Raw genomic sequence first — 131102 nt, forward strand, 5'->3', positions numbered from 1 at the left:
TGCATCAGTAGACCGGGTGCGCAGGTACATGCGCAGCTTTCCGAACGAAAACTGGCGGCACCAATCAGATTGCTCGTTGTATAATCGTTGAGGCAAATTTCAAGGAAGAACTATAAATGGGAAAACCCGGGCTAAAATAAAACGGGATTTCTGATTGGCTAAAAAACACATCATCTGAACTGCGCATGTATCTGCGCACACGGTCGATTATGGCAGGGTTTCGTGTCGTGGCAATCTCGATGCCATCAGGTTCGAATCCCTGCCGGGGGAGGATGGGTCGGCGAACTTTGAAATCTTGGAATTCTTGGCCACATTGGGCAATTTTGAAAATTCGAGATCGTATCGGGCAACACGAGCAATAGGGCCTCGGTCCTATGCACTTGCCGGACTATTTTCACAACCGGTAGAAGACGCCTCTTGATATATCAGATTGGAAATCGCGCCGATATAGCGCCTGCATCACCCGCAGCTATGGAAGCTTAATTTCCGTTAAATCTCATCCCGCAGACGAAGATATCAAAAATGAATCCGTCGTCAGATACACGTCACCGGCTCAGAAGGGCCTGCGGCGTTTTCATTTCAACGAATATTATTACTTTGTGACTGTGCGCGTTTTCGTTCGAATCGTCGTGTGTGGTTTGCGTTGTATGATGTTCGGCGCGACCGCCGCGACGCCGAATCAAAGCAGAAACCGTCGATTAATCACCGATAATCTCCTTCTCTTCTGCTCGTCGCGCAGACGCGATTGTGTAAAATTTTGAATCGTAACCGCCGCCGCGATTCATCGTTTCGTCAGCCAGTAACTTCCGCACTTGTCAGTTTTCATTTCGACTGAATTAACCGATTCGCATTAATTGGAAAATGATGAAAAGCGTTTGATTCAAACTGCGTAGAGCGGGGTCAAGGTCATGTGGTGACAAGCTTCAATGTCAAGGTTATTAAATGGATATTATTGGTTGTAAAACAAAAATGTCCGCCTACTGACTGGTCTGAGGTTGTTTGATTGGTTATAGAACCAAAATGAGCTTAGACTGATCTTAGATTTTCAGATTGGTTATAGAACCAAAAAAATGGTCTTATGATAAGCTTTGAAAACTTAAAATCTGGTCGCATCCCGCGCTACTGACTGTGTGTGTGTATAATTTGGCCCTCAGGAGATTTAAATCATCCGTGTAACTCGAGTCGGGCTTGTCGCATCCGCTATTCCATCTAATCAACATTACTGTCAGATAAACGTACGTGTGTCCGACTGTAAACAAACGACACAACACCTCCGCTAGTGACATCCGAAACATACTCAATTTACTCTGAAACAAATTCCCGAAAACCATCAAAGTGTTCTGCCGGTAACGAGCCATCGGAGAACCGGCGGCGAGCGGAGCCCGAGTCGGCAGCTGCATGGAAAGCGAACTATGTTAATAAAGCGATTAATATGCGTTACGGCGCTCCATATACGTCTCTGTAATCCCCCTTCAGAGGTTTTCTATGATGTGCTCACTTCGCTTTATTATTCGCTCAGATATGTTTTCCTCTCTACTCGAATGAAAATGTCGAATGCTGATAAGTAGGTTATGTAGGAGAAAATGGTAATGATTTTGAGAATTTCGACTCGGGCAAGTTGCCGAGTTGTTAAACACTGCCTTACGTAGTTGCCATTGACACTGGCCACCAATTAACAATATCATAGAAAACAACAATGCATAATAGATGTACAATATTGTAGTACGTAATGTGCAATAACATAGTACATGCATAACTAATGTGCAATAATATAGTACGTTACAATGCGTAATGAATGTGCAATAACATAATACATAACATTGCATAATGAATGTACAATAGGCCTATTGTGCGATATGAATGTACAATAGGCCTATCGTACATATTGTGCGATAACATAGTACATAATGTACAATTTCATTGTACATTACGATGCATTATGAATGTGCAATAACATAATTCATAACAATGCATAACAAATGCCCAATGACCTTTGTTCGTATATTATGGAGGGCGCACCAAACGAAGAACACATCCGGGTTACGGCGCAGAGCAAAACCTAATTGTGCTGACTGCACCCGTAAAACCAATCATTGCAGAACAGCAATTATATTACATGCCGTCCACGCCTTGAATATATACATAGATAGGGCCTATTAGCGGACAGAATCTCTCGCTATTAGGCGACTAGGTTTTTACGATCTCCAATTATTGAGCGCACACTGTTCTAGGGCGTGCATCCTATCCCCTCATATCGAATGCATGGTTGACTCGTTTAGGTTACTGTGTGAATATAAATGACGGCATTTATTCGCAGACGACGACGACGACGCGAGTTGAAGAGAACTCTGGAAACGAAGATCGACTCGGTCAGTGCTATATAGCTACAGGTGATCGAATAAGAAGGTCTCGACCAATTACCAGCGCCCCGAAGGCACACTTAACTCGCGTTCTTGTGTGTCTTCAGTAGCGCCCTTGATGGTAACTGCGCGCCGGATGGTCAAACAATCGGTCTTCGTAAAAGCACTGTCGCCATTAAGTCGACAAGATCGGGATATTTGTTATGGATACGATATACGTAGGCATACTCCCTATATGCTGAGCAGGTTCGACCGTTTTGTACTCAGTGAAGTCGTTGGCATTGGTAAAATCCTCGACCAAATTCGAGAAAAACGGTGGATCGGTTAAGTTGGAAACTGGTAAAATTCAACCCCGAGTTGATGCTGTCAAATACTGAGTAAGAGTTTGTGAAATACAGTAGACTCTGTCTCTTACTGCGGTAAAGTTGAGGCTGGTAAAATTCTACCCCGAGTTTGTGTCAAATACTCAGTAAGAGTTTGTGAAATACAGTAGACTCTGTCTCTTACTGCGGTAAAGTTGAGACTGGTAAAATTCTACCCCGAGTTGGTGTCAAATACTGAGTAAGAGTTTGTGAAATACAGTAGACTCTGTCTCTTACTGCGGTAAAGTTGAGACTGGTAAAATAATACCCAGAGTTTGTGTCAAATACTGAGTAGGAGTTTGTGAAATACAGTAGACTCTGTCTCTTACTGCGGTAAAGTTGAGACTGGTAAAATTCTACCCGATTTGGGGCCAAAAATACTGAAAGATTTGTAAAGCATTTAGTCACAGGGAATAGAAAATATCAGCCGAGACAAGTGAAGTCGTGCATACATACATTTGTGATTTCTAAAACCTCCCTGACCTATACAGACCCCCCCCCCCCTCGTTGTCGATGAACACTGTTGCAGAATCTATAATGGAAATTGATCTTTTAAGTAGAGCGTTGTTGAAATTTACAAGAAAAAAAATCTATATGCGAATGTAAACTAAGCTCCCTATAATCAGAGAACATCTACATCGAGGTTTCAGAGAAAAATTATTGAAGCCAAGGAATTAAATAAATACCTTGCCTTAAGCTCCCCGAGTCAAAGACAAAGGACTTCTATAGCCAAACGGAACTGACAATATCCATGAAAGAAAAGCTTTGTGAAGACACGAAGACGAAAGCAGCAACAACGGTAAAAAGATCGATGATCTTTCTACAGACGAATTTGCTGTCGGAGTCAAAAAGAAAATTCAGAGATGAATCTAGCCATAGAAATGTATAGAGACTGTGAAATGTATCGGATTCCAATGATCATGTGGTATGGGCACGCGATCAGCCTTAGTGAACCATGAGACTCTGTTACAGTACAAACCCCTGCCCTATAGTAGACACATCCTCCCTCGCAGGGTTTGAACCTGATGACATCATGAGACTCTGTTACAGCACAAACCCCTGTCCTAGTAGACACATCCTCCATCGCAGGGTTTGAACCTGATGACATCATGAGACTCTGTTACAGCACAAACCCCTGTCCTAGTAGACACATCCTCCCTCGCAGGGTTTGAACCTGATGACATCATGAGACTCTGTTACAGCACAAACCCCTGTCCTAGTAGACACATCCTCCCTCGCAGGGTTTGAACCTGATGACATCATGAGACTCTGTTACAGTACAAACCCCTGCCCTAGTAGACACATCCTCCCTCGCAGGGATTTGAACCTGACGACATCACGAGACTCTGTTACAGTACAAACCCCTGTCCTAGTAGACACATCCTCCCTCACAGGGATTTGAACCTGATGACATCAAGAGACTGTTACAGTACAAACCCCTGCCCTAGTAGACACATCCTTCCTCACAGGGATTTGAACCTGATGACATCATGAGACTCTGTTACAGTACAAACCCCTGTCCTAGTAGACACATCCTCCCTCGCAGAGATTTGAACCTGATGACATCAAGAGACTCTGTCACAGTACAAACCCCTGTCCTAGTAGACACATCCTCCCTCGCAGGGATTTGAACCTGATGACATCATGAGACTCTGTTACAGTACAAACCCCTGCCCTAGTAGACACATCCTCCCTCGCAGAGATTTGAACCTGATGACATCAAGAGACTGTTACAGTACAAACCCCTGCCCTAGTAGACACATCCTCCCTCGCAGGGATTTAAACCTGACGACATCACGAGACTCTGTTACAGTACAAACCCCTGCCATAGACACATCCTCCCTCGCAGGGATTTGAACCTGACGACATCACGAGACTCTGTTACAGTACAAACCCCTGCCCTAGTAGACACATCCTTCCTCACAGGGATTTGAACCTGATGACATCATGAGACTCTGTTACAGTACAAACCCCTGTCCTAGTAGACACATCCTCCCTCACAGGGATTTGAACCTGATGACATCATGAGACTTTGTTACAATACAAACCCCTGCCCTAGTAGACACATCCTTCCTCACAGGGATTTGAACCTGATGACATCATGAGACTCTGTTACAGTACAAACCCCTGTCCTAGTAGACACATCCTCCCTCGCAGAGATTTGAACCTGATGACATCAAGAGACTCTGTCACAGTACAAACCCCTGTCATAGTAGACACATCCTCCCTCACAGGGATTTGAACCTGATGACATCATGAGACTCTGTCACAGTACAAACCCCTGTCATAGTAGACACATCCTCCCTCACAGGGATTTGAACCTGATGACATCATGAGCCTCTGTTACAGTACAAACCCCTGCCCTAGTAGACACATCCTCCCTCGCAGAGATTTGAACCTGATGACATCAAGAGACTCTGTTACAGTACAAACCCCTGCCCTAGTAGACACATCCTCTCTCGCAGGGATTTGAACCTGATGACATCAAGAGACTCTGTTACAGTACAATCCCCTGTCATAGTAGACACATCCTCCCTCACAGGAATTTGAACCTGATGACATCATGAGACTATGTTACAGTACAAACCCCTGCCCTAGTAGACACATCCTCCCTCACAGGAATTTAAACCTGATGACATCATGAGACTCTGTCACAGTACAAACCCCTGTCATAGACACATCCTCCCTCACAGGGATTTGAACCTGATGACATCATGAGACTCTGTTACAGTACAAACCCCTGCCCTAGTAGACACATCCTCCCTCGCAGAGATTTGAACCTGATGTCATCAAGAGACTCTGTCACAGTACAAACCCCTGTCATAGTAGACACATCCTCCCTCACAGGGATTTGAACCTGATGGCATCATGAGACTCTGTCACAATACAAACACCTGCAGGGATTTGAACCTGATGGAATTGTGAGACTCTGTCACAGTACAAAACCCTACCCTCTCAGACTCTGCAGTTATATGCATATATAGCTGACTTAAAAACATGTGTGAACGCACAGCACTGATTTCGTTCGTACTAAATTGGTCCAGTCCAGGTGACCAAATTACAATGGACCACGGATGTGTCCACTGATGGACTAACTGCCGAAGCATGGAAGAAGTATGTACGTAAAGAAAAGAATCCCAAGTTCTGATTGGCTGATATACCGGTGCCGATCTATCAGCTCAGTTACCCATCTATTAAACTGTCGGACGCTGCAAAGTTTACGAATGATTCTGTTGTTGTTGATTGCGTTGAATACATACACGATGCACCGAGCGTGTGATGACGTTATTGATGACGGTGTGTGTGGCTTTTCTTCGCGACAATCTGTCAAATAAACAATTGACCAATCAGGCAAATAATTAAACCGAACACATCAAACGACGGTAGCGTCTATTTCACCGCGCACACAGCCCCGCGGCTATACCAACCATCTTCCACTTTACCCACTCTCTATCTGTGTGTGTGTGTTTAGTTAATTATTGAAGGATCTATATCGTTTTTGTATTGATTTTTGCTGCAGTCTTGCGTACTGCTTTAATTAAATACGACGACCCGGTTTCTAAGCGATTCTATGATTCACAGTCGGTCTGAAATCGGTTCAAACTTAACTCCATGTTTCCTATTGTTTATTAACACCGAAATGGGAGGCGGCCACAACCGTGAAAAACTGATGACTCCGAATTAGACCCGCAAAACCTGTGGAACTGGATTCAGAGTCAAATTAAACCCCGACAACTGTGGAACTGGGTCCAGAGTCAAATTAAACCCACACAACTGTGGAACTGGATCCAGAGTCAAATTAAAACCACAGAATTCGTAGAAATCGGATCCGGAGTCAAATTGAGTCCCCGTGTAGTAGCGAGTATCAGAAAATGAATGTTAATTGAGAATCGGGAAACAAACCATCAGTTGATGATAGAGCGACTGCTGCTGCTGCTGCTGCGCGACTTGTTGTCGTCGCTAGTGAAATCAATTTACTGTCGTATTCGGAGTAACATTAGTTGCCGACTATTCGCGCAGTAATTCACGAGGATCAATCATATCATTTCTGGCCAATTAACTAACATCAAATGTCGCCGTAATTACGACGATATACCCGGTCCTCTGGGCTGTACCGATAAGATAATAGGTCTAATGTCTAAATGGCTGATAGCTGATCGCGGTTCTGCATCAAAAGTTGAATAAAAACCACGCGAAGCAATTATTAATTTTTCTTGCGTAACGAGTTTCCCTACTTCCCCTCCCCCCCCCCCTACATCGCCGGGACTCCCTTTCTTCATCTTGTTCTCTCTCTCACCCTTCCACCCTCCCCCCTTCCTCTCCCTAACCCATATTTCTCCCAATTCCTTTGGCTCAATCTTTTACTCCACTCCCCTACCTCAACCCTCCTTTCCTCCCCCCCTCTCCTACCTCCCCATCTCCTCCCTCCCTCCCTTTCCCTCCCTCCCTCCCTTCCTCCCTTCCTCCTTTCCTCCCTCTTCATTTTATTGTCTCTTCCTCTTCACCACTTTCGCTTCCTGATCTTTATCCATCTCTCCCCGAACCTTCCTCCAATCCCTTCACCTCACCCCCTCCCCCCTCCCACCACTTTCTCTTTCTCGGGTCATTTCCTCTCTCTCCTCCACATTCCATCCCCCACCTTCTTATGGCCGTTAGGCGCCTCACCGACTGATTAGCGATTCGACGAATGACGGTATTCAATTAGGCAGGTTTTAGCCGTTTGGTTGTAATCAGACTTTTAGCAGAAGTTTCTGATTAGATACAAAAGGCAGCAGTAATTTGTCGTCACCGGTGCTGAATATCTTAACACTGCAGTTCGAGCTCGTGGTCAGTGTTACACAGACGATATTTAGATTCATGAAGACCAATCTGGGTTCTACCCGTTTCCTGTCTAAAACCAATCTGATATAACAACTTAAGACCGGTCTAAGCTCATTTTGGTTCTATTATCAATCTAACAACTTAAGATAAGTCTAAACTTATTCAGTTTAATTCTATAACCAATCTAACAACTAAGACCAGTCAAAACTAATTCATTTTGGTTCTACAACCAATCTAACAACTTAAGACCAGTCTAAGCTCATTTTGGTTCCACAACCAATCTAACAACTTGAAACCAGTCTAAGCTCATTTTGGTTCTATAACAAACCTGACAACTTAAGACCAGTCTAAGCTCATTTTGGTTCTATAACCAATCTGACAACTTAAGACCAGTCTAAGCTCATTTTGGTTCTATAACCAATCTAACAACTTAAGACCAGTCTACGGTCATTTTGGTTCTATAACCAATCTAACAACAAGACCAGTCTAAGCTCAATTTGGTTCTATAACCAATCTAACAACTTAAGAGGTTATATGAAATGGTCTTAAGAAATTCAACATTTCACTGTTGATGCTGAGACCTGAACTTGTCCTTCCATGATTCTAAGTCTATACTCGCCGCTAGGTGTCGCTTTAAGGGTATGACATGCAGCTACCTGAACGCCAGGAGAGTCCATGTTTAACGCTCACGCTTGCGTCATCTCACGTCACGTACGGATAAGCATCAGCTTAATGTCGTGTCATCTACGTTTTTACGGTGGTGACTAGCGCGCGCAACGACATCAACGTGAAAACGCTCTCGAGTCATTTATACGTGTTCGACGTGCGTTGATGCATGCATGTTGCTACGCACAGTACATGAGTTGTCGTAAGAGTTCCATCTGGAATATACTGAAAGAGATCGCGACAGTAAGTCATATTTATTTTCTTATTTCAATCTCAGGTTCATTGGCTAACAGGGTGGATCCTGAGTTGCACAGTAAGAACGGGTTTAATTTGACTCTGAACTGAGTTCCACAGTTGTGCGGGTTCGATTTGACTCTGAACCCAGTTCCACAGTTGTGTGGGTTTAATTTGGCGCTGGACCCAGTTCCACAGTTGTGTGGTTTAACTATAGACTCTAAATCCAGCCCCACAGTTGCGTGGGTTTAACTATAGACTCTGAATCCAGTTCCACAGTTGCGTGGGTTTAATTTGGCTCTAGACCCAATTCCACACAGTAACTGTGTGGAACTGGGTCCAGAGACAAATTGTTGGGGGTTTGATTTGACTCTGGATCTAGCCCCACAGTTGCGTGGGTTTAACTATAGACTCTGAACCCAGTTCCACAGTTGTTTGGGTTTGATATTTGGGTCAGAAGGATTCATTTTCACGGGTATAATTTACAACTCTGGATCCAGTCGGATATTATTGTCTGAGTCTTATTTTGTCTCTGGATTCAGACTCTCTAATTTCTCTCTGGTCCCCATGCGGGTCTAATTTGACTCTTAAAAGTTAAAAACTACGTGTATTCATTTGAAACATATATCGCATTCGATATTGCTATCATGGGCTTTTTTCTCAACTCACAAATTTTATGCACAGACAGCGTTGCAGAATTCGGCCCTAGGCCCATTTTGAATTTTCGACACCGCGAGCCAAAAATTTTTCCAATATATCGTGTCGGAAATTTCCTTTGCTTTCTTGTCTTTTTTCGATTGACACTCCCCTAGGGTCGAGAGGGGTGACGCGTCGATGAATTAAACGCGTAAATGAATACACGATTAGGACAAACTCTCGCATTTTCTCGCCTCGAGTACGAGATCGTAATCGGTAACGTGTGTTATTTGATTGAATACAAGTCGATCTGCATTTTGGGGATTGCTAGGAGTTTGGTGTAATCTTTTTGGGCCGTTATACATTTTTAATGAATCATTTTACTCTCAAGTCAAGTGATCCGACTTGAGCGGAGTCTACTGTACCATCCAATTTAGATATCACTCTCAAGTCAAAAGATCCGTTTTGAGCGGAGTCTACTGTACCATCCAACTCAGCACTCTCAGGTCAAAAGATCAGACTTGTGCGGAGTCTACTGTACCATCTAACTCAGATATCACTCTCAAGTCAAAAGATCTGACTTGAGCGGAGTCTACTGTATCATACAACTCAGATATCACTCTCATGTCAAAAGATCAGACTTGAGCGGAGTCTACTGTACCATCCAACTCGGATATCACTGTCAAGTCAAAAGATCAGACTTGAGCGGAGTCTACTGTATCATCAAACTCAGATATCACTCTCAAGTCAAAAGATCAGACTTGAGCGGAGTCTACTGTATCATCCAACTCAGCACTCTCAGGTCAAAAGATCTGACTTGAGCGGAGTCTACTGTACCATCCTACTCAGATATCACTCTCCAGTCAGAAGATCTGACTTGAGCGGAGTCTACTGTATCATCCAACTCAGATATCACTCTCAAGTCAAAAGATCTGACTTGAGCGGAGTCTACTGTACCATCCAACTCAGATATCACTCTCCAGTCAGAAGATCTGACTTGAGCGGAGTCTACTGTATCATCCAACTCAGATATCACTCTCAAGGCAAAAGATCTGACTTGAGCGGAGTCTACTGTACCATCCTACTCAGATATCACTCTCAGGTCAAAAGATCAGACTTGAGCGGAGTCTATTGTATCATCCAACTCAGATATCACTGTCAAGTCAAAAGATCAGACTTGAGCGGAGTCTACTGTATCATCCAACTCAAATATCACTCTCCAGTCAGAAGATCTGACTTGAGCGGAGTCTACTGTACCATCAAACTCAGATATCGCTCTCAGGTCAAAAGATCAGACCTGAGCGGAGTCTTCTGGGACCATCCAACTATATATATATCCAAACAAAAATCCAATGACACTAAGATTTACGTCATAACTCATTTACACGTATATACATTTAACTCGTTCGCCCGGCGCCTACTCAAATATAATTTTTATCTCAAATCAAATCAAGGAAACCTGCGCAGATAGATATATATATGTACGCATGAGACGCACGTTAACGAGATAACCGATGAGTTACCTATAAATAGACGTCCTCTGTAGAGAGGCAGAGAGACAGAGAGACAGAGACAGAGAGAGAGAGGCAGAGAGACAGAGAGACAGAGAGACAGAGGGAGACAGAGAGACAGAGAAAGAGAGGGAGAAATGTCGCGTTTTCATTCAGTATTTTGAATGACAAGAATGACGTCAGGTCTCCTTCCGTCGTTAGCCGTCTGCTCAGCGCCCACACAGTCAGTCAACACACGAGAATCGCGCTGAAGTAAAACTTAAATATTTAATGTGTAGAGAAAAGGAAGAATTCTATTGTTAGAACATAATATTCTAATATTAGAATAACATGAACAGCTAACATTTGAAACTGATGGCGACAGTCATCTTTTAGAGAAGAGACCGATTCCTGTTGATGTCTAGGTTGGAACATCTCCACGTTTTCGAGAAGGATCTAAACGATTCGCGATGGGAAGCCATTCAATGAGACAGCCATCTTTTCGAGAAAGCTTCAGGTCGATTAGATCTTGATGATATCGTATACGTAGGGGGCCATCTTTTCACGATCGAACTGTAGATCGATTTACTAGGTAGGTTGATGACGGAATAGGGGCATTGCGACAGCTCTGGATCGGTTTTTATAGATCAAGTCGTTGTAGTTCATTCTGATGACGTCATAGGTGTGATTCACGGGGCAGCAATCTTTTCTAAACCGGTCTAAGCATGTTTTAGCCCGCCGCACACGGCACCGAAAAAAAAACTCTTTTCTCGTGAAGAATGTTTTCGATGTGTTATGCCGTGTGCGTTGAACGTTTTTTTCAAAACATTCACTCAAATGTATCTCATTTACGTTAGGATATAAAATGTTTTATGAGAGCCGGCGTAGTTTATCTATCACGTGATCAAACACGTGTCCTATCACTTAGTCCACTGAGTAACCTCGTGGCGATTCAGTCCGTCTGAATATCCTAGACGCATATGTGTTATCAAAAATTTCTTTTTTATTAGAAAGTTCTATCGTCTGACGAGGATTAAGAATCAATTAGGAGGTTAGGTGGTCAACCTGTTTTCTGATTTGGTGAATACAAGTGTAATGCCGGTAGTGTGCGATGGGCTGTACGCGTAAAGATATATACGTGTAAAATAAAGCGTTTATTTTCATGCGTCTCATTTATTTTCTGAGAAATAGCAAAACGGTTTTCGTCAATAGTTCCCCTGCACACAGACCGAGTTCGCACTTTTACAAGTCTCGCAAATTGGCCGCTAATTGGAGCCTAATTGGAATTTAAATTCAATCAACACGTCGCCAATTAAGACATGCTATGCAGCCGAGCTCGAACCACGAGGGGACTAAAACTTAATTTGAAACGGGAGCACGTTCCCTGTTGGAAGCTTCCAATCTATATTTGTAATTTGAAAGAGGCGCCAGATGGACCGAGGCAGGCATTTGGGGCCAAAGTCAAGGCTGAGAGAGACTAATATGTGCGTTAGTATATATACTGAGTTTGTTTGAGGAAAACATATTACTAAGCTTTGTGTTTTGAAGTATTTTGGGATTCGAACATGGCACCGGGCTGATCATTTCGGAATTGTTACATTCACTTCATAACATACGCATTCTTTTTTGGATTTGAGAAATATCCGGATTCTGGATCGAATTTCGGCTAAAAATTCGGTATAAAGCGACACCCGTCTATTAGGTTTGAGAAAAAAACTGATTCCGGATTCAATTCCGGGAATGTGTGTGCGGAGCACGGCAATTGGGTTTGATAACACCGCGGATTCTGGATTGAATTCTGGTCTGTATAGTGTATAATGTAACCGTGTCCGGCGTTCGGGATTCAGGAGAGTAGTGTTTATCGTCGACTGAAAATGAAATTAGCTCCGGCTCTTCGCCGTGAAATTGGCGGGAAATTGACGCGCGGTTTACTAATGACCGAATAAAACGGTTTCCAGTCGCTGTTCGTGGCGGTCGTCGGCTTGTCACCGGATAGGTAATGGCTTTGTCTGCGAATCGCTGGTGAAACGCATCTCGACTGATGGGAAAATTAGAGAACGCAACATGTTTCCGCCTTTCCTCGGTCGTCTGCGGCGAGAGCCGTCAAGAGGAATCATCGGTTTGTTTTTACTGAGCGTAAAATCTAGATCGTGCGTCGAATTGACAGAAAATTGTTCGAAAGTCATTCGAGGATTTAGAATTCGAATTTTTTCAAGCGGATTTTTTCCGATGTTCCGAAATTAGGAACTTTACTCACAAATAGTTTGAAACACCTTCCTGGGCTGATAGAAGAATTATAATTAGCTGTTAGAGGATGGATCGCTTTTATGCGCTTAGAACCTCATGAAAGAGTACGCCTCGTCTAAGTTTAAAATCCAAACATTTGAAAGATTAAAAACTAATTTTCTATCTACAAAAAAAAATCAAAATACACGACGTTTCCAACGCTCACTAGAGATCATCGCTAGGTGTTAGGGTATTTCTAGAAACGAGGGGACTAGGGAGAACACGTTGATTTCATTTTTTGATAAATAATCTTTTAAATTCTGTATGGGTTTTGTGCCGCGCTCCGCGTCAGAGCGTACAGGCTTTTTTACCACAACTAAATTACGTTTTAGTTGCTTTTAATAGTAGCGGAATTTGTAAACAGGTTGAGGAGTGATCACAATTCTTTTCGAGAAAAAAGAACAAAACTTTCCCTGATACGGGATATTTTTCTATAAGCCGTTCTTCCCTGTAAAACGGAAGATCATTACAGGCAGTAAAAGGAGGGATGCACAGAACCTATAAGTATCCCAGCCTTCTATATTTTCGTTGAAGTTCTTGTGACAGATTTAAGGGAAATTTTTGTATCAACAATTAAGGCGTCTCCAACTGAGGATTCGCCGATGAGTCAGATGCGTTTACAGCATTTCCAAGTGGAAACAATTCACCAGGCAGAGAAGTTAATAAGATCCGTTCGGGGCAGTTAAAAGTTGTTATTGGTCCATCCAGTAGAGGGCAACTCGAAACATTTCTTAGATTCTTGCACAAGGCCCGAAACACTCCCTACTAGATCTGCACATGGAATTTCCGATTGTTTTTTGGCTCGCAAACAATTTTTTGACAAATATGACTCATCAATGAAAATATGATGGGAAACCCTTCTGACGTCATCATCCAAGTTGGCAAGAGGTGGCAGCACATGACGGGGATAGCATCGAAAGTGCGGTGGCAGCACATTACGGTGCAGTGACTATACACGCCACAAGGAGTACTCCGCCTTCTATTATATTTCTTATTTCTAACGAAAGATCATCTGGATAGTTCTCGAGCGTTTCGATTTCGAGCTGACGCAATATTCACCACGGGTCCACGCGACTTGCAGTCCGTCGTTTTACCGACAAAGCCTCAATCGCAAAAGTTATAGAGCATCGTAATTGGATAGACGATACCCTTGAACTTCACCGTAGTAGTTTAATAAGCCATTGACAGAGATTACGAACTAACTCACGTACGCCGAGCTTAATTGTCTGCGCGAATTCGGTCTCTAGTGAATGCGAAATAGACTCTGGGCTTTTGTCGGCCGTTAATTCAAATTTGTCTCGTTGCAGAAGACATCGCGTGCGCAACGTTCGAGTCGAGAACGCATCGCTTTTGGGATTTCTCGTTCATTTGGAGTATTGTCCGTCGGAGTAGATGAGCGCCATCGTTAGTCATATAGAATATCGATTTTCCACCATCGTATTACATCTTTCTTCCAGATTGTCACGTGACCGGGAAGGTCCCCGTATTAGTTCGCAATCGTTTCGACCGGAGAATCAGTCACCATTTTTCTTTTTCTTTTTTCCTTTATTCATCGTCGACCGGTTTATCTTGTCGAGTCATGTCTAACTTGTCTCAGTCGATGTCGCGAAATCCGTGTGTTATTGGAGCGATGTCACCCGGGGTGGTGACCAGACCTTAAGCGTTTATCATGAAAATAAGAACTCAACATTCAGCTTCTTACAGACTCAATCGCGGTCAAGCAGACCAAGAGGCAGAGGCAGATATGTTAGGAAACAGAGTATTTGACAAACTTTTACTCAGTATTTGACACCAACTCTGTGTAGAATCTTACCAGTCTCAACTTTACCGCAGTAAGAGACAGGGTCTACTGTATTTCACAAACTCTTACTCAGTATTTGACACCAACTCGGGGTAGAATTTTACCAGTCTCAACTTTACCGCAGTAAGAGACAGGGTCTGTAATTCACAAACTCTTACTCAGTATTTGACACCAACTCGGGGTAGAATTTTACCAGTCTCAACTTAACCGCAGTAAGTGACAGAATCTACTGTTGAGACGGAGACAACTGTATTACACAATTTCTAACTCAGTTTTTTCAATCAACTGAATCCATCTTGACTCCATCTTGATTCGATATTTTGCCTTCCCCGGTTCTAGTTACTCGTAAACTTTAAAGCACATTTTCTGACACGTATATGAATAGATCAATTAGAGATGTACTCATTAATTAGTTTCACGTTAATTAATTGGTATGTATATCTGGTTGCATACACGAGCGAGTGATCGTGTTTCAACACAGGTGAGGCGCACACACACACACACACACAGCCCGCAGGTGACACGGCTTTGATAGATTACCCGGGGTGGTGACCAGACCTTAAGCGTTTATCATGAAAATAAGAACTCAACATTCAGCTTCTTACAGACTCAATCGCGGTCAAGCAGACCAAGAGGCAGAGGCAGATATGTTAGGAAACAGAGTATTTGACAAACTTTTACTCAGTATTTGACACCAACTCTGTGTAGAATCTTACCAGTCTCAACTTTACCGCAGTAAGAGACAGGGTCTACTGTATTTCACAAACTCTTACTCAGTATTTGACACCAACTCGGGGTAGAATTTTACCAGTCTCAACTTTACCGCAGTAAGAGACAGGGTCTGTAATTCACAAACTCTTACTCAGTATTTGACACCAACTCGGGGTAGAATTTTACCAGTCTCAACTTAACCGCAGTAAGTGACAGAATCTACTGTTGAGACGGAGACAACTGTATTACACAATTTCTAACTCAGTTTTTTCAATCAACTGAATCCATCTTGACTCCATCTTGATTCGATATTTTGCCTTCCCCGGTTCTAGTTACTCGTAAACTTTAAAGCACATTTTCTGACACGTATATGAATAGATCAATTAGAGATGTACTCATTAATTAGTTTCACGTTAATTAATTGGTATGTATATCTGGTTGCATACACGAGCGAGTGATCGTGTTTCAACACAGGTGAGGCGCACACACACACACACACACAGCCCGCAGGTGACACGGCTTTGATAGATTACACTCATTATCAGGATCATTCATTTCCCCGGGAGAAACTTATCTTTCGCTTTATCTCACTCAAAATACAACCAGAGACACAGAGAAAGAGAGCACGGTTTTTTTCGAAGGCATCGCCTAGTGGTTGAAATTTGATAAAAGCGCCCTCTACTGGTTAAAACGTGTCCAAAATTACCCCCTGGTTGAAAGGTTTTCAAAAGCGCCTCCAGGTGGTTTAAATTTAAAAGTTTTTGAAAGCGCCTCCTAGTGGTTTTAATGCTTTAAAAAGCGCCTCCTGGTGGTTATGTAGTTTTCAAAGGCACCCCCTAGTGGTAAAAATGTTTTAAGCTCTTCTAAGGCTGTGCCTGCATACAATTCTCGAAAGAACGAAATATCAAATGCGATCCTTTCAATGCTGTGTGCGCATGCCGGAAATAAGCCATATATCGATGTATAGATTCGCTACCGCAATATCCGTTCTGGTAGGCGCCCCCTAGTGGGCGGGGCAATTACCAATTCCGCGAGAGTCATCGACAGTACACGCAAAAAACTTTTCATATCGGCGGAAATGAATGAGAGATGTCGACCGACCGATATAGATTCGGTTCCCTTACTACCAATATCCGTTCACATATCAATACACCATTACACGGGCTTTATCGCGAAGCGCTATTTTTTCTGATGATACAATATCCGGTTATCGAGTACTGAAGGTGAATCGACCTCCGCCGCGAGTTGTGGCAACTTTTTAAGCAAATTTCCGGCAGTTGTCGATCGGGTCGCGCACGCGCGAGTAAACGGCGTTAGAACACGTGACTGATTAGCGATTCCGGCGAGCGAGTAGTGTATAACATCTCGCGTAGTAATAACTCGACTCCTCGGTGGCCGATTTACCGCCCGCTCGTTCATTCTAGCTACGCGATTTGATACAATCGATAAATGATGATGGTGAAATTAACAGTTCATTCGATCAATGATCTCATTACATATTCAATTCAATCCACTTAACTACCACTAAACGATGTATATATATACCGCGTTAGGAATGAAAATCTATCATCCCTAGGCAGGGATTCGAACTTGATGTCATCGTAAGACTCAGCCAAATTATACCCGACTAAAACGTCAAAACGTCGGACCAGGCCAAGCCTAGCGCGTGTAAGTTAAAGCCCAGGCGCGGGCCATGACTCGAGCCTTGTCCGGGCCAGCTCCCCCGACAGGGATTCGAACCTGATGGCATCGCTACACTCAGCCACCCTGCCACACTAGACCGGGTGCGCAGGAACATACGCACGAAGATTTGCGGCACCAATCAGATCGGTCGTTGTATAATCGCTGAGGCAAATCTCTCTAAATGGCGGTCTATAAATGGAAAACCCAGAATGAAAACAAAACGGGATATTTGATTGGCTAATAATAACTAAACTGCACGCTCGTTCTAATGTGGCAGGGTCTCGTACCGCGGCGAGTCTAGCCATCAGGTTCGAATCCCGTTGAGGATGAATATTCTGCAGACGAATCTAAGGAAGACTCTGTGGTGATTCCCGGGAATTTGACGGAAGATTTTCACGGGATTCCCATGGTTTCTAGAGAAGACTCTCACTGGATTTAAATGCGGATTCGATTAGGAAGCTTCTCCGAGGGCGATTCGAAGGAATTTCATTATTACGGCAAGATATATAACTGTAGGAGACGGCCATTCAACTTTTGAGTTAAAAAGATAAATTACACTTTTGTTTTTTTTTCATATACACTCAAGTAGCTTATGCGACGAAATCTCGGCAATTCACGCGAGAATCACACTAGTCGAGTGTTATTGTCGGCATACCTCGCTTTTTGAATTCGAGTAGTATAGATCATGTCACGCCATTAGTGTCATAAATCATTCAACGCGAATTGTGTCCCTGCTCAATGTGGCGCTCCATAGCGTTATCACCGGCACACAGAAAGCGCCGAGCTCTTTTTGCATCGCGCTCAACGACACATCAAAACTCTTTTTTTCGCCGATCCGATCGCGAAAAGATCGGGGATTTTCCTTTTCAGATTCATCGTACATCGGTAGCTGTATAAATCCCTTTTTTATATAAAGACGTAATACGAAAATATTGACTCGCTATTTCGAGTAAAAGACGATTTGCGTAAAATGCGAAGTTTGACCTGGATCGGCGGCAAGGTTTTTGATCCGCCCAGTCACTGCTCTCTCAATAATTGTTGCATGAAAAAACCTGAGAATCACCGACAAATATCTGCATTTCATCCCCCTTAAAATGGTGCATAAATTTAGTTTATCAAGCAATGGACCGCAGAGCTAATGGAATTCAATGAAAACTTATGTTTCAAAAAAATCTCGAGGGACCGCCACAAAATGGCGCCTAGAAACTGGAAACTTCTTTATTGGGTCGGTTAGGGAATGCTAGCATCGGAAGATAACTCCGAGATGAAATCAGGTCGTTTTCAATGTTTTATAACTGTTCCGAGTTAAAATGTGGAACTGGATCCAGTGGGCCAGTTCCACAGTTAGAGTTAACTCTTGAGGAAAAATCAGTTCACTCAAACTGGAACCAGGGTCCAGTTCCACAGTTGTGAGTTAAGATTCGAAGAGTTAACTCGTTGAAAATGAACTAATTTAAGTCAGAGTCAACTCTAACTCACAACTGTGGAACTGGGCCTGCCCTTGGGAATTTGCAAACTTCCGATCGAGAGTCCATCGTGCAAATCACTTCATACTGCGCTTGACCGCCCAAAACGGCATAGCTCTACCGAAGGCGCGCGCGTGGCCCGATAAGAAGACTTTCGTAGCATAATAAATGCTAGCAGTGTAGGAAGACATCATTTACGGCATCTTTGAGCCTTCGCGCGGTGTATCGTACTGGTATACACTAATACATCTACATTTACGTTTCTGCGCGCTATGATAAGACAAATTACTTTTGACGGATTTATATGATGGATAAGGAAATCTTCATAATAAGCTACTTTTCCCGTTGAATGACGCGAGAGCGGAGTGTGTATTATGATCTCGAGGGGCACATACTGCAGGCTAAAGCGATGATGATTACGGACATATTGCTCCCTGGTGATTCGATCGCGGCCATTATGAATCGGCTAGCGTCGAGAACGAGCACCTGCCGCGCTAGCTGTTATGACGATGACGGTCACGAGATCGTATACAGCAAGTCGTCGCAGATGTCGTGAAATTAAGTACGACGGTGAACGGCTCAGCTGAAGAAGCTGAATTTACCTACCCTGTAGAACGATAACCACACTCAGACGTGGTGAACGGATAATAAGATAAAATCCCACTATTTACTGATTAAAAGAATTTAAAAACCAGAATTTATTTATTCAATCAAAAATATATAAAAGACTCGACGTTTCGATCTCACCCTAGAGATCATCGCGTCTTATTTGACACCTGACGATGATCTCTAGGGTGAGATCGAAACGTCGTGTCTTTTATATATTTTTGATTGAATAAATAAATTTTGGTTTTTAAATTCCTTTAATCTGTAAATAGTGGGATTTTATCTTATTACCTACCCTGTACTACCGGAGGGCCAGGGGTGACATGATAATGGTTTTCAACATCATGCGCCAAAACTACAATATTGATGGTAACACCATACTTGAGGTAGATAAGCGGAGACGTCAGTTGAGAGGTCACAGTCAGAAACTTTTAAAGCCAAGGTGTAAGAAGGAGCTTTACAGCAAAGCTTTTTCTCGAATCGAAGTGTCAAAAAATGGAACAATCTGACGGAAAATATAGTCACAGCTCCATCAATAAATTGCTTTAAAAGTACACTCGACAATTTCTGGGAAGACCAGAAATATCTTACCTCGTAAAATAGATTTTTTTTGTCAATTCAAATCAATGTCACAAATTATAATAATCGTTTGTTTATTATTAAAATTTACTTTTATTCTAATTTTTTACTAATCAACTAAACTGAACTAACATCGTATTAATCAATCCTGGGTAAATTTGCGGAATGGTGCTCCTGGTGTTACAATGTCGGTTGGTACCTCCATAGAGGTTGCCGATACGATCACCTTGGGCCACACGCACCTTATTTTCCTTTTTAGTATAACAATAACAACATTTGACCGAATAAATCCTTGGCGGTGGCGGTGGCGGTGGCGGTGGCGGTGGCGGTGGCGGCGGCGGCGGCGGCGGCGGCGGCGGCGGCGGCGGCGGCGGCGGCGGCGGCGGCGATGGCGATGGTGATGGTGATGGTGGTGATGATGATGATGACAATGCAACATTCAGCTTGAAAATTTCCCTCAGGGTCCATCCAGTTCCACAGTTGAGAATAAACTCTGAGTTAACTCATTGAAAAAAATGAACTAACTTTAACTCAGAGTTAACTCTAACTCACAACACTGTAGGACTGGGTCCAAGTTTCTAGAAACTGTATGAAAATGCAATGGAATTTCTTTAACTTTCCAGACTCTATCATTTCGCTCGGCATGCTGCGCGGAAATGTGTCCTTTATTAACCGCGAGCGCCCTTTTCATTTCGTCGTGCTAAACGATCAAAATCCCGTCCCTGTCGGAGAAGAGATTTCCACAGTACCGCCTTGGAGTAATCGTTTGACGAATAATTACTCCAAGGTATCGCGAAGAAATGTAGAGGCAGCAGTTTTTTTTTTATCTTAAAATAGGGATTGTCCCTGTTGTTTATTTGGTTTGTAAATGTCGTTAGACTTTTTGATTGAGTGTCCCTTACAGACCCACCACACCTGCCGGGAGGGAAACAGGGGGTTTGATTTTGAAATCGGAAATCGAAGTACAGATATAGTTGTTTGCTCGGTGGTCTAATTTTTAGCGTACAACACATATCTTCCCTCGTCGGTTAGCGCGTGAAATCGAGAACTCCCCAGGCGCGGATGAGACGCAATGACACTGCGCGTTATTTCGCTGTTACATCTTGTAATCCTGTCACCTTCGTTTCTCCGCCGTTGCTGCTGCTGTCGAATCAACGCGAACATTTTGTTTGTGTGTTTTTTTTTTTACTAAAGAGATATCTACGGATATGTCATTCGTGATACTGACGCGCTGAGTTGAGCCAGGTTATCATTCTTTCGAGTTATTTTTTCTACTGTGTTGCTGTTGGGGGATAGAGGGGGACTGGGAGAGGAGAGAGAAGGGGGAGGGAGTGTTGATGTACGGTATAATTCTGTCAGCCGCTCTGATTTTACGCTGTACTCAATGAGAAAGTAACATCAGGAACATGTGCAAAAAAATAGAATAAATGCGAGATTCCGATTTCACTGACGACGCAGTTGTTAGAAACCCGGGAATAAGATGTTACACGGTTGATGGTTGCATTTAACGACCACATTCTTATGTTCTATGGCCGACCTGGCTCTTTCATAATATCACGCCAGCTGTATGGTTTAGATTAATGACCAGTGTTAATCCATCTTTAGTTCTATAGTCAATCTAACAACTTCAGACCATCGGTCTTCGTGTTACCTTGGTTTTTTAACCAATCTAACAAGACCAATCTAAGACCATCGTTTAGTTCTGTATAGTCAATATTACAACTGAGGACCACTTTTGGAGTTTGTTTACGACTATGCAACTGATATTGGTTGGTTCTATGATCTCGGGGCTTAGACTTATAGGACCAGTGGTGTATGCTCATTTTGTTTGGTTCTATGACCTTTCTAACAACTTAAGACCAGTTTAAGCTCACTCTGGTGTTTATTAATCTAACAGCTTAAGATCAGTCTACGCTCATTTTGGTTCTATCACCAATCTAGCAACCTAAGACCAGTCTAAGCTCATTTTAGTACTTAAGATCATTCCTTAGATTGAAGATCACTTCTTCATTTTAAGTCTCGTCTGTGGAATCGACCCCTGGGAACACGCAGTCAAAGCTCAGATTAAGCTCATATCCGTTCAGCCTTACCACTGATATAAGATCTATAATAGTAAAGCCGTTTATGATCATGTCGGTTAGATTTTTTAAAATACAAACGCCCTTGACCCCTATACGCCGCCGTTGAGTCCACGAGACATATGCAATTACCAGTCACCGAAATATTATTTAGATATCAGTTTGAACGTATAATTAAATCGTGCGGATGACGAATCGAGCGGGATATGATTTCACATATTTCATATTTTTTCGCTGATTTCCTCCCGCGGGACTTCAACTTAGTTTCACATATGACACACGGAGCGAGGAGTGACGTCGCGTCGTCGTATTGACAGTGATTTATTTGTCTATTTGTCGCAGTATCGGCGGCCATTTTGTCATGTTCACGTCAACTCGGTAATGGCTCTTATAGATTAACGAGGCCATGTCGACAAACCTAATCGCGAATAGCAATTTAAGACGGTTTCCCCTCCGCTCAGCTGCGGAGCGACGGAGAGAGCACAATCAGAAATAGAGTGAGAGCTCCGTTAGACAGACGATCAGCCAGCGAGCCGCAGTGACCCGGATGATTAGAAAATGGCCGCTGTAAATAGCCACCGCTCTGACCTGTCACGTGGAAAATCCTTAAAGACAGAGTTGCATATGAATAACTGATCACGAAATGAAATGGAAACAAAGGAATTTCAATAAACTAAATATATTTAAAGAAGTAAATGACTGAAAATAATAGAATACATCATGAAATAAAGGGTCCTAAACATTTAGAATTGGGAGCCTGAAGGATAGTCCAAGAGAAAACTATGCCTTATCGAGGTTTGCTGAGGTAAGCGCCTGGTACGTGGAATGGTCGACGAAGCACCGCGTCGATCTAGATAATTGGTTCCCGATTATATAGAACTCTAAACAACCCTTCGATACGGCTTCGATAACGCGTCCATTAAGCTGGAAAGATTGAATTGATCGTTGATCTTTCGTGGACTTTGGTCCTTACCAAAAACCAAAAAATATAAGGCTATAGAAAAAATTGATACCTTGTTCGTCATTTCTGCCGAGCTTAAAAGTTGCCCTGTACATTACTTTAAAAAAATCATGATCAGGCTTTACAATAACAGACCCGGCAGTTATAGAAACGAACCGATTAAGAATTTTATTGCAGTTTACAAAATGACCCGGCCTATTAGGAGACAAAAGATATCATTTTTTAGCCTAATTATCCAAAACCGCTGAAACTATTCGGCTCAATCGGTGGACTTTTTACTCAAACCATTAATTTGGTAAAACATTCTAGTTCCCGATTTATTAGTTACAAATCGAATCTTCTTTCGGAACAGGAATTATTGTCCGACTTTGGGAACGCATTTAACATTGCAAACGTTTAGAAAATGTTCGAAAAACATTGAATATGACTTACACTAAAATTCGCCTTGAAAAATCTTAAACTTAACCGGGCTTATAGCAGGTCATTTTTCATTAAGAAGAAATGCGTCACGAGCAATTTTCTAGCTCAGAAAGTTCAGATCAGTGCGAATTATGATACAGCACATAATAGTTCGCCTCTTAGCGTTTATAATTCACTAAAGACTGCAATCAATTTTTAAGTGGTTTTGGTACCGGCGGAGACGAGCCAAGAAGATTTTTCTCTTTTAGCAGTTTCTTTTATCTGCGCTGGCTTTTGTCTGAGGATTCGACTCTGTATGACAAAATGAATAGAGTGGCTTCCCTCCCTCTCTCCCGCTCTTCCTCGGTTTCTTTATAGATAAAAGCTATCGCACGGGAAGACTTTATTCGTATGAAAATGATGGACGTTTTCGGCTGTGCTGTACAGTCTTCTGTTATGTAGATCCGTCGCACAAATCCTACGCTATCAGACGGTAATGGAGACGCTGAGAGAAAAACGTCCAATAAACATCTTGTTGTAATCAGAGAACGATGGGGTGTTCATTGTTAATGAATTGAATATTTGACAACCTGACTGGTCACCTTGGGTGCTTCCGCGATGATGAACAGAAACAAAATGATGGTCACCGAAAAAAACACACAGGGTCTGCACGCTGGAGGTTCGAATTTACCATTTTACCAATTTACCATTAGGAAAATTGATAATATTTTGTCAGTGAGCCAGCCAGCCAGCCAGCCAGCCAGCCAGCCAGCCAGCCAGCCAGCCAGCCAGCCAGCCAGCCAGCCAGCCAGCCAGCCAGCCAGCCAGCCAGCCAGCCAGCCAGCCAGCCAGCCAGCCAGCCAGCCAGCCAGCCAGCCAGCCAGCCAGCCACCCAGTCAGTCAGTCAGTCAGTCAGTCAGTCAGTCAGTCAGCCAGCCAGCCAGCCAGCCAGCCAGCCAGCCAGCCAGTCAGTCAGTCTTCTATTTGAGAAATGACAGTTGCATCTTTACTTCCATAAATGTTTATGCAATGTATATTTTCATGATATACACGTATAACGTTTTATAACGTAGTTGCTCAGCGCGGCGAGCTCTATATATTGCAGTTCTAACAATTCCCCGTCGCGTTTCACGAGCATTTTATGCAACATGTATCTCGCGGAAGCAATAATCTTTCGCCCGATATATTCGTCCTCTTCGCTTTCGGATTATTTTGTCAACGGTAGATTTGCGCGGAGACTTATTGCCGGGCTATCAACTACGGGATAAGTACGTTACGGTACATTGATTCGACATGTACTCGTTACGCTAAGCGAGTATATACCACTAGACCGCTCTCTCCCTCCTCTCTCCCTCTCTCTCTCTCGCTACCTCTTCATCGGCTGATTCGATTTTCTAATAAAAATCCCGATCTCTTTCGCCTCGGCGACGATATATTTGCTTATTTAACGGGCTGAAAAGCTGGCCAACGATTTCCGCGAAAGGCGGTTACAAAAAAGCGATGTCTACGCACCCGACTATACTAACTATATCGAAATGCATTTTACAACCAATGGCCGGAGTAAACAGGAATAAAAGCTAAGTAACCCGTGTAGCTCAGATATACAGACGGGCGCTTTCGTCGTTGGCAATGCTGCGAATAACGGCGGATTATTTTTTCATACATTTCCGATTGCTTTTATGCATCCGCACGAGTTACGATCCGCGCACTCTCGACTCCGGGGGGAAAAAATCACCAACATCATCAACATCATCATGACTAAAAGCGTGCGCGCGCTGCGCACGGCTAAATCATCTCTCGTAAAATGCTTTTTTCATACAATAACGAATTCTCTTTTCGCGTCGGTTCGGCTACTATCTCAGATCTGAGTTTGTTCGGACGACTATAGCTGAACCCGGGTTTCTTTGTAAGAGAGCGGGTTCGACGAAAACGCGGTATATAGTATGAATCGACAATCGTTTTCAAGAACTTTGAACTGGATTTTCAGTATCTCGAATCCATACGTTTATCACAGCGCCTACAGAATAGACGATACATGTATTTCCTCTATTCGGATATCGGTTTAGTCTTCATGAATAATCGATTCATTTATGAGAAACGTTCATTCAGATTTAATTGAAATGTTGAAGAAATTGAACGCGGAAGACCGAGAGACTACTAGCGACATCTGGTGCATCGTGCGCAAGCGCGCTAACCAGTAGACCACTAGTCTTCTTGGCCAGTGGTTATACATGCATCAGACTTGGCTTCGTGCAGCCTTTTGGGCCTCAATGGGCCTGCAAAATGTATAATCTGTATTGTACTGTACATCTATGAATGCAAATGCATAGCAATGCAATGCAACACAATGCAATGCAATGTATTCAGGCACGGATCCAGGGGGCAGCACCTGGGGCACGTGCTACTCTCTAGATTTTCAGTTGGCCCCGGAAAATCTTACCCGTAAAAAATTCGGTACCGTCTGAGGACGTCTTCAAGATTGTAAATGTGATTTTTCTTTGGTTGGAACAAGCTCAAGTCCTCGGAAATGGCGTCTGCAGGGGCTTATTTTTCAAAATATTCCCGGAGAAGGGCTTCCAGACCACTTTTCGCTACTCGTGGATGGTGATAATCTTCTTGATAATTATTGCCCTTTTCATCAGGTGCGACCAAGCAAAATAAGCTCTGGAACCACCTCTGGTATTGTATGTGATTCCTACAACACCCCCTCCTTACTCAGTTACTTTCGAAGATTATGAACAGAATTTAAATCTAAGAAATAATCGGCAATGTACGCTTGATGCAGCAACACCTCCCTGTATACACGTAATCGGATGAAATCGTACCAGGCCCCTGACCTATCGTTTAGAAGTAATCGGATAACACCGGATGAAATGATGCGTACGTGGCGCGCTGATGAAATATCTGTCAGGAAAGCGTAGCGTGCGAAGTCATCGATTGCGCCGAGGTGCGTTCTAGAATTTCGAGCCTATCGAAAAAAAACTACACGAAGTTTCGGACGAAGAGCGTTGAAACTAATTAAAGCATCGACCGCGGTTTTGAATACGAATACGAATACGAATATTTATTACACTCGACCAACCATTCCCATGGTATATGGAGGAGAAAACAATATTTACAATTATCTACAAAAACAGTAGATAAAAGCACTTTGGAACATAACAAACGTTATTTACAACATACTATTTGCACATACTACCGGAGGGATCTATATACATCTAGACCTAATTTGATAAATTTAGCTACGTTAAAAGTTGGATTTATTAAAACATCAAGGTTCCGAAAGGTATTTGAATTTAGGTAGCTTTCACGGAATTCGGTAAGCAATTTACAGTCAAAAATGAAATGTAGTTCGTCGCCTAAAACGTTACAGGTGGGGCATAATCTATCGGTTCTCGGTAGATGGAGGTTTGACAATTTATTTACAGGTAAAAGATAAAATCCAATCCTGAACTGGAATACACTGGTCACTGAGTCGTCATCAAGTCGATTTATATAGTTTTCAAATTTAATATCCTTTTTATATTGTCTAAAATTAATGTAAAACGGGTTATTATTTAGCCTAAATTCTGTCTCTTGCACATGATGATCACGGAGTATACGGTGTAATTGTTTTACTGATTCAACACTAGCGCCACCTGGCGGAACCTCCTGGCGATATTCCGTATATTCCGGAATACAGTTATTCGAAAACAAATGTCATTGTAACATTGGTACATCGATTGCCACAGTAGCCTTGACGGTTTTCGGCAAATGTCTTATACTCAACCGGCTTCGAATCGAGTGAGATTCGAATTACAAAAAGCGGGTGGAATTTCTTTCGTGAATAATTTAGTTTCAACTGTTCGCCGGGTGAATCGAACTGCGGCACGCGGGGAGTATGCAGCATTCCTACCCGCGTGTGCCTAATAAAGCGCGATACAGAACGCTAAGAATCCCAGCGATTCCCCGTGATTTATGTAGATTAGAAAGGCAATTTGTCGCGTTTTTAGCAAAAAGAACGGTTAAAATTCTTTAAGTAACTTCGCTCATTCTCTCTACCGGTAAACTACGTGCGACTTTAAAAATCAGCAGTTTAGAACTGACCGTTGAGGAATTTGAAATTTGATTTGATTATCAGATTTCGGCTCATCAACATAATTTATGCCGAGTCGCTTAAAATCGCAATTTGCGCGTGACAAAAACTGAATTCCTACAACTTTAATTGAACTAAAACGTTTATCAGAAGCGGAAATATTTCGGGTATAGTTACTACTGCTCTTCTATAAGTCTCAAATGGTATCAAAAGATATCATCGTCAATGCCGCTATTTTTCAGGGGCTGCAGTTCCCTGGTCAAAAATTGGTTAAGGCTTAAACCAGTGGATAGATGACACAGTGACGATTATAATAAGTTCATTGTTACTGTAGCATTTATCCGCCGGTTACCTTTAACCAACTTTTGAGTAACTGCGGCGCCTGGAGTATTTTCAGGGGTGAATCTAGGTCTGATTCAGGGACTGGGAAACAACCCTAGATAGGATAATTAAAAGGGCACCCCGAAAGGAAGCTATTCGGAAAACGTTATAACTCAATTATAGCCTATGAATTTAGATTTTTTTATCGGTTTAATATTTTGAATTTATCCATACAATTTCAGGGCAATCTGATTTTGTCTTTGGTTTGGGCATTCTGGGCATTCGGTCTTTCTGGGCAGTCCTAGTTTGTTTCATAATCTGGACTTGTCGTACACTAATTGGCGGTAGTTTTAGCGGAACAAATTTGGTGAACTCCTGTAGGTCCCGTAGGTCCTTGAGAGGTCTAGTCTGGTACGAATACAGTATATGAAAAGGAAATCGTGATTATGGTAACATGTCGCCTCGCCTACTCGACGCATGACCGGAAATACTTTTCGCTCGATTAGATAATCGGTAACCCGGACAACCGAGATGACGCGCGCAACAAACCATCCAGAGAAAAACGACTTTACAAAAAGATATAAGAAAAAATAGAGAGATTCCGACTGTCAAGTCGCGGGGGTCTCTGATTGACAGGAGAGTCTGACGGGGATGGCCAGATCAAATTATTAAGAAAGAAAAAAATACTGGCCAAGTTATGAAAAAAAAAACGAAATATATGTAGTCATAAACCAAATCAGCTTACCTAACAAACTTGTCGAGTCGAATCGTTAGACCTGTTCTTTTTAAAAGAACTTAGATACCCAAACATTCCTCAAGCGTGATTACACCGTGACTAAACAGTTAAAGCTAAGAGGGCTCGTAGGGAAAATGAATAATCTATAGACGGAAAATTGCAATCAAACGCACAATCACCGAGCACTTCGAGCTTTCTATATTGAATTACGAAAGCTCGGCTCAGTCTCTGTGAATCCGCGACTGAAGATACATCTTTACACGGTGAGTCGACCTTCAACATGGCTGCGAGCCGACGCGATCATCGTCCCTACATGTTTTACCATAGACCGTTAAGTGTCTGATGTGCCGCAGACACTACTAACGCACGGCCGATTGGTTCGAAGACCTTTGGCCTAAAACCTACGTCATTGATTTAAATGACAATGAAATAATTAAAACGAAGAGAGATTATTTTAATAGAGAGAAATGCCTTATAGTCGAAGACGTGAATAACACCTTAATTACATCGATGACTGCATTGATACAAAAGGAATAGAAAACATGCATACAACTACGCCCTCTAATGACAAGTAATGTCGTTTTACACAAAATTATGACTACGGGTATACAATCGGTTCGTAGAGTCACTCTACGAACTTATGACGGAGATCACTGTGGATACAACCACTTCCGCAGGACTGGGCGAAACCGAATTAGAATTGAGCTTTTAAGTCGTCAAGTCGTTCTTATGTCATACTTTTGAGTGTCTTGAGCGAGATTGTGAGTGTGTTAGTGGTGTGAGGGATCTTACACTAGAGTAAAAGTCTTTTTGGCTTTTCTTCAATTTTTCGCATGAATCATCGCTACACTAGACTATCATGTAATAACTATCATGTTCTGTTATGATTTCTGTACCAATTATCAAAATGAAATCCTTGTACTTGTTCCGTAACGTTTTTATCATCATTTGTATTTTTAGGACCATCCCGCAGCCGGAATAACCATGTGAAAGAAAGTGCAAAGTTGAAGAACAGAAAACTAGCAAAATACGATCGAGGATCACTCAATTAAGTGGTCAGACTTGAACGAACTTTACCGAACAACTCCACTGATAGCGGTATTCGTCGATTTCGTTCTAACCCATCGAAGGATTAGAACACAATGAGGCAGGATGCCTTACGGACCTCCAGATCAGAACGAAATCGCCGCCATGCAGCGACCGGAAGACGACATGTCCGACGCTTCCGGTATTGTGAGCCTCGTTCTCGAGGCGTTGATGGTGTTCGCGAATATTTTCCCGATAATGGTCGTGTGTCGATGGAAGAAACCACGTGACCGCCTGTCGACCGACGAGATCATAGTTGCGTTGAGTATCGCCGATATCCTGTCGGTGATCGTGCCCACGCCGCTAGGGTTGATCTCGTTTTTCAGCCGACGATGGTACGGCGGTTTCGAAACGTGCGCATTCTATCAGTTAACTCTAGCCTGGTTTCAACTGGCGTCGATGAGTCTGATCACCTACATGTGCATAGACCGTCTGCTGACCGTCAGACTGGCGCTCAGTCATCGCGTCGTACTACCCGGACCGTACAAAATCAAAATCATCATCTTGCTCATCTATCTGATCACGTTGTTTTTCGCGTGTATGCCCCTGATGGGTCTGGCGCCTAGACTACTGTCGAAGTCCGGGCGGGTCTGTCAATCTTGGATCGTAGCCACGCCCAGTATGTCGAAAGAACACACTTTTTATATCGTTTTTGTAACGTTAGGATTCGCTAATTTACTCGCTGTTATCTTTACCAACTTCAGAGTAATTTGGATTTTAAGACTGTTCATTAAAGGTAGGTACAACTCGAAGCCTTAAAAGGCCTTGGGGTCAGATGCATAGTGCTACGATCTGACCACCAGTCTAAGACTATCTAAGTTCTAGATTCCAAGCTAACAACTTAAGACCAGTCTTAGTAGTTGATGCTACTTTTGTGACTTCAGCCACGTCTGTACGACACTGGGCCTTATAGAACATGACTTCAGATCATCAAGATCCACAGCCAGTCGCATTTCGAGTCGTACACATTGTAATTAATTTACATGACAGATACAAGTGATCTCTAAAAATCGTCATTTTGTTAAATTTTTGTAAGTTTTGTTTCAGAATATTACACGGTATAACACAGTATTACAAAATTAACAGCAATAACAAAATAAAATTGAATTAGAGTAAAATTGGAGAGAAAAAAATCAACATTATCAAAGTTCTTAATATAAACGTATGCGGGTTCTAGAATGAAATAGAATAGTTCATTTCTCTCCAAACATTGTACCATAGAGGTTACTTTGTCGAGTGACCTGCGCCCTCTATCGGGAAGTATATCGAACAACGATGACGTCACGTACGCCTGTTCCCCGTAATCGATCTTACCAAAAAGTACCGGAAACGGAAGTAAATTCTGATTTATTTACCGAACGATTCCGTTATATCATCAATCCACGACGGCGATCCCCACGAGAGAATTGATACCGAATCGCTCAGAGTGCTCTGTAAAGGTTCGGCTCTCGTTTCATTCGTTCTCTCGTTCTCTCGCGCGAATCAACGTTATTTACACTTGCTTGCCGTGGCACGGGTTGAATATTTGCATTCATCTCGATTTGCACTCGGCGAAGCGAGAAATGAAGTCAGTCAGTCGCTCGGAGAATATTCCATCTCGGCATTCAATGTAAACCGTGTAGATATATATACACGATCATTTATACGCGAAATGGGGATATAAAAAGATGTACTTTACGAAACCGCGTGCACCGGCGACTGCGTTACGATCGATAGGTCGCAGGTTCGAGTCCCATAACTACGAAACTGGATGAAATACATCGGTACGCCAGACTGGCTCATTCATCCATGGTTGGGCAACGGTGCGGCGAGGATAAAATCTTGAAAAGGCGAGCTGGCGTGATCTAGCGTTCGGAAGATATTCACAACTGACAATGACTATAGTTTACGACTATAAGTTGATGACTAGTTAATCAAAGTAGCTGATCCTTCCTCGAGTTCTGAATCTCACAGAAACCGCATGAGAACATGTACCAGGATTCAGTTCCACAGTTGCGAGCTTTTGCAAGTTAAAATTCAAAGATTTTCACGAGTTAATCATAAGTCGAATCCTCGCTTAGGACCCGCTGTTCTACAGTTGTGAGTCAGAGCTAACTACTGAATTTAGTTTACTTTCATTGAGTTAACTCTGAGTTAAGATTAGGTCTTTTTCAATAAGTTACCTCATAGTTGAAATTATTTTATATTCATTGGGTTAACTGAATTGAAATTATTTCATTTTCAACGAGTTGAATCTGAATTGAAATAAGTTCATTGCGATGAGTTAAATCTGAGTCAAATCTCAACTGTGTGGAAGTGGATACAAAGTTGGAGTTGAAATAAGTCGATTTCGAGCGGGTAACCTCGGAGTCGAATCTCAGAACAACGCCGCGGAACTGATTTATCAAAGTTGAATAACCCTCGACAAACTTTGAAACCTCGCTACACTGTACCCTCGCCTGCCAGGGGTCCGGTAACGCTCTCGAACTCGCTTCAACCTTTTGGGGAACGGCTTTGGCTTAGTGAGTTCGAATCCCTTGACGGGTGAAGATGGCTATATTGAAGCCCCAGTAAAATCGCACTTAGCACGGGACACATTACATACAACTCTCATGGGTATAAAACTATAAAACATAAACGCGCATTTTAAGCACGTAAAACATCCGGCGCTATGTATAACTAAGACGGGTTGCCGGGTTACCGTCTGCGCCACCAACTGCGGCACGTTTTCACTTTGTTTTCGATGTAACAACCCATCAACGATTAATTGTTTCTGCGATCCAGCGAATGACGATCCGCTGATGTAGCCTTTGATGTCGTTGAATTCGTTAGTAACGAAATGAACTGCTCTTTTTCCTTTTTTTTCTAAATTTCATTCTCCTTCTTCGTTTCGTTTTTTTTTTTTTAGGAATTGAAATGCCTGGGGAGAAAAGTAGCATGAAAATCTCGAGCGTTTCGGTCGATAGGAAAACTGTTGTTGACTGCACGAAAATGGTCATAACGATAACAGTTGTAGCCTATCTAGCCTGGCTTCCAGCTTTAGTAAGTAATTCTATTCTGGGTTTGAATAACGTATAACAAATGATGCGTGGTATCGAATATTCCAATGAAACATTTGTAGCCGAATTAAACCCAACGGAATTTTTTTTCAAAAATGGTTAAGGCACTTAATGAACTAAACGCATTTGCCCCACAAAAAAGTAAGAATTGGTCCCTCAGAATAGACAAGAACAGACACGATATGATGGACCCTTGGTAAACACCCTCTCCTTATTGGTTCGGAACGGCATGAGAGGACAATAAAATTTCTGGACCCCCTTCACTTCGTCAGACAGAGTACTCATAGACCCCCTGCTGAAAATGAGTACTCATATCCCCCCTGCTTAACCCCCTCCCCTCACAGCTGAGATAGGAGAGCAGCGAGTAGAACAGACACATTGGTTCTAAGTGAACCACTCTCCTCACAGCTGTGGTTCTGAGAGCATGTAGTTAGTAAAACAGGTACAATAGGCTATTGGTGAACCTCCTCTAGCGCAGCATAGCCGGGTACACTTTTGAAATATGCCTGGAAACGTATAATTTGTGGAATATTCGGCTTTTTGCAGGTGATGATTCTACTGCTGAGGTTACCAGTACAAGGAGAGATCTCAATCCCAGCCGTCCTCTACGCTATGTCCAGTACGACCTTGACCGGTCTGTTCAACCCGATCATTTACGGCATTTTCTCCGCCTCGTATCGTAACGGTTATCGAGGGGTCGTCCGAAGTTTCTTCCATCTTCTCTGCGGATGTCGTCGCGAGGACTTCGACATGATCGACGGTGAGTGTATGCCGCGCCTGTTATCGGCATCCTCGCTAACCAGCGTTTGATTGCCGATTTCTTTCGCGGACAGGTTCCCACTCAGCGCCCACCAGTCTATATGTCTAGCCAATCAGATGCTGTGGAATTTATAGAATAGGATAGGATAGGATAGGATTGTAAATTTCTATTGCGCCTTGTAAATAGCAGGACTATTATCAAAGGCGCTCTCCAGACGAAGATGATGACTTGAACAGAAATGTCTTGAGCTGTGCTTTGAATGCTGGCAGAGAGTCAATATCACGGAGAGGTTGCGGAAGGGTTAGAAGTTTATAGAGCAAACTTGCCGGTAAAAACAATGGGCTGATTGACTATGAATATAGACTGGTGGGTGCTGAGCGTTAACCTGTCTGCCCAAGAAATTTTGATAGAATCCGATAGAATATAAAGTCCCCTCAATGTTTCTCTCAATCCTCCCAAGCCTTGAAATGAACCCGCTAAACCTGGCTTCACCAAGAACCTTAGTGTCTGGTGGGTACACTAGGATCGCAGAGCGACGGAGATCACTGTGGAGACAGCCACACTACAGGACTGAACTTCTGGCCTGAATATATCCGCTAACTGTAAAGCTGTTATGAAGTGTATTATGAGGCTTCGAAATATCATTTCAGATGTTACAACTCGCGCCAGGCGAATGAGATCCGCCGAAAATACGAGTGTAAGCAGTCGGTCGCTAGGTGGCGTTATGAGTCCATCCGGTACACTGACGTCTAGCAGCAGCGCACACGTGCGCGAAATCCTATTGGTCGACGATCAGCAGGACGAGTATCAACCGGTAGCCAATCAGATGATGAGCTTCAACAGTCAGTACAGCTCGCTGTACGCCGCTAACGGGCGAAATGCCGGATCGTTTCAAAATAAACCGAAAATATCAGGCGGCGGTGTACACGTTGAAAGCGCAATCGAGGAAGAAGCACAGGATTCGGTGGAGAATTCGCCCCTGACGCCGAGGCGATTCGCAAAATTCAGCAAATTTCAACACTACATATTCAGCCAGAAGCGTTCCAAGTACAACAATGCGAATAATAGACGGCGCCACCATCGAGAGATCGAGTCGAATTCGAGTCTGTTGACGTGTACGTCAGACGATGACGAGGCTAGCGATGATATGAGTTACGATAGCGACGGCGTAGACGGCTGTACCGACAAAAAACCGAATCGTAACGGAAAATTTTCTAGCGACAATATTCAAATAGAAGAGAGCGAAATATGACGCGGCCTCGTGGAATGGAGACCTCCAAACCAGAGTTGTGAATCCCGAGGTGGGTTCCCGGGGTTCGAACTCAAAGTTGTGTTGGTTAAATCTGATTCTGTTCCCAGTTCCGAAGTTATGTCTGGTTGCAATTTGAGCCCGGACCCAGTTCCACAGTTGTGTGGGTTTAATATTGCTCTGCCCCAGTTTTACAGTTGTGTGGGCTTAGTTTTACCCCGAACCCAGTTCTACAGTTGTGTGGGGTTAATTTGACTGTGAACCCAGTTCCTCAGTTGTGTAGTTTTGATTTGGCTCTGGAACCAGTTCCACAGTTGTGTGGGTCTAATTTGACTCTGGATCCAGTTCCACAGTTGTGTAGTTGTGATTTGGCTCTGGAACCAGTTCCACAGTTGTGTGGGTTTAATTTGTAACGTGTAACAATGTTTTCTCGTCCCCCGCCCCCATAGTGTTTAAGAAAAGTATTTTTTTGAAATAACGAGAATAACGCCAAGGAACTTGTCTTACATTCGCCTGCGTTTTTCGTCATTTTCGTGTGGTGACGTAGAACGTACATTTACATGACGTATCGTCGTTGTACACTAAATACGGATCTGTGTACTGTAAACTCGATGTACTGTAAATAACGTGTGTTTGGGTAGAATGAATTTATACGAATCTTTTAGAGATAAGGAATAACACTTAAAAATTAAATATAATCAAAATTGTGTTCTTTTTCTTTCATTCAATTCGCTTTTTTATTCGTTTTCGTTCAAAATGTGCACGTGCTTCCCAAACTTAAGGCAAAATCGAAATCACCGCCGGCAGACGACGCACTGTGAACCGTATCTTCACCCGCCAAGGGATTCGAACCCACTACGCTAAAGCTGTTCCCCGGACTGGTGGAAGCGAGTTCGGGAGTGATACCGGACCCCTGGCAAGCGAGGACGTGTGAACCGTTAAATTGGAAAAATTAAACGAATGCCTCGGTGCGGGTCATGACGTGTCGGAGATTATTCGACCGAATATCAGAAATCATTTAGAATTTGCCTCGTAATGCTCGACCTCTCTGCAGCGACCGATTCATCTATGACAAAGCCAAACGGATTTGTAACATGAACGCGACTCCTATTTTGCATGAAAGTGATATGCGCAAGGCCCGTCTTCACTCTGCAGAAGGTTAGCAATAACGATGGATTAAACTATAAACATCAAATTCCTTTTTCTGTTTGGGTGCTTAAATTGTCAATTCAAAGTATATCTCATTAAGTGGTGAGTATCATACGTAAAGCAGAGTTTTTTTTATTCTCACTCACTTGGTTGTGTTCGTTTTCGTCCGTAACGAACTGCTATGGGTATCGCCTGGCACGAGTATTCCAGAGAAGCGTACACATTCGATTCGCTGTGCAATTTTTAATTTCAGTATTATTGATTTCACGGAAAAGAGCGGAACAATTAAAATCAGAAACAAAATTTCAAAAACATTAACAACAAATTTACAAAAATTTTGTAGCGCGCTTGTCCGCGTGGGCTTTGCAAAGCCTTGTAGGCCGCTAGCACAGACACCTAATTAAAGAGAAAGGGTTAAGAAAGAGGTGACAGGAGAGAAAATGAAAAAATAGATGAGCTCGTTTCCACGCCCACACAACCCAGGGCGCAGTTCCTTCATTGGTTTATTACACCACCACCAAAGATTTCTTCGGCGAGCAGATTGCCACTCGGCGGCCACCAGGCATTTCCGGTGTAGCTATCAAAGTTAAAAGTAGTGACAACAATACATCTGGAAAAAGGAGGCCTACTGCAAAGGGTTAATATTTTTTAAAAAAACAGAAAGAGCCTAGATACTAATTAGGGATGAGTGATTTTCTTAATCTATGTCGTGTGGCTTTATTTCAATTCTGATTGCATAATAGAAAAAAAAACCCAGTACCTTCTGGGTTGACTTTAAAAAAAAAAGCTAAATGGTGACGTCACTGCACCGTTTCTATGAAACAGTAAGGCAGGCAAAGAGAGACACCTTTGACGGGTGTAGTCATCATATTTCTCGATAACGGACAAAAATGGCGCATATTTTGTATAACTCGTATTTCGTCTTATCGATGATCGTCTTGTTCGGCTACAACGGCCGGGGAATTTTCGGCAAACTGGTTTTAACGGAGAGCGACTTCACACGTGGGTATGTGACGAACAAATTCGTGTACGCCGGCACTTGCCAATCGACCATCACCGGGTTGCTGACGGTTATACCCGCAGTGAGAAGCCACGTAGAGTGCGCTAAATTCTGCGTTCAACTAGGCGAACGTTGCCGATACAAACTCTACAATCCGGTCGATAAGAGGTGTAGGATAATCTCGCCAGATGGCGTTAGTCAAAATTGTCAAGGCGTCATTTCCGTTTCCGGTAAACGCCTGTATGTGAAGATTGACAATCGAGGATTATCTAGTTAATGATCACAACGAACTATAGGTGGCACTAGAGTAACTGATCCGTTTTCGTTGAACGTTGGAATTGCAAATGGCCAAGGAATAAACTATTCGCAATTTAAGGAATATCAAGATATCAAAAATATCAAGACAAAACAACCATAACAAAGTGATAAAATGTGATAAATCTATACTGGATCCCCAAGAAATGAAGTTATAGCGGCACCACCTACACCTGCGGAATAAACTGGCACCACCTACCGACGAAATGAACTAGTTATAATAGAACTCTGGCACCACCTACCCACGAAATGAAACCTACAACTGTAACCTCTCGGTTATGATCGTCTCTCCATAGAAGATGAAGAAAATCCTGGTATTGCATTTTTCATTATTAATGAAATTATGATGTCTGTGTCTTCAGGGGCTCAATTCAAGCGGCAGGATTATCAAAACAAACTAATCAAGTATTCCCACGGTGGAAAATGCGTAAAGATATCAGTAAGACGCTCGCTTCAAAGCATAACGGAGTTTTTTATGATAAACAGAACACTCGAGATTTTGAAAAAGAAAATCTACCCTTTCAGATTGGAAGGGTTTTCGACACACGACGGACGGTGTGGTGAACCAGATACAAAAGGATGTTGCTCGGTGTCGCGCTAGTCGTGTGCGCCACGTTCGCACACAGTTCATCTACGAAATCACCGCCAGCAGACGGCGCATCGCGAACCGATAAATTCGAAAAATTAAGCGAATGCCTCGGTCCGGGTCATGACGTGTCGAAGATTATTCGACCGAATATCAGAAGTCGTTTAGAATGTGCCGCGCAATGCTCGAAACTGCCCTCTCTCTGCGACCGATTCATCTACGACAAAGCCAAACGGATTTGTAACATGTACCGACCGGATGTCGGTATGAACGTGATATGCGTTCCGCTCGTCTCTGTTCTGAAGAAAGTTGGCACGACTAGATGAATCGAACTATCGAAATTGTATTACTATCATAATCACTGATCAAATCTTTTCCCGCTGTTTGAGCGTGTTTTTCAATTCGAAGTTAGATACGTCGTTTATCTCATTAAAATGGTAAGTTTCATACGTAAAGCAGGTTTTTGTTTTCTCTGTTGATGTTTGTTCGATTTTTGCGATGGGAATCCCCTAGCATGAGTACAGGTATTCCAAAAGCCTTTTGCTTTAACCCAAAAATGCTGAATCGTAGAAATTACGTTGCGTCGAAACGCCGCCCCGCTGGTCACGTGATCAAGTAACCAAGACGACGACCAGCTAATTTACATAACAATTGCACCTCCGCCGTTTTCAATTTCACCATTATATTTAAATGTTGTATGACGTACTCGGGCTAGCGTGTAGGAACTAATCCTAATTAGCTATGTTCAAACTAGTAAGCCCGAAGGAATGCTGTAGACAAAAGGAGATCTTATTAGGATATGATTTTTAATGAATATGACACATGAGCTGTGTTCCAACTAGCCCGAGGGGTTGAGACACAAAAACGACCCATTACAAGGACATAATCTTTCATGAAGATTTAACATGATGTGCGTTCAACTAAAAAGGGATGTTTCAGAGAATTGGCGTAAAGGCAATTCTGCGGATAAATACCAAAGATGAGCTATCGATCCGCCAGGTGTCACACTAGTGGTTATTTGTTTTGCATTTGCACTCATCACTATCAACTAATCGACTAATTTGATCATTTTCGGATTTGGAAGCCTTAAAATCGAGTTCAAATTTCGTTAAAAATGAACTGATTTTCACTCCGAATGAACCGGGGTGTTGTTGCACCATCTTCTGGTGGTGCCGGTATCCCATTCAACGGAAACTCCCGAAAGAAAACTCATCGGAAAACTTTAAAGCTTTTGAATTTAAACTTTCTTTATGTATCAATTTTAATATTTTTCATTTTCCCGTGGAATTTCAGGGCAACTTGCCATTTTTGGGGTAAAACGCCCCCTGCACTCTCCCCTTGGTTCGCCCTGCCTACTATGGTTAAAGGGGATTCCACTTGTTGCGAGTGAGGATCCACCAGGTGTCGCTAGTGTACAGTAGGACATCGACTACTGCGGCAGTAAGGGATTTAAGTGAGGATCCACCAGGTGTCGCTTGTGTACAGTAGGACATCGACTACTGCGACAATAGATGATTCCATTTATGGCAAGTGAGGATCCACCAGGTGTCACTAATGTGCGGTAGGACATCGACTCAAACTGCGCTTACAGATGATTCATCTTGAAATTCATGAAGATAAGCGATACCGACATCACTGGCGCGTTATCGTACAGACTATACGGAACTGGCTAAAGATAAAACGACTGAAGATCATTTGTCACTGACGCGAACCAGCAGAATTTACATCTTTTATATGAACAGCACCGTTTCGAATTTCTATATTTGGTTTCAAACGGTATTGGTTAGAAATACAGGACTCGAGGGTTACGTGTAGGAATTAATCCCGATTAGTGCTTCGTTTAACTGGTCCCCGAGGTATTAAGAATCTGACGCGTAAACCAATTCGGAAAGTCTCTTTTTTATGCAGCGAAATAAAAGAACCGAAAAATACGCGAAGGAAGAAGATATAAAACGATTAGGGAAGAGTTAAATCGTCATTGTATCGTGTATCTGCAGTCGCCTAAGATCGTCAAAAAATGATGCGTTTTTGGAATGTGTATATCGTTCTGTCGGCTGTGAGTCAGATTGTGATAGGCCTGAAGTCTGGCGACGGTGGGTTCGCCGAGGCCAGGTACAGCTTTACGTACACGTGTAGACGTGCTACTGACGGCAAACTGTTGAAGGTTGTACACGATGTTAGAAGCCGCCTCGAATGCGCTCATTTGTGCACTCAGCAAGGTGTAAGATGCCAATATATGGATTATAGTTCCACCCGTGGAAGTGATTGTATGTTTTACTCGCCAGGTGGCGCGAGTCGATATTGCAAATCGGGAAGCCAGTACTATCGAGAATAATCGTAATCGTTAACGAGGTTCGTGATCGGCTGTAACCAACGAGGAATCCAGCCCAATAATTGACGCCACCTATCGGGATTTAGCGCATATTGGCGGCACCACCTACCGAAGAAAATAGCAGGACTCGAACCCGCTTGTTCTGATCTTGGTTGCCCGTGAACCCTATTGGATTATTCATTAACCTTACAACGGGACCGCGACCTTTGCAGTTTTGCCCGCGCACTGTAAGCAGCTGCCAGGTGGACTGGAACCCGGATGTCACTGAACACTTTATACTGAGCTGCCGTTAGTGAATGCAACAGCATCACATTTTTATGCCGCTGAACTAACCGAGGTCATCGGGCATTCATAGGCGTCCCCAAGGGGGTGCGGGGTAGCGGACGCACCCCCTTTTCGAGATAGCTAACTTCTCAAGTTACTATGTAATCAATGTTCAAGATTTTTCTTGCCAATTTGACTAGTCTTTTAACTCTAAATGATTCATTTAGAGCCTGGAAAACGTCTCTAAAGCCTCCAATTTTCAAAAAGTTTTTTGGGGGAGGCCCACCAAACACCAGACATTGTGCTTGGATGCCGAATGGATGCTATTCGAACCGCCTATGAAAATTCCTGGGGACGCCTATGGTATTAACGAACAGATCGCACCCGACTGGTTAAATCGAATAGAATTGATATCCCTGTCTAATTATCTTTTCTATCCAGATGAAATCCTGGTTTCGGGCATGTATTTTCAATGTGCAGAATAAAAGCATATCATCAGGGTGTAGAATGAATGATGATTAGTGGGATTATTAGCAACCTTTGAATACAATAGAGATACGTCATCGTAGCGCCAGGAACGTAATCTCTGGTGAGTTTGAATCCCACTTAATATCAAAAACTATCACAGAGATTTAAGAATTTGAAGAATTCTATTTAGAGGATAGTTTTTTGTAGTTTATGACTCGTCAAACTTTTCATTTTTCCCCGTCAAAACTGAACATCAAATTTACTCGTTATATTATTCTTCATCAAATTTACTTTGTCAGTTCTACGTCAAATGCTCGGCGCATTTGATGAGAAATCGGAACTCGGCTATGTTGTTAAAATCAAATCGCCAAAAAACCCAAAAATATCAAATCGCCAGCGTAGATATACTGTCAAACCTGAATATCCATTTGACGCGTCAAAATCGGCATCAAAATTAAGAATTCATTTATGACAGTCGCCAGTCAAAGTTTCCTATTTAAATCGATGTCAAATATCGTTTTTACTCGTGGAAAGACGTATTTAGGACTGGGCATTTACTCATCAAATAACGTATTCGGACTGAAATCCGGAATGTCGGTCCGATTACGTCATATAACTCGAAAATGATGAGTCCAAGTAGGCCTACGTGTTTTAACGGGAAAACATGGTGGTTGTTCTTGTTGACAGTATCCACGATACTAAGATATGGACGTAGATGTAAGAATTATATGTTCGTATTTATTCGTCGAACGTGTAAGTAATAAAGTTGAATTTTCACAGTATGTCTATGCAGTGATGAAATATTTTGCTAAACTCACACTGCGTAGCTAAGGCTAAACAAAAATGATACCTTGTTTCTCCGCAGCGGCCGGGTCATTTTTGTAAAATATGATAAAATTTGTAAACAGTTCATTTCTATAGCGGCCGGGTCTGTTATGGTAAAATTTATCACGATTTAAAAAAAAGTAATGTATAGGGTAGATAGGCGGCCGGCCGGGTCAACATTTAAGCTCGGCAGAGCGGAGAAACAAGGTATCAATTTTTTTAGCCTAAATCCAGCATACTTTTTGAAAAGGAAACTCGTCGCTAGTGGAGTTGATTTGTGTCGAGGTGAAGTCGAGATCTTTTGTTTTTCTCAAAGTTTAAGGATTTTTGTGTAATTTGCTCAAATCAGAGGAGTTTCAAGCAGCTTTAAAATAATGGGGTTCATTGCGACACAAGTCATCCTCGCTTGCCAGGGGTCCGGTATCACTCCCGAACTTGCTTCCACCAGCCCCCTGGCCTCACGAAGCGTGATTTCATTACTGGCGCTGTAGCTGTGACATCATATATCGATTTGCGAAATACTTCCTTGTTCGGTAAAACGTTCGCTGATTGGTCAATTTAACGGGAAACCAACAGAAGTCTTCTGACGGTTTGTTACAAGCGCTGTGATTGGTACGACCGGATTCCGGTCGGCTAGTAACGACTCCAACGACTCGTGAGGTCAAGGGGTTCGGGGAACAGCTTTAGCGTAGTGGGTTCGAATCCCTTGACGGGTGAAGATGGACACAAGTACACTATCCCTTGCAAACATGAGTGGCGCCACCTTCCGCCAATTTACACATTCCAGACCCGTCCAAGGAAGGGTGGGGGTCCACGTCAGTAAGACAAAGCGGCGAAGGCTCGAAGTTTTGATGCGAGTTTAGCTCGCGTTTGGTTTCAATATGATCAATAAGCGAGTTGTGATCTCCGTCACTCTCCACGCTGCTAAGTCGAGGAGTGTCGAGCGGCGTCTTTCCGCGTCAATTTCGATCGACAACCGCGAAGAAAAGATGAATCAACTCAAAAATCATTTAATTATGGAAAAATTTTAATCATTTTTTATTATTTCTACAATTTATCATCGATCCATTTACCACTTATTTTACAGAGATGAAGTATCTATTTAAATATGCACTTCGTTATTTCGTTATTTCTTTAATACAAAACACATTCCAAAACAGCAGCAGCAGCAAAAATTGCTATTGACCAAAAATTCTATTTCCTCAAATCATCGGCCAGCAAAACTGCGCCGACGGTATCGATCAAGCGGAAGTTACGTATTAAAATCAAGCTAGCTTTCATACAGTGCCACCTAACGTGTGGAATGTAAACTATGCTATCTCATCTGGGCAAACTTCGGACTTCGTTTGTTAGTCGTCCAAGCTAACATTCGAACGTACTTCGAACCGGGGCCGACACTACAAGTAGCCGACATAGAATTTCACCAAAACCAGATTCTGCAATCCTGCACTCGCAAACTCTATGAATCAGCCGACATGTCACAAGATTGATAAAGTGGAAACTCGTTATAATAACGAACTCGGATACAACGATTCATCGGATACAACAAATATAGAATTCCGTCTCCGAGATAATTTGATCAATTTCATACAGGATATAACGAACATATTATCTTGTCCGGTGAAGTTCGCTGTAACGAGGTTTCACTGTAGTTCTGGGCATGTCATTTTAAATACACGAAGTTCGGCGACTCGAGGACCGGTTTATTGGAAATAAACGCTTCATTCAACTAAAGTTCACAAGCAGCATCTAAACGTGTTTGTTGTTTCGTAACTAAAAGCTATGATGACAATTTAGAACAAAAGCCGTCACCATCTCCCAAAACCCACAGGGGGGATTGTCGCATTAGATGCGGCCGAAAATCAAGGGTTTACTTCAGTGTCCTACTAAATACCATCTAGATATTGCTTAATATCGTCATAACATGATACCAACAAAACATAATATCAAGGATCAATGAAGTTATTTTGAATTCGAACATATCGACAATAGAATTGACCGGCAACCAGTCTAGCCCCGATGTATTGATGACTGACGATGACGTAGTTCACATCGTCTCAAAAATAATTATCAAACAGCGCCGTCAAAATTTATTGATTACATAGAAAATATATGAGTCATCAATTCGTTTAATAATTACAAAAAAAAACGCCAATCATATTCACAATTGTGAGCGATATTTTGAAACGCTACAATATTGATGACGTAGTACACAGCGACGAACTCAGAACGAACCGTCAATAACGCATACCCGGTCTCGATGTATATTATAAACATTATTCATTTGAACCGTTTTTACGCCTTCAAAATTTCAAATATCTGGTGTTTCACAAGGCAACATTCTGTCTCCCACACATAGCACACTTTCAAAAAATCAAATAGTTATCAGATACATACTGCAAGTAATATCCTTGATTTTGGACCCCGACCTTTACGTGACAAGCCCTTGATGCCGAAACCGAAAGATATTTATGAAAAAAAATTTTTTAGTCGATTACGCAAGAGCAGCAAAACAAAAACTTAATCGAGCAAAACTTAAAACGTCCATAAATAAGCATTGGTTCATTCTATGTACAGTACACAATCATAAGGTCCAACTTGACAATTTTCTTCTTTTAAATAACATTCAATTACACTATATACAAATTTTACATTTCTCCAGTCGAAAATTTAGTACATTTATTGAATGAAAAAAAAAAACCTCCAACCATCGACATTTAATCTATATTAATAACAATAAACATTATTATTATCATCATCATAATTATCATCGTCAATTTTATGAAATATAAAGCGCATTATTCAAACTTATCCATTAAAACAGCACCAATACAGACGAATTTGAAACAAGGAAAATTTACGACGCGAAACATTTCTTACTTAGAAGTAAAACAATTTATTCTAAGCAAATCATTTTTCAAGAATCGAAATTCTTGAAATACAAATGATGAAGGTTAAATCCGCGTCATCCGGATTATCTGGGATGCTCAATCCGATTTCGCATTATCTATCGGTAAAATAGGCTAATCCAGTGATCCAGATTAAATTTGGGTTTTGAATGATCTTTTTTTTCTTAAATCTGAATTTGTATTTCGCGAAAGACAATGTTAGTTGAATAAACCTTCTACAGTCACTCGACAATACCACCGCCATCAATCTGCAGCTTGTTGACCCCATAGACCCCTTAGCCTGTTGACCCTATAGACCCCTCAGCCCGGACTCAATAGAGCCCTCAGATGAATGATATTTCAAAAGTACACTTCACATGTGTTCAGTACTCCACATGAGGCATTTCTAATTGAAAATGAACTACAAATACCACTGTACATTAGACATTTTGTCAGCACACTTTCAAAAACTTCAGGGTTGGTGTCGAAGCGGGTTGCAGACTGATGCCAGTTGAAGCGCGCTGTGGAGAAGGTCGAACGAAGAGACTTGGATTGGAATCACACAACAGAACAATAGCTACATGTTCGTTTACTGCTGTCCGTATGAGTACCACCGACCGTCACTCCGTTTCTGCCGTCCGTCTCCCACAAACCTGGCGTCTGAATTATCTGTCAATTGAAACGAGAGTATTTAGTTTATCAGTTTGCTGAGAATTGCAGTAGACTTTGTCCCTTACTGCGGTAAAGTTGAATCTAGTAAAATTCTCATAAGTTGAGTCACTGTCAAATAATAAGTAAGAGTTTGTGAAATACAGTAGATTCTGTCTCTTACTACTGCAGAGTTGGGACTGGTAAAATTCTACCCAGAGTTGGTATCAAATACTGAGTAAGAGTTTGTGAACTACAGTAGACTCTGTCTCTTACTGCCGCAGAGTTGAGACTGGTAAAATTCTACCCAGAGTTGGTATCAAATACTGAGTAAGAGTTTGTGAAATACAGTAGATTCTGTCTCTTACTGCCGCAGAGTTGAGACTGGTAAAATTCTACCTCGAGTAGGTGTCAAATACTGAGTAAGAGTTTGTGAACTACAGACCCTGTCTCTTACTGTGGTAAAGTTGTGGTAAAATTGTGATTGTGAGTTGTGGTAAAATTCTACCCTGAGTTGGTGTCAAATACTGAGTAAAAGTTTGTGAAATACAAAAGACTGTCTCTTACTGCAGTAAAGTTGAGACTACTCCGAGTAGGTTTCAAATTCTGGATAAAAATCGTACTCACTTTTTCGACAAGTTCCTCAAACGCGCACTGAACGCCTTCTTTAGTTTTCGCGCTCGCTTCGATAAATAAACATTGGTGTTTTCTGGCGAATTTCAACCCTTCGTCGCGGGATACCTCTCTTTTATCCTGCAACGAAAACATCATTCCTTCTAACTCGATTTAACATAACATAGAACTCTCTGTTTATAACGAACAGATATTCCAGTGCCCTGAAGATCGTTGTTCTGCCATATATAAGGCGCTTTTACGAAACTGAATCTTTGTAAATCGATTTAAGTTTCACGTTTACGGCACGCGGTTTAGTGAATCCGATTTGGTAAATCGACGTGTTTGTGGAAACGGTTTAGTAAATTAATTTACTAAATCGACTAACTTGCTCGCCGAGCAAGTTAGTGGCGATTTAGTCAGCTAAATCCAACATGGCGTCCTCTTCGACCGCGGGCTAAAGACATCTATTGCAGACCATCATCTATCAATAATTCGGTCACAATTGACGCCCATTTTCTTTTGAATCGCGACCTTTAAATCGATAAATTGATTCGATTCATTTACGAAAAATAATTCGATTTACTAATCCTTTTGGTTTCCGACATCGAATTGGATTTAGCTAAACCGAATCAGATTCAATTTCGTAAAAGCGCCTATAGAAATATTAATTATAACGAACAGATTTTCTGGTGCCCTGAAGAAACGTACAGGGTGTAGCCCTGGACCTACCGTCACTTTTTTCAGTAAAGCTAAATTTGACTCAAAAGCGGAAATGTATCTATTCTAATTTTTACTAGTCTCCAACTGGGACGTAGCCCGTATATTTTTCAATTCGAAGGTGGTCCACTTCATACTTACGCTATCTATTTTATTGCCGACTAACATTTTAATGATATCGTGTTTCGTGGAGAATGTTTCTAACTCGCTGAGCCACGCCTCTAATTTCTGGAACGTCTGTTTACTAGTTACATCATACACTGAAAAAACAAATAGATTACGCATTATTATTAATATTATATTAATTTAGGCCGAGAATATTATATACTCAGCCGGAGCAAAATCTAAAATCGAGCAATTCGCTGCTGCTTATGCAAATTACTACATAATTAATTCAGAGTAAATTACATAGCAATTGAATTTGCATAGGCAGCGGCGGTCGTGGGGGTCTTAAACAAGATTTCCGTTAGAGACCCTCAAAATTTTAAGCGCCACCTGCGGGATGTGAATTTGTATGAAATTTAGCTTACAAACAAATGTTTTTCATCCCGATTATAGCCAAAAAGGCTTTATCTGGTTCAGTTTAATCCAGATTTCAATTTCAATGTTTAATTATTATGCCCGAAATCCAATAGATGTCGCCAGGGTCTTCATTCAATACAACCATGGCAGCTCTTCGGGTAAGGCGGAATTTTTACAAGTGAAAAACCGGCAATTCAAATCTACACCTTCAAAAATCAGCCGCCTCTTATAGAATATCTGCTGCCCCTACCAGAGTGGATGTGAATATTCTATCAATAAGGATATTTGAAATGTATTGAGCTAATGTAAAAAATAGAGATTCAACCAAAATTAAGCATAGATTGTCTGTATTTTTTGGGGGATTGAAAGACATTTAAGTGAGTCGATGCCAAAAATCAGCCACCCTGTGTAAGATATTTTCTGCCCCTACCCGAGAATGGATGTCAATATTCTATCAATGCTGATAATTGCTTTGAAATATATCAAGCTAGTGTGAAAAATAGAAGATTACACAAAAATTAAGGTTAATTGTCTGTATTTTCTGGGGGAATTGAAAGCCTTGCTATTTCAGCAATGTGAAAAGTAGAAAATAACACCAAAATTAAGCTTAATTTTCTGTATTTTTGGAAGGGATTGAAAGCCTTGCTTCTTCAGCAGCCATGATGTCATATACACTTTACAATGAATGCAGCGCCTTTAAAATTCCAGCATATGGAGATGCTGGATGAATTTCAAGTTCAATTTCAAGTTCAAAAATTCTTAATTATGCCACCGGTTTACAGCGAGTATCACGCAAACCTGACCTCCGCGTAACTATCTACGATACTTACCCAATATAACGCCTTGAGCTCCACGGTAATAACTGGGAGTTAACGTTCGAAATCTCTCCTGTCCGGCCGTATCCTGAATATAACAAAAACAAACTACAGAATTTAAATCAATCTTAGCAAAAATCATATTCCGTTGATACGGTACAAATAAATTCATTACCAAAAATCTAAAGCCGGGCGTAGGTCGGCCTTGCGACGTGATCGTCGTGTTGCGTCACAAGTGGGGGCGTAAGTCGGTTGCGATGCGATTGTCAGCGACTGTGTGCGACTAGTTGCTCCCAGTCGCAAGAGCGCGTAGATCGGTTGCGACGGTCGCGTCGCATCGCAGAAAGTAGAACATGTGCGACTCATTGGGACTGGCGTCGCTGGCAGTCGCAAGGTAGCGTAGGTCGGTGAGTCGTTGCGACGCGATCGTCGCTGGCGGTCGCAGTGAGTCGCAAGCCGTCGCAAGGCCGACCTACGCCCGGCTTAAGGGGTCAGTTGCACAGTAGACTAAGATTAATATGACCAGTCACAGTGTTTTCAATAAGAAATTAACAAGCCAGGTCCCTTTGAAAAACAGAACGGTCCCATAATATGTCACAGTCCCTGTGACGAAAGCTGGTATGAAAAACAGGCGTGTCCTTTACGAACGACAGAGGGGTCTGGGACCTTGCTCATTGCAAACACTGCAGTCAATATTCTTAGTTTTATTACCGATCTAACAACCTAATGCAACTAGGCCAGATTTGAGTCTAAGTTCTATTTCAACTTAACTTGAGAGGACAACTGGCAGCCTGGCTCAGTTTTAGTGGTACATACCCGATACAGGTCTAAATAGGACCAGATTAAACTGGCAGAGTGGATCAACTCGAACATTGATTCATAATCCAGCCATGTTCAAAATCGATGTTTCAGTTCAACTGCCGGTTTTATTCTGGTCCTTATTAAGACCTATAGCGGGTAACATATGTACCACACCGTAACTGTCTGAGCTAGACCACCACATATCCTCTCGAGCAAAATTGAAACAGACATTCGATAAATTACTTCGTCGTTGTCTATATTTCTTACCCAAATTGCTAGTTTCGCGCGGTTTCCATCAACTGTGAGTGTTTTCACTTTAAAATCAACACCTGAAAATTATGAAATCCATGATTAGCTAAATCCCCGCATTTTGAGTTTGTCCCTTGAAAATTTTAACGAATATAGAAGTCAATAATTAATACTCGTGGAGGGTTCTTACTGTTCATCTATTTAGACTAGATTTAATATCTTACACCTACTGACCAGGGCCCAGTTTCACGAAAAAGTTTAATCCTTAAACGGTTAAGTTTCAATTGTTGTCCTCATTGAAAACATGAAGTAACCGATAGCAATTACACCAAAAATTTGAGTTAAACTTTTTTTGTGAAACTGGGCCCAGCAGATGTCTAGATTTCAACTTCGCTTGAGAAGGCATCGGGTAATCTAGCTCAGTCAAACACAGTATATATACCGGTACCTGATGACTACAAAATACAAAACTGAGCTTCACCGACCAACGTCCTCTCAAGCGGAACTGAAAAAGACATTCGGCTCTAGCTGCCTGTAATAGACCAGCTATCTGTAGCTTCACTTACCGATTGTGGCAGCTTGTTCAGGGTCGAACGTATCATCAGTGAATCTCAATAATAAACTACAACAACAAAATAGAGAACATAACTGAATCAATTGAGAAAATTGAGAAAAAATACTTCCACATCAGTTCCACAATTCATCACACAGTTCCACATTTCAGCACCTAGACACCAAACAGTTCTCGATCCTGTTCCACTGGTCTGAACCAAGTTCCACTGATTTGAACCCAGTTCAACAGTAAAGATTAGACTCATCGAAAAATAGCGTAAAGGTCTGGCGCTGCAGTTGCTCAAAATTTGGTTAGAGTTAACACCACTGGATAGTTGACATCGTGACAATTGAAAGTCCATTGATGCTATGGTATTTATCCACTTGTAATCTTTAACAAGGAGCGGTGTGGCCGAGCGGTTAGAGCGTTTGACTCTGGGAAGCCAGGTCGTGGGTTCGAACCGCGTACATTGCCGTAGTGTCCAGGGGCAAGACACTTATCCTCATTGCCTCTCTCCACCCAGGAGTAAATGGGTACCTGGTCTAGTAGATGACTCCTGAGCGTTTGTTAGCAGCTCGGTGTTACTTCTCCCTAGGGAGAGATAACTGATACATGTTAGAGTATAAAATTGGCCGGGGTAATAATACCGAAAAATGTAGAGCGCTCTGAGCAGCCTGGCTGGATTTAGCGCTATATAAGACATATTATTATTATTATTATTAACCAACGGTTGAGGAACTGCAGCCCCTGACTTTTAAAAGAGATCCATCACGACTGAGTTTGCACACATAATTTCGAGGATTCATATGAATAATAAGTGAATGCTGAACTCCCCGCCCGGGAGTGTACGAATGTCTGTATGAACTGAACATTGCGTCATCGCACGTGAAACAGGGTAACTCACATGTTTGACCTTGTTTCATATTTCTGGTATTAACAGAATGCAGTCACCAGTCTAATGTCAATTTCAGCCTGACTTGAGAGCATTCCGGGTGACCTAGCTCAATCAGTTTTGGTAGTACATACCTGATAAAGGTCTTAGTAGGACCAGAAAGGACAGGCAGTCGACCTTAAACATTGTTTTTTAATCCACTTTAAACTGTATTGAAGGATATCCAAAAAATCTTTATTGAAAGGGGTTCATGAGAGAAAAGAGACTCCATGATTTGAAAGTTGAACAATATGTTTCCATGCCTACCAACTGTAGTTTGGTATGTAGGCATGGAAACATATTGTTAAACTTTCAAATCATGGAGTCACTTCTTTTCATTTAACCCCTTTCAGTGAAGACTTTTTGGATATCCTTCTATACAGTTTCAAATGGATTAAAAAATGATGATTTAAGTCAACTGCCAGTCCTTTTTGGTCCTACTAAGACCTTTATCAGGTATGTACTACTAAAACTGACTGAGCTAGGCCACCAGGAATGCTCTCAAGTCAGGTTGAAATAGACATTAGCTGCAGTGTGGCGCTAGGGCAGGCGGTAAGGTTAGGTACATAACCATTAGGGACAGTCGCTCTAGGTCACCTTTCCACTGACGGGGAATCTCACTTTATCTGCATATATGCACGCGTGAAAGAATAGGGTTAGGGTTAGGTGAGGCTATATTTTAATTAACTAATCTAGCTTCCAGTCGTGTGCAGTGGTACAGCGGGTAAAGCACTCGACTATTTTTTCATTTGGTTTCGAATCCAAATATTAAAAGTCAGAATTCTACTATATTGCGCATGCGCTAACCTTCACCCAGCCCTGGCAGAGGTTGCCTCACAGAGGTCTGCCCTAACTCTACGATCCTAATGTCTATTTATTAATTGATGAGACCTGTTTTTCTTGGATATTTTGCTTACTTTTTGGGGTACATACCACATTTATGTCTTAACAGAATGCCAAAAATCGCGGACAACAACTGAATATCCGATATATTTCCAGTTCTGTACCAATTAGATGGATTGGCAAAAAGACTCCTTAAGTCCAGTTGAATGAGAGAGAAAATCCTCCATTTTGTCAAATTTCTTGGATTTGAACATTGTTACCATGCCTACGCCACCCTGATTTAGTTGTTGAGACCCCACAAGAAAAATAACTTCATTTCGTAGGCATGGTGACAATGTAAAAATTCAAGAAATTTGACAAAATGGAGGATTTTCTCTCTCATTCAATTGGACTTAAGGAGTCTTTTTGCCAATCCATCTAATTGGTACAGAATTGGAAATATATCGGATATTCCGTTGTTGTCCGCGATTTTTGGCATTCTGTTAAGACATAAATGAGGTATGTATCCCAAAAAGTAAGCAAAATATCCCAGAAAAACAGGTCTCATCAATTAATAAATAGACATTAGTAGTGTAGCTGTGTACATCAGACACTAAGGTTCTTGTTAAAGGGCTAACCTTACTCCGTAACCACCGGAGCTATCGCACTCCGTAGCCGGAGCTATGTCGAAAAGAATAGTACCGAATGGTGTTTAAGGTACAAAACTGCAGTTGGTCCTTTCTGCCTCCTGTTTCAGTATTTCATTACGTGCACATAGAAACTAAATCATGAAGCCTAAGCCAGCAAGGGTGATGAGTGAGTTAGTGTTTGTGGCCGTGGTGTGGTAGGGGTTGTTACCTGGATTTTCCGACCCCACTTTCTCCGATGATCAGTATTTTTAGGGTAGTTATCACGTCAGGATCATCCATTCTATGAATTCAAACACTCGATACGATTAACGGTAAGTTATTTCAGTTGAAATTAATCGTTGTTTTCCGTTCGAAATTACAAGAATTCTTAGCTTTTTTATTTCAGTAATTTTCAGTAAATGGCGTCATTCGTAAACATCTGCGGAATACGTCACGGGAACGTGCGTAGTTCGTGTGCGCTATTCGACGGTAGAGGTTTAGATTCACGTGCCAGTGTCAGAGCGTCGATGCTATTCGACGGTTTCGGTTTAAATATAATTTAATTGATTCACTTGCCATCGATGGTCTTTCTTTCCGAAACTGTGTAAAACCTCTTCAATTCCCTCTTTTGCACCACAAGTGACACTTTTGTTGATTCATCTTGAACTTGAACTTTCATTTCATTGCTCCATTATGAATACAAGCTTAGCACTTTTATCATAATTACTGTAATGTAAGTAATATGAGTAATGAAGGCGTAATCTGTTCCAAATACCCCAGGGGCCGTCGGAACAGCGGTTTCGGACGAATACAGAAAATTTGCGTAAATTTAAATTTAGTGAAAGATGATAATGCAGGGCCGTCGGAACAGGGGCGGCAGGGCCGTCGGAACAGGGGCGGCAGGGCCGTCGGAACAGGGGCGGCAGGCGCGTCGGAACAGGGGCGGTAGGGCCGTCGGAACAAGGGCGGCAGGGCCGTCGGAACAGGGGCGGCCAAAGCCGCCCCACTTTTTTGCTTAACAAACATTTTTTCAAAAGCACGCTGTACCGCGTAGCAGCTCGTCGTTCTCTGTACTAGGTGGTTGGCTCACGACCTCATGCTTCTGTGAATGAGACCGTGAAATGGCCCCAAAACGCATCTCTGGCGATTGAATTTTCAAAATTTTTCTAGGGGAGGGCCCCCAGACCACCCTTCAGAAATAAGCCTCGCCACTGAAAAATTCCTTCCGACGGCTCTGTCCAAGTAACTAAGTAATCAACAGCTATCCATAGTATTAACTAATAGTAATAGGCCTATAGAGTAATGTCTAGTAATAAGAAGTGATAAGATGTAACCGATAGTAATATGAAGTAATAAGATAACGCATAGTAATCTAGAGTAATATGACGTAATAAGATAACGCATAGTAATATCTAGTAATATGAAGTAATAAGGGCGGAGAATAACGCGCGCGCGGTACGGCGTGCTACAAAACGACCGTCCCGGTGCGACGCGCGCATATGTACTCAAAATCTTTGCCGCTCCTTGGGAGGAATTGCAAAAAAATTTAACAGATCTTATCCTTTCAACGTGCCTTTTACTCCCGTTTTTCGACGTTATTCCCTTTTCTGAGCCGGGTAAAATTCTACTAATCCGTACTGAAGTAGTTTCATTAATTCCATAACCCATACAACCCGTTGTACTACTTGGGAACCTTGTGTAAAACATATAATACTATTGAAGCCGTGATATTTGATAATGTAGAACATGCTGACACTTATTTTTAACTACAAAAAAATTTATTCTCGTATAATCGATAAAACAAAAGGCTTTCTATTTAATCAACAAAGCATGTTTTTCAATTCGCAGAAAATGAATTCCTTTTTATTTGATCACTTCGATATTTTTGGGGGATTTTCCTTGATCCACGCCGAACCACCAGCCTCTATCTATTTATTAAAATCTAAATCTGGCCGAGCGCTTCACCAAGTTTCGACATCTCATATATTGTATGTTGTTTCTAATATTTCGTATGTCGTCTGAGGTCTCCCATTAGGCGACTAGCTACGAAAACCGAATTTGGCCTTTTTGCGGTTGGGAAATCAGTTCTGCGACGGCATCTTCGGTCAATAAAATATGATAATTAATTCCAATGTTCGGCATCGGGAACAATCAGTTGGCGGACGATTCAAACCAACATAGCGGTCCGATTGAAAAGGTACAGAGTTCGAGTAACCATTTAACTGTCTATTTACTTCGCGTTCTAATTATCCTAAGCGTCTGCGCCGTTTTGCCGATCGTCGGCGACATGTCCGACTTTATTCCGTTTATGAAGCACGAAATGTAATTCGGGGTAGCGCACTCGGTTCAACGGTATCCGATACACGCGACTACTCGATACAGATAGCAGAATACTCGCCGATATATTAAACGGAAACGCCAGCGCTGGCAGCCGAGCCTGTGCGAAAATAGAAAAAAACACTAGAAACATTAAATCAATACGATAAGCAGCATATTCACAACATATTCACAACCTGGCTTAAGAAAGTTACACGCACAGCGGCAAATCATTGTCGCTTATTTTATTCTGGAATAACTCAAGATGCACAGGAAAATGATGCATTTTTTAATGTCTTGACCACTTCACCCCCTCCACTATTCAAAATTCCTAGATCCGGCCCTGAACAAGATTTTCATCTCGTTATATGTTTATCTATTATTGCTTAACGTCGTTCGGGTCAAGTTGACAGATGTCTAAATGATTGCGGGAGTAATAATTAATTGATGGCGAATTAAAACAATAGCTCGATTAACCGTATGCATGTATGTACTGTTTTGCTAAAGTTGCCCGCACTATTGTAAGCAGCCAGCGGGACTCGAACCCGCTTTTGTTTGTGAATTGTACTTTTGTTACGTCGTTCAGAACCTCTTGGTCTCTTTCCAAAGCGGTTTTGTTTTTATCGTAGCAAGTTCATCAAATCCAATTAATTGTTCGCCACCTGTAATTAATTATTTGCGCGTTTCTATTAGTACCGTATATACGGAGGGAACGTGTTTGTTTTATAACCGGTTGCGACAAGGTCCATAATATTATGGATGGTAACTATAATCAATTAACACGTGCCTAGTTTACATCTGCTGTGGTTTAACACTGCGTGTACCCGGTATAGCAATCCGGTTCTGAATTTAATTCCACAGTTGTGTGGGTTAAATTCGACTCTGGATCCAGTTCCACAGCTGTGTGGCTTTGATCAGACTCTGGACCCATGTCCACAGTTGTGTGGGTTTAAGTTGACTCTGGATCCAGTTTCACGTTATGTGGGTTTAATTTGACTCTGGACCCAGTTCCACAGTTGTGTGGGTTTAATTTGACTCTTGATCCAGTTCCACAGTTGTGTGGGTTTAAGTTGTATCTGGATCCAGTTCCGCAGTTGTGTGGGTTTAATTTGACTCTTGATCCAGTTCCACAGTTGTGTGGGTTTAATTTGACTCTGGATCCAGTTCAAACAGTTGCGTGGGTTTAATTTGACTCTTGATCCAGTTCCACAGTTGTGTGGGTTTAATTTGACTCTTGACCCAGTTCGAGAGTTGTGTGGGTTTAATTGGACTCTGGACCCAGTTCCACATTTATGTGAGTTGAATTTAACTCTGGCCCCAGTTCCGCAGTTGTGTTGGTTCAATGTTACTTACTGGGGCTAAAACAGTTCCTAACGCTCCAAATATCAACGTGGAAAATATCGCTGAAAATTCAATTAAAAATCAAAATTAATTAATTAATCATTTTTTTTATTGAAATGCTCATAAAGGCGCCCTTAAATAGTTTCTTTAGAAGACGAAAGAAATTCGAATATTTTCCTTACCTGATATAAATGCCAATATACTGGAGTGTACGTTTATCACTAAAAACACGCCCCCTAGCGACGCACATGATAACACGGCGTTGAAACCCCAAACACCTTGCGCAATTTGCACCGGTGGCGCTGCCACGCTCAACGCTGAAACGATTGAGAAAATGAAGGCAAAATTTCGGTCGGTTTGTTTTTGTTGGAGAAACTAAAAACTTACCTATGAATATGGCCACAAAGGAGCCAAGTACGGAATGGACGAGTATTATAGGGGACGCCACCAGCATGGCTAGTAAAATAAGCCCACCGGCTACAGGACTCGCCGAGCCGTATATCTGAGCCAGGCTATTTGGCAGGCCGAGGAAAATCTGAAAAATTTACGACGAGAACTATGAAAACACGAAATGTGTACGGAAACCATTTTATTTGGAACTTCGCAACTTTGGAACGTGATCGGAGATTTTTGTAAAAATCTTAGAGGATCGATCGATGTCATACACGACGGGGAACCTACGACCTCCTGTAATCGAGGATTCCACTTATGGCAGTCGTGGATCCGCCAGGTTCGCTAGTGGTTACTCGGTTATCCGCGTTCGATTTCTTCTTCATCTCAATTAAAACTGAATGAACTTTTTTCCTTCAGTAAATCAATTATTGATGAAAAATTCCGATACCTGAGTGGAAATTGGATGTTTATTTGGTGGGTTCTGTGATGAATTCGGAAATCTACAAAATTCTTTTCGAAAATCATTGAAAATGAACTAATTTTCAACAGCATAAAATGGAGCGCTCGTCACGCCATCTGGTGGGAAAGCTGGCCTAGCGGGTTCTAATGATACAGGGATTTGGTTATGGGCATCGATCGAGTTTTTTTTTCATATGTTTGCTTGGATTTATGGCCCAAGTGTGGTTTGGATCTGTAATAGATAGAATATGGGGGTATCACCGATAAAATAAGATTTAACTGTAACGATAAATCTTTTAACCTGAATTAGGCATCTATTAATCATCTACCAACATATTGACTGTGGCGCTTACACAGCGAGGCCAAATTGGACGTATAGGTCATCGCCTCACCTGACTATTTTTATTTCCTGGTTCCAACAGGGTAGTATGGAAGACATCTACGTAAATCCAAGCGACCGTGTTAAAACACTTACTTAGCCCATCACCAAACCCCTGTGCTAATGGACAGCCAGTTAAAACCCTTTCAGTGCGGTGTATAAATCAGTGATAGATTTTGCTAGTACACCGCACTGCGGTGTATTGATGTAATTAGTACTTAAGTAATTATCTCTCTTGAAAAATGGCAGCACCTGTCAAACAAAGTGAAATACTAGTAACGATACACTGCACCGTGGTGTAGACGCACTATAGTGGTATTCCCGTTACTCAACCCACTAGGGTGGAATTTTTTAGAATTTTCAAATTATCTCCAGCACTATAGGGTATTGATTAGTCAGCACTGAAAGGGTTTTAAAGGCAATCTGATAATCTGAAAATGGGATTGCGTGGAAGTCGAGGATAGAGGAAGCCGGGTGCAGGGATTTTGGTTTATCCTACCTGGCCCCATGATAATGGAAGCGAATTTCTAAAGGTATCGTTCGACGATACGGAGACGTCGGACAGAGGAAAATGATGATTGTTGACTCCACACGCGGCCATGAACACGAACGTCACTAAGTTGAACGGCAGGTTGAACGCGGGTAATCCGACACGAGCACACAACGTTCCCAGACCACTGGCTACATAGACACTAGAATGAAAACAAAAAACGAGAATGCTGACTTGAAAGTTTAATGAAGCCTTATAGAATAACTAATATAATGCTTGACTGCAATTAACTGATATCAATCTCAGTGTAGAGTTAACAACACATTAACAATATTGTGTGTTTTGTTCCTCTGATGATGTGGCTTAGTTAAAGCCTCAAAACTGTAAACTGTTTTTACAGATCTGACTGTGGGTTTTTATTTGTTAACATATAATGCTTGATATTGTCGAAAATGAATAATATAATCTAAATCATGTAATATTCACGATCAATGAAGTCATAGACATATCGAAGATGTAGTGCACATCCTCTTAAAAGTAATTATCAAGAGTTATCGAAGATAAGATGATAGCTATGAAATATATCGAATAACGAAATAACCTTCAAAATTCACAACTGTAATTATTATTTTGAAAAACTAATAATTTCGGATTAGAAGTGTATCGAATTGAATCGACCGGCAAGTATTCTAGCCACGACATATCGAAGATGTAGTGCACATCCTCTTAGAAGTAATTATCAAGAAATATCAAAGATAAGATGATAGCTATGAAATAGATCGAATAACGAAATAACCTACAAAATTCATAACTGTAATTGTTGTTTTGAAAAACTAATACTGATGACGTAGTGCACATCGGGCGACTCGCACGAAACCCCTTGAATAACGCATAGGTATCAATGTATATAAACATTATGTTAACTGGCTTTACAGCGTCAAAAATTCGATACCTTTTTTGTAAACGTACGTAATCTTACCTGATAGCTGATAAAACAATAACTGGTATAATAACCCAGGCGTAGTGTTGCTGTTTGTTAAAAGAGGACGCTAACGCCAGTCCGACCAGCATGCCGTGAAACGTCAAGCCGCCGGAAGCGATCGAGCTGCGGTCTAATTTCAAAGCGAGCGCCACAATAACGGCCACCAGCAGTCCGATCATAGCGTTCGCCGCCACCCAGGGCGTGGCTATCAGCATGCCGATCAAAATAAGCAGTCCGCTGATTGGATTATTCAAAAATATCGGCGCCCCGATCGCGCGAAATATCCAGTTGCCGAAGTTTAAAATAAACGGTTTATTTTCGAGCCAACGGTTCAAACAGACAATGTCGCCCATGATGTATTTCTGTAGAAAGTTCGTCGGTTCCCAATCTGCAATATCATTGCCGTTATGTTCAATTTCTAGTGACATTTTTTGTCACGATTTTGACGATTGATTTCTCGCCGATAACTCAGCCTATACAGTTTGATATCGTGTAAAGCTTAGATTTTTTGTTAAGCTTGGGTATCTTCGTTATCGGAGTAGTTTGTTTTCCCCACGCTACTGCGTGTCCAGACGAAATATTCTGCAATGTGAGAAACAGTGACGCGTTAGCACAAGCTTACACCGATGGAAAGAAAGTAATTTCACCTTACATTACACATGCACGTATAAATTAGTTTATACGTCCTGTACTACTATAAGAGTAGGGAGAGAGAACCAGACATCTCAGACGCCGCGCCAGAAAGGATTGACCAAGTGTTGCCTTGATATATATTCCAATCCTTAATCTAATAACAGAAAAAAAGGATACATTGACGATCCTGCCAGGACTCGAACCTGGAATCCCCTGATTCGTAGTCAGATGCCTTATCCATTGGGCCACAGGACCGGTCATGAACATAGTTATAGAAACGAAAAACATGTTCCGCGGTACACGTTCGTTTCAATTAGAAGAAGTTAGACAAGGAAATAGTCATGAGTGCCATCGAGAAAGACATGGGATATTCGTATTATCTATTGTTTGCATTTAAAGGCGGTCGTATAGGTCGACCTTGCGGCACTACGCGGCCAGGTGTCGCACATATTGACGTGAGATGAAATGAATCTATATCTGAACCACGTTATCAACGGTCTCGGTTCTAATTGACACTCGGGTGCATCTATCTATTCCAGGAACACGATTATTAGAAAGACGATACACGAAATAATAATTATTTCTATAATTATTACGAACTCGTGCAGATACGAAAATAAACCGACGGCGCATCTTCGCGCCGTTCTCGGCACGAAATGCAATCCTTTCGTCTGAATTCGCGTTGATTGCCTCCGCGCGCAATTACTCACTGCCGACAGGCGATGCAAAATGAAACCGGTGTTTTAGGTGGATTGAGGCGAGTGACTGAGGAAGGTATTATCATCAGCGATGGTAAATAGATTGCGTTTCGTTCGCAGCGATATCCGAAGTAACCGGTAAATACATCGCAGAAAATTATATATGGACTAAGGCTAATTAAAGCATTGACGAAACACATTTCGTGTTGTGTCCGCGTTGTTAAGATGATGTAAAGACAGTAATTAATAGTAATAATTACACTTATAATGATAGTGACCAGAAGTTTGCGAAATACAGTAGACTCTCTCTCTTGCTGCGGTTTAGTTGAGCCTGGTAAAATTCTACCCCGAGTTGGTGTTAAATACTGAGTAAGAGTTTGTAAAATACAGTAGACTCTGTCTCTTACTGCGGTTTAGTTGAGACTGGTAAAATTCTACCCCGAGTTTGTGTTAAATACTGAGTAAAAGTTTGTGTGATACAGTAGACTCTGTCTCTTACTGCAGTAAAGTTGAGACTGGTAAAATTCTACCCCGAGTTGGTGTCAAATACTGAGTATGAGTTTGTGAAATACAGTAGACTCTGTCTCTTACTGCGGTATTGTTGAGACTGGTAAAATTCTACCCCGAGTTGGTGTCAAATGTTATGAATATCGGATTAAGTCATGGCACGCCTACGACACGGACAATTCCTTCCGATGTCAACAAAATGATCACCGTCAGAGACAGTAATATATTGTGATTTAATACGATTAAAAGCTTCTGATCGTCTGCCATAAATCAACTGATTAATTTGATATATCGAAGGCGTTTCCATAGTTCCTCTGTCACCGCAGAGCAAACGCGGCACGATTTTCGTTTTTTATTTTCATTCTTAAAAATTACATCGCATACAATTCACAGTCACGCGTATGAGATTGTTTTAGCGGGGGAGCATTGGGGTAGAGGATATTCTATATATTCATTGAAAACCTGCGTGATATATGCGCGTCCTCGCTTGCCAGGGTTTGATTGCCGTCCTTCGAGCTCACGCCAAGTAGTAGATCAAACCCTGACAAGCGAGGATGCGCAGGTCGTCTGTTGGTCCTATACGTACGAGACCCGGGTCCGATCCGTGTGGTGCGCGTAATTTCACGTTCATTTCTCTTGATCATTACACGGACTTTGGTGCTACCAACAGACTTATTTCTGCCATTGACCGTTATTTTAACCGTTATTTTTCCTCGATTGTGGACCGAGACATGGATGCATAAGAATTTACCAAATCATTTTTTAGGGGAGGTCATGAAACGAACGTTCTAGCATATCTTCCCATTTTACGATATGCCGATGAAATTTTATCTTCGAACTTTTTTTAGAAAGTGCCTATTTCTGGTGAAAAGTAAGAAAAAGAGGTTACTGTATTTCCCGTTTGGTCCAAATCTTTGTTCAGACGATAGGATCGTATATACAGCGGAAGATACCGATTAACAACACGAGTGCGCACCTCACGGAAATTACCGAACATCACCGAACGCTTCGTCGAAAAATTGCCACCGGGATTTTTTTAGCGCGTTGAATCGATTCCGGAGCACCGTTTCTCATCGTGATTAGATAAAATAGTGATGCAGTGGATAATTTTCTGCAGTGTTATTTCTTCTCACGCGAGCGACGCGACCGCGCGTACGTGTTAACACTTCGGCGGAGATGAAAAATACCGGAGACTCTACGCCGAAGAAAATTACCACGACACAAAAATATCTCTCGCCGGGCACGTAACTCTGCCTTTCATATCGATACGAATTTCAGGACTCAGCCTTTTTACTATTTACATGGTTCCCATAGAACAGGTAAATTGGTCAAAACCAATGGGAAAAATTAATTCCCGGTTTGGAAATATTTGGGAATTTGAAAAATTTTCCTAAAATCAGGGAAATGTTTTGGATATTCATCTTCATTTCACGTATTGCAATTTTCCTTCAGAATCAACCGTCACCACTAAAATGTTGACTGTAGCATAATTGTATCTGTTCGTTTCCATTTTTGGGAAAATTTAAAAATCACCCATGAAATACTCGGGGAAAACTAGGGAATTTCTTATTCATGTAACTTTATAACAATAAGAAAAAACAATATCCGTGTATGTACGATATCGTAGCCATCATCAGAAAGATCGTAGCTATCATCAGTAGGCCTTTCTCGTTTTGGCTGTATTCATAGTGGGATTTCTCGCGTTTAAATCTAGTTAACCTCGAAGTACTATCAGTATTTACGTTTTGCTTCAGTCAGTCGGAGACAGAATAGCCACATTCAAACGTGGTGAACGCGATGATAGAATTGGAAAATTATTTGTTGAAAGATTAAAAATTTGAAATTGAAAAACAAAAACATTTTGATGGCCGTAATTGTCCAGAAGTTGGCGTAAATTTTAACTGAAAACGTTAATGCGATACCGTATACGAGTCTACCATTTAACGCTAACGCTGGCTCTCCAAAGAAACCACTGCCAGTAAACAATATTTCGTAAATGCTTGTTTGATGTTCTATATATTTTACATATTTCTATTTTCTAGAATATTCTTCCACCCATCTGATTCGTCGAATGCAGCGCATTGACTTGAACGCGGTTGGCGTGATAAACCAATTGAAAATAGGCGCAGTGGAAATCAAACAACAAAATCTGTCATCCGCACGTTTCAGATAACATATTTCTTTCCATTTTCGAAGATTAATTTTCAATTTTTTTTTGTTAAATTGGGGTAGCTTATAAGATGGAAAGAAGAGATTTTTTCGAAAAAAATTTTAGACGTTGAATTGCGGGATTATATCGTAAGCATATACAAATGAAAGAAAAACAGTTTTAAGTAACTAAGAAAAAAACGATGCCTTACCCTACCTCCATATGCGAAGTTCTCTTTTTACAGCAGGTGTTTTCGCGTCGGAGGAGCAGAAACAACTGATCTCTCTCGCCGTCGACGCTGCCGCTTGTGAAGCGCGTCTAACCGTTGCCATGGTAGCTGAGTTTTTATTTTCCAGCGCGCGCTCGGTCAGCAGATAGTGACAGTGTGTGCACGCACTTTTGAAACCGTGGAAAACGAACAAAATGGCCGCTGCCATAATGCGCACGTTTCTAGATGGCATCAGACCACCGTTAGGTTAGTAAGCCTTCGAAGTGCTTCAAGGACAAGATTCAAATTAGCAACGAGACTGAAAACGAAGTCCCACATATACGTTACCACGAGTGCCAAGTGGGCCCTGCCCGTTTGGCCAGACTAAAACCGTCGGACCAGGCCCGAGCCAAATTTTAGCGAGGTTCAAATTGTTGCGTGTGAATTGCAACTGACACTTCGCTTCGTTTAAGCAGTGTTTAGTATCGAGTGAGTGACGTGCTGATCCTTGACAATTTGGCCCGGGCCAAATCGGCGTCTCCGTTTGATCGCGGCTAGATCTTTGTGAACGCAGGGTTCAAACCGCGTCCGCGGGTACGTCAGCGCATCACATCTGTCTTTTTACTGAATTTGTGACGACGCAATTCATTTAATGACGACACAAACGACACTGCTACCTGTGATTATAACAGCGTCACAAAACAATGCATCGAGCAGATCATAAACTCGAGCATTGTGCGAAGAAAAATATAGTCCCTCTTTTTCCCTATCGGTACCCCGATCACCCGGCCACCCGACAATCCTCCCATACACTCGACCCAAACCGACAATCCCTTCCCCCATATACTCGACACAAACCGACAATCCCTTTCCCCATGTACTGCACCCAAACAGACAGTCCCTCTACCCGGCATACACCCCACCCAAACCGACAATCCTCCTCACTGAAATTCCTTTGAAGGTTCGTCCGCGCTTTCGATCGAACGAATCGATTGATGGTAAAAATAGCGCTCAGTCATTTTGAATCGAACTTCTTTTTGCTTACATATAATCGATATCAACAACATATGTGTGATTACCGTACGACATGATTACTCTGCGTATGAAATCATTTTCCTGCGCGCTAATAGATCCTATCTAGGCCCATTACTAACAGACCGGCGGTAGAGAGAAGGATTCGATATCGTTTTTTAAACTACCCGATAATTTCGACCCGATATTTGGTCACGAGGCGTCGGTTTCAATTATGTATATTCAAATTACGTATACACAATCGATAATGGTAGCTGTTTGAAACTGGGTAAGATTCGAATTTTTCGATTTTTGAACGACCACTTTGTGGATTGTCTTCTTTTTGCATCACGATCTTCACCCGAACGTGGATCTCAGTTAAGGTCGATCTGTGCGCGATGAGGAACGCTCTACTATCGCGATCTTCGCCCGACCGAATTGAGGGTTCCCGGTGAACTGTCCGGATATGAGGGACAATCCTAACTGTTATACCGTGCGTAATATTGCATAAATGGTTTCCAGTTATATCGTATCCTTCGCCTTTTGTTCCTTTTCTCGAAAAATCTAAAACCCCCTCGATCTCTTAAACAAACAACTCATTTTTACTTATAACAACAAACGTTGACCTAATCGTACCCATAACTCCCCTTAATTAAACTGAACCCCTGAACATTGGTGTGTATAAAATTCCCTGTAAAGTTTGTAATAAAATATATATTGGTGCGATTTACACAAGCGCATCCGTGAGCATAAAAACGATGTTAAGCCTGAAAGTGATGATTGCCAATCATGTTTACGAAACCAGCCACGATTTTGATTTTGAAAATACATCCATAATTTTCCCCTGTCCAGTAAAAAAATTAAACTACACATTATGGAATCGGCTCTGATTATCGAAAACTTGGAAATTGTGTTAATTTGAATAACGGTTTCTCCTTCCACAACCTTTTGATCTCGCTTCTCTTGTACCCACGTCTTATTAATTCCCTCCATTGGTTGCCCTTATGAATATCACTTTTTACTCGTCTGCCCGTACTTCCAGGAATCCAGAGCTAGATATATCCCGGAGCGTTATTGGAGATTCCCCAATAACGTAAAGTTGTATGATTTGTTTGACTCAAATTGCCAAACTCTTAAAAAATTGGCGTTGTATATACGCAAATGTTTAATACATTTCTAATGTTAAATGTTGCAATGTCTATTGTAAATTAATTTTGTGCTCTGTGCAATTGTATAATTGTGGAGTAAATAAACTTAACTTAACTTATTATCGCTTGCTTGTTTCCACGCACTCACTGATTATCGCCTTTCATGTTCCTTCCCTGTGTTTTCATCTGATTACCCTTAGCTTGTCCTCACGTTTTAATCACTTAAGTTTGTGTATTTTGTTTTTAAATTACTTTAATTTGTAATACCCCCCTGTTTGCTATTGCTTACTTTACTGTTGTTTTCCAGCCGTTATTTCATAACTTTAATCTATTCCCCTTTCAACTTTTTAATCACTCACTCTGTTTCTATTGTTTTGTTCTTTTATAAATATCTTGTAATATTCTCCTGTTCTGCGTACGCCTGATGATGGCTAACAGTCTTTAGCCGAAACGTTGCGCAAATATATATACTCTTCTATTCAAGTTTCTCGTTTTAGCTGCATTTATTGTGGGATTTCTCGCGTTTATATCGTATCCTACCCGCCCCGACGATGCTTGATGACAGTATCACAATTATCAATTCATTATTCATACAAATTTTAATTTATCGTTTGCCCGTTTGCGCAATACTCGACGGTGCTTAGTACGTAGAATAGGGGCTTAGTGATATTTGCTTTATTAACGAACAGAACACCGCGCTGCTCGGCTACAGTTGACGCGAATTCTTATTAACGCTCATTAACAGGATGGTGGCTTGTTAGGCCATGACGCACAAATTAAGCCTACAACTGTCAGCCTTCACTCGGAATTTACCGCCGAACGAAGCCTCTGTCGTCTGTTTCAATTAACTTAAATCTAGCGTTGTGTGCGGGTTCTAATGAGTGGCACTTCAAAATTAGTTCGGCCGGGGCGGCTCTGATAAACTGATTCTTTATGGCTTGTTCTAATCTCGGTGTGTGCCATACGTTAGAAGAAACTTGAAACATGTTTTTGTAAAAAAAAATAAACACTACAGTCAAACCCGCTTAATCTGGATCGTCTTAATCCGGATTTAGGTCTTATCCGGACGATATTCGCAGTCCATTTGTTGATTAATATACGAGAAAATGACTTGTAATCCGGACATCCCGTAAACCGACCAATTGGCCCCAAATGACCCGAATTTAGCGGGTATTACTGTAAAAACGACAATTTTAACATCAGTTCGGGCCGAAAGAATATTGTCCGAAATTCGATATAGATTTTTCGATAAAATGGTGCTAGGCCCTATATATTATAATTTTTGTAACCTTTAAATTTTAATCGATAATCGTGTAACTTACAAACCCCCCACACCTGCCGGGAGCGAAACATTGAAAACGGAATGTACAGAGTTGTGTGATCGGCGGTCGAATTACAGAGTTGTGTGATCGGCGGTCGAATTTACAAACTGTTTTTGTTTAAATCGAAGTACATAATTGGAAATGTCGGTTCTATCTCATTCAAACAATTCTTCTTATTGAGGCCAACCGAACTGTTCACCCGGTCCTGGAAGTGTTTTTTTCCACGCATGATCTACGCCCGCTCAACGATCCTTGTGCCCGGTGGTGTCGTGCAAACTGGTTATGCGATGATGAAGTCAAACTTTGAAGTACTTTCAACTTGGTTGTGGCCCCTTTCTAATGCCGAGTTATCCCAGCGTTGAACACCGAACATTTTTACAATGAAAGCACAGGGACTTATCAATGACCACGTATCACTATGACCAACCCTATGAGAGTAAAGAGTTGGTTTAATGCAGTCTTAGTCTTTTGTCAAAAGACAAATTACCAATGTATCAAACTAACCGAATTACAACGATTTCAATGATCGACGAAAGACCATACGTCTAAGGTACTGATTACTGATCAATTGTGACAAGTCCCTGCCGTGACTGAAAAACAACCGATTTAGAACGCCTTTTTTCCTAGGGACATTTTGAGACGAGTCCAAGTCCACATCCGACGATTAGATTCGCGTTTCTAACGGATGCCCGGTGGTATTTAGTACGCCGCAAAATGGCGACGTCCACAGATGAAAATAAGGACCGCATGGATGAAAATAAATCGAATAAAGTGATCGTTTCTCTGAAGGGAGGCTCGAGTTTCGTGTCTTACAGACCGATATTTTCACACGATTCGAAGTTAGTAGAATACGACTAGATTTTGTTCTTTGAAGTTAGACCAACTCCCTCGATGAACAACAACTCAACAAACTGAACTTGAACTTTTTTGGGCCTGCTTTTGCCTGGGTAGTTCTGGTTAGACTGGATCTGGCATCTGACAAACACGCATACTAAAAGAAAGGAAATAATTTTTTTTATCTAGGTCCTTTTGGCTATGGAAAACGTATAGAAAATTAGAAAACGGTCTCGATCAAAAGAAAATGTTCCTTCTACTATTTTGAAATTAAGGCTATACGTCTAAACGTATTTTTATACAAATTTAAACAAACTTTGTAGGTGGTATTGGCACATCTTAACACATTGCCTGTTCTAGATTTGCATATTTAATGGAGGGGTGTATGGAATTATTCGTACGGGACGGGATAGGGTTAGGGTAAGGTGAGGCTATATCTAGTTAAAACATTCGGCCGACTGTCAGCGAGCTCGGTGGTCTAGTGGTATGATGCTGCGCTAGTAATTTACTGGCCCGGGTTCGAGTCATGCTCGATCCGCTCTATTTTTCTCTAACTCTATTCTCCACACTTTCCTGGAATTTTCTAAGTCGCGCACCTCTGTACGCATGCGCGGCGTTAATCAGCCAATCAGCGACAGTTATTAGCGTACAGATCCTAGTTCCGTACCAATAGCCTCCAGAGTAATCCATATGGGTCCGTTTTATGAGCGAACATTTATAATCTGGGTACGGAGTTGGGTTTAGTTATCTATAAACTGATTATCGATTGCATCTGTTTTCCAGGTATTTGTTTTGCTGTTGCGGTAATGTGGTTCAAGTGCTAAATGTGGAAAGTGGAGAATGTGTCCACCGTTTACGAAAACACCAAAACACAGTGACTGCCGTGAAATTAAACCCCTTGAATTATCTTCAGGTAAACGTCGAACAATCAAGGTCACAGGCCTAGATGGCATGGGCTGATTGCTTCAGAAAAATGAACACTTAAACTTAACCCTTTCAGTGCTGGCTAATTAATACCTAAAGTGCTGAAGATAAGTTGAAAATTCTGAAAAATTCCACCCTAGTGTGTTGAATAACAGGAATAGCACTATAGTGTGTCTACACCGCGGCGCGGTGTATCGTTAGTTACTAGTATTTCACTACTATGTTTGACAGGTGCTGCCATTTTTCAAGAGAGACAATTAGTAATCACTAATTAAATCAATACACTGCAGTGAGGTGTACTAGCAAAATCCATCACTCATTCGTACACCGCACTTCGGTGTAGACGCACTGAAAGGGTTAAAAGAAATGAATATATAAGTTCATTTACGAAGAGTGAAGTCACATTTTAACCTCTGTACCAGTTCCATAATTATGGCTTAGACATAAGACCAGTCTAAGACTAAGGTCTAGTAGACTTAGTTCTATAGCCAATAAGACCAGTCTTGGGATTCGAAACCATTTTTGGTTGTTACATTACCTATATAAGTGATGAGCTTAGACTAGTCTTAAGTTGTTAGATAAGTTGTAGAATTTAGATTGTTTAAAGCTGGTCTTACGTTATCAGATTGACTATTGAACTACAGGTCTTAAACATAAGCCATTGCTGTGCAACTGGGGTGTGAAAAAAAGCCAATTACACTAGTAAAGATGTGAAAAATCTGGACAATTTATTTGGAAAATCCTGGTGTTTGTTAGAAAATATGAGAAAATCTGATTGTAAGTTGTGAAAAAATGTGAAATTGCCAGAATTCATCAATCATTGATGAACTCTGGCAACTTCATATTTTTGTTGAACCAGTCAATCAGACCATTTTAATCAAACAAAAATTTGATACTTACTGATCTTAATTTCATCGATTATATTTCAGTTATACTCATCAGGTTTAGACGGTCAGCTCGTCCTGTGGGATTACTTGGATGCCGTCGTTTTGAAGACATTCGATTTGAAGCTCCCGATTTTCAGTTTTTCTCCGCTGGGTCTGATGACGTTGGAGACCGGTCGGCAGGCCGAATTTCTCGTAGCCGTCAGAGCTGATAAAAGTGAGTATTGATTGATAATCGAATCGAATGACCAACTGCGAGGATTGACCAGCTCTGACCAATCAGATGGTAGGATCGAAGATAGAGGCAATTTGCATACCAGGTGACTAGCTCTGACCAATCAGATGGTACGATCGGAGATAGAGGCAATTTGCATACCTACCAGGTGACTAGCTCTGACCAATCAGAAGTTAGGGTTAGGATTAAGCATGTGAGCGAGTTGCGCCCCCAAGTGACCAGCTCTGACCAATCAGATGGTAGGATCAGAGATAGAGGCAATAAAGAATTTGCATACCAGGTGACCAGCTCTGACCAATCAGATGGTCGGATCAGAGATAGAGGCAATAAAGAATTTGCATACCAGGTGACCAGCTCTGACCAATCAGATGGTAGGATCAGAGGTAGAGGCAATAAAGAATTTGCATACCAGGTGACCAGATTTGACCATGCAGAAGCTAGGCTCAGAATTAAACATATGGGCAATTTGCATACCAGGTCTGGTGACCTGCTCTGCCCAATCGGGTCCTAGTGTTAGGGTTAAGCATGTGGGCAATTTGCATACCAGGTGACCGGCTCCGACCAATCGGAAGCTTCCGAATCCAAAAATCATCAAACGATTCGTCAAGAGATTTTTCCTCTCAGTGTTGTGTATGTTTTACCTATGGTGGATATCTCGCTTGCCACTGTAAGCCATGCCAGGACCTCAATGAATAGATAAACCTACTCCGGTCTATAAAACTAGGCTACCCAGAACTCAGTCCACATTCAAATTTAAAAAAAAAAATTGAAATTGATATTTGTAGAAAAAAATGTAATTAATTTCCAGGTGCCCACATCGCGAAAGTGCAGCTGCCTTCGAAACGCGAGGGGAAACCGAAAATCATTGAATTGATGAGAAACGTCAGTAAAAGCGATAAGATGTCAGCGGTCAGACTGAACGGAGAATTCGTAGTAAGCGTGAAACCTCGATGTCTCTCGATACAGTGGTTGAAGAAAGATAAATTCATCGAGTAAGTTGCGTGATTAGTTTTTTTTTTTGACTTGGCCCAGTTTTTGTACCGCGCGGAGTAGATACACCAGTGGGTAGCACAGTAGCGTGACTCGGTTTAGTCCATTTAGTGGTCCTTCATTTTAAGAATGTTAGATATCAGTTACAAAACGAGAATGTCAATGATCTGGTCTTAGGTTGTTAGGTTGGTTTAGAACCAAAATGAACTTAGCCTATTGTCTCAAAGGAAAATTGTTAGATTGGTTATAGAACCAAAAATGAACCTAGACTGGTGGTTTCGGGGAAAGTTGTTAGATTGCACTTAAAAAAAAACTTTAAAAAAAAGCACTTAAACTGGTGGTCTCAGGGAAGTTGTGAGATTGGTCTTGAAACTGGTGGTCTCAGGGAAGTTGTGAGATTGGTCTCGAAACTGGTGGTCTCAGGGAAGTTGTGAGATTGGTCTCGAAACTGGTGGTCTCAGGGAAGTTGTGAGATTGGTCTCGAAACTGGTGGTCTCAGGGAAGTTGTGAGATTGGTCTCGAAACTGGTGGTCTCAGGGAAGTTGTGAGATTGGTCTCGAAACTGGTGGTCTCAGGGAAGTTGTGAGATTGGTCTCGAAACTGGTGGTCTCAGGGAAGTTGTGAGATTGGTCTCGAAACTGGTGGTCTCAGGGAAGTTGTGAGATTGGTCTCGAAACTGGTGGTCTCAGGGAAGTTGTGAGATTGGTCTCGAAACTGGTGGTCTCAGGGAAGTTGTGAGATTGGTCTCGAAACTGGTGGTCTCAGGGAAGTTGTGAGATTGGTCTCGAAACTGGTGGTCTCAGGGAAGTTGTGAGATTGGTCTCGAAACTGGTGGTCTCAGGGAAGTTGTGAGATTGGTCTCGAAACTGGTGGTCTCAGGGAAGTTGTGAGATTGGTCTTGAAACTGGTGGTCTCAGGGAAGTTGTGAGATTGGTTATAGAATTAAAATGAACTTTTACCGGGTCTTGAGTTATTAAATCTTGAATCTGCTGATAAAGTCCTAAAAAGACTGACTTAGCGCATTAGCGCCACCTGATAACCCATGATTGTCAACTTGTAGTAACTTTCGTCGACCCGTTTTTCAGGCATAAACTAGTGAAGGAACACACGAATACGAGAATGAGTTGCGTGGCGTGTCATCCGTCTGATAGCTGTATCGCCACCGGTTGCGACGACGGTATCATTCTATTGTGGTGGCATTTCTCCAGATCGGAACGCGTCGTCAAGTCGATCTATCAATGGCACGCCCTCCCGGTCGGAGATATACAGTTCACCGTAGAAGGTTTGTTTGTTTTGTTCGGTTTAGTTTACACTTAAAATCCCTTTAGGCCACACCAAAAGAAAATCCTGTTTCTCTGGCGGGGCAATCACCAAAATGGGTAGGGTAGGTAGGACATCTTTTTTTCTTTTTATAGAAAAAAAAATATCGTTTATTCTTCTATCAGTGGGTAGGTTGCCGTAAATAATTTTGACTGGACTAAATTCCTAGTCAGGAATGCGATTAACAGCTAGTAGACCACAATAATAAAAGGAAATTGAGGTGTTTGTACAATTAACTATGAAAAAAACTATATTTTGAACATATTTCACGGAATTTGCCATTTCCAGAATCAAATTTTAAATCCGATATATTAAAATGTTTTTATAAAAAATATTTACGAGAAAGGAGAGTTTGGTAGTCGGTCGGCCACATATATATTTTGGAAAAAAGTTATTTCACTGAAAATGTTGAAAAAGGGTCGGTAGGCGATTATATTTTATTCTGAAAATGATTATTTGATATGGGGAAATAACGGGTCGGTTAGGCCCGAGAAACGGGGTTTTCTTTTGGTGTGGCCTTACTTACGTTCGTTCCCGAAATTCTGGATTTTATTCTTGTTTTTAGGTTCGTACATGATGAGCGGCGGTCAGGAAAGCGTTCTCGTCAAATGGCAGCACAACGCGTCGTCCAACGATAAACACAGTCGTCAGTTTCTGCCGAGACTCGGAGCGCCGGTGTGCTACGTGACCACGTCGCCGGATAACGCGTGCTACGCCACTTGTCACTCGGATAACGGTAAATACAGGGTTCATAATAATGATAATAATAATAATGATAATAATAATAATAATTTATTTCTCTACGTAGTAATTATTGTGCACTTAACATACGGTAAGAAAATTTTGAAAATTATGAATACAATTCTAGGTGAAATGCAACACATTGAGATTACTGAAATTGTCAATTTGTTGAAACAAATATTAAAACAAATAGGTTCGTTAAAAAGATATGTTTTGAGGTTTGATTTGAAAGTTTCGACTTGTAGGACTAGATCTAATATGACTAGGGAGAGCGTTCTAGATTTCAGGAGCAGCAAATTTGATAGCTCTCTTAGCAAAATTTCTATTATGACTACATGATAGGTTTCACTAGAATCCTGAATGGAACGAAGTCAGGGGAATTTGTCGAGATCACTAGATCGCGTGTAAAATGAGTTTCCGTCTATGTCTTACGTATTTGACTGTGTTAATTGATCGGATTCTAAGCAGATCAAGTCAGGGAAACAACGTGCGTGTCAGGGAATTATAGTCAAGGAAAAAGTCAGATAATAGTGGCCACCCTGTCTAAAATATGTTCATGCCTGATGCCTACGTATTCCTGAGATAGTCTTAAACTTTCATCTCAGATCAGTCTAAGCCCATTTTGGTGGTAAATTCAATCTATAATAACCAAAGACCATTTCCTTAGATTTGAGGCAGTTTTATTTGGACTCGGGACATTGATCGAGCCCAGACATTGAACGTAAGATGAATGTCTAATTTTGAAAAAAAAATTATTTTTGTTTTCAGAAATAAAAATCATCACAAATTTGATGACGATCAAACAGGTCGTGCAAGGACTGACGATCGGACACGCCGGCACTATAAAGCGGAATCCCCTGCCGGCCGGACTGCATATCGACCCGCGAACGAAGGCGCTCGTTAGCAACGGAAAACTCGGGCATTTACAATTCTACAATTTACAAAACGATAAACAACTCTATAACGTAAGTTGAATTTACTGAGGAGTAATATCGATATTTCTAAGAGCAGATAGGGTTAAAGATTTCGACGTATTTCGATATTTTTTCTAGTTGGATATCGTCTGTCAGAACTACGTGTCGTCTACCAGTCGCGACCGAGCGATGATCGTCACAGAGTTGGAAAACGTCGCTTTCGACGCGTCCGGAAACTGGCTCGCGACCGTCGAACATTGGCACGACGCCAGCGAGGAGTTCTCGCGCGAGTTCCGACTGAAGTTCTGGCGATTCGACGCGGCGACGCAACGGTAAGAGATTTATTATCTTATGACAGTGTTCTTACAACGCCTTGATCCTTGAAAACTCCCTCTGAACCAAAAATGTTTTTCAAGGTCCTTGAATTCGAGTAAAATGGCCAATAGTCGAAGAAATCTCCTTGAATTTTGAGAAATTGGCTATGAGAAAAATGTTTAGGTTTTAGGCCTAGTTATTACACAGGGCCCAATTTTACAGTTCTGAGTTAAGATTTGTCTACTCTCAGAGTTAACTCATTGAAAACGAACTAACTTTAACTCAGAGTTAACTCGAACTCACAACTGTGGAACTGGGTCCAGATGAATTCCATCGAATTAAATGGTTTACTGAGAAAAAAAGGTAGCAAATTAGGAGGATTCTATAGTAATTACTGATGCAGACACTCCTTGAATTCTGGAATGACTGATCAGTAGGGACCCCGTTATAACTGGGTCCCTACAACTCCTTGATTGTTTAAAATCTTCTAAACTGAGAATCGCTTTTGCCCAAATTCTGATGAGTAACTGCTATATAGTGGTATTCCCGTTATTCAACACACTAGGGGGGAATTTTTCAAAATTTTCAAATTATCTCCAGCACTATAGGGTATTGATTAGTCAGCACTGAAAGGGTTAATCATTCTGACCGCTGCTTTGATTGTCGTATTTCAGGTATGCGTTGAATACAGTTATCGACATGCCTCACGACGATCGTATAAACAGTTTGAAATTCCGTCCGACGTTGAACAAGGACGACGACGCGGCAACGGTCGTCACGACCAGCGCGGACGGACGATTTAAACTATGGTCGCTCGTCGACGATACAGATATATATCGTAAGTAGACAACTGAAAACATCGATCGACTGGGTTCTTACGCGTTTTGAAAATTTGAAAATTTTTTCCACGCCCTGGAAAAGGTTATGGGAATTTTCTCTATACGGCTATGGAAAAGGTATAGAAAATCAGAAAATGGTCTGAAAATTCTATCTTGAATTTTAGGCTATATGCCTAAATGTCTGACTACACATTTGATAACAAACTTTATGAAAACACTTTGTCGATGGTATTGATAATTGGCACTTATTCACTGTGAATGAGCCTTCGCCTTGACTGTTCTAGGCTGGCGATAGTAACGTAGTAGTTGTCCGGAAAATCGAATAATAATCATAAAAGTTATGGCAAATGAAATTGAGAAACCCGTAAGAACCTTTGATAAACTAGATGTCCATGAGGGGGCATTTGGAACTTCTACCCCGCAGTCAAGAAAAGATACTATTAAGAAACCAATTATCGCTTGCAAATTTCGTCGTAAAAGCTTCCGATGAAGTGGGATTATATCGGGTATCAGCATGTTCGTTATGGAAGCTTTTACTCTATTAGTTTAAAGGTCAGACTGAAACTTTCTGGGGCCCTCTAACGCGAATTTATTATATAAAGGGGGTGCTCTTGTAGATTGGTATTAACTTAAACCCGGTGGTTAACTCGATTCATTTTCAATCGATTAAGCCCGTGGGCCCAGTTGCATAGATGCGACTTAAGTACAAAAGTCTTAAATCTTAAGACTAGTCTTAATAATAATAATAATAATAATAATAATAATAATAATGATTTATTTCTTATATAGCGCATAACTAAGATAATAATCTATGCGCTTTACAAAGGGTTAATACATTTACATAAAATCAAGAACTCATAAAATCAAGTCTTAAGTTGTTAGGTTGACTATGGAACAAAGGTGGTTTTAGACTGGTCTTAAATCTAAACCTTGACTGTGCAACTGACCTCTTGGTTTAAGTTAATACCATAAAACCGTGCCGAGGTATTGACGTAGTAGGATTTTATCATCGCCATTGCATTCACGAGACCGAAATAAAAACGTTTAGATTTTTTGTTTTTTCAGGTAAGAATCAATGTTGGAATTGCGAGTCGGTCGGATTTTACCGACGAATGAAGGCCTCGGACGGCGACTTCTCCGAGGACGGTTCGATTTTAGCGGTCGCGTTCGAAAGCGTTCTGACGCTGTGGGATCCCGATACGGACGTGCTGAGAAAGACCTTCGACTGCTTAGAAAATATCAGGTAAGCGCGCGGGTCGAGTTCAAACACGGTCCCTACAGCTCCTTTGATTCCTCAAAAACTCCTGAAAAACGGTTTTGAAGGTGCTTGAAACTCCTTTAATTTGAACAAAATGCCCGAAGCTACAATTTTGAGAAATGGGCGATTAGAAATTTTTATCTCGTTTATAGATGTACAGTAGATGAAATAAAGCTTAAATAGCTTAAATCGATACAGTTTGAGACCATGATTTTTAAAAATCTTTTTGTTGAAATAGTTGTGTGAAGTTCGGACGAAAGACATCTGCTCAGAGAATTGTCGTCGTGACAACCAATCATCTATATGTGTGGAATATTCCAACTTGTACCGGTAAGAAGAAAAAACCCGACGACCAATGAGAGTGATTCCGACCTCTAAATTCAATAAATTTCGTCTAACATGGACAAACTAGGACTGGCAAGTGAAGGATTATAAGATATGTTAGGTCTAGGATGATAGTTTCGTTTTTGTCGAAGTTAGTTATAAATCTTAGTTGGCCAAGTCTGAGTTAGCCGAGGTTTGTTGTAGTATGAACCCTAATAGGAGGAGTGATATTCAAAGATATTGCCTGTGTCTGGGGTACCCCTACAGTATTCTAGTTCATTGCCTGTGTCTGGGGTACCCCCAGGGTGTTCTAATAATATGTTCCCTTTTCACATTAACAGTTAGCTGGAAAGTGAGTTTGAATGTAAGGCGACTGGTCTCGGATCCTGAGAGCGAACATATGGCGGTATTTACCCAGTCACTCGATGGTAAGTTGATAGTAATCTCGATTTTTCATTGCCCGTACAGTGCCCACAGTGCGGTGTATAATCCACCTACCCTAAATTATTTGTACCGCTTCTTTAAAAGAGTCAAAGAGTCGAGTGAATTTTGTTGAATAAGCTAAAAGTCATGGAAATACGTTGATATCGCTAGATCACGCGTAAAATCGAACAGTTCCGTGTATATTTAATGTATTTGACTGTGATTATTGATTGGATTCTAAGCAGATCAAGTCAGGAGAATCAACTTGCGTGTCAGGAAACAAGCGAGTTAAATAAAAGAGGCCTGAATGTCACGAGTGAATCTTACACGGTCTTTTCGTAATTGACTTTTTTTGCAGTGCACGTGTTTACGCCTTCGAACCCGAAGCCGGTTTACTCGCATTTGAAAGCGACGACCGAAGACGTCATCGGCGCGATATTCGTACCGCAGTCCGCCGAATCCAACGCCGCCGCGTTCGACAAAGACAGTCCGCTGTCGTGGCAACGGCATTCTCGATTGTACTTCATGACTAAATCACAGGTATGAACGCGGATGTTGTCCGTCTGCCCCCCCCCCCTGTTGCGAGATTTTCGAATGTTAAACCTAAGTGAAATTCGAAATTACCCGAAAACTTGAACGAGGCCATGATTTCGAGGGGTCTTACGTATCAAGGGAAATCCGGGTTTATTTTTCCCTGCAGTGAAATCAGGGAGTTCTGAATCTTTTCTTGACGATCAGAGAAAATTTGGGGATTTGAATTTTCGGTGTCTTGTTGCTCTTGCCGGTGAAGAGTGGCACGAGGAACCTCTTGATAACAAGCAGCCTTCACTGAGGATGTCTTATAATTCAATCAGGGAATTTTTGGTGTCTTGTTCTTGCTGGTGACGAGCGGCTCAATGAACCTCCTGATAAGAAACAGCCCTCACTGAGAATACCTTATAATTTAATCAGGGAATTTGAATTTTTTTATTTGAATTTTTAGTGTCTTGTTTTTGCTGTTGCCGAGTGACACAGGGAACCTCTTCATAAGCCCCCACTGAGGATAACTCGTAATTTAATTAGGGAATTTTTTTTCAAAGGTACAGGGAAATATCCAGGAACTTTTGGATTCCCTGATCTGTGAGAACCGTGTGATTCTTTGAAATATCCATCGTTTAATAAATAACCCCACGTGTGCTAGATACGAAGGAGGAAAATTGTGAAATTTCAATTTCATTTTCAGCATCTTCTGACGTTGAATTCTGCGACGACGGAGAGTCGGACGGAGTCAGCGGACGCCGACTCTGACAACGCGACGACGGTCTCTAATTTCGTAAACGCGAAAGCGACGAATGTTCCTACGACTCCGTTTAATCAGTTGCTGGCTCGGACGAAAAAAACGGGCGTCGTCGCGGCGAAACCCGAGCTACTCGTCGGGAAAATCGGCGGCAAAAGGAACGAAATTCTAGACGATGTACGTTGTTTTTTGATACCGCGTTTAATTCGAAAAAATGAGTTATCTAAATAATCATTCAAACAGGCGATCTTTTCTGTATCGATTTGATGATGTCATAGTGGGATTTATAGAGGCAGACATATTATCTCTCTAAGTGTCAATTTGATACAAAATTGTAATTTTGAATGTAATATTCTTTTCTATAGATGTTGATGACGCCGGCGCATGTGCTGCCCTCCGTGACCGTTTTATGTAACACGTTCCTTCACTCAACGATGCTCAACAAGTCGTTCGAGTCGTCATCAAAAAATAGGTCAGTATTTTCTGGAAATAGGTCAGCAGTTAGGGGCTAGTTCATAGGGTTCATAGCATTAATAGTCTTTGATTTTCCATACCTTTTCGAGGGCCAAAATTTCTATAACTACTAAATAATGAGGAATTCACTAAGGCAGAATCGAAAGTCTTTGCAAATAAATGCTACAATGCGACCACTAACCAGGAAATCAGGGAATTTCCTTTTCTTTAAAGAAGTCCGGGAATTTAGTATTTAAGCTCGAAATCAGGGGAAAGTTAGGAAAATTTGTTGAGATCGCTAGATCAAACTGTTTTCATCTATGTCTTACATATTTGACTGTGTTAATTAGTTGAGTCAGGGAAAATAACATTTATGTCGGGGAATGATCAGCTAGGGGGAAAAGCAAGTCAAATAAAAGTGGCCAGCCTTTCCTAGACCTGCAGTTAAACGGGAACACGTCTAAAATTGAGGGGGACACGAATTAGACTAATTTTGTAAATGTACTAAATGAAAGGCCACATGGCTTGAGCTTAAGTAAAGAATGATTTAGATTTCCGATTTTTCAATTATTTTAAGAACTGAAAAGGATGATGAAGATGATGAAAATGGGAATTCAGATTCAGATATGGAAGTCGATGACGACGACGAGCCGAGCCGCGAATCTCGGCAGCGGCAGACGGAAACTAAAAATTCTCAGCAGACGGAAACCGATTGTTCACAGCAGACGGACTCCGCTGCAGACGTCGACAATAAACTGACGAGGAAATTACCGAGACCTAAAACATTTCAATGGCTGCGAAAAACTTTATCGACAAAAACTTGATATTTATTTTTAAAATAAAATTAGAGAAAAATGTACGGCATTTATATCGAATGAATTTTTGCGTTTTGCAAAATGTTTCTTCTTTTGAATTCGCGGCAAAAAATAATTTGGAGCTGTGGTTGCTACTATAGCACTGAGGTATCCGGTGCCCGCGTGGGATCCGGCGGCAGGCGATAGACCTTGGTAAGCGAGGATGACCGCTAATCAATAAACCAGGAGGTGGCGCCCTCTAGTTGAAGGATTAATTACAGCCGGTGTTAAACAACTTTTCTTTATTCGCGGCTAGGACGATTTTTACGGCGATTTGTTGATTAAACTCACGTTAAAACAGCGAACGATGGACGACACGTCAAATCAGGTGAATTTCTCGTTTGATAGATGAGTTAACTTTATATCTAATTCATTATTTCATCCACAATATGTATACATCAATCAACAGAGAAGTAAAGATAAAACTGTAGTAGGCTTAGCTAGCAGTAGTTAGTTACCTAATCGTTGGTGGTAAGCTGTTTATAATCGGATGGGCTTATACCAATATGTGGTTTGTGAAATTATCCGATCGTGAAACTTAAGCACAGACCGGTTACTGACTAAGCTAGCAGAAGAAGTCGAAGAGACTCAGTCAGCAGATCAGTGTCAAATCATTGACATGAACAGATGAAAAATGATAGCTTTTTGGGTCAAAGGTTTTTGATTCTCTGCACCTTCCTGATTGATAAGTTTTAAAATAGGGAGCACCTGCTGTTTATAGGTGTCCCTGATATGGTCCTTACCTAACCATAAATAACAATTCTTCCTGACTTATTAGTGCAATAGTGAAAGTGAGTGCCTGTGTGGTACTGTAGCTAAGAACTGTAGTAGTTAGATCGAAAAATGCAATTTGTGGGGGAGGGGGGGCTATGAAAATGCTGTTATAGCTCGGGCTTGTGCGACTTTTTCTCGGGATTGACTATAATTTTGAAATATTTTTGCTTTAATTTTTACAGGTTTATTTGCTAAAAACGTTGGAAATGGAATTGAAAAGTCTACGACCAAATGCAGTGAGTTTGGACCATTAAGGCCTGAATACCAGCATCCACCCCACTACATCCACCCGCTAATTTTCTGCAAGGTTTTAGTTTTTGAAGAAATTTGCAAATCTACAAGAAGTGCTTCGATCAGGAGATAGGCCTCTGGCCTAACAGTTCCTGAACTTGATATGATATGATATATAGGCTACAGTAATTCCCCTAATCATATCCATAAAACAACCCTAATCCTCTGGACCCTCTCCCCCTCCTAACCTCTGATTACAACTCTTAATTACAATAATTTATCAGGCTTGATATCTTTATTTGAAAAATAACAACCGGACTGGTGGTTACATTCACTTCGTTTTTTTTTTTCAACTTTCTATATGTTCCCTTCAAAGTTTTATTCTCTAAAATTGTGTTTCAGAAAGTCTACAAGCAACAGCAAAATAGTGACGTATTTTTCTTAGAAAAAAAATCGCAACTTCTAGCGGAAACTCGAGGTAAAATCCTTACGAAATTTTACAGAATTCGTATTATGGTTTTTTTTTGTCGACGCTATTTCTAATTGGTTTTATTAATATATCTTTTCCACAGAATCTTTGAAATCTCTGCAGAAGGGAAACAATTCAAATTCTGCTGCATTGAAAATGAGCGTTCTCGGTTGATACCTCACACACACACACCAGAGCTGGGAACAATTTGGACTCTTCCAATTTAGCGTCATGTTTGCGAGGAACAAAAATATGACTATTGTGAAGAAACTGATTTCATTTCCAATGAGGCGGAATTAATCGGAATTCGTGATGACTTAACGTTTTAATAATTCAATCATTTTAAAGATTAAACAGTTTAAATTCATGTGCTAAAAAAATGATTGAGAATTGTAATTACTGGTTACTATTGTAGTGTGAAATTGAATTCGAAATTGTTTTGTAGATTTTATTTTTGTTGAAATAATCAAGTTTTTCTTGTGATATTGATTCTTGTTTTTTGTTGTGGCAATATTTAATGCCATATGCTTGCATGGAGCCATTTTGAAAAATAAATCATCTCAGATACAAGTCAAAAGTTCTATTCCGCATTTGAGTGCAGTAGTAAGTACATGTATATTTATTGTTGCTTTTTGGACATCAAAGTGCCCTGTGAAAGTTCTTCAAATTTGGCCTGGGTCAGCAACTGTGGTTAATCTCTGAAAAGTACTGTTAATAATGTGACCAATGAAAAACTTGGCGTCCATAATGGATTTGGCATTAAGTTTGATTTGAGGCAATTTGTTGTCTGAAAAATGAAGGTGTGATCAATTGTCAATTGAATGAGCAGAATATGAAAATCGGATGGTTTAATTCAGACTGCACAGTTTCATTTCACCGAGAACATTAGTGATGTACCACGGATCGTAGAGCGACGAGATCGCTGTGCCTGGAGACAACCACACTGCCACCAGGATGCGGTGAAAGTTTTACTACTGGTCGTAAATTCGATACCAATTAATTGAGGTACGTGGACGCAAAATATATCCCAAAAAAATCGATGCCAGCAAAAATATACTTTTTAGACAAGAAGGATATTGGATCCTTGGGGTAACAAGTTTTATTTATACTCCAAGGAGTTGGTCTTTACCCCCAAAAGCCTCAGCTACGATCCCGTGTGTAAAACTCTCATTCACCTGCACTGTATTGAGCCATATGGTTGGTGTAGCCGGCCCTATACACACACAGCGCAGGCAGTGCTTCCCTTCCTCCGACCGTGTATTGAACTCGTCTCCGCTGAATGTGCGCGTTATATTATAATAGCGTAGAGCTCCCCGAGTTCGCGTAGAGCTAGCTTAGAGCTTACACTATCGTCATTTAGCGAAACCATGGAGGTTTATTACCACTATACCGTTCTTCTTCACCACGATGTATAGCGTTAACGATATTCATACCAATAATAATAACTATATCGAAATGGCGAATTTGAGTTCGAAACAGATCGTCGCGGATTATGTGAATTACCGTTTAAAAAAGGAGGGCTTCGACTGGGCGAACTGCCCGCCCCTCCCCCCTGCTACCAGGGTCAATATTACCATGCGTCAGATAGGTGACGAATTCGAGCAAAGGTACCGGGAGGTTTTTCACCAGATGTGCGGCCAGTTGCACATCACTCCGGAGACCGCTTATCCGACTTTCAACGCCATAGCGCACGAGTTGTTTAACGACGATACGCGCTGGGGTCGAATCGTGGCCCTTGTAACGTTCGGGGGCGCGGTCGCCACCCAGTCGGTCGAGCGCGAGATGCCCGACCTGGTGGATAAAATCATTGACTGGATCGCTACGTATATCGACGTGCATTTACATTCGTGGATTATCGAACACGGAGGCTGGGTAAGTCTTGTTTCGATTCAATTGATTTTTAACAGGGATTAGATTAAACAACGAATCTGGTTTCGGTTCGGGGGGGGCGCTTTCTTGAAAATAGAAATTAGAAGAAAGACTGTAGCCCACCTATGACATTAGTTTTGGTTTTTAGCGTATAAGTACATCGAATGAATGCCTTTTGTGGATAGGTTATTTTTAAATCGAAAGATTGACGCCGATGAATAGAACTCGGGAGGTCAGTTGCTTTTTTTCGGCTAGAAATCTGGACGTTTCTTCGTTCCTTTCACAAACCTCGACTTTTTTATGAATGGAAATGAAAATGGCAGCCTTCCAAGACGAATACGCGTCGCCGATTGGTCGGCGTCGCGATCACGTGCGTAAACAAAAGCACGTGGCTATTCCATTCACGATGTTTTGGTCGGGCCGAAACGGGCCGATATCGCCGTCAAAATCCGACTCCATCCGCGTCCGAAGCGATATTCGCTCGTTTATATTTCGATACGGGTCGAATCGACAGTAAAGGGATTATTTGGGCTTCGTTTGGCGTTGTTTTATACGTTAATGTATTCGTTGACAATCCCGTTTTTCTCGCATCGAATTATGTTGATGAAGGCTGCTACTGCTGCTGCTTCATCTTGTCGGCGCGGTGTAACGGAGAACATGATTCATAAAAGCAGCTCGGCTTTCTCTCTCGTTCGATTGACAAGGGTGAATTTTATAGCCATCGCTGCTATACTGATTGAACCGATTTTAGAATATTACCAGCAGCAGCAGCACTCAGTGACTTGTGTGTGCTGTGCAGCAGTGCAGCTAGCATTCCGTGCTACATCGAGAATCTGTGCAAGCAATAATTGATCGTAGATGGAATTTACCAGTTGTAGTGTAGAGTGTAGTACGCAGGCTACCTGCAGCATTCATGCTGCATTGGACTGCATTGATAAAATAATAGAAATTCATGTACCTAAGCACTAAGAAGCTAGAATTCGGAGTTTCTTGGGGCTATTTGCCTCAATCAACTCCCTTATTTCGGGCCCAAATAATCTTTGCAGTCGGCGTGCCCTGATCTCTGTCAAAATGTTTGGTCCCCTCAGTTTTCAAGGGCCCAAACTATTCTTCCGCAATCTTTCAAACATAAATTCCATTCTCTTGCCAAGTGTCTTAGAAAATAGACGCGGGCTATTCAATGATAGCTTTTATGTCAAGTTAGTCTCGCAATAGCTAGGATTGCGACATCGCATTAAATATTTCGAATTTTTTTTTTTATTATCTTTTCTGAAAAATTCGACTAAAGTAAACACGAAAAAATACGTTTGAATTTAATTGCGAAAAAAATCCGGGCCTCCGTTTAGGATTGGAATACGGTGATATGAAAAAGACATTCCGATAACAAAAAACCACTCCTCAAAATATCCTGTTCATTTGTTCATTGGTATTTTTTTCTAGTAATAGTCATGTAAGGCTTAAGGAAATTTCTGTTGTGCTGGCCCACCGCCTACCTACCCTGTTGCCTTCTTACTTTAAAAAGGAAAAATAATAGCTAACCCGAACAGACCGTGCAGTTAAAGAAATGAACTGATTACAAATTATATTGCGGTTAACGAAATGACCCTCGGGCAAGGCATCGGATCAGGGTGGCCACTGGAAATCAGGGAAAAGTCCGGGTATTTTCTTTTCTTAAATGAAAATCAGGGAACAGTCGGGTAATTTCATAAGAAAAAAAGCTAAAAACCAGGGCTGGGTTTCATAGATGTGGAAGAAAAATAGTCCCAGGAAACATTTTGAAATTTGTCAGTTACAACCATGGTTTCTCATTGTTACTATGGTGGTTGTCACCCAAATTGACGTTTTACCCCTAGGGATAACTTTGTTACTCAGTCTATGAAACCGGGCCCGGGGATTGGTCTTTTGGCCATTTCTCCCTTTGCAATAACCTGGGTGGCCACTTACCTGAAAATCGGGGAGTAGTCGGGGAATTTTGTAAAGAAAGGTAAAAATCAGGGAAGTTTGTAGAGATTGCTAGATCACGTGTAAAATCAAACAGTTTCCTTCTATGTCTTACGTAGTTGACTGTGTTAATTGATTGGATTCTAAGCAGATCAAGTCAGGAAAAACAACGAGCACGTCAGGGAAAAAAGCAAGTCAAATGAAAGGCGCCCTGCTTTGTCATTATTTTTTTTTAGATAGTTTTTATTCGCTGAATGATTTCGTCATGTAAAGGAATTCGCTAGAGACCGGTCGCGGTCTTCGCGTCGAAACCGTGGGAAAATATCTCGATCGCTAATAGTACGATTACGTGTCGAAATATCTCGTTTAAAGTTTAATTAGACTCCCGAATAGTAAGGCATTCATTAGCAGACGACAACGACTCTCGCGAAGAAAATTCCGTTCAATCGACCTTGACACTAAACTCATTATCTATTCATGAAAAGAGAAATACGATCTTGTTTTTGAAAAACCGCCCAGTGGGCCGAGTGCTGCGAAGGAATTCTTTTGAACTTGCGACAGTCCAAAACCGGGTTACGCCATTCTCTATAGCGTTCCACCTGTTCCACCGTGGCTTGAGCAATCAAGGAGTGGAAACATGTAGGATTATATATTTGAAGGGATTGATCGTGAATAATTGGAATGCGGGCACTTTATTTGAAAAGGGTAGACTAAAAAATGCAAGGGTTGCGAGCGGTGGGGGTTCGGGCGGTCCTCCGCTGAAAATTAAGGACAAAAATTCGGGCCCATTTCGATTTATTATCGATATTTTCGAAAGTTTTTCAGCGCAAAAAAAAGCTTTTCGAGACATTTCGGAGGACAGATTCGAATTTTCAGGGGTCCGCCCGATCCAGGCCTCTAATCCGTGTCTTAGTCGAAATGGCCGCTCTGACTACGGCAACTTGACAAAATTTTGCCCGTATTTTACCTTTTCATTTGGTCGGGTAGAAAAAATTTGTGGAAAAAATTTGCGCGGCGCTCTTTTACTCAGGCGCAGTGGTCTAACCTCCCGGTCTAGTATAGCTCGGTAGCTCAATATAGTGGAGGTGGTAAATTCCCACGTGGAACGGGAAGAGGAGGAGAGTGTGGGTGGAAGTTGTTATTGGGATATTTACCTATGTATGTTATACTGGGAAACCACGGCTAAACGCTTTCACACACAGTGTTACGCGAGATGACGACGATTAGAAATCCAGTGGAGAATAAACATAAGCTTTACACATAGACATACAGACCGTAGTAGAGTCCATCTGGCAGATCTATACTAACTGTAATGAATTCAGCGAGTTGCTGATGGGCTTGTGTTCTGGCCTAACCCCATTGAAATTGAAATCGGACTCAGAAAGTCATTATCGGGTTCATTCGTTTACGGCTACAAAAATCGATACTTCGTTTCTGATTTCTGTTGAGCTGAAAATTGACCCGGCCGGCCGGCTTCCTATCTACTGAAAAGATTTTGATTTTTCGAACGTCCTTGGATCTTCTACGGACTCCGGACCAGAGTTCGACGAATCGTAGCGGAAGATTTTGGGGGTTCGGGACTCCTTCCTTCCCATCGAGGTGGCATTTTATGATTAGATTCTCTCGTGGTGGAATTTGCGTTTAAAGATCTGGAGAGCGCAGAGTGTGAACGTCGAGTCCTCGTTGAAACGTCGATAGCACTTAATTAGTTCTATAAACAAACGCTCTCTCCCCTCTATCCCTTCCTCTCTCCCCTCTCGTGCCCTCCTCCCTCCCCTCTCGTGCCCTCCTCCCTCTAATATACAAGAAAAATCAAATGTGAAACTATTCAAATACAGATATATATAATATATATATATATATATATATGCAAATCAGCAGAGCACACAGACAGCTGTGCTGTAATTCTTCTTTTCTTTTTTTTTAATTGAAAAAAAAACACGTGCCTATGACTGTTATAGTTTTATTAGTGAATCACACGCGTTCAATGCCACCTCGAGCCTGAATTTACAGCGCGAGGTCGCCGCTGCCTCCGCCGTTGACATCGGAGCCAAAGCTCGCGGGTTTCGGAAAGTTTCGGAAAATTAACATTTTTTTCCGAGGCTCCGGAAAAGGTCGAATATATATCGGAACTTCGTTTTTTTCTCGATGGCTACGGAATGGTCTCAAAATAAAATCATCGTCCTTCTATTTTAGATTTTAGGCTATATGCCTAAATGTCTTACTAATTGATAACAAACTTTGTCCATAGTATTGATAATTGGCTTTTATTTACTTTGAATTGGCCTCGGCGCATTGCCTGTTTTAGGTTGGGGCTACGTGTAGCATAAGGTTATGGAAAATTTATGATCTGAGTACGGAAACGTTATGGAAAATATAATTCGGAAACCCGTATGAACTCGGTGGTGATCTAGTATAAGCCATGCTGATTTATTACCCTGAAGGGTGTTTAGTGGTGGGCTGAGGGGACAAGAAACTTCAAAGCCCTGCTAAAACGCCTAATTCCCGTGACTTGCACTTAGTGAGTCGAGGGATGAATATGAAACTCTACACCCTTTCAGCGTCTGCTCGCAAAACCCACTTCGGCATTTTTGCACCTGACATTTTGGCAAATAGAACGAAATTCTAAATGAAAATTCTGAAAATCGAAATTCTGGCTCGTCTCCAGTTTTTTCGAATTTTAGGCAGCTGGCCAATGGCACTTCATAGTTTTAGGTGCCATCTGTCACGCTCTCCGGGGCAGCCCCCATACACGGAGAAATAATAGATAGCTCTCTTGTATTTGTCCGCCTGGGAAAACGCTTCTTAAAGTACAACTAATTATTAATTTACCGCCGCCAGAAAGAAATTCTCATAATGATGACAGTTGGTGGGGGTTCCCAGGCAGACAGAAGGTCTATTGTTCGGCATTCATAGTCATCATTTCTACGATAGATTTGTCGAAGACTTTCAATCTTCACTTTCGTTCTGTCCTTTTAATTCGAAATAGCTATTCAAATCGCGAAGATCTCGGACTGCGGTTGCTCAAAAGTTGTTTGCAGATAATAATAACCAGTGGATAGCTGACATAGCAACAATTCAAGGTTCATTGTAACTATAGTATTTATCCGCCAACTTTTGAGCAACTGGTCCCAGTTTGTTCAACGGCAAAAAATTCATTTATTACTTACCGAGATATTAATTTGACTATTTTACCCCCCCCCCCCCCTGTACGCAGAATCGGCCATTTTTTCATACATTAAGCATTACAGTACGCAATTGCACTAACCCTCCCCCTCCCTTAATGCGTACATAATTAATGAATGATCCCGAATCACAATAAAAACAGTTAACTTGTAAACAGTGAGTTTTCAAAATATTTAAAAAAGAAAAGCAATTCAAAAACTGATCCATGTCTAAAATCTACGTTCCCGTTGCTAAGGCGTGTGCGGGCACACGTCATTGTTGACTCCGATCAATCGGTCGCTTTTACGACAACAGCATCCATTTTGAAATCGACGCATCTCGCGGCCTCGGTTGCTGGTGTTAATAATTGAAAGCTAACACTCGAGAAATAATGAAACTTTGCGAACGCGGGCGCGCGCACAGATATCGGTGATATATCTGATGCAGCGAAAATATCAAGTCCTTGTCAACGCTGAGGGTGTCATAGTGCAAAAAAAACGGGAAAAAATCCGCGCTTGGCTATCAGGCTGCGCTTAGATGCGCGAAATGATGAAATTTGTAACGCGCGTCAATGAGTAAACGTTAATTGGAAATGTAAACAAATTGTCAACAGATGTTTTTTACTGATTGTAAATTCTACGACTTACAGTATTGTTGTTGTCTGTCGCGTTTAAAATTGGGTTCTATCTAGCGTATGATTCATATTATCATGGAGTTATCCCGCTAGTGTGTTTCCTACCATAGCATGATGGTTAGGATTTATTCGGAGCCATCCCTTTCATCCCAAGTGTGGGGGCGGCTCGAATTGATGGGATGGTTGTAGGTTTTACTCGGAGCTGTCCATTTCTCCGGTGTGGGTGGCTCAGTAATCTAGGGTAAGGTCTAGTTTTGGAGCCACCCCTTTTTCTAGTGGGCATTTCGGTGAGGTATTTAATGGAGCCATCCTTCTCGGATATGTTCAAGGATGGATATGTTTAACTCGGAGTCATCCCTTTTTCTATTAGCTGATTAGGTTTGAAAGCGATGGCAGGTTAATATGTACCTAACCTAACCATGACCCCAATCCTTAGTAACACTAGCGCCACCTAGCGTAAATGTGGCCTAAACTCTAACATTTAGACCTAGGTTTTTTATAACGGAACCACCCTCCTCGAGCGGGTACATAGCTCAGTAAGCTCAGTAATTTGGAGCCATTCTCCAGTGGTTGGCTCCGGGCCGACTTCATCTGTGGCCACAGTATCAGTCCAGACGATCAGACGACTCTGACTCCTAAAGCGACGGAGCGTCCGCACGTTAATCACCCACGGGTCCGAACTGTATTTCGTTTTATATTCTGCGTCGTCGTTTTCTACCGACGCCACGCGCCGGATCAGACGTTAAATCGTTCAAAAACGTATTGGTTTTTTTTTCTCCGTTGTTGCTCAATTTGTGACGAATCGGTGAAATTTTCGACGACGACGTCGAGGGCGACTGTCTCGTTTCTATGGTAACGTTTCACTCGACGGGTTTCTGTGTTTTGTTTTTTTCCGACGCGAACTCGGCGGCGGCGGTGTCGGTGGTTCCTGATCGCTGTGTGTGCGTCACCGGTGTTTTTGTTACACGCTGATGGTGTCATCGGTACCGATGGCGCGTGCGTCTGCGTGACGCGTCTGCTCGGTGCCCACTGACTGCGATGTCTGTTCGAGAGCGCTTTTGACCACTCTGCAAAAACTCAGCAATGGCGGCGGTCCGGGACTCTGCCGGAAAACTGCCCCAAGATACTCCCCTGCTTAACACCGGCACCAGCAACATCGCCGCGGTTCAATCTCTTCAAAATTTCAATTAAATTCGAACGAACTTAAATTTCAGCGAAATCAATACCATACACCGAGTGAGAAAGCAAATCTTATACCTATTCGACGACTTGTTCGATCAAATTTGGATTTGGAAGCGTAAAAATCAAGTTTGAATTTCATCGAAAATGAACTCATCTTCACCGCGAATAATGCAGCAGCGACTTGTTGCGCCACCTTGTGTGTGTTGCTAGTACTACATTATAGCCTAGCTGTTACTGTTGAACTCCGGATGAACATCTAACTTATCTCTTAATTGATCTCGATATTACATTCCTCAGGATCCTGTTCCAAATTATTCAGAATTAGCTCATCGAAAATGAACAGATTTCAATTCAGAGTTGCTTTAACTCTGTGGAACTGGATCCCGTTCATGGACCGGTTGCATAGTCATCGCTTAGACTCAAGACCAGTCTAAGGCCATCTTAGTTCTATAGCCAATCCAACAACTTAAGACCAGTTTTCAGATTTAAGACCACTTTGGGACTTAAGTCACAACTGTGCAACTGGCCCCAGGGGCCGATCCAGAGGCCAATTTTGAACCCATAAGGGCACTTCGATGTTCTCAAAAGGTGTACTCTCACATCTCTAAAGGGCACTTTGATGTCCCAAATTATCACACTGAATGCGCCGATTCTATTTGTAAACGAAATTAAAAACGACATTCGAAAAGATTTGATGAACGCGCACAAGTCTCAGAATTCCCGCTTAAATCCAACCAGGGCTTGGGCATTTTCCCGGGATTGCACCACATGTTTCTAGAGGACAGCTGTACCGATAAACACAACAAGTAGGATAGGATAAGCAGTCATCATCATCATAGTCACATGTTAACCACTAATAACAACTTCATGCTGTAATCATTCATAAATTACGATTAAATGAAAACAACGCCATTAACAAGAGCAGCAGTACTCTGTGTAGTGCTGACAACTGCTGACGGAATGTTTAGACCGTACGACCTAGTTCTAGAGACCCGTTCACCAGGACTGACTATTCCTGTGTTCATTCATTAAATTCCTGCGGCACAACGGCAGCGGGATACCGCGGTTATGTAACGCATTTTAACCCATTCCGGTCGGTAACGCGTTGAAAAAATGAACATCACACGCGACTACGTTTATCATTGATGCCTGGTCACATGACGCGGCGTATGATCACAGTGGCCGATAAGTCATGTGATCATGACGCCATCTATATCTAGAGAAAAAAAACGTCCCAACTCTCTCGGAACATGATATCGCTGCCTTGCAGCTATTTTTATTCGATGATTTTCTTCGCGATTCATTCAGCCCCGGTCGAGAGAGACTTCACCGATTTGATAGAAGATATGATAATAAATGTTATTTATATATAGCGCAGGTATCCTATTTCCGACTGTTCAAACGCGCTCAACTTGCTCTACTCGACTTCGGGTGGGTGCAAATTAAGATACGGCGGAACTAGTTTATTTGACGGGAATCGACGGCGAGCGCCGCACTCCCTCGGGGGGTTTGGGACCCTCCCCAAGAAAACCGTTTAGACTCGAAGCGTTTTGAAGATATTTCCAGCCAATCTTAGCGAATATTTCATATACGACAAGCCACTAAAACACAAATGATTAAAATGATTCATAAAGATCAAAGGGTTTTTAGAAGAGGGACTATTATTACGACGATCCCACACTATCTTCTTCGGAACATGACTGCGGATATTTCATGATTATCGGCGTTCATTCAAACCTCGGCTTTTTGATGAGTATGTATTGTTTATCGTCGGCGGTCCCAGCTGGGTTTTTGAGGCCCTGCTGAAATCCAGGCATATGCGCTATTACCGTTTGTAAACATGTATAGACGTGGAATGTTTTCGCAATCGCAGTTTTGAAATTCCGGGTCGAGGGATTTTCGAGGAACGGGCTTCGGGGAATGCCCGGAAAACGGATTCAGGGAATTCCTGTTAGTGAATCATCGGGAATTCCCCCTCCCGAAAGGCGTCTGTCGCTCGCAGCTCTGATTCATAAGATCGATGGTATCGCGTTTGTTGCTAGTCGAAGGTGGGGGAAAACGTGATTCAGGTTTTTCGAGACTTTCCTGACGACGACCCGGCGGGCGGTGGTCAGAAAAAAATAGGAAATAAACCACGCGCGTTATCTACGCGAATTGCAAAACTGACTGAATGACCCGATGCCCCTGTTTCGAAGGCTGACCGGAACATTAGGCGAATCTAGTCACTTTCAGATGCGTTATTTTACGTTGTCCAAATTGTGATAGATTTCTGAAAAAAAAGAACGTTTTGAATGATTGCGAACAATGAATTAGATGTCGTTTCTAGGTGATTTCAGTTCCTACACATCCATCTATCCGTCTGTCTATCTATCTGTCTGTCTGTCGGTCTGTCTGTATGTTTGTCTGTCTGTCTGTCTGTCTGTCTGTTTGTCTGTCTGTTTGTCTGTCTATCTGTCTGTTTGTTGTCAGCGTCGTATGAAATATTGATGAGTCATCGCGTTGCAGACTCTCGACGACGATCAACAGTTTTCCAATTCCGACGACGACGACGAGAGAAAAAAAAAACTCGACAAAAATTGGTTTATTGTAATCGATGTCGCTTTCGTGTGAGGGAGGGCGCCATTGTGAACCTAAAGCAGCACTCAGGTCGCCCTACGACGCGACGCAACTGAAGACCACGAGTTGTAACCGCGCTCAGGTCGCTTACAACTAGAACTAGAAGCGACCGGCAGCAACGGGATTGAAACGTTCAACGCTAATCAGTGCGCGCTCAGGTCGCCCTACGACCGTCGCTGCAATGCGCGATTCAATTGATCATGTGATCTGTTCAAAATGGCGCCGCCCATGTTCAATTGATCATGTGATCTGTTCAAAATGACTATAGTACTTCCCTACAACGCGGAAATCAGTTGCAGTAGCGCTCAGGTCGACAAAAACGCTGTACAACTAGTGGTAGTCGCTGCGACGCGTTGCTGAAAGTTCAACATGTTCAACTCATAGCGACTGGCAGTTTTTGCGTCGCCGACCCGTCGCTGTCAGTTGTAGACGCGCTCAGGTCGCTGCGACTGGGAAAAAACCAGTCGCTGACGATCGCTGCCAGTTGCTCGAACCAGTCGCTTCTAGTTGTAGTTGCAGTTGTAAGGGCGACCTGAGTGCCCCTTAAAACCCAGTGTTCTACACAACACGTTTTAGAGGGGTGGCCATCATTTTTACATCCGCCCCTCTGAAACCCCCCCCCCCCTATAAAATAACTGCTGCCCCTACCAGAGAGTGGATGTCAATATTTTATCAATTCTGATCATTGCTTTAAAATGTAATGAGCAAATGTGAAAAATAGAAGATTACACAAAAATGACGCTCAAATTTTCTGTATATTTTTGGGGGGGAGGGGGGGTCGAAAGCTACTTCAGCAGCCACGATGTCATACACTAAACAATGAATGCCGCCTGTTTAGATTTCCAAAATATTGAGAACACTGAGACCCTAGGTCTGTTGTTATGCGATCGCAGCTGTAGGGTTCAAGGTGGATCTAGGATTCATTGAAGGGCGCTGGACCTAAAAATCGTAATGCATATTTATGTGAAAACAGCGGATTTGGCAGCGCGAAACGGAGATTCCGGTGGCTCTCCAACACTAAAGGACAAAAAGGAGCTCTTCTGGAGCTTATCAAGGGCAGGCCCTTTCCGATTAATTTTGATCGGTCTTTTAAAAAATGTTCTTCGTTTTTTGTACAGGGCTTTTTCAAGGGCGAAATATTCGAATTCCGAAAAGGGCAGACGCTGTCCTCGCGTGGAGTGAATCCACCCTCGGCGCGTTTACCTGGGCAACCAATCTCTCTGTTGAGACAACATATGCAGCGATTATCTCGATTATCTTTATCTCCGCTCGTGCGCGCGCGTACTGCGCGAGATTTTTTCTAAGATCGCCGGGTCGGTTACCGTCTGACCTATTTGACTGCAGACATTGTAGGCAAGCGGGTAACAGCGGGAGGGAGACAGTTACCTTGACACGGTTTTACCTTGACGTGGTTTTTTTCTCATTTCTAGCGCGAGCTCTTCAGAGGTGTCTGTGTGTGCAGTGGTGTAGTCGTATCAGGGCCTCAGCGAGCTTATCATTTGATTTTAATTTTAGATAGATTGCTTAGCGATGAACTAATATCAATTATTAGTTACGAATTGAGTATAAATCGGACCCAGTTCGGTAAATATAAAATCCCACAATCATTGAAAGACCCCAAATAACCCGAACTAAATTACTAAAAATATTTCAGGGTGGTTCTTACCGCCCTTTTACAGTCATCGCCCCTCCTCCCACTCTACAGGTGAAAGCGGAACCCGGGCGCAGATTGGGTCATCGCCCCCTCCTCCCACTCTACGGGAGACATTGGAACCCGGGCACAGATTGGGTCATCACCCCCTCCTCCCACTCTACGGGTGACTGCGGAATCTGGGCGCAGATTGGGCCATCACCCCCTCCCCCCACTCTACAGAGAATTAAGATTCCCACCGATAACGATGTACTGGCGTCAAATAGACAGTAATAGTTCAGCGCAGACGCAGCATTGTTCTGAAGCATAATCGTTTATTGTTCGTTAAGAATTAATAATTAATCGTTCTGTCTCTTATTCTCTCCTTATCAAAGAATATACAATATTATGTATGTATGATTCGTATGCTTGTTATTAGAAGTACATTCAAACTCGCGGTGTAAAAGGTGAATTTAATGTTTGTGACGCTTTAAAAGCATATACTATGAGTTTCTCTTGACTCTTGCTTGTATTGTTTTGAGCTTTCCGTCGTCTGTATTGGATGAACTAACCAGCCGGCAACCGTTGGGCAGTTAGGCCAGCGACAAACTTCGTCCATAAGGGGATGTGCTGCATATGATAACCTTTTCGCTGAAATTGAAGAAATCTAGGTATCCCGTAATGGCCCGGTATATCTCCCCCTCCCCAACCTCCGTAATGGCCCGGAATATCCCTGGTAGATCAATGCTTGAAGGTACAAGTTCAAGTTCAAGTTCAAGTTTTTTTATTCATTATAATCACATGACATGATCGTCAATGAACAGCGGATTAGAAGAAAACAATAGGACACCCTGACTGACCAGTGTTATCACATTGACCACTGCTGATTCTTGCTGATATTGTGATATTGCGGGATGTGTATACTCAGAGAGTTTATGAGAGGAGAGTGGAGCCAGCTGTGGCAGAGTAGATTGCTGGATCGGTAACCTTCAACCAGCTTGAACTTTATGTAAACTGAAGTACTGTGTTTACCCCGTTTCGGTTTGAACTCCAGCTCTTCCTGCTCTTCCTGCTGTACTCTCACACTCAGTGGGGAAGGACCTCTCTGCAGGGATGGGAAGGACCTCTCTGCTGGGATGGGAAGGACCTCTCTGCTGGGATGGGAAGGACCTCTCTGCTGGGATGGGAAGGACCTCTCTGCTGGGATGGGAAGGACCTCTCTGCTGGGAAGGGAAGGACCTCTCTGCTGGGATGGGAAGGACCTCTCTGTCTCTGCTGGTAGAGGAAGGAAGGTACTCTACTGGGAGGTGAAGGCAGTGCTGACTATAATGTAAACACTGTTGTTTTAAGTACATCCATCAATTGTTTTCATTTCATTCCATATAGAAATGTTGCCATGGTAACCGCTTATTATCACGCTGCAGAGTTCACGAACACTGTTGCCCGGGTTGTCAGTGAGAGGAGGGAGGCTGGCGGGAGGATGGAGTGCATGCTTCTGTCGAGGTCATAAGCAGTACATCCTGGTTGTAAACAACTGATGACACATGCGCATGAATCAATTTCCCAATTACATTTTTAGCGATTCTTCATAAAATTTAACTTTTTTTTTAATCGATTCCTCAAAATTTTAAATTTGTTTACTATTCCTCATAGAATATGATCATAGATGCTTGAATCACTTAAGAAGGGTGAAGCAACGGAAATAAGGGTCAGCTCGGGGAATTTTTCTTTTCTTTAAAAAAGTCAGGGAATAGTCGCTGAATTTTGAAAAAAAAAATGAGGGAAATGTGTTGAGATTGCTCAATCGCGCGTTAAATCAAACAGTTTCCGTCTATGTTGTTTACGTATCTGACTGTGTTAATTGATCGGACTCTTAGCAGATCCATGGACTCTGCAATGTAGAGTCCATGGTAGATCGAGTCAGGGAAAACAACGTAGCGTGCAAACGATGTTAAAAGTTCATGCGATCGTGTAGATGAACCGGCGACGCACGCGCGCGTGCGGGGACGTGGTGAACGTTCTGAACGTTATATCGAACGCGCAGTACGTTCACACGTACCGCATCAGCTCGGTAATCATCGAACGAGCAAATGGGAAAAAATCAAATCATCTCTGATCTATTTATGGTTGTCGCGAGCAACGACAACAATGACGACAGTTGTGGGAGTGTTCGGGAGGGGAAGAAATCAATAAAATTGAAATATATCCGGCAGCAGTAGCAGCAGCAGCAGCAGCAGCAGCAGTGGAGATGAGAGAGGAGTGTACTCATACAGTAAGGAGTGTCTTGGCTCCTTTTTGTAGAATATATCCGGTTTATTATCTGTGGACTCTGTTCCACAGTTTTAGACCCAGTTCCACAGTTCAGGACCCAGTTATTTAGTTCTGAATGTTACCACTGTTCTGTACCGGGTTCCTCAGTTCTGAGCCCAATTCGCTGTTTTGATCTCAATTCAACAGTTCAGGACCCCCAGTTCAACAGTTCATTACCAAGTCCCTCAATTCAGGATCCTGTTCCACAGTTCTGTACCTGGTTCCGCAATTCAGGATCCACTTCCACAGTTCTTAAACATGTTTCCACAGTTTCAGTTTTGGACCTAACTCCTCAGTTTCATACATAGTTCCACAGTTCTACTGTTCCACTGGTCCATAGTCTGTTCCAGGTCCTGGTTCAGTATAGGGCCCAGTTCCACAGTTCAGCACTCAGTTCCACAGTTCAGGAATCAGTTCCACAGTTCTAGACCAGGTTCCTCAGTTCAGGACCCAGTTCCACATTGCAGGACCCTGTAAATGGGTTGAAATCAAATTCAAATCAAATTTTGAAGTTTTGGTTTCCACGATGACACGACAACAATGAGATGACTAGGTAACCACGGCGACTGTTGCAATAATGTTGAACAATCGTCAGCTGATAATTATACATCACCGTACAGAGATGATTCATTCACTGATACCGCTGCGGTGGTTGATTCAAAGAATTATTGCGCAAAAACAAGAAACACTCAAAAACATCTTGATATTTTTTTTTCCTCTAGTTAACTATGAAGCGCCGGTCCGACGTTGTCTGGTTTCATTCATTTGTTTGTTTTATACTCCCACATCCTGGATTACCACGGAAATTGCATGACCTCAATTTTTAAACGCTACATTAACCATTACCGCTCAGATCGGATTCACGCTTCCTGCTTCCCGGAATTGATTCCTGGATCTAGGTTCGAAATAATGTCGATCCAGTTTCACTGTTGAGACTTGAGTAAACTCGAAAAAAAACTTCATTTTCAAAAGTTTCGAGTTAACCTGGTTTTTTAGCTGCCTTCGGCCCATAAAGATCTCACTTCATCCAAATTGAAATCGGAATATGCAGATTGAAAAGTGCAACCATTTTGGCAAAATTCAATGATTTATTGCTAAAATTCAACAGTTATGTCGTTATTCATTGACGATGTTGCCAAAATTCAACGGTTTTGCCTAAATTCAGTAATTTTGCCTAAATGCAACGATTTTGCCTAAATTCAAGGATTTTGAGGCCGAAGCTTTCGACAGGGAGTGTTGAATCAGTCATTCATATAACTGTGAATATGTACAGAAAACCAGGGCGACAGTTTATATACTAAGCGATAAAAAAGTTTAAATGGGTTTGTGAGCTTTGAATGCATGGTCTCTCTTTCATCTATCTCCTGGAAAATCATGAACGAATTTCGGATATTGCGAAATGTGTACGCACGCGCGCATCCTAGTAGAAATTTTGAAATTGAGGAGTGTATGGTGACCTGTACAATTGGACCTGACCATTATTCGAAAATAGGGAGTTTGGGTTACCTATGTAGACTTAGCTCTAGAAAGCAGTCGATACTAAACCAATCTCTCCCCCCTCCGCCTAACTTGATGCTTATTTCATTCATATCGATAAATGAATGAAAAACCGCAAGATCCTAATTAGCACTACTCAATACTACCGCTAGAGTACTCTTAAAACTTATGAGGTGCAAGTATCAACCCTTGTTTGACCCCCCGAATTTGGTAAGATTTGTCGGGATTTAGTTCCCGAAAATGTGGAAACGGTTTACGCAAAAATATGGAACTAGTTTCCACATTTCCACACTGTCATGAGCTCTCGGAATATGAACTGATTTCAATTAACGGTGGAATTGTAAATGGATCCCATTCCGTGATTAACTTCGACATCGGGAGTCGTAGTTGAAATTTAGCCGATCTCCGTGGAGACGAATTTCAACTCCCAGTCAAATGTATCGATGAACAATAGTTGGGCGAAAAGTGGTCAATGGTAGCAAACATTCCCACGGGAAAAACTGTCAACGGCCTGGAGAACGTGGGGGGGGGGGGTGGTTTAACACAGGAAAACAGGTTTTCGACTGTTAACGTTTATGCTCCAAACGAGAATGACCATGTTTTCATTCGCAAAACGCCTCCGACCACAAACAAGTTTAACTTCACCATCTTTACAGTCGGTATCATCAATTATGAGCTTTCGATTATAATAATGATAATGATAATTGACATTTATCCTAACCAGAGTGAGTTCAGGTGCGCTCCTAATTTGGTATTATTACCCCCCCCCCCCTCAGCCTATAAATCTATTCCATGTATCAGTCATCTTTTCCCTGGGGAGAAGTGGAACGGAACCAAATTTCCAATTATGTACTTCGATTTAAAAATATTCTGTTAACTCGACCGCCGATCACCGATCACACGACTATATCTGTACTTCGATTTCCGATTTCGAAATCAAACCCCCTGTTTCGCTCCCGGCAGGTGTGGTGGGTCTGTAAGGGACACTCAATCGAAAAATCAAACGAAATTTACCGACCAAATAAATACCGGGGACAATCCCTATTTTAAGATCAAAAAAACATCCGATCAGGAGTCATCAGACCAGTGGCCAGTTGCACAGTTGTGACTTAAGTCCAAAAGTGGTCTTAAATCTTAAGAGTGGTGTTAAATTGTTGGATTAGCTATAGAACTAAGTTGGTCTTAGACCGGTCTTAAGTCTAAGCCATGACTATGCAACCGGCCCCAGGTATCCATTTACTTCAGGGTGGAGGGAGGCAATGAGGATTAGCGTCTAGCCCGAGGACACTACGGGATTCGAACCGACGACCTGGCTTCCAAGAGTCTAGCGCTCTAACCACTTGCGCGCAGCTTGTCATGATTTCCGATCATCGGTTCGGTTTTCGGTCGACCGCTGCAGACGGAGTTTACCGGTGATCGCGGTGATGATGATGATGAAGTCAGTCGTGGGAACGCGGTAGTTTCAGGTAGCGTGGGAACACCACACGACGCGACTGCGTTTTTTCTATTGATCGTTGGATTATAGTCGAGTGTTTGTGTACCACGCGTTGTCGAGCGTTTGTGGTTTTGTATAATCTATCTATGATTGCGTTCGTTGTAAATATCGCCTTGCGCTCTGGGTTTGTCATCGGGACCCGTCTCGTTTTTATCCCGGGTTTATCCCGGATATTGTTCACGCAAGAATTCGATTTATACTTATACTTAAAATTTAGGTGTTGAAAATCTGAAATTCTGACCATCAGCCAAGATTCAGTTCCACAGTTGTGTGGGTTCGATTTGACTCTGAACTCAGTTCCACAGTTGTGTGGGTTCGATTTGACTCTGGACCCAGTTCCACAGTTGTGTGTGTTAAATTTGACTACAGATCCAGTTCCACAGTTGTGAGGGTTTCCGAAATTGTGCATACGTTAGTTTAACTCCCAGAAGTTCGAAGACATTTTTTAGAAATCTAATTTTTACCGGGCAAATTCTCTCATAAGACTTTGCGAGCTCCATCTGTTTAACCCTTTCAGTGCTGCTTTTAGTGCTGACTCTAATAAATACCTTATAGTGCTGGAGATAACTTGAACATTTTGAATAATTCCACCCTAGTGTGTTAAATAACATCAATAGCACTATAGTGCATCTACACTGCGGTGCGGTGTATCGTTAGTTACTAATATTTCACTATGTTTGACAGGTGCTGCCATCTTTCGATAGAGATGAAAACTAATTACATCAATACACCGCAGTGCGGTGTACTAACAAAATCCATCACCGATTCATACACCGCAGTGCGGTGTAGACGCGCTGAAAGGGTTAATGTATTGCAGATAAATGGAGAACATTACACTAGTCGTAATTACGCGGCGTCGTTTATGTAAGATTTGATATATCGAATGCCATTAGTTTTTTCGCATTCCGTCGCGCGCTGCAGGAAATCGTATATTTTCTCGTCGTCAGTTTCAAGGACGTCGTCGCCGTGCGATCGACTGTCGCTGTACACGGGAATCGTCATGTATTGCGTGCGAACAATGCCTCATGATAGAAACGGCTCGCGCAATTTTCAACGGCGGTTGTTTTTTTTCCACGAATGGAATTTTTATCGTCGATACGTGAAAAAAACGAAACCGGCCTATTATCCATAGCCTTAACTTCACTGTATAGACCCTTCCGGGATTTGAACCGGGGTTTCGAGCGTGCTAAGCCGGTGTCTTACCGACTTGGCCACTGAGTCAGGGTGATTGGATGTATTGATTTTGTTAGTTTGTCTTGTCAGTGTGGTGACCGGTCGGGTGTTGCTGGTGACCGGTCAGACTAGGTGACTGGTTGCGGAGTCGGGGTGATTAGATGTATTGAGTTTGTTAGTTTGTCTGGCCAGTGTGGCGAGCGGTCAGGTGTTGCTGGTGACCAGTCAGACTAGGTGACTGGTTGCGGAGTCGGGGTGATTAGATGTATTGAGTTTGTAAGTTTGTCTGGCCAGTGTGGTGACCAGTCAGGTGTGGCTGGTGACCAGTCAGACTAGGTGACTGGTTGCGGAGTCGGGTGATTAGATGTATTGAGTTTGTTAGTTTGTCTGGTCAGGTGTGGCTGGCTTGTCATATCGATATAAAAAACTCTGTAACAAATATCAGCGATGAACTTCAAAAATTTAGCGGTTCAATGGACAATCTAAAATAATAATAATAATAATAATTGACATTTATATAGCGCAGGTATCCAAACTAGAGTCTGTTCAAATGCGCTCCAAACTTGGTATTATTACCCCCAGCCTATAACTATTCCATGTATCAGTCATCTTTCCCTGGGGAGAGGTAACCTGACTGCCATTACTAATTAAGAGCGGTAACAACACTCTACTGAACGCTCAATTATTACCGAAATCATCAAAACACTCTCGAAAACAGAATGATTTCTCATCCAATTTCAACCGAACTACCATTTACGATGTCAAATTGTGGTGAAAGCTAATACAGAGGGAGGCACCGAGGTATTGTCGGTTCTGACAATATTTCGCTAGCTGGTAAATCGGCATTATCCTCGAGGCTTCCGACGAAAGATGATTTACAACTTCCTAGTTGTAATCGCTCGTTCTATGTCGAACAATTCGTACACAACATAATCATGTTCGACATATTTTAGTTTTTCATTTCGGCGACATAGAATTTCCGGGTATCGGCAATTTCCGTCTATCGAAGCAAGTTGTTTGTCGTTCGTTCGATCATGTAGCATCTCTGAACCTTACCTAACCATGTAAATTCACGGCTGTATATTAGAACCTGCCAAAAATTCAGCAATTGGCCGTAGCAATCGGAAAATCGCTTCGAAACCTTCTCTCATTTCTGCTGAGTTTAAAAGTTGACCCGACCAGTCGCCGATCAACCCTGTACATTAATCTTTTTTCAAATCATGATTAAGCCGACCATAATTACAGACGCGGCATTAATAGAAATGAACTGATGACTGATTTCTTTTGGGGGAGGGTGGTGGTATATCCTACAAGCTACGCTTTTTTATATCTTCCCCTTCTGATAAATTATGTCGATTTATGCGTAATTTGTGCAAAAACATCATAATTTATAGATTTTATATTATTCGTTATAAATTGCTATGATCTTCAGAAAATAAACAAACAAATAGAAATGAAAAATTTGATTGCACTTAACAAAAGTGACCCGGCCGATCGGGAGAAACAAGGTTTCATTTCATTTTGGCTTTATATGTTGTCAGATTGTTGATGCGCACCCCACCCCCCCCCCCCTTCACTCCCTGAACCGGATGTACTAAGTTCCGGGTTGTGCGTATTGAATCATCTCGGGAGAGGTGACCTGACAATTCACGCGTTAGTCAACAAGAACTAGAACATCGGACAATAGTTACCTGTTGACCCAGTCTATCGAACAAACCTTTCCTCTTGATCAGCTGATAACGCGGTTTTACAAATCGGAATAAATAAATCTTTTCTTCACGAGAGGAGGTCTTAAAATTGTTGCTCATCATCGTAAAATTCGAATTCCGGTAAAGGGATTTATTTCAGGCCGGCCATGTACGAATATATTGCTTTGGGCAATATCGGAGGTATTTTTTAAGGGAATTCAATCTTCGTTTGCCTTTGCGTCCCTACGCTCAGGATCCAGCATCGCGGAGTTCGAGTAAAATATGACCGTTAAATCGGATTCGATTTAAAGAGGAAAATTAGATTCTTTCGAGGTGGTCCTTACCGTGCTCGGACTAGTCGGCGGAATAGTGCACTTTTTTGAGACGGTCCCTGCCGTGCTTGATGTCATTTTGAGTCGGTCCCCGCAGCGTTCGGAGTCAGCAGACGACGGATGCCTTTTTGAAACAGTCCCCGCGAAGAAGCTCACAGTCTTTTGAGGTGGTCCCCACGGTGTTCGGAGTCAGCAGACGGATTCTCTTGAAAAACGGATGCGAAATCGGAAGTGTAAACTTCCGTCTGCAAATAACAATTCACAAACGTATCATCGGTCTGATCTTCGTCGCCAAATATTTCGCTAATAACAATAATAATAAAAGTACCCCCCTTCTTTTTTTTACGTTCGTGAAATAAACAGAAGTCGTCGAAAAGTCGTATGACTTTCTGGATGCTTCCAAACCCTTACAGTGCATCTACACCGCAGTGCGGTGTGTAAATCAGTGATAGATTTTTGCTAGTACACCGCACTGTGGTGTATTGATGTAATTAGTAATTAGTAATTATCTCTCTTGAAAAATGGCAGCACTGTCAAACATAGTGAAATACTAGTAACTAACGATACACCGCACCGCGGTGTGGACGCACTATAGTGCTATTCCCGTTATTCAACACACTTGGGTGGAATTTTTAAATATTTTTAAATTATCTCCAGCACTATAGGGTATTAATTAGTCAGCACTGAAAGGGTTAACCCTTTCGGTGTTGACTAATTGATACCCTAAAGTGCTTGAAAATGTTTGAAAAATTCCACCCTAATGCATCAACCACCCAACCAGCTTATATAGAAATGAACTGATTAAGAATTTAATTGCAGTTTACAAAACTGACCCGGCCGATCAGGAGAAACAAGGTATAGTTTTATGTTAGCCTTTAAGGTAAACGTCTGCGATCAGGCTGAAACTCGTATCTGTTCTGACATTTACACGTTCCCCGCGAATGCTTTTATTATTAGAAAGCTTATTCTAAGACCTGAAAACGAAAGTAATTCGAACGTAAACTTTCGCAATCATCAGGGGTTGAGATATTTATTACCGGCCGACCACTCCGGAGACCGCTCCTACATCTGTTTGAACTGTTCTTTATTTGTTTACTTCAGATATTGCGTAAACGCATGCGTGGGAAGAATCAACAAGTGGTTCACTCGTTCCGCTGAACGAGGTTTTTTATTACAACAGATAAACCCGTTTTTCCGTACGAAGTGCGCACGGCTCCAGCTCTGTTCGCTCCGGCTCTGTTCGCTCCGGCTCTGTTCGCTCCGGCTCTGTTCGCTCGGCTCTGTTCGCTCCGGCTCTGTTCGCTCCGGCTCTGTTCGTTCCGGCTCGGTTCGCTCCGGCTCTGTTCGCTCCGGCTCTGTTCGCTCCGGCTCTGTTCGCTCCGGCTCGGTTCGCTCCGGCTCTGTTCGCTCCGGCTCTGTTCGCTCGCTCGTGTAGTCAGGTTATACCTGTGCTGCACGTTTGAAATATGCGCTTATAACTAAACCACGCGAGTTTCAATAATGTGTATTCCACCGTGCATTTCTCTTGAATATCTTCGGTTTTTGAAATAGCTTTGTTTTTGTTTTCATGGGCTATTCAAGAGCCATTTTCAAAACTAAGAGAGTAGTGACGTTTAGACTCGATTCTACAAGCTATTTTAAAAAACTAAGAGAGTTTAGACTCAATTCTATGAGCCATTTTAAAAAACTAAGAGAGTTTAGACTCAATTCTATGAGCCATTTTCCAAACTAAGAGAGTAGTGACGTTTAGACTTGATTCTATGAACCGTTTTCAAAAACTTAGAGAGTAGTGACGTTTAGACTCGATTCTATGAGCCATTTTCAAAGCTAAGAGGGTCGTGACGTTTTGACTCAATTCTATTTTCATAAAGGTTTTGAAGATGGTTTTGAGAGAGGTTTAAACAATTGAGTCTAAACATCAATACTCGACTTCTTATTTTTTCCGCGGGTAAGCTGTCAAGCTGCGATGCCGCGTTATATGAAAATCTCGGGGAAATCCGTCTGCAGGCGCTGCTCGTCCGCTGGCTGCGTCCTTGACACGATGTCGGTATCATCGCCGGTTGGTTCTTTTTTTTTCTGCCGACGGAAAATCGATTTCCAGGGACGCGCCGGCAGCGCGCTCTACTCGTGCGCTGTGACGAGCACAGCTATCGAGTTACCTCCTCGTCGTATCTGTACTAGCAGCTACTTCGCGTGTATTATCGGGTTTTCAGGTACCTGCGAACGCGTTACGTGTTCCATCTCACATTGTTCTTGGACGAAAAAACCTAACGCGTCCAAAAATGGGAACGCGCCTGGGAAAGGGTTCTAACTTAGCGTATTGAAATGGGGGTCTGAATGCAACGGCGCTACCTAGTGTCAAATTCGTGTATCGAAAAAGGGATCTCGAGCCGTGGAACCCGTGGGCAGGGTCGTGGCCTAACCTTGAATTCGGGTATTTAAACGAAGATCTAACCGACACAAGACAGGGCAGAGAGGTTGTCTCGTTTTGCTTTCGGCTATCGCCTGGGCCCAGTTTCACAAAAAAGTTAAACTCAAATTTTTGGTATAATTTCCATTGGTTACTTCATGTTTTCAATGAGCACAACAATTCAAACTTAGGCTTAAACGTTTTAGGCTTAAACTTTTTCATGAAACTGGACCCCGAAGGGATCTGAACAAGGCAGGAAGGTAACAACCTATTATTTGTATCGGGTTATCCATTGAACTCGATCAAAAGAGGGGTAAGAGAGGCGCAGTGGCCGAGTGGTTTAAGCCGCCGGTCACTGGTCTCGTCAATCCAGGGTTTATGGGTTCAAACCCTGGTGGCGACAGTGTTTCTAGGTCGAAGGTTCTTCTCTGGTCTCTTCCTCATCGGGAAAAAGAAACATCAAACCTGCTTATAATGCCATGCGTGGCGCTTAGCGAGGGTTGAGGGTGTTAAAAAGATTTAAAAAAATAAAAAGAGGGATACAATGCAGAGAACGTGCCAGGGTGACAGGGTTGCTGCCTATAAAGGTGTAACAAACTGCTGCTGCTGGTGCTGTTTTATGTAATGAAGGTCATTCCTCAGAAGTTGTTTACGATGATGAACGATGATTGAGGTTTTGCTCGAGTTGAATTGTATGATCTGATGTAGGTTTAAATATAGCGCGTCAGGTCATGTAACTGTCAACTTCTTGTTGGCTTAATTAACGTCTTCATATTCCAGGTAGTGGAGTAAGGTTGTTGGCGGTTGTTTTGATAGGTTGAGGATGCTTAGCGGCAAGTGAGGCTCCGCCAGGTGTCGCTAGTGTGCAGTAGGGCAATCAACGAATAGAAGATTCCACTTGAGGCAAGTGATGATCCACCAGGTGTCGCTAGTGTGCAGTAGGACTCAAACTACTGTGGCAATAGGGGATTCCACTTGAGGAAAGTGAGGATCCACCAGGTGTCGCTAGTGTGCAGTAGGACTCAAACTACTGTGGCAATAGTGGATTCCACTTGAGGCAAGTGAGGATCCACCAGGTGTTGCTAGTGTGCAGTAGGACTCAAACTACTGTGGCAATAGTGGATTCCACTTGAGGTAAGTGAGGATCCACCAGGTGTCGCTAGTATGCAGCAGGACACAAACTACTGTGGCAATAGTGGATTCCACTTGAGGCAAGTGAAGATCCACTAGGTGTCGCTTGTGTGCAGGAAAGCATATCTTGTACCTTGATTTTTAGCGTCGGTCGCAGACATAACAATGTTTTTTTAAGGACGCGTGAACTCTGCCGCGTTTCTGCTTAACGTTTACCTTCTGCCGGTTTCATAAATAGAAAATGAAACGCGGAGAAAAACGGCGAACGCGGGCTGCGGCAGGTTGCGCTTGGCGTTTGCTTTCTCGAATATCAACGTTTGTTTTATTATAGAAGTAAAACTGAATGGGGTTCAGCGCTGAAATAGGTTTCGCTCGTAATTACAGCCGTTTATAAATAGAAACTCCTATCAACAGGTGGTCCGTGTATGTTTTTCGCCGTGCAGGTGAATTTTGGCGCTGCGCCAATTCCGAGCAGACTACGAGTCGTCGAACACGTCTGCTCTACCGCCGCGGCGAAAAGAGCAACAAAATCTGAGATGTCGAAATAAGTGATAAAAGAGGGATTTCCAATGCAAATTAAGCTCGTTAGCATATTCAAATTTTGTCCGAATTAGCATAACGATAGACGTAAAAACCTTAGTGCGCTATGGAAAAAATAAATTTCCAATTCCCGGAATAAAGTCCAGGTCTGATGGTAACCTAGGTACTGTGGACGAACTGGAATCAACTTGATGAACGTGGCACTACCATTGTGAATTTGGTACTACCGATACCATAACGAATGTGGTACCTGCATATGGAATGTGGAACCGCCATGGTGGATATGGTTCCGTGAAGCCACCAAAGTTAATTTGGTGCTACCATAGTGAATGTGGTACTAACATGGTAGTTGTGGTACTACCATAGTGAATGAAGTACTATCATAGTAGATGTGGTACTACCATGGTGATTGTGGTAGTACTATGATTGTAAACATGGTAGTACTTCCTTGGTAGATGTGGTGCTACCATAGTAAGTATGGTAGCACTACCATGGTAGTTGTGGTACTACCATAGTGAATGTGGTAGTGCTCCCGTAGTAAATATGGTAGTACCACCATGGTAGTTGCGGTGGAAGTATCTACTATCGGGATGAATAGGGCACTTAAACGGCGAAATGTGATTCTATCGCAAAATAAAAGACTGATCTAATTTGGAATTGACGAAATGTCCGTAAATAAGCGCAAGGTTTTTCTCCTCCTCCGCTCTGTAGTTTTTATCAGTAATTTTTATCAGTAATATGTTACGGGATATATTGTTCCTTGTTTATAAATAAACATGGGATAGAAACGAACGAGTGGAGTGTGCATCCGAAGCCTCCAGGTGCGTTAATAGAGAACGGATTGATTTGGCAGTCGATCAAAAAGTCATCGGTGAGCATATTGACGAGGTATTCATGAATAACTCCATCGGAATATTGATACAAACTGAGATGAAGGTGTAATACATATGTAGATATGAGTGGTGAGGTGTAGATATGAGTGGGCGACTGGGCCTCTCGGGTAATAAGTTTATTTTAACTTCACCTGTCGTCCAACGTCCTATTTTACAATATTTTGTACTAATTCCTTCTACTTTATATTGTAATTTAATTCGTAAATAAAACATTATTTTAGTGGTGAGGTTTGCCCGGGTTACAGACAACATTTGTGTTCCTCAGGACTGTTCCCTCCCTCCCCCTCCGGTCTGACATTACAGCTATTTGGGTTATTCTCTAAAAACCTTCTCGACAACCTTTACTAGCCGTTATAGACTGTCGCTGCTCTTTACCGGTTCACCAAGAACCGGCATCACTAGAAAAGTGCCCTAAACTGTCTTCAAGGTGGTTACGAGGCGGTTCACCAAGAACCCATATAGTTGCAACAGTTCAAAGTGCCTTTCTCCTGAGAGCCTATAATCTCTGTACGACTACAACTGTTAGGTGGTTCACCAAGAACCCACGCCGGTATACAACAGTTCAAGGTGCCTTCTGAGAACCAATACACTCTATACCACGGCTGTGAGGTGGTTCACCAAGAATCTGCCCCATACCACCTCAACCATAAGGCAGTTCACTGTAGACCCTTGGCTGTTCACTAAGCCCGTATCCCAGCCGTATGAATAACCAGAAGGTGTATCTCATGTACATGTAAATGTAATGACAATAACAACAACAATTTCGCTAATTTTGGAGGAGCTCCTCTTTCTTGTATTCAGTGCCAACAGTGTGGGGAAATACCGATTTGGTTGTAGCACTCAGTCATGCGCCTCGTATCTGGTTTTACCGAAGTGCAACGTACATACTGTAAATACGCCACAATAAACTGAATGGTTAATATCTATTGACACGCATAGCTAACATATTTGTAGTTAATGAAGAGATATCAGTTCAAAGTAAACTGATTTGCGCGCCGCCGATTGTCTCAGGAATGTTGTTGGCAGTTTGACAGGTTTAAGTGTGATTTGTTTTGATTTGCTATAGATGAAGTTAAAATTCATTCAGACGACCATAGTGTATCTATTGTGTTGTGTGTACGATAAGCTGAATGAGGCGTTTGAGTAGATAACCTTGATGTCGGTGACTGATGGTTCATCAGTTCACAGAGATAGCGACGCGACGGTGGGCATCGAAAGAAAAGTCTGCAGAAAGAAACTTCGAGTCAGTTCACTACGAACTACAACGTCAGTTCCCCAAGGTCCTCACTGTTCCCTCATTAAAGCTGTGAGGAGAGGGGGGTTCCCCAAGGTCCTCACTGTTCCCTCATTAAAGCTGTGAGGAGAGGGGGTTCCCCAAGGTCCTCACTGTTCCCTCATTAAAGCTGTGAGGAGAGGGGGTTCCCCAAGGTCCTCACTGTTCCCTCATTAAAGCTGTGAGGAGAGGGGGTTCCCCAAGGTCCTCACTGTTCCCTCATTAAAGCTGTGAGGAGAGGGGGGTTCCCCAAGGTCCTCACTGTTCCCTCATTAAAGCTGTGAGGAGAGAGGGGTTCCCCAAGGTCCTCACTGTTCCCTCATTAAAGCTGTGAGGAGAGGGGGTTCCCCAAGGTCCTCACTGTTCCCTCATTAAAGCTGTAAGGAGAGGGGGTTCCCCAAGGTTCTCACTGTTCCCACACCTATCAACAACTTGGAAAAGGCTTCATTTTCATCTGATGTATTTTTTGCTAGGAATGAATGAATGAATGAATAAATAGGTGGACGGGTGGAGACGGGTGGATGGCAATCAATAAATACATCATCTATGAGTAGTAGATACTGATTGACTGACGTGTTGACTTAGTTAATTAATATCGGCTGGTTCTGTGTACTGTGTGGCGCTGTGTATTGCTGTGAATGGATTTATTATCATCGGAACTCGTCGATATTACGATGAAATACCTGCGTAGTTTTTATTATAACGAAAATGTCAACCGATACGAATCGAGTATGAATTGAGTTGTTTTTACAGCCTTCGCCTTCATCGCCGTTCAACGTCGTCGTCGTTGCTGTCGTCGTGGATAAATGGAAGGAAATTATTGATTTATTCCAGATATAGATCGGTAGCCCGATCATACACGTTAAAAAAACCCGGAAGCTGTTGATAATGTCTATCTACTCGGCCGCATAGGTGGCGCTAGTGTTTCAGAAGGAATGTTGAAAGCTACTACTAGTTAGCGCTAGTGCTTCTGAGGAAGTGTAAACAGCTTCCGCTAGGTGGCGCAGGTTATTGCGGTAATGGATGGTCTTCAATAGGTTGCTCTAGTGGTTCCGAAGGACTGTTGAAAGCTTCCACTAGGTGGCGCTAGTGCTTCTGAGGAAGTATCAACCGCTTCCGCTAGGTGGGGCGTGTTTACTGCTATAGTGTGTCTACACCATGGTGCGGTGTATTGTTGGTTACTTGCTAATATTTCAATAAGTTTGACAGGTGCTGCCATATTTCAAAAGAGATAAAAACATCGATACTCCGCACTGAAAGGCTTTAAGATTCGTTTAAAAGTCTCGTTGAGTTTCGAATATTGAATTCAAGCAGCCCACCCTTATTGCCTATGTGTTTGCGTCGCTCCTGATATCGACAGCTCGTCTGTCTGATAAAGGATTCATTTCTTTTCGAGCCCGCGGCTAAAGAGTTCCAATCGATGAAAACTATTGTATCCCCGAACTCCCTCTCTCTCTTTCTGCGTTCAGAGCCCTGAGGGGTCGAACTCTACTTAGGCAGTACTGCAGTACTATTGAATGTTAAATCCTGTTGTTTTACAAGTCTATTCTCTCATATGCGCCGATTCAGATTTTTTAACCCGCTCCGACGTGTCTTTGTATCCCGGTTATGTTTTGATAATCGGCATAATTTTCCTCTCGTTTTTTTAAACACCTTTGTTTTCGCACCTCGCAGCTCGGTGCGCGGAGAGCGCGCTGTATGAAGCACTCAGTACAAGCGTTGATGATGACATTGACCTAGATTCGTTGCCAACATCGCCTGTACGAAGGCGATCTTTGTACGAACCCAAAAATTCCTTCTGGCAATTCAAATTGAAGTATCTACATTTTTACCTTTTCGAAAGTCGATACGACTAAGATTTACCTCCGAGTCAAATTGGTTCATTCGAGTTTGGGAATTTTGTAAAAAGGCTAAAATTCGAGGAAAAGTCAGGGAAATATGTTGAGATTTGTTGATAGATCGCGCGTAAAATCTTAACAGTTTCAGTCAGAGTATGGACGAATTTTACCGAAAAACCTTACGAAATTGGGAAATTCAGATGATGCTATTAAACACGTGTTTCTTGATCAGTGCGCGATTCCATGAAAATTGAATTTTGACGTTTGAAACCTAGAAATTTCTCTGATTCGCTCAGAGGGAATTTTTCGTCATAGCATGGAAAACTGAGGGAATTGATGGAAAAATTTGCGGAAAGTGGCGCCACCTTGTTGACATATCGATGGTTCCCAGTAGAAATTCGAACGAATTCGATCTTCAGACGGAATGACATCCGTTGATATAAAGGTCGTCGACCCGAACCGATCGAGTTGTGCCCTGGCGAGCGAGCACCGTCTGCTATCGTTTATCAATCTATTAATCTATCGTGACAGATTACGACGGATTAACGATATCGTTTATACCCGGATTAGGGATAATCCGTATTCGAGATAGTCGCGGATTAGGACGGCACATGTCAGCGTCCGTCCGTCCGTCTGTCGGTGAATCATAGATTCCGTCTCGGCGAGGTCACAGCTTCGTCATCGCCGATGACAACAACGAAATCTGTTCCCTTTTTCGTTCTTTGTTATTTTTTCTTTGTCCCGTGTGGAAAAGTTTTCGATGATCTCTTCGCGATCAGTCATCAAATTAATCATCGTTTATAGATCGGGGACAGTGGTTTCTTTTTTTTTCAGTAAATTTCCTTCGATCTACATAAGTTGTTAGATTGGTTATAGAACTAAAATGAGTTTAGACTGGTCTTAAGTTGTTAGATTGGTTATAGAACTAAAATGAGTTTAGACTGGTCTTAAGTTGTTAGATTGGTTATAGAACCAAAACGAGCTTAGACTGGTCTTAAGTTGTTAGATTGATTATAGAACTAAAATGAGTTTAAACTGGTTCTTAAGTAGTTAGATTGGTCATAGAACCGAAATGAGTTTAGACTGGTCTTAATGTTAGAAAATACATTCATTGATTCCATGTGACGCTTTACTGGCCATTGGTCAGTTAAGTTAAATCGAATAACATTTAGCCTTATTCTCCTAATATACTGACTGTTCAAATATGTACCAGGCGCATTTATTTGAAAAGCAAATCAATTTTGATCGGCGATTCTCGACACAAAGGAGTTTCTTCTTACATTCAGTTCAAAATCGGTTCCTCTCTCGCTTCAGAACAAAGTAAAAACTCGTTGTTATAGAATTCTAATTTCGGCATTGTTTTCTTCGGGAGAGGTCTTTGTCTACGCGCGTTTGGGTTGAGAGAGAGAAAGAGGGGGCGGTGCTGCTGCTGCTGCTGCTGCTGCTGCTGCTGCTGCTGCTGCTGCTGCTGCTGTCGAGTCTTTGTTTGACATTGATGTAATCCGGGTCATGGTCGTCATTAGCAACCGTCCTGCTCAGCAGACTTAACCCGGTAAAAAATAGATGAGGATCCCGTCTATCAGGGGGATGCTGATGCTTCTGCTGCTGATGCTTCTGCTGCTACTGCTACTGCTGCTGCTGCTGCTGCTACTGCGTAGATAAGATGGTTATCCATGGAAAAAATTTTAAAAACTTTCGGCCTCAGCTTCAAAAAGAAATATACTGATGACGACCTTCTTATTCTTAAGGACTTCAATAATCCAGTAAAATCATGTTTAGTTATTGATGACCTTCTCATTCTCGGTGACTTCAACGATTCAGTAAAATTGTGATTATTTACCGATTACAACAATACTTTCTCGTTCTGGATGACTTCAGTGAAGTTGTTGCGATTCATTTTTAACGCACCCAGATGGTGTCGGATGGTGGCGAGTTGTAATCGGTGTTTATATAACAATCGAATCCCTGGACGACTAATGACGATTCCAGCTGCTCCGACGAGAAATGTAATATCGAGATTAAAAAAAGAAATGGTTTATCAAGGGACCGTCTGTCCGTTATCGGGTTCACTATCTAAAGCCGGGTGTAGATTGACTTGCAACACAACACACGATGGGTCCAACTGGTCGCAAGTCAGTGTGTAGAGGTCGTTGTGTAGGGGTCGTTGTGTAGAGGTCGTTGTGTAGAGGTCGGTGTGTAGAGGTCATTGTGTAGAGGTCGGTGTGTAGAGGTCGTTGTGTAGAGGTCGGTGTGTAGAGGTCGTTGAGGCAGAAAGTAGAACACGTGACTCGAGTTGCTACTGCCCCATCAAGGCGTGCCATTGCGTCGCGAGTCGCAATCCCGTAAAAGCGACTCTTTTGCGAAAATTAATTGCGTTACAAAAAAAATGCGACCCTTTTTCGGACTCGGGGTGGTAACTCGCCGAAACACTCCTCCGCGTGCCATGTATACCCCTGGAACGCAACTATTGAAATATGAAAAACTCAAAGAGCTTAGACTGGACTAATAGTTGTAATATTGGTTATAAAACCAGAATGAGCTAATGGTGTAAGATTGATCATAGAGCAAAAATGATCTTATAAGTTGTTAGTTAGATTGGTTATAGAACCAAAACGAGCAGAGACTGGTCTTAAGTTGTTAGATTGGTTATAGAACTAAAATGAGCTTAGACTGATCTTAAGTTGTTTGATTTGCAAACCAAGATGACCTTAGACTGGTCTTAACTTGTTAGATTGGTTATAGAACCAAAATGAGCTTAGACTGATCTTAAGTTGTTAGATTGGTTATAGAACCAAAACGAGCAGAGACTGGTCTTTAAGTTGTTAGATTGGTTATAGAACCAAAATGAGTTTAGACTGGTCTTAAAGTTGTTAGATTGGTTATAGAACCACAATGAGCTTAGACTGGTCTTAAAGTTGTTAAATTGGCTATAGATCTAATGGTCTTAAGTCCAAGCTCGGTTAATGGATCTGTGGCTCTGGGTGTGAATTGGAACACATGCGTGTTAGCACCGCTCAAAGATCTCGGATGATGCTGAATACTAACTGGTCAGGTGGTCTGAACGAGTTCGTTCATAGTGGTATAAACCACTCCACAAAAATCAATGACGATTTCGCCCAGGGCCGCGCCGCTGAACTATTTACTATCATCGCCACCCCCTGTCACAACAACAGGCTTTATCAATCCGACTATGAATCCAGCTGCCTGCTCCGCGTCGCCGATGCTGGGACCCTGGATGATATCGGCAGATTACTCCTACATATGTGCATATATATATATATATATATATATATATATATATATATATATATATATATATATATATATATATATATATATATATATATATATATATATATATAATTTCATTATGTATTTCATCATGTATTTCATTATGTATGTATTACGTGCGTATTTCAATTGGAAATCCATATCGCTTTTTTATTCTGGGCCCGAACTGCAACACGCCGCACTTGGGGGTCGTGTTATTCGATTTTCGAGCCGGTCGGTTAACCATAGTACGGCGTCGGTCTGTTCAGGATGCGAGACGTTATACTTTTTTCTCGCGGATTCAACTCGCGTTGACAGTTCGGCGACGGTTCGTGTACCTGGAAAACGGTGAAAGTCTGGAAATTTTCATTTCTTTACGAAATTCGGGGGAAAAGCTATCGATAGAAAAAGCGGCCGCGCTGTTTGAAAATTACTAATCGTTTTGTGATATCGAATTAAGTTAAAAGATATCGATTTCACTTTCGAAAACCTTGAGAACAATTTCTATCTTCTGATCGACGAGTTTTACCTCCAACTTTCCGCGCTTTCGAAAGGTAATTCTTCACTATTCACAACTTCAGAAGTGGGTCTAAAACGGTGAAAGTTGGTTCAACATCTTCCTTTCGCAGGGATCGTTGAAGGGTTCGGTTTTTTACGAGCTTCGTCAAATGTTGTGCAATCAATGAGTTATGTACGCGGTGTTATATGAAATGTGGCGCGATCTCGTCCCAGGGAGGACCAACCGACCGACTGACTGACTGACTGTACATCGCTTGCCTGGGACTAACGGGACTGTTATTAAACAGCTGATTCACCGAACACACCGAGCCCTGCCGCCATATGTCACAGTTAACAGTCAGATAAAATAGATGTATATACATCTAACAGGGAGGGCCATGTGCGCGGTTTATCAAAATATTAATCTATATTTGAAATATTCAGAATTTTAGTTTTAATTTCTCCTTAATACCCTAACCTCCCTCCCAAACACCCTACCCCCCCCCCCCGGCCCCCTCAGCCCATAATTCCTTCCAATATCTACCTGCCATGTATACATGTTACCCACAGAGAGAAGACACTGATTTCCCCCACCATCCCCCTATCCCCCCGTGCCTTCCTTTTCATTGCTCCCCATCCCATTGATCCCTCCCCTATTTCACACCCCCCTTAAAACCCTTTTAAAAAACATTTGCATACCACTTCGACGACCTTGGTTTAAACGATCCACGTCAAAACGGATATTGAACCGTTATTTCCGGGAGAGCGTGTGACGGGGGGGGGGGAACAGCGAGAGAGGGTGCCCGTGTACTTTACTGACACTTCATCAAATAAAGCCTCAAGATCCTACGATCAATACAAATTAAATTTCATTGCGTTTTCGAACCGGGGGCCGCTGCTACGATGAACGCGCGTGTTATAGTCGTTGCTATGACGCTAACGGTTCGGATTATTGAAATCGATTAATAATACGTCGTCAATAATTATCAGCGGTTGACTGACGTCGTCGCCGACTGCGGCAAGCGTGTCCCGACAGCTACACGCGACTACGCCCACGCTCCACGGTCAGCGGACTTAAGTCCAAAAATGGCGGGCCTCAGCCTTTGATCGCTGTCTAGGGTTACCAGCAGGTGCGAGGTTCCCCCCTCAACCTGCTGATTTCCACTCATTATTATTAGCGGGTTGGAGGCTCTTTTTTCAAAAATTGACCTTGACTTACGGCTGAACTTGCTCTACTGCTCCCGATTAATAGGAACTCCGCAGAACATACCTCGGAGACCCGTGGATATAGATATATCTGAGAGAAAATATCGAGCAGTTTCGAGCGGTGGTTAGTTACACGCGGTGCACCTGCAATTAATCATAATAAACAATGACTTTTATTCAACGTTTTACGAGAGACGTAATTTAAAAAATGGCGAACAATCCGTCTGCCCGTGTCTGCGCGCGCGCAAATATAATACCTGGGTAATTATGACGTGTCGACGTTTGACGAACCGGAAATAAGTTTTTCTTTTGAAACATTTTGAAAACGAAGTGTTTTCGGAGAATTTAGATTTTGCCGGTCTCGGAATTTATTTCGATGAATTTTTAATTCTCCAAGCTTGCCATGTATATATACAGCAGTCCCGACACGCTAAGGAGTAAGGCTGCTGCCGTTTAAGAACAGACCAGGACACCGGCCGCCGTAAACTTCAACGTTCTTGAGAAGCGTATGTTTCAAAATAATATTCCAAACTTTCCGATTTTTTGATATACGAAAAACTTTTCGAATTTATCGCTCGTAATTTCTCGGGAAGTTCGTTCGTGCCTGGCGCTTGTTGCTCGAATGTTTACTAGTCGTGTTTTTGTCGAGAGAGCGAGAGAGAGGGAGAGGGAGAGGGGAGGGAGAGGAGGGGGAGGGAGAGTGAGGGAGGGAGAGGGGAGAGGGAGAGAGATATCTACGTTCCATAAATCAGTAAACATCTAAGAGAGATATGAATCCACAACGTGCAATTCGCAAGAATGAAATGTTTATGACCTGTATTTTTTTTTTATCACTAAATTCTCAAGATTACGGGTTTCACCCACCCGGAAACAATGCGTCTGCTTTTTTTCGTGAGTTTTCGAAAAAACAAAAATCGTCATCTATTGCGCGTCATAAAAAAGGCTTCAACTGTTTTATTTGCGAACTGGTTTTGCGCGAAATCATCCGGAATTTTTTTTTTAAACCAAAACCGTTTCGAAACGAGGCGTGAATTCGAATTTTCAAAAATTAAATATCTCGTCTTATTTTTTCTAATTGCAGGAAGGCTTCGTGAAGTTCTACGAAAATGGTCCGAAAGAAGAGTCGCCGTGGCCGACCATCAACCGAATAGCCGGATACGCGGTGGCCGGCGCCGCCATCTTGACGCTCGGCGCGATCCTTCGATCGTGAGACGGCGTCGCGTCGCGTACGTACCGCGCCACGCGCCATGCCACGCTAATCTACATCTAAACATCGTGTTCGCTTTAAGATTTGGACAGGAAACAAAAATTCGCCTAATCCGTATTTCGAAACAAGTTTATACCGCGAGGAAAACTCCCGTCGGTTCAAGAGTCGTTAGTTCGCGATTAACTCGTTCGTCGAGGCAAAAACTCCTCGTAGTAACTCAACTCGTAATAACCTCACGAAATAGTAACTCAACTCGTAATAATGCGCGAGTCGCTTCCTGTAACTCCCGAAACTCATTCGGTGCAAAAATTAAAACGAGTTCGCCGTGAAAAACTCGTTTTAACTCGTTTTTTGAATTTCGATCGATGAGTTTAAGGAATGTTTTAGAACGAGATTCGGAAACCGAAAAAAAAAAAACGCTCGCCGCTTGAGCTCGGGAGTTCTTCTTCGTCGAAATACACATCATCTACCCCTAACGAAACGATGGTACGGTTTATAGTAACGGTGTATACAGATGGCGCCCCGGTATCGTGTGCGCTATCGGCGCGAGTTTCTTGCATTTTCTAATCGTCGTCGTCGTCGTCGCCGACGGTTACACGGAACGAGGTCCGAAGAGGAGAATAACGAGGAACACGGTTTGTCGGAAAAAGATCTCATCGTTAGCGTTCAACTGAAAAATAATATGATAGTTTTATGTGATCTATAATGATAATAGTAATAAACATATAAATATATATCTATATATATATATATATATATATCTGTATATGATAGGCTTCATGAGAAGAAATGCTTTGCCGCGGCTTCAAGCTGACTGGCCTCGTTTCGCTTCGCTCTGACGGCGGTGGTCGCTTTGAGGTCATCTCGGAATGTTGTCACGTTTTGAAAAATCGGCGTCCGTGAGTCGTGAGGTCGCGTGGAGATCTCACGACTTGTCAGGTCAGAGGAGATCTCACGAGATTGTCGACCGATGTCAGGTCAAGGTCTTGCAGAGATCGTCTACTTATTCACATCGAGGTCGTGTGGAGATCGTTGTTGCGTCTGCTCTGAGGTTGTGTGGAGATCGACGTTGCGTCTGCTCCGAGGTTGCGAGGAGATCGTTGTTGCGTCTGCTCCGAGGTCGCGTGGAGATCATCGTTGCGTCTGCTCCGAGGTCGCGTTGAGATCGTCGTTGTGTCTGCTCCGAGGTCGCGTGGAGATCGTTGTTGCGTTTGCTCCGAGGTCGTGTGGAGATCGTTGTTGCGTCTGCTCCGAGGTCGTGTGGAGATCGCCGTTGCGTCTGCTTCGAGGTCGTGTTGAGATCGTCGGCTTATTTGCCTCAAGGTCGCATGTTGAGGGCATTCCTCGGACGAAGAGAGCGTGCGGATGCTCATATATCTGAAAAATACTTCGAAAATAGTATTCTTTAAACAGTAACAGGAATAAACAAACCTTAAACTCTGTACAAAAAAAAAAAATTATCGATATTATATCTTTTAGCTGTTGTAGCTTTTAATTCCGTTAGCGATACCAAGGATCTATTGCGAATATCCGTTTAAAAGCCAGAGAGCTTCCCGATATCATTGTTGTTGTTGTTGCCCGTAGTTACCTACTACCGTAGTTGCTGTAATGAGAGGTAATCGGTCATCGCGGTTTTAATCAGGGGGAAAAATGCCACATTAGTTTTTTAACATTTTTTGAAAACGTCGTTGTGAAACTTTCCTCGCTGTCGGCTGATTACAGGTTAAAAAAAAACGAAAAGATCTTCGCAGTGGTGGTCGGGTTTATTCAGGGGTTGTCCACGGCGATCCGTGCATTCCCCTAAGGTCGATTTTAGAGTCCATCCTGAAGAAAAACTGAAATTAAGCTCGAAAACCTGAAAAAAAGTATCGAGATATACGCGATAGTTTGCGTAGACAACGCAATCGCGACAAAACTTGAAAAATGCGCTGGATTTCTTGGACACCCCCATCCGTTTGACGTGGGTCCGCTCATGCTTCATTTCTTTGGATAGATTTATCGTTCTCCGAACTCGGAATCCGTTGAAGATTTGACCGTTACGGACAGCCATTGAGCGCGCTGGCGGCGTTTATAAGAGGTTTTTGTCATTTGTTTTTTAACGGCATCGTGTTTTGCTCCCGGGAATTCGAGGAATTGTTTGCCCGGTACGAAACAGAGCACGTCATCGCGGAGTTTAGCGTAGTAGGCATTGTCCGCGACGGAACCGAAATAGTAATAATGCCTGGATCTATTCTCGGAAATCTCGTTTACGAAAAAAGATTCTTCGAGTTAAAATGAATATCTGGTGACGCGATTTTCGAATGAAAGATGCAACCACGTCGCTGTTGTTATCATCGTGTCCGTCCGTCTGCTCCAAGAACGGCGTCTGCTCCAAGTGCGGCGTCTGCTCCGAATGCAGCGTCTGCTCCAAGTGTACGTCTGCACTTGTTCGAGGTCGAGGTCGCAATGATGCTGGGCGAGTTGAAATTCGCGCGTTGTGTCGTCGCCAGCCGCTTGCGGCGTTGACGTTTATCGCGATCGAGAATTTTCGTCGCATGAGATTCACGAGCCGCTGCACCAGCCACCGACGAACAACTTCCAGCATCCGGTACCAGCGACTACATTTCAGGAACACGGTTAAAACAAATTTTTCTTTTTCGGTGATATATTGTAAAAAGTTGTTGTCAAAATAATGTCGGGTTCGTTTTTATTGGTATTTTATACGTATTTAGGTTGGAAATGGTTTTTTCCGCCAGAATATTTCTTTTCGCATAGAAATTTTGTTTGAAAGTTTCTGCGCGCAGCAAAATTGAATTATGTGTGCCGAATGCCAGGGCTGCTTCTCATGATGGTTGAAACGATCTGTGCAGTTTGCCGGATCCAGAAGATTTGAACTGAGGGGGCCCTCACAAATCACCTGCGATCTTGAATTCCCGAGTCTATAAACTGACTAGTTCACAACCAAGTTATCAGAGACTATCAGCTAGTTCAAATCTATAACTGCCTAGTTCATACAAAGTGTATACTAACTAGTTCAATTCTATATGGATTAGTTCACGATTAAATTCAAAAATACTTGTTCTAGTTAGAACAGATTAGTTCTAGTTTAAACTGACTAGTTCTAGTTCAAACTGACTAGTTTGTAATGAAGTTAAAACTGACTAGCGTGTATGAAACATGTGAGTGAGTGCGAAGTTTTCTATGAAATGTAATTCTATGAATAGTTATTGCTATGAGTGCTACAGAATATAAAAGATTGTTATCGGATATAAGCGAAGTATGTGCGCGTTTCCCGATTAGGGAACGTTTGAAAATTTTGTCGAGGGTCTGCAAAATGGCATCGACTTTTTGTAAGAACCCTTTGGCTGAGTTTTTTGGGCCACGAATTCATCTTCACGGCAATGAAGGCGTCTGCCGATGAAAGTCAAAGTTTGTAGATTGATGAAAAAGCAGTTCATAATTTTAGAGTCAATGACTTTTTGAAAGTGGCGAATTTGCCAAATAAAATCCACACAACTCTGTTACTGGGTCCCGAGTTAAATTAAACCCACACGACTGTGGAACTGGATCCAGAGTCAAATTGGACCTACACAACTGTGGAACTGGATTCAGAGTCAAATTAACCTACACAACTGCTGAACTGGATTCAGAGTCAAATTAAACCCACGCAACTGTGAAACTGGATCCAGAGTCAAATTAAACCCCCACAAGTGTGTAACTGGGTTCAGAGTAAAATTAGACCCACACAACTGTGGAACTGGATCCAGAGTCCAATTAAACCCACACAAATGTTTTAACTGGATCCAGAGTCCAATTAAACCCACACAACTGTGGAACTGGATCCAGAGTCAAATTAAACCCACAAAACCGTGGAACTGGATCCAGAGTCAAATTAAACCCACACAACCGTGGAACTGGGTTCAGAGTCAAATTAAACCCACACAACTGTGGAACTGGATCCAGAGTCAAATTGGACCTACACAACTGTGGAACTGGATCCAGAGTCAAATTGGACCTACACAACTGTGGAACTGGATCCAGAGTCAAATTAAACCCACAAAATCGTGGAACTGGATCCAGAGTCAAATTAAACCCACAAAATCGTAGAAGTGGATCCAGAGTCAAATTAAACCCACACAACTGTGGAGCTGGGCCAGGTTCAAATCGAACCACAACTGTGGAGCTGGGTTCAGATCCTTTGTTTCACTGATGACTCGTGACATAGAGACACATCGATCGCCAATTAATTTAGATTCGTTGTTGACACTGTTGTTGTCGAGATTTCGTAATGTCGTCGTTGTTGTTGGACTAACTGTTTGACCCTCGACGCGTGACACGTCATAAAGTTTAAACGACGATTCTCGGAAATTTTTCGCACAACGACGACGGCTGCAATTAATGTGAACGGTTTGGATTTTCGGCGAAAGACGAGTTTTAATTTGTTAATGAATGAATAAATGGCAACGTGTGGTGAATACTGATTCCATCTATCTCATTCTTCTCGATATTGATAACCTTTTACTGAACTTATGTCCCCCAATTCATAATTTCTCATCAACTTCGCTCAAAATATTCCTAGTACTAATTGAGTTTACCGAGTTCCCTGATTCTCAACTCGGTGAAATATTTACAGCAGTCCCAACACGCTACCGAGTTCCCTGATTCTCAACTCGGTGAAATATTTACAGCAGTCCCAACACGCTACCGAGTTCCCTGATTCTCAACTCGGTGAAATATTTACAGCAGTCCCAACGCTACCGGATTCCCTGATTCTCAACTCGGTGAAATATATACAGCAGTCTCAACGTGCTACCGAGTTTCCTGATTCTCAACTCGGTGAAATATTTACAGCAGTCTCAACGTGCTACCGAGTTCCTGATTCTGAACTCGGTGAAATGTTTCATCCTGGCTCCCACCTCTCATGATAAACCAACGACAACATTTCGATTCTATCGACACAAAATCAGGCTTTACGAATAAATGAACCCGGTTCGGAACTCGGTCAGCGATCGTTGTCCCGTAGCGCTGGTCGTGTCTCATTATTTTATGCCGTTCACGAACGCATACGTGATTCCATAATTCCTCGGAGACCGGGCGGCGAACCCCGAAATCAATACCTATCAAATATCGCAGAGATGATTAGATATTTCCCGGAGGGATTCCGGAACTCGTCGTGAATTCCGCCGCGCGCTTTCGTTCTCGGTTTTACGACACGGTCACAGCCTTCGACTGCTCGACAATTTTCGCGAATTCGACCTTTACGAATCGAGAAATGAAAAATGCCCCGGATCCAGTTCGACAGTTGAGAGTTCGAGTTAATGAGGTAACTTCACGTCGAATCTAAAGTAACAATCCTGGATCGAGGAGTACTGTGGAACTCGGTCTGGTGTCACGAAATCCGTTCTCAATAATCAATTTACGGGCAGACGTTTTTTTGCCCGAACGCGAGTTTTTTTTTTTTTTCAAACGATAAATACATGGGCTAAATGTATTATAAACGTTTTCGTTATTTCTAGTCACCATTACCAGACACTGCTGGTAACTGTTGGTGCAAGTTTTATGTTGTTTTGGTTTTCACATAACAAAGGTTTTCGTTCAAGAAGAATTTTGGCAGAGTTTGCCATGGGTGGTGGTGGTGGTGGTGGTGGTAGTGTGAACAGTCCGCAGTGGATTGCAGGCTCGGAAATGTGTGGTATGCGGGTATCAGTTTGCAGTCTGGAACTGCCCCGGCAGGCATTCACCAGTTTGTACGATCAGTTTTCGAAAGTGAGCTGATAAAATGTCCAATATCTGGTGTTTGTAGTTCATTTTCAATTGAAAATGTCTCAGGTGAAGTTCTCAACACACGTGAAGTGTGGACAATCAGATTTGAAAGTGCGCTGATAAAATATCTGATATTTGTAGTCCATTTTCAATTGAAAATATCCCAGGTGAAATCCTGAACACATGTGAAGCATTGATACTCGCCCATAAGACCAGTGGTCCATCTCTGGACTGTAGCGCTGTAACGAAGGATGTTTTAATCATCGATTATTAGTTAACACCGAATTGTGTGCGATTAGTTGAGCCAGCTCTGGCTGAACTGGTTAATGTTTTTTGAAAAAGTTATCGTATATATATACATGGTAATGTATATGGATCCTATTATAGTATATGAAATATGTATATGAATATAAATATGTATACATGTATATACAACTGGTAAACAGGGTACTTACTGTTTGAGAGTGAAGGGGGGGGGTTGTGGAGTTAGTGTGTTGATGTAGAAAATATATTGCAGCGTTGAAAAAAAAGGTTTTCTTCAATGACAAGTTTAAAGCTTAAACTTTGCACAGGAGTCTGGTTTTAACTAGACAATGCGACATTGGCTCCAGGCCGCAGTTTGACGGGTACTGAGTTCACTCTTAACCCTTTCAATGTCTACACCTTGGTGCGACGTATAAATATGCGATGCACTTTGCTAGTACATCGCATCACGGTGTATTAATAAAGTTTGTCTATAGAAAGATAGCAGCACCTGTCAAACACAGTTGAATGGTAGTAATTGATGATACACCGCACCATGGTGTAGATGCACTTCATTGGTATATTCATTACACAGTTGAATATTAGTAACTGACGATACATGGCACCATGGTGTAGATGCACTGCATCGATATATTCGTAAAACTAGGCTGAAATTTTTTCCAAATTTCAAAAATCTCTCCAGCACTTTGTGGTATTAGTTTTGGTGAGTACTGAAAGGGTTAATTCGTTAAAATTAGTTTATTTCCGAATGAATTTAACTACTAGCTGTGAAACGAGTGTGTTTAGAGGATCAACCTCATTATACCTCATGAGTGATCGCCTCAGTGTAGAAGCAGTCGTGGCATCGGTATTTTTAGAACGGGAAGCTTAACGCCGCTGATTGTCAACAACTTGTTGACAGCAATTCCATTTTTATTTTAAAAAACAAAAACAAATTTTCTTTGCTTTCGTCGTAATCATAAACTTCGCTAAAATGTGCGTCGTGAAATTAAAGTGTTCGAAATGTACTTAAAAGGTGATCGTCTATTGACGTTCGAAAGCTTTTGAAAACGATTTTGGATTTCCAGAATGTACTGTACCTAGTCCATCGATGTTCGTCGCGGTTGTTATTAGAAACTAATCATTGATGTTAACAATAGACCATTACTGAAAAATATCGAATAACTCCGTGACTACACTAGCATTTTGAACCCGGGGGTCCGCGTCTACGCTCGAAACACGGGTTTGACGCAGAGATTTCCGCAAAACCCAGGTTTGAGAAACCCTTCTTGATAAAGAAGGGTACACTCCGCATCGAACCCACGTTCTGCATTTTCTCTTGCGTAGACCTGCGTTCAACGCAGCGTTTTGGCGCCTTGAACTTGCTCTATAGATGCGGATTCTAACTAGACGCCGCTCCCTGCGAACGTCGATCGAAACCCGGGTTCAACGAGCTAGTGTAGACGTGGTTCGTGTTAACCGATGCAATATACTGTATTCCCGCCGGAGATCGGGGCAGAGATCGGCGATTCTAGAACATTTTCTGAAAAAAAAAAGCGAACGATTCCTTACACGAACGCAGCAGACGTCAGGGACGTCAAGGTCACGTGTTGCATCGAACGAATGAAGATTAATTCTCGGAAGTAGTTCTCGCCTTCTGTAAAAAAAAAGTCGTAAGGATTCGTTCTTCGCAAGATTGATTTGCGCGAAAAGAAATTATACGCCTTAGATTCTTCTTGAAATTTCAGTTGGAAAGTTCGGAAGATTTGACCATGATCGTCGGATTCACGGACTGGTGTTTCGCTTCCGAAAATGCTTACGATGAGAATTGTCAGGGGCGGATCCAGGGTCGTGTCCACTAACGAAATTAAGGGCCTTTTGTAAAGCTACGCAACAATTTCATCGTTCAAATGCGCGATGAGTTTTTTTTTTGATTCATAAAACGGCTAGTTATTGCTGAAACAAAATTTCGATACTTCTTCAGTTGTTCGAGGTTTAATTTGACTTTTCGTCGGAAAATATTCGGTCCAGAATATTTGACGACGTAATTCTTAAGGGACCTCAAAATTTTAAGTGGGTGTTCGGACCCCCACAGACCCCTCGTCCGCCATTGTAATCTGCTGCTACGGTCATTTCATGTTTCCGACCAAAGCGCGATGACTTTTAACCGTTTTCATTTCTGAAGCGCGAAACCTTTTTCGCGATTTCGCGCCGTCTGCCGGCGTTCCGACCGAGGTACGAAAGACATTGCCTAAAAAAACTGCATCTGAAAAATAAGAAATATATCTGTAACGGCGCGACTGTTCTACGTGTATAGTAAAATATACTTAAAGCAACAATCAGTAATCGACAGCAGCAGTATCCGTGGTAACTGTTTCCGCGGTGATGGAACGGTATTTATGTATGCATATTATTTGGGAATATTTGTGAAATTTTGCGTGAAACATTTTTTGGCGTGACGTGCGTCCGTCGTGTTCATTTATATAAACATCAACTATATTGGCTTAGATATTGAATACTGTATTATAAACAGATGTTTTGTGTTCGGGCATTTGGACGCGAATATACGACGATCGGGCGATTTTGACGAGTTGTATTTTAACGGAGTGAGGAATGACGGCAATTTAACGGGCTATATGGAAAGTTTTAGAAAACGGAAATTTTTGGGTTTTTTTTACCAGCCCTGGAAAAGCTATGGAAATTTTTATTTTTCTCTTCGGCTATGGAAAAGGTATGGAGAATCAGAAAATGGTCTCAAATTGAAAATGTCCTTCTATTTTGAATTTTAGGTTATATGCCTGAATGACTGACTACGCATTTGATAACAAAGTTTATGAAAAAACTTTAACACTTTATTGATAATTGGCACTTATTTACTTTGAATGGGCCTACATTGCCTGTTCTAGGTTGACCATGTGTAACTCAAGGGTATTGAATAGTCATAATCTGGGTATGGAAAGTGAAATTGGTTTTTCCGGCAACTTCAGGGTTTTGCAAACTTCTACTGTCCCATAACGGCGCAAAATGATGTATGTGCGCCCTATTTGACCTTTGATGCGAAAATAATAGGATGCTTACCATTACGTTATAGAACTTGCTATCCCTTGATATTTGGCATTCGGGATTGTTGACAATCTTGGTTTCTTGGTCTTTTAGATTACTGACCCTGAAGCAAAGCCTTGCATTGGAATCATTCAATGCTTTCTAGGCTTGTTGAAACGAGTCAGTGATTCTCGGTCCTTGAGAATATTGACCCTTACACCCTTGCTCTGTCGATACCCTATTTACTGGGTTGGTTTACACACATGCGTCAGTCTTTCCAAGCTCTACTCCGGTATCCTTGGTGTTTTAAAAGATGGATCCTACCAATTTGTAAGCGTCTGTGCTTGTAAACGCTTCTGGTAACGTGCTAACCCCCCTTCGCCCTGATCGGGTATTAGTCAAGTGTTGCTTTATTATTGCTGCGTTACTTCTTCATTTTCTCATGGTTTTTTATCAGCTCGGTTAATCGCATCGAACATGTTCTAAGCTGCAGTTGCGCAAGCGATCAAATCACGCCTGTTCCTGATGATAGGAAACGTGCAAATGGTGTTGTGCATCTCGAGTGTTTGTGCTCATGCGGTCAAATCAAGTCTCTTCATGGTTGTAGGAGGCACCTTTCATTGTCCGTTGTGGCAAATAAAGGTTTCACGGTTGAGACCTGCACTGTCGGGAGGCACCTTTCATTCTCCTTTGTGGTAAATGAGGGTTTCACGTTTGAGACCTGCACTGTCAGGAGGCACCTTTCATTCTCCTTTGTGGCAAATGAGGGTTTCACGGTTGAGACCTGCACCGTCAGGAGGCACCTTTCATTCTCCTTTGTGGTAAATGAGGGTTTCACGTTTGAGACCTGCACTGTCAGGAGGCACCTTTCATTCTCCTTTGTGGCAAATGAGGGTTTCACCGTTGGGACCTGCACTGTTGGTAGTCATGTTTCATGTTTACCACTACACTGATATATTTGATGATGGCTGTTGGCCCGCGCTCTTGTTTTGATGGCTGATTTTTTCAAATGATGGTTCTAGGGATTGTTGTGAGAATTTTACTGCCATTTTGATAAGGAAAATCTTGCACGTAATAAAACATAATATAAAGGGAATGTATAGGAATTCCGTATGCACTGAATTTTGACTAGAAAAAGGGAATTTTTTTTTTTTACCAGCCTGGTAAAGTTATGGAAATTTTTTTTTCTTTTTTTTTCTCTACGGCTATGGAAAAGGTATGGAGAAACAGAAAATGGTCTCAAAATAAATTCTATTTTGAATTTTAGGTTATATGCCTGAATGACTGACTACACATTTGATAACAAACTTTTTTTTTTTCTTTTTTTTTCTCTACGGCTATGGAAAAGGTATGGAGAAACAGAAAATGGTCTCAAAATAAATTCTATTTTGAATTTTAGGTTATATGCCTGAATGACTGACTACACATTTGATAACAAACTTTATGAAAACGCTTTAACACTTTATTGATAATTGGCACTTATTTACTTTGATTGGGCCTACATTGCCTGTTCTAAGTTGGCGCTGTATAACTCAAGGGTATGGAATAGTCATAATCTGGGTATGGAAAGTCAAATTGAATGTATAGGAATTCCGTTTTCACTGTGGCAATTTTATTTTGTTTATCTCCATTCATAGGCGCCAAAGTCTCCGAATAGCTCGGGTTTCGCTTGGATTTGGATCCACATGCGCCACCTCTCGCCGCTTGACTGGTATGAAGTTCAAAATTCGGACGGCGGCGTCTGCCCTTGCAGCTGCGGCCCGAATCCGGCCGGGATTCTTTCGAATCGGGGTTGAATATGATTCTTTTCGTCGGCTTCTCGCCAAATTCGGAAATACGACTCGTCGAAATCGCGTTTCATTTCTTTTCGTATATTTTCGTCCATACATTCTACTGAGGCAGCAGCAATTTATACGATTCTGTATCTACATATACACGTTTAGTTTATACGTATGAAATGCCGTAATGACGATACTTGACGGCTTAAGACGTCATACATGTGTGCGTGTCGGGTCGCATTGCTCAAAAGTCGGTTAATCTTTCGATCTTGAAGATGGTAAATGTCCCTCTCCTATTCGTTCGCTTGATTTCGATTCGATTCGGTGGTGTCCATGATAGTCAGTAACCTGTCTGTGGTTTAGTTTCACGATCGGATATTAAGCCCATCCGATAATAAAAAGCTTACCGCCAACGATTAGGTAACTAACTATGTCCATAATGAACCCGCCAGTCGGGAGTGAAACGGGGGGGGGGGGGTTTGATTTCGAAATCGGGAATCAAAATACAGGATATATATAAAGAAGTATTTCAACGTACAATTTTTATCGTCGTTTCGTCAAAGTTTGCCAACGGATAACTGTAACCAACTTTTGAGTAATTGAAGCCGGGTGTGAATGGTTAGGGCCTTTCGGATAGAATGGCGCCTCCGTAAGCCTTATCAGGGTCCGATCTAAGGATTAAAAGCCACTCGCCCGTGGGCTAAGCGTATCTGAAATTTCATTTGCCCCCTCTCAAAAATCAACCGCGGCCTTCACAAGCAGTCCAAACGGTGACACGATCTTCCGTCGTATGAAAAGTGGGAAAAAAGCTTTAATGATAATATACTTGTCCCGGGCGATCGGACGAGGGCTTGGATCGCACCCTGCTTATCATCATTAGCAATATTTTGAAGTTTTTTCTGCCGCACTAAGCATATAGGGGCTCCTTGAAAAATACCCATAAACGCAGTACGTGTACGCGCACCTATACAGTGTATGGTGGTGTATGTGTGTCGTCGTAACGTCGTGTATGAGTTTCATTTTATATCCTACGTGGTACGCGGCAATAATCGCAATCATCATCGCCATCGGATACGGCCGAGTAACCGAGCATCCTAGCGACGTTAAAAATTCATTTCGATCATCGCATTAAAACCCGATATGCGTTCAGATTTTTAAAATGACTAATTCGAAAATTTAGACGAAGTGTTGTCAACAAGGTAATGGCATTATTCATCGTTCCCGCCGAACTTGGAAATCGGGAAAAACTTGGCAATTTGAAATGATAATTCCCAGTTTGGAAATATTCGGGAATTTGAAAGATTTTCCTCAAATCAGTGAAATATCTTGGAAATTCATTTACATTTCACGTATTGTATTTGCCAAGGCGAACTTTCTTAAGCAATTTCTCTTCATCAACCAGTCAATACTAAAATGTTGACTGTAGTATGATGGTATCTATTCATTTCTATGAAGGCTTCATTTCCCACTTGGGAAATTTGAAAAATCACCCATGAAATACTTGGGAATTCTGAATTCATGTGGGAACCATGATTATTCCATCGGTTATCTATTGTGAATATTTTGAATGTTTTGTAATTCGTTAGCAGGCGGGATTTTATGTTCATTCTGGTTTCATCGCGGTTCCTCAAAATATATGTCGAGCGTGTATGTATGTATGTATGTATGTATGTATAGCGTATAGCTTAGATTTTGTACATAAATCAATTAAAGGTAAAATATGATGATATCATTAATTAGTGCGACTAGATATAGATTAGTTGATATATCTACGAAACAAACAATTGCATTTGTTATTTAACTCGTGTACCTAGGTGTATATATATATATATATATATATATATATATATATATATATATATATATATATATATATATATATAAATATATTACGTGGGCTTAGAATAAGTTACATTCAGCTAGGATCGAACATGCTATATGCTAATTAGCATACGACGGAAATGACCTTGCGATGAAAATTCGTTTGACCTTTCACTATTTCGAAATGGCTTCTCGACGCGGCGATACGCACGACACTCGAGTCTGAATAGCTTATTGCGGCTTATTGTCGCCTTTTTTCAAGACGTGGAATATCGGCGCCGAGTGCGGTGTATCTTGAACTAGCGAAAAAAAATATTCACGGAAAAGGACGGTGGTCGAAAAACGAACGGAAGAACGTAATTCCAAAAAAGAGGGGCGTTCGTTCGGTGTAAATAGAAGTAAATGCGCGTAAACCGGTAAAAAATCTGAATTTGTAAATAAAAAACTCTTAATATACGATGATATGTTTGTATTTATGGTACGAGTACACCGTCTCCTGCACTCCTCGCATCAAGTGTTTTATATATTATATTCATGATGTTCGCAGAGGTAGAAGAGAATTTTGGGGGTATGGAAAATATGCTAGACCTGTGTGGTTGCTTGTTTCAAAGCTGCGTTTTTAATTTTTATCGCAAAAAGCACTGTTGATGTTTGAAATTACCGCGCGGATTCACCAGGTGTCGCTAGTGAGCAGTAGGACGTAAACTACTGCAGCACTAGAGGATTCCACTTGTGGTAAGTCAGGATCCACCAGGTGTCGCTAGTGTGCAGTAGGACATGAACTACTGTTGCATAAAAGTATCCACTTGTAGCAAGTGAGGATCCACCAGGTACTCGGATCGAATTCGCTTCAACTTTTTGACCACTGTCGACCTATTTTGATCCCGAGCAACAATCTTGAAGAGACGGAACTGAGGTCCTTAGCTTTATTTTCTTTCTAGCAACTACCGGTAAAGATTGTGATGGAAACGTGTCTGCTGCTATTCAAATGTTCGCAGACGGTTTTCACGATGAAGAAACAAAAAAGTGTTTGTTATCTGTTCCACTAAAGAAAGGTGGAGACTGTAGAAGGGCATTATACAAATCAGGAGGCTAATAGAGAAAGGGGTAGACAGGGTTGGTCAGTCGGCTATGGGGGTTCGCATCCAGTCCAGGGGTGGGTTACATTTCCGAATATTGGGCATCGTGAAAATATCTATATATGTGTAGGCAAAATGTCTGTAACATTACGTTTTAATTGGTGTTATCTAACTTAAAATGATTTTAGTTGCAAGTGCGATTAATCGTAATTTCGACCTTGAGAATTTTCCGGAGCTGACCTAGTTACCTCAACTCTTGTTCGAAGCAGATTGTTTGTTGACTGTAATTAAGGTCTATTTATTGTAATTGTAGGTCTATTTATGTTTGTCTGCGATCGATTTTTTGGAGATATTTCGATTAATCTTTTGAACGCATACCTCACAATTCGGTGTCGATACGACTATTGAAACCGCGTGAAGTCTCTGAATAAACCATCGTTGTTGTATCTATTTTACACTGAATTGAAGGATTTACAAATGAGTCGCCTTCAACTCATATCGAAAACAGAAAAGATCAGCCATGGCCCAGTTTCACGAAAAAGTTTAAGCCTAAAACGGTTAAGTTTGAATTGTTGTCCTCATTGAAAACATGAAGTAACCAATGGAAATTACACCAAAAATTTGAGTTAACTTTTTTGTGAAACTGGGCCCAGTTTTCAGTTTTTAACAATACGTTTCCATACCTACCAACCATTTTAGATAATTTGAAAATGATTTCAAACGGTAGGCATATGCAGGGTCCGATCTAAGCCCTAGTCCGATTGCCCGGGGCAAGTATATTATCAAAAGGGCAAGTAGGTTATTATCATCACTTGTCCTCCGGGCTAGTGCATTTTAATGGCTCGAAGCTTTTCCCCAATCGATACAACAGTTGAACTGCGTGTAGGACAAGTAGATTTTTGAGGGGGCAAGTAAAATTTGAGATATGCATATGGAAACATATTGTTAAAATTGGTTTGGTTCATTAAATGGAGGGTCTTATTTTCTGACTCCGAATTCAAATGAGACAATAATGAATACAACTTTTGAGCGATTATTTCGTGTAAATACAATGCAATAAAATGATATTCGATTTTAGTTTCCAAGGGTCACTCATTTATTACGTACGCATTAGGGAAGGGGGGTCAGTGCAGTTGTGTACTGTAATGCTTAATGTATATGAAAAATGGCCGATTTTGTGTAGAGGGGGGGGTTAGAAATTCAAATTTCACGCGTACGTATTAAACAGTGATCCCTTAAGGTAATTCGCGTGTAACATGTGGCCAGATTTGTAGTGACGACGGTGTTATCTAGAAAATGAGCATTTATTTTGCCGAGTCAAAACTTTTCGTTCGTACATTTAAAACTTAAATGATATATATATGTCTACGATTAATTATATGTATATATATATTATTGTAACTGATAATACTTCTACTATTATTATTATTATTATTATTAACATAAATATTATGATTATTATTATTATTATTATTATTATTATTATTACTCAATGATAATGTACAACTGAAAAAGGACATGAGATCTGTGTGATAAATACTATATAAATAAACATGCACCTGTACATGTAACTTAACATGCACATGTGTTGACATGCACCTGTTCATGCCGAACATTTTCCAAACGCTGTATAATAGATTCTGTGTGAAGCAATATAGTTATATAATTATTATATGAATAAGCGTATTTCATGCCGAATTTAGCTTTTTGGGTTTTGACGAAACTCGAACGAAACTGAAATTTAAAATGTTAAACCTTCGCTTTGTGCGTTTTGGCCGCGCGAAAGAATATGTTTTCTTCACAGTTTGACGTATGGCTAAAGGGTTAAAACATTGAAAACGAACTTTATCAACTTATTATGGAGGAACTGTTGGTCGTGGAACAAATTTTAATGTTTTACAGATTCGATATTTTACCCCGGCGCATAAACTGTGTATAATATGTGTTAAGATACGACTTGAAAGAAAACAAA

General features: G+C 41.9%; 6 protein-coding genes and 1 non-coding gene across 7 annotated transcripts; 4 read left to right on the forward strand and 3 right to left on the reverse strand.

Annotated features, from left to right (window-relative positions):
* The first annotated feature begins 29369 nt into the window (after positions 1 to 29369).
* LOC141912282 (visual pigment-like receptor peropsin) lies at positions 29370 to 35073 on the forward strand. Its single transcript, XM_074803522.1, is given in 4 exon segments — positions 29370 to 30127; positions 32288 to 32378; positions 32942 to 33155; positions 33806 to 35073. Coding segments are annotated over 4 exon segments (1611 nt in total). The 5' UTR covers positions 29370 to 29423; the 3' UTR covers positions 34408 to 35073.
* Positions 35074 to 42393: 7320 nt separating this feature from the next.
* LOC141912284 (ras-related protein Rab-18-like) lies at positions 42394 to 51980 on the reverse strand. The gene is made up of 7 exons (XM_074803525.1): positions 51763 to 51980; positions 49165 to 49220; positions 48617 to 48678; positions 47564 to 47636; positions 46353 to 46471; positions 45507 to 45632; positions 42394 to 44900 (listed from the first exon to the last, which is right to left on the reverse strand). The coding sequence occupies exons 1-7, from the start codon at positions 51831 to 51833 to the stop codon at positions 44790 to 44792; spliced, it is 618 nt and encodes a 205-aa protein (XP_074659626.1). The 5' UTR covers positions 51834 to 51980; the 3' UTR covers positions 42394 to 44789.
* A 1804-nt stretch (positions 51981 to 53784) lies between these two features.
* On the reverse strand, positions 53785 to 58321 carry LOC141911593 (urea transporter 1-like). The gene is made up of 6 exons (XM_074802579.1): positions 57891 to 58321; positions 56921 to 57113; positions 55578 to 55725; positions 55373 to 55507; positions 55203 to 55252; positions 53785 to 53970 (listed from the first exon to the last, which is right to left on the reverse strand). Exons 1-6 carry the CDS (start codon positions 58319 to 58321, stop codon positions 53785 to 53787), a joined length of 1143 nt encoding a protein of 380 aa, XP_074658680.1.
* Positions 58322 to 58708: 387 nt separating this feature from the next.
* Trnar-acg (transfer RNA arginine (anticodon ACG)) lies at positions 58709 to 58781 on the reverse strand. The gene has a single exon. It is a non-coding gene; the product is annotated as a tRNA-Arg (tRNA).
* A 7505-nt stretch (positions 58782 to 66286) lies between these two features.
* On the forward strand, positions 66287 to 78158 carry LOC141912281 (WD repeat-containing protein 75-like). Its single transcript, XM_074803521.1, has 16 exons — positions 66287 to 66408; positions 67187 to 67316; positions 68257 to 68428; positions 69255 to 69438; positions 70522 to 70718; positions 71322 to 71492; positions 72266 to 72462; positions 72550 to 72743; positions 73401 to 73564; positions 74631 to 74808; positions 75062 to 75153; positions 75489 to 75575; positions 75929 to 76110; positions 76793 to 77023; positions 77212 to 77318; positions 77877 to 78158. Exons 1-16 carry the CDS (start codon positions 66317 to 66319, stop codon positions 78121 to 78123), a joined length of 2625 nt encoding a protein of 874 aa, XP_074659622.1. The 5' UTR covers positions 66287 to 66316; the 3' UTR covers positions 78124 to 78158.
* A 211-nt stretch (positions 78159 to 78369) lies between these two features.
* On the forward strand, positions 78370 to 80181 carry LOC141912286 (ASNSD1 upstream open reading frame protein-like). Its single transcript, XM_074803527.1, has 4 exons — positions 78370 to 78481; positions 79110 to 79163; positions 79561 to 79636; positions 79731 to 80181. Exons 1-4 carry the CDS (start codon positions 78461 to 78463, stop codon positions 79799 to 79801), a joined length of 222 nt encoding a protein of 73 aa, XP_074659628.1. The 5' UTR covers positions 78370 to 78460; the 3' UTR covers positions 79802 to 80181.
* A 769-nt stretch (positions 80182 to 80950) lies between these two features.
* On the forward strand, positions 80951 to 116063 carry LOC141912285 (apoptosis regulator Bcl-2-like). The gene is made up of 2 exons (XM_074803526.1): positions 80951 to 81499; positions 115300 to 116063. The coding sequence occupies exons 1-2, from the start codon at positions 81035 to 81037 to the stop codon at positions 115426 to 115428; spliced, it is 594 nt and encodes a 197-aa protein (XP_074659627.1). The 5' UTR covers positions 80951 to 81034; the 3' UTR covers positions 115429 to 116063.
* The last annotated feature ends 15039 nt before the right edge of the window (positions 116064 to 131102 follow it).

Source organism: Tubulanus polymorphus, chromosome 10 (genome assembly GCF_964204645.1).
Source record: "Tubulanus polymorphus chromosome 10, tnTubPoly1.2, whole genome shotgun sequence".
Lineage (NCBI taxonomy): Eukaryota > Metazoa > Nemertea > Palaeonemertea > Tubulaniformes > Tubulanidae > Tubulanus > Tubulanus polymorphus.

Coding starts and splice junctions, on each gene's coding strand:
- LOC141912286 (XM_074803527.1), top strand. CDS start 78,461: ATGGACGACACGTCAAATCAG. Junction 78,482..79,109: donor TGGACGACACGTCAAATCAG/GTGAATTTCTCG, acceptor TAATTTTTACAG/GTTTATTTGCTAAAAACGTT. Junction 79,164..79,560: donor AAAGTCTACGACCAAATGCA/GTGAGTTTGGAC, acceptor ATTGTGTTTCAG/AAAGTCTACAAGCAACAGCA.
- LOC141912285 (XM_074803526.1), top strand. CDS start 81,035: ATGTATAGCGTTAACGATATTCATACCAATAATAATAACTATATCGAA. Junction 81,500..115,299: donor TTATCGAACACGGAGGCTGG/GTAAGTCTTGTT, acceptor TTCTAATTGCAG/GAAGGCTTCGTGAAGTTCTA.
- LOC141912284 (XM_074803525.1), bottom strand. CDS start 51,833: ATGGATGATCCTGACGTGATAACTACCCTAAAAATACTGATCATCGGA. Junction 48,679..49,164: donor TGAACAAGCTGCCACAATCG/GTAAGTGAAGCT, acceptor CATAATTTTCAG/GTGTTGATTTTAAAGTGAAA. Junction 47,637..48,616: donor GCGCGAAACTAGCAATTTGG/GTAAGAAATATA, acceptor TGTTATATTCAG/GATACGGCCGGACAGGAGAG.
- LOC141911593 (XM_074802579.1), bottom strand. CDS start 58,321: ATGTCACTAGAAATTGAACATAACGGCAATGATATTGCAGATTGGGAA. Junction 55,726..56,920: donor TTCCATTATCATGGGGCCAG/GTAGGATAAACC, acceptor TAAATTTTTCAG/ATTTTCCTCGGCCTGCCAAA. Junction 55,508..55,577: donor CTTTGTGGCCATATTCATAG/GTAAGTTTTTAG, acceptor CAATCGTTTCAG/CGTTGAGCGTGGCAGCGCCA.
- LOC141912281 (XM_074803521.1), top strand. CDS start 66,317: ATGGATGAAAATAAATCGAATAAAGTGATCGTTTCTCTGAAGGGAGGC. Junction 70,719..71,321: donor TATACAGTTCACCGTAGAAG/GTTTGTTTGTTT, acceptor TCTTGTTTTTAG/GTTCGTACATGATGAGCGGC. Junction 74,809..75,061: donor GACTGCTTAGAAAATATCAG/GTAAGCGCGCGG, acceptor TTGTTGAAATAG/TTGTGTGAAGTTCGGACGAA.